This window comes from Nymphalis io, chromosome 2 (assembly GCF_905147045.1).
Source record: "Nymphalis io chromosome 2, ilAglIoxx1.1, whole genome shotgun sequence".
NCBI classification, from domain to species: Eukaryota; Metazoa; Arthropoda; class Insecta; order Lepidoptera; family Nymphalidae; genus Nymphalis; species Nymphalis io.
Window position 1 is genome coordinate 13,244,194 of NC_065889.1, and position 144,179 is coordinate 13,388,372.

The window sequence follows — 144,179 nt, forward strand, 5'->3', positions numbered from 1 at the left end:
ATACCACTTATCAAATCTCCTCGCTTCTTAAAGGTATGATGGATTTTTTCACGATGTTTGCCAATGGGGGCTGAATTTTAACTGAAACATGCAGGTTTCATGACACTGGTTCTAAACAAATTTAATTAGTCAAATTATAATAGGTAATTAAGAAAATATGATAGAACAGATGGACATACAATCATAGCATAGCTTGGTGAAAGCATAACCTTTCTTTTGACTAACACCGCACCCGTGAAAAGACGATCAGCAGTATTTTTTAAAAAAAAATTATTTAGTATAAACTTATATGAGCACACGTTATCATCTTAATTCACATCTGTATCTGAGTTTATTCGTTTAAATTAACAAGTTAATTCGAATAAAGGCGAAACGAAATTGTTACTTTTAATTGAATTGCAGAGCTTTGTTCTGTCGCGATGGCTCATCGTGATAGCACTTAGTTAGTATGGGCTTTGTAAACGTCTTCTACTTTTAAGTACTTGGATGAGAAATATACGATCTACTCTTATACTCGTGACTTTGATGCAATCTGTGACATCTCTTATTTAATTTAAAGTAATTTAATTAAAAAAAAAATAGTATATTTTTTATTTTGATTTCGACTTTTTGGAATAATTTTGAATTGAAATCAAATCAATGAACAAAAGTCAAAAGATATAAATAGAACACAAATATAGAATTATTTTTAGGCAAGAAGCCATCATCGTTTAATGGAAGTTGCATGTTCAGAATGAGCGTTCTATTTCGAATTGTATATTATTTTAACATGACGAACAATTCATGCCAAATAGCAAAATTCAACAGTTTTGAGAATTTCTAAAATATGTTTTTAAAAGCACGTACGCGAACGTAAAATCCTCCTGCCGCTTCGCGTTTCAGTCTAAATGCATTTTCAGAGTAATTTGCGATGAAAAATGTATATTCTTATATACCCTTTTTAGAGTTATGGTGTATTTAGTTAAACTGTATATTATTTCGTTACCATCGTACCGGCTTTGCACAGATAGAATAATGGTCTATACGATGAGTTTATATTAAATGAGAAACATATAAAGATTTTTTTTGTTTTATTTGGGACTTGAACCTTCACAATTGGATTAATGATTTAGGAACGCATAGAGGACAAACATACATTTCTAATATAGAAAGATATATAATAAATATTTCATCTCAAATAAAAGTTACATATCGGATGGATAATCATATACTTCTTCTGATATCTTCTTTTTCTTTTTTTTCCTTTTTTTAACGGGTTTTTTATCCTTGCGGCATGTCAAACCCATCGTACCTTAAGCTATCTTACATATCAAATTTTATCTTATAGGATTTATAATTACGTTATATACTGTCAGACATCAGACTGCATATTGCTTTGGCCACTGTAAACGTGGGATCTGATAAAGCACTTTGCTTAACTCCGACATTTAACCGACATAGCTGAAATCTATTTATCAATGCTTCCCTAGGGTCTCTATATTTATTACATTCTACTAAAACATGATGTATGTCATCTATCTTACCACAAACATTACAATTACGGGAATCAGCCTTTTTTATGAGAAAAAGAAAATTGTTACAAGGGTCATTGACCGGAGCGAAGTCTACATAATATTTTAGTATGCGACCTACTCATTTTAACATTTTCGAACCATGGAATAAAATACTTCTTTTTTTATCATCACTTTTACTAATTCATATTATAATTTTAACCCGATGGCAGTAACAAGACGAGCTCAGAATACATATGTAGCTTTATTTTTTTCCTGAAGCACTCACTGAACACTCCCTGTGTTAACAATTTTATTGGCCTGAATTCATATTTAAATGCAAGACCTCGGGATCTGACACGAAACAAACGAGACATTAGGTGAGGTTCGATTTATGTACGACGATATTGCTGGTGGTCGCATGAGGTTGACACTCTCCCATAGCCTCCCTGAGCCGTAACAAAAACGGTCATTGCAGTGGTTTTAGTGGGTATGAACCAAAATCCGGTTACCTCTGCCATGGTATGTGGTACTTTTCTGTCACTTCGTGAAAAAACAAAAGATGTTAATTGAGAATAAAAATGATGTGTCGACTCAAAATTAAAAGAAAATTGAATGGTGATGGCAAAATTCACATTACCATTTTAATTTTTTTTTAATGACTTATTTATATTACAAAAGAATTAAGGGATCATTGGGTGTTAAGCTGTGGTGAGCCATCATTTCTCTTTAAAATAATTCTACATTTTCCTATTCATATATCTAGCACCTCTCTCTGAAATGTCTATAACGCCTATGTCCAACCAACAAAGAAAACATAGCAGCTGTAATAGCACTTATTCAAATTGTATTTAGAGCTATTATTGCTCCCCATAACAGCATCTAAACATACTGATATTCTGTAGTTCAAGGCATAATAAAATGGCGATGTAAAATTTTTTATATACAATATTCAACTTTAATAATTTTCGATGTGACATTTATAAGCTTGATTTGAAATAATAAATTTATTATTGAAGACTATAATATAAATTTAAGCGTATATATTATTTTTCTTGTTATTTTTTTCTTTTTATTTATATCAATTACAATTTATGTTATGATTATGATTAAATATATATATGTGTTAGATGGAATGGAAACATTATTGATTTTTGTTTATTATTTAAACCATAATTTTAGAATATAACAAGAGTTTGTTTCGCATATTAATGAGTATGTACCGTAACAGCCTGTGAATGTCCCACTGCTGGGCTAAAGGCCTCCGGACTTCTTTTTGAGGAGAAGGTTTGGAGCTTATTCCACCACGCTGCTCCAATGCGGGTTGGTGGAATACACATGTGGCAGAATTTCAGTGAAATTAGACACATGCAGGTTTCCTCACGATGTTTTCCTCCACCGTCAAGCACGAGATGATCATCGGTTAAGATTCACGCGTTCTTACCACTAGGCCATCTCGGCTAATAAGTATGTATTTTTTAAAAATTTTGGAAATTGCTATTTTTAAAAAATGTTGATTTAAATGTAATTCATGTATAAAAAATAATAAGCGGACGAAATAAACCAAAAACCAACAGAAGTATCTGATACTATATGATTTTATAGGTGATAGATCTGTTCATTTATATCATATTAATTTATAAGGAGTACGTATATAATATAACATATACACTGTAATGCACGTCATAGGTATTTATACTTGTATACTTGGAAGCAGCTGATTAATAGGGCAAATATTTTAACATAACTATTGCCATTATCCTGTTTTCGTCCACTGCTAGACATAGGCCTCTCCAATAACCGCTTATTTGTATAATGTTACTCCACCTGGATGGAGTAACAATATACAATAAGCTTATTGTAGGAGCGACCTACACTACGCTTGTCAAGACGTGATGTCCACTCCAGAACACGTCTACTCCAACGGTTGACCATTCTGCGACATATGTGACCAGCCCACTACCACTTCAGCGTACTAATCGTTTCGGATATAACAGTATGTTAAATGTAATGTATAATTAAATGTTAAATAATAAGAAAAATAAATAAAGTATATGAATTGATTGTGGAGGTAGCCGGTAGTTGTAGCATTAAAATACTAAATAAATATTTAAGCAATTTATAACAAAGCAAATATCAATAACATAAAACGCTTATCTCTTAAGACTTAAGAACAGCCATTACGTCTCTCACATTCCACGACAGCTCGGCTTTGTCCCAAGGGAGACTCCTATCTTATTGTTGAACTTTGATTTACGGCGACGCTGAAAACTCGCTGATCTAAGATTATTTTGAGCGAAACATTTTTCAAAGTACTTCAAATAAGACAGTCTTCGGATATTGTGTAAAAATAGATGAATAATTGATGGATTAGACCGGCGGTGTTGAATAAATTCGGTTGAAACTTGTGCTTGAAATATTTTTAGTTCAAATGGCAGATTAAAATTCTATTATTTTTCAAGGTAATATTTTTGTTAACCAGCTTATGTTAAGAGTAGGGACGAAAATAGCCCAAGCAGTCACGCCATTTCGCTTTTGATACTTACTTATCCTATAAAAATTTGTATTTGAACATTTTTGGAATAAATCATTCGGTGATGCTTTTAAATGGATTTTTATAGTTTATATTGAGACCATGACGTCTGTTACTTTGAGAACTATTTTAAGCAAGCGTTTTCATCATTATTACTACAATGAATGAATGATTTAATTAATTATTATTTCTCTATAATTTACAAGAGCAAGTCATATCAGCTATGTACAGTATCTGTCGAGACTGGTGCCTAAACAAGGGAGATTCTATACATCAGGTCACCGGGCTCTCATCCCTCAATTGATACAACTTCTTCTAATTCTTTTGTTCATTCACAGAAACGCTCAATCACTCAAAGAAGTATGATAAGAGACATAAGATCTTAGGTCCGGCTGTATAATATAGTAGTGCTTCCATCACTGGTGGTAAAGCTTCGTGCAAGCTCGTCTGGGTAGGCACCACCCAGTCATCAGATATTCTACCGCAAAACAGCAGTACTTGATTTTGTTGTGTTCCGGCTTGAAGGGTGAGTGAACCAGTGTAATTACAGGCACAAGGGATATATCATCTTAGTTCCCAAGGTTGGTGGCGTATTGGCTATGTAAGCGATGGTTAACATTTCTTACATGCCTATGTCTATGGGCGTTGGACTACTTGCCCTTTTCGTCCGCCTTCATATTCTATAAAAAAAAATCAACGGTCCAACAACGGACTGACTTGGTACGGCATTAACAACTTTTTATGCATAATCAGGTGATCAGGAAGAGAAACTCTTATATGTATAGTAACGAAAAATACATCAATAACATTATTCGCAAAATATTTGATAACAGTATAGAAATTGCGTCTTTAATCTCGCTAGACAATGTGTTTTAATATTTTTTTTTTTAAAGAATAGGAAGGTGGACGAGCATATGGGCCACCTGATGGTAAATGGTCACCAAACGCCCTTACACATTGGCATTGTAAGAAATGTCAATCATCGCTTATAGCCAATGCGCCACCAACCTTGGGAACTAAGATTTGAAGTCCCTTGTGCCTGTAATTACACTGGCTCACTTACCCTTCAAACCCGAACACAACAATATCAAGTATTGCTGTTTTGCGGTAGAATATCTGATGAGTGTGTGGTACCTACCCAGACGAGCTTGCACAAAGCCCTAATAAAAATAAATGGAACAATATGTAGGCATAAGCACATATTATAAAGCAGAAATCGTGTATTTGTACATTGATTAAATTTATCAAAAACTAATGTGTGTTCTATTATAATAAAGGAATAATAGAACCCGTAAATTTATTCCTTACATATGTACCAGTACAATCCATGTTTTTGTATATTAGATGTGTATTAAAATACTAGAGTGGGTACAAAAGTAACAGAGTACGAAAATGCATATTTTAATTATATCGTGAAAAAACCGATTTCCACGAAGGCGAAGTCACAAACATCTGCTAGTTTCGAATATAAATGTAAAAATTTGATCTCTTTTTTTATGTGTGTAATTCAAGTTAATTTGATCTTTTGTATGTTTGTTTGTATGTATAAACTCAAGTACTACTAAGCAGACTTTAAAAATTCTTTCATTTACATTTTTCCCTGTGAGTCATTATTTGGCGTGCACTGCGAAAACTATTGAAGACCTAGAACAATGTACTACTTGATTGTAGTACTTATCAATACCCACAAAAAAATTGCGGCAATATATATAACTATTATTATATATTTAACTCACAATAACTGCTTTTTATATGTCTCCAGGCGCATTGATGGCCGATGGAGCTGACACGTGTTAGAGTGGAGACACGCTTAGGCAAACGTAGGACGCCCTGTGACAAGATGGACCGACGATTTAAAAAAGGTGGCAGGTACGGGATGGATGCGTACTGCCCAAGATCGGGATGGTTGGCGTTCTATGGGGAGGCTTTCGGCCAGCAGTGGACGGCAAAAGGTTGAAAAAAAAACTGATTTTTGGTCAAATTAGCCAATAAAAACACGGGTAGGTAAACCTCTGTAAATTATTTGAATTGAACTTTCATTTAAAAGTTAGGATTGGTAAATAACAATAATAATAATATCCTGGAACATTATTCACACACGGCCGTCTGATCTCATTCTAAGCAGTGCTTGTACTATGGAAACCAGACAACTGATATACTAAATATACTACTTTTCTTTTGTAAATACATACTTACATAGATAATTACACCCAGACTCAGGACAAACAGACATCTTCATGCACACAAATGCCTGTCCTGGGTGGAAATCGAGCCCATAACCTTCGGCGTGAAAGGCAGGTAACAACTACGCCAACCAGCCCGTCGAAATAATGCAAAAAGAAAGAAAAATGCAGGCTAACCACGGATATCGGGAGCGAACAGTGCTACGCTTAGTCTATTATTTACCTACACATTTTATTTTGTTGTAAACTTTTTTTTTAGAATAGGAAGGAGGACGAGCATATGGGCCACCTTTTTTATATATTCCGGAAAAGCAAATGACTCCACTCCACCTGATGGTAAGTGGTAGTGGAGTCCAAACGCCGCGACGGCTAGTACAGTCGATAATGTTCTGCACTAGCCGCCCCCGCCTTGCCAGCCCGCAAGATGCCTCTTCACGCCTCGTTTGAAGGAATCCAGGTTGTAAGAGGAGGGAAACACGTGTGCTGGTAAAGAATTCCATTTTTTAGTGGTGCGACAAAGAAAAGATTTGCCAAATTTCTTCGTGCGCGATGGAATTGATGTCACAGTAAGGCGGTGACATCGAGAGCCAGCACGCGTAGACTTGTGAAGGAAAGAGGAAGCGGGAATGAGGGAGAATAATTTCTCAGAGCACTAGCCATGATACATTCTATAGAAAGTGATTAGCGCTGTTATGGTACCTGATGGTAAGTGGTCATCAACGCCCATAGACAATGGCATTGTAAGAAATGTTAACCATCGCTTACATCACCAATGCGCCACCAACCTTGGGAACTAAGATGTTATGTCCCTTGAGCCTGTAATTAGAAACAGTTGAGCAGTTTGTAATATATATTTTTTACTTTAATACGCTATATAAAACGTTTAGCGGCCAGGGTGCACTTTGAACTTTGAAGATAACAGCCTGTGAATGTCCCACTGCTTGGCTAAGGCCACCTCTTGAGGAGGAGCTTATTCCACTACGCTGCTCCAATGCGGGTTTGTGGAATACACATGTAGCAGAATTTCCTGTTATATATGTTATATACGTTTTCCTTCACCGTAAAGCACGAGATGATTTATAATAATAAATTAAGCACATGAAAATTCAGTTTTGCTTGCCCGGATTTAAGCCTATTATCATCGGTTAAGATACACGCGTTCTTATCACGGCTTTTAACTATATACATACATAATTTAAATTAATCATCATTATTATTATTATTATTTAATAACTTTATTACACACTCACAACGAAAAGACAAACACAAGTAAAAAAGAAAAATAAAAGAAAAATAAAAGTTCAAGAGAAGCGATGTTATATAAATAAAATTGTGGCCCTCAACATGATGCGTGCAAGGGCGGTCTTATCACTCAAGTAGTGATCTCTTCCAGACAACCCTACCCTGCATTAAGATGCTGGCAGGACCTAACGGGCGAGTGCATTATACATACATATATATAATGTAAACAATACATACACAAAGATACATATATACATTTATAAACCATACAACATATATCAATACATATATACATAAATACATGCATAGCATTTATAATATTGAGAGTGGACAGATGAATTGTGAAGGAAGTAGATAGGTTACAGAGATAGGTAATAGTTTTTAGTACGAATTTTGAAGATAGAAATTGTAGAGGATTGACGGATATCTGATGGAAGTGTATTCCACAGTCTTACTGCCTTTGCCGTGAAAGAGTTAGCATATAGTTTAGAGTGACATATAGACAAACTTAATTTGTTGTCACTCTGGGAGCTAAGATTAAGTTGAAGAGTTGAGTCCGAACCAAGAAAATTAAAGCGTTCCTTCAGATAGGGAGGAGTACAGGGGTGAAATAGAATATAATAGAGGAGAGAAAGAACATGTAAGTTGCGGCGATCTTTGATTGTAAGCCACCTAAGGGTAAAATTTACTGGTGGTAGAGCTTTGTGCAAGCTCGTCTGGGTAGGTACCACCCACTCATCAGATATTCTACCGCAAAACAGCAGTACTTGTTATTGTTGTGTTCCGGTTTGAAGGGTGAGTGAGCCAGTGTAATTACAGGCACAAGGGGCATAAAATCTTAGTTCCCAAGGTTGGTGGCGCATTGGCTATATAAGCGATGGTTGACATTACTTACAATGCCAATGTCTAAGAGCGTTTGGTGACCACTTACCATCAGGTGGCCCATATGCTCGTCCGCCTTCCTATTCTATAAAAAATAAAAGAACGATACTCTGAAATATGGTCAAATTTCTTCAGTCCCTATATAATCATATATATATAATCATCTTAGGAGTTATGGCAAAATTAAAATTCTCGCGCAAGAAAATTAATATGGCGGTAATCAATGCGGTGGCGAAGTAGCCGGTGCAAAGGTTTCGTATGTAAATTCGTATGTACTGTGTTTATTTAATGATAGAGCTTTTTGTACGCCCGCATGAAATATTTAGTACATTTGTGTTCCGGTTTGAAGGGCGAATTATATTGTCTCATAATTACAGAAACAAGGGACATAACATTATGTAATCGATACATTTTTATACAATACTTATACAATAAGTCAATCGTTCTGGCAATTAGTCGAATAGCTGTTCATCTACGGACTTGATTTCTGTTCGCTGGCTTGAACTATCAACTAGACTAAATCTTAAACTTTTTTGCCGCCAGACCCTTTGAAGATCCTTCGCGAATCGCGTGTAGAAGCAGTGATATTAGGAAAATAAGTCAGTCTTAACTTAATATAATTATTATTGACACTTTTAAATAAACATTAGTGCTAGTGTCTTTTGTATGGGTGCCAACCAACCAAAATAACTGGTAAAGGCTGGTAAAGCACACGTGATAAATACCGAGTCGCATACTTGGGTGGGGTTTATAAATAATTTGTATATATTTTGCACAAAGTGGCTGAACTACGTCGGTTTTTTGTTCAAAAACTTAACAAATAACTCAAACGTCATGTCATTTCAAGGTAAAAGTTGTTTTTTTTCCCTCTTTGCTATTCCCATTGGAATAGAAAGTGAAGATCAGGTAAAATTCCTATTCAATTGGAAAGAAAGACATCTGTTTCGTTCAAAGAAGGTTCAAAATATATAGTGTATATTTAATGAAGCTTCTTCATCGTTCACACAAAAGTGCCTGAATATTTTTTCCTTGCGAGATGAAGAGTGAGCGAGTCAGTACCTTTATTAGTACGACAGTGAAAGCATTATATCGTCTGCCCGCATGTTCGAACCGACCTATGTTTCTTTTTTTATATAGAATAGGAAGGTGAAAAAGCCGAGATGGCCCTGTGGTAAGAACGCGTGAATCTTAACCGATGATCGTGGGTTCAAACACGGGCAAGCACCACTGAATTTTCATGTGCTTAATTTGTGATTATAATTCATCTCGTGCTTTACGGTGAAGGAAAACATCGTGAGGAAACCTGCATGTGTCTAATTTCACTGAAGTTCTGCCACATGTGAATTCTACCAACCCGCATTGGAGCAGCGTGGTGGAATAAGCTCCAAACCTTCTCCTCAAAAAGAGGAGAGGAGGCCTTTAGCCCAGCAGTGGGACATTCACAGGCTGTTACGGAGGAAGGTGAACGAGTATATGGGCCACCTGATGGTAAGTGGTCACCAAACGCCCTTAGACATTGGCATTGTAAGAAATGTCAACCATCGCTTATAGCCAATGCACCACCAACCTTGGGAAGTAAGATTTTATGTCCCTTGTGCCTGTAATTACACTGGCTCACTCACCCTTCAAACCGGAACACAACAATATCAAGTATTGCTGTTTTGCGGTAGAATATCTGATGAGTGGGTGGTACCTACCCAGACGAACTTGCACAAGGCCCTACCACCAGTAAACGACTAATGTATCAACGACTTCAATTTCTGCTTTGTTGAAATAACGTAAATTTTTATAAAATGTTTCGAACTTTGAAATTTTATAAAATACACTAGAAACCGGAATAAACGCCTGCCATTGAATTTTTCCATAAAAAATTTGTATACTTTAACATATTAAAACTGCAGACGTGCTGCGAACACGTTTTAAAAGATAATTTTGTCGTTTTTTTGCTTCTGGACACGCCTAAAGGAACCATCGAGGGGACACCTAGCATCAATATGAAGTTTGCCAACATACCGTAAGTTTGCCGATCGCTGGCTTAGGCTATAAGCCTTGGGAGATAAAACAAAACAATGTACTAGAAAATTGTGCGTCTTAAAAATGCCTACAGAAAGTATAAGCGATAGCATATGTCTATCTTCTATGGTACACTCACAATAACTATTACTAAGATGTCTATCTCATTATGTGGGACAGATGTACGATGAACCACCACTCACACATAGAAGATAGAATCTAAGAATAAAATAACCTATGAACAAATACGCAGGACGTGCTGTATATATGCTTTATGCATATATATTACTAATGTTTATACCTATATGTATTTGTCGCGAATTCAAATGGATTCCCATTTTAATGGCCGCCATTGTCGTCCAATATGTTGATTTTATTAAATCAATCAGTCTGCACGTCCGGTGCTGGCGCTGTCTTGAGAGCAAGAGACCAAGAGGGTGGCTAGACAAACGATCACACACACTACTGACAGATACACCATTATATTTTATATTTCCATTATTCAGCTGTACAATATAATAGGCACCCGTCTTATATTTTCACAGCTTGACGTCTGACAACCGACCAGTAACGCATTAGATGTCAATCACCTTGTGTGGTGTTGCTATTCTAATAAAAAAGTGACGTCGTATACCCGCTTAAATTTATTATCTCTGACATATTTATAGGAAAAAATCCTTATTTTACCCGATGGACGGAACGGATAAAATAAGGCTAGTCGCTACAGAACTTTAAAAATAAGTCCAGTCTAGAAAATAGAGCACCTGATGGTAAATAGTTACATGACAATGCACTATAACAAATATTTACCAACTTATACATCGCCAATGCATCACCAACATTGGGAATTGAGATGTTACATCTCTTGTGCCTGTAATTACACTCATCATTTGCGTTAGAATACGTGATACTCAGGCTTGTACAATTTGCAAACAAGTGAAACTATATCATAAAAGCATTATAGAAAACAAGCGACATTACATTTTAAATGGAAGCTTTATTACACAACAATCAGTCCATGGAAGCAATAATATCTTCAAAGAATAAAATTAAACATCCAATGATAGGCTTTTAAATACGAGTATTTGAATAAATGACTACTAATCGTTACGAAGCTTCGACTGAAGTTAAAAATCTTCTCATTTAGCCTCTTTTATTTACAATTCAGACTCGTGTCTAACTTCAATACTTATTTACAGTACTTTGAAGCGCTTTCGTCTTTCTCTTGAACTACAATAATTGGAGTCCTTTGTAAGTACAATGCATTAAATGGGTGATTCATTGTTGTTTCTTTGTAAAAAATTAAATTAATTTATATTCTCGTTTTGCGAAAATTAGGTTCAATGTCCCTTTATTTCTGTTGTCTGAGAATTATTATTTTAGAAGGTTCATTTCTCACTTTTAAAGAAAATTTGGGTCTGTGATTCCATTTAAATATTATATTTAAAATATGTTTTAAAAATAATTAAAACAAATTATTAACATAAACACTACTATTATATATTACTATTAATACTTTTGTCCTTGTCCAACGCTGTCGTTTGTTGTTTTTTTTTAAATTCAAAATAGATAGGCACACTGTCAAATGGGTCACCTGATAATCACCACCCATAAACATTGTGCCTGTTATTACGCTGTGATATGGAATATTCCTTTTTATCGACATGCATGAAGACTAATATTATCTCTTAGTGTGCGAATCGCATCGTTTCGTCCTTGTTATTATAACAAACGTAATAACAGCCATACATTATGGCATTGTCCATTATGATTATAAGCTAGCGATTCACCCGCAGCTTCGCCCTCGTCAAAATCAAGAATCTAGTTAAACGGGATAAAAAGGCGAAAAATGTTAATTATGTTATATTTTAGCTGTCATAAAGCGTGATGAAGTAACAAATATTCATATCAAACACAACCTTTCGTATTTATGATACGTGTGATTATCATTATTTTAGTAATAAAAAAAATATTACTTTGAATTATTGTAATCATATACCATATTAGGGGTACTATATATTACGAAATGTGTAATTTATTCCAGCTAACTATTAATGAAAACCAAACCTTAAAGATTACCTTATAACTAATGATAAAGATAAAAGGTGTAGAAAAAAGGTTACAGAAAAAACTAACGAAACCTTGTAAACAATTAAACTGTAACAAATAATAAAACTAAGCAATTTATATATTTAGCACACCGCCATCTATGGGCTAATGGCCGCAACGTATATTTTAACAACAAAAATACGTATGATTTTATAACTTTTGATAGACTCAACCGATTTTAATGAAATAAATACTAAAATGCCGTGAAATACATTTTATATTTTCCTAATACATTTTATTTGCACTTAGCATTCATTGTATGTATATATTTATGCTACTTTTACAATACAATAAAAAATACATACAAACTAGATTTGAAGATTTTTATGAACTATATTTTTTTATTTACATATCCATGAGTTACATTGCTTTTCGATAAAAAAGGCGAGCTCCAGAGTTATTGGATATTTCGTCGCAGACGCCAACCGACACCTATACGGTAAATGGATGTCACCCGTCATTTAAGCGCCCTGTTAACGATCAAATTGCTCGTCGAATGTTACGTGATTGTCAGTTAGTATGTATCATGCAGTTTTTTTTGGGGTCAGAGGGCCAACAATTACCGAAAACAAAACAAAATAATATTTTGTTGTGATACAGTAACAGCCTGTTAATGTCCCACTGCTGGGCTAAGGCCTCCTCTCACTTTTGAGGAGAAAGCTTGGAGCTTATTCCACCACGCTGCTCCAATGCGGATTGGTAGAATACACATGTGGCAGAATTTCAATGAAATTAGACACATGCAGGTTTCCCCACGATGTTTTACTTCACCGTCAAGCACGAGATGAATTATAAAAACAAATTAAGCACATAAACATTCAGTGGTGCCTGCCCGGGGTCGAACTCACGATCATCGGTTAAAATTAACGCGTTCTCACCACTAGGCTATCTCGGCTGTGATAATAAAAATCTCATTCAGAGCCTGTAATAATTAGTACAGTTACCAAAATCAAACATATTATTTATATATTTCAACATTCTTAAAATGCATCAAAAGTACAAACAGTTAAATAATAAACAGATGTAAGTAATTTTACTAGTGGTAAAATAATTAATAATGCATAATAATAAGGAAATACGTCTTATTCACAATTTGTAATACAATGGCCGAAATACTAGAGATGATTTTTCCTTCTTCGTATAGTAAGCAGATATATTATTCAATTGCTTATTTTTCGGCTTTATACTTCAAATCCAAAGCGTTTATTATTTTATTATTATATAGATTATATTAAAAAAATATATATATCATTAAAAAATCTTTCAAAGGCGTCACTCTTCAGTGTCATTCGCATACATTTTCCCATTTTTTAAATATACTAATATTAAATTCTTTGAATGTACGCCTGAGGGTTTTGCAACGGCGTTCGTTTTCATGATGAACACAATCACACTGAAACACCAAGAGATTAAAGGTCGCAAATATATATCAAAACGTAAATATGTTTTAATATGAAATTCCTTATCATGACATATTGTTAAAAGTCAGCTGTTTATATTTGGTATTCATTGAAAATAATATCTGTCGCTAGCTTTAACTCGCATTTAATTGAAATTAAAATATACATGTTATAAATAACAGGAAGTGTATTTACCTATTCAATTAAGAAAACACGGAATAGTTTGACACAAATTACGAGAGCGTAAGTTGTATTCTTACTTATGCAATATTTTTATGGACTCTATCGAACTTTATTTGATAAACATAATGCGTGCATACAAAAATACGGTATGCACTTTCCTGTTAATTAAACTTACGAAAAAATTACAAATTCTTCAAAATAATATCTGCATTTTGAAGTGTCGATGTATTAATTGGATGCAACATTACAATATTAAGAGTCCGTAGCGGTATTGGTAACAAACTCGAAACTCACCCCAGAAAATGTCATGAATTGTCAGAAAGTGATATGCGATATTGATCATAATATTAATAATATTTCAAGAATACACATATGAAATAGCAAACCACCATAAGTCGATTGTCTAAATTTATAATGAAGTTCTCACATAATAACACTACAGTGTTCGTTCCTAAAATTGGTATTAATACTTTTATTGATATATAAAAAAATATCTCGTTCTAGTTGAAGTGAAACTTCTCCAGACGCTATAAGAATGTCTTTGCTGAATTTTAGTTTAATGTTATGTATATAACGCATTTTATACGAATTAAAATCGTATATAATGCGTTATATATGTATAATTATAAACATATTGTTAAAATGAAGCTTTTATTTTTCAGATGAAGCTTATTGTGGTACTATATAAAAAAGTAAAATTTCAAAGTTAACAATGAATGCAACGTTCCATTTGTAAGGTTTCAGTAAAGCGATTCCGAGTCTAAAAGATTTGCTTATCATGTGTAATGAATTGCATAGATACTTAATTTTAATTAGAGTACTCATCGCATCCTTTGAAAGTATTTTTATTGCAGTATGTCGACTAATGATCGTTAGAGTTCAGTAACAAGAGACGAAGGTTTCCTTCGAATGCGAATAAAGTTCGCCATTTGTTCAACCAGCGCCGTTCCTCGTTTCGAACTTTAACCTAACGACTTAAAGTGATTGTGCTCCCAACTTTGAATGTATTGTTTATTTTTATGAAACTCTTTTGTAAAGGGATATTTTGTATCTGACAGCATAACGTTTTCGCTTTGTTTGTAAAAGAAAAAAACGCGAAATTTCGATTCAATTTATTTAAAAAGGGACAGTTTTGTATCTTTTTTTAAGCACAATATTTATTGAAATATAAGGTTAAAACATGTAGTTTAAATAAAAAAAATGTTCTAACGATATTGCATAGCGCAAAATTGAGTTGGTAATAGTTTTATAATATTGTTAAATTTGAAATAGGTCGCTATAATCTTATAATGTAGATCGCAAAAAAAATATGAAAACATTTTTTTAAAGGATATTCTGTTGCTTTATAAAAACATTATTTGTAAAAGTCAGCGATTCACATCTCTAGCATGAGGGAAGAGGTAAATATAAAATACTATACAAACAAACTTCGCCATATGAATAACAAAAAAAAGATTCGATGTCGGTATTGATCGATAATCGTTTTGGTTTGACAGATGATAAAAAATATTACAAAATCACTAGTTTTTAATGGCGAAAGTTAAAAGTTAAGTATAGTAAGTAATCTATATGACGGCAACCAAAGCCCGATATTATATGCTCTCGGCCGTCTGTTTCTGTCCTCTGCCACCATCGCACCTTAAGAGAGCGTCATGCCGTTTGGCGTTACGGCATACGTGTTGGTTTACGTAAGGCGTGCCAATAGACGTTTCACATCAGTAATAATAACTCACAGACCATACCACTTCCATGATCACAATTTTGTGTTTTTTTTTTTATTGGAAGTCAATTCATATTATCATATATGTCATATAGACATATATCACTAAACATATAATTTGTTACTCTTCAGCGATATTTTGACTAGCGTAGCTATAAACCATCGTATCGACATAACATACTTTGTGAATATGACCTCAACACATCAAGTTGCTGTCGTTCGAAAGTATTGCGATTACAAACTGACACCTTGAACGCAAAATGGCCACACCGTTCTACGATGAAACAATGAAGCCCATAATTAAAAATAATAATAATAATAATAAAAATCCAAATAAATTATTAATATAAATATATGACTAAATAGCAGTTATTGTTATTATTATTAGTATTTTCATGTAAATAACATAGCAAACGTGGAATCGGTTTGTATTCGTTAATTTTTTAGTAAGTTATTTACTTAGATATTTTTTTTGAAATTACCAATTATAAATATAAACAATAAACTTCGCAATAGGCTTCGAATTTTAATTCCTCCGTGTAACGATTAATTGGCCTAAAGGTCTGAAACACTACGATTATTCGACTAGACCGAGTTCGATTCTGACCTCAAAACATAATATTGTGAAAATACATACACACACACAAACACACACACACACACACACACACACACACACACGTACCAACGCTAACATAAGCATGGACGTCTTATTTACTTTATTTTATATTTTGTATTATTTCTTACATCCCAGCTTATACATTTATTTTTATTTTTTGTTCATATAAACGGGAGTGGAGGCCTGGTGTCTTGTAGAACAGTTTATCTATTGCAAGTACCAGTCTTCACATTAATTAGCTGTTATGTAAATGTTACATTTTACTTTGTAAGCTTTTTGTGAAGAAAATAAATAAATATATTATTATTATTATTATTATTATTATTATTATTATTATTATTATTATTATTATTATTATTAATAGACAGTTTATCGTAAGGGATAGACTCGTGGCTATGCGTCACTGTCATCCTAATGTTAATATAATGAAATCGTTGAAAGGACAAACAATATAAGTATTTTAAATTAATGTAAATACTAACAGAATATACAAATAATAGAAGTGTATTTTTACTTAAATTTAAATTTTTTATTTAAATTAAGCTGTATTAATTTTGTACCAATTTAGCGACATACTGTGTATTTGCTATAAAAAGCTATATAATAAAAAGAGATAAATTATTATTAAGAGTGCCAATAATATAGAAATTTTGCAAATATCTATATTATATTCTACTGGTGGTAGGGCTTTGTGCAAGCTCGTCTGGGTAGGTACCACCCACTCATCAGATATTCTACCGCAAAACAGCAATACTTGATATTGTTGTGTTCCGGTTTGAAGGGTGAGTGAGCCAGTGTAATTACAGGCACAAGGGACATAAAATCTTAGTTCCCAAGGTTGGTGGCGCATTGGCTATAAGCGATGGTTGACATTTCTTACAATGCCAATGTCTAAGGGCGTTTGGTGACCACTTACCATCAGGTGGCCCATATGCTCGTCCACCTTCCTATTCTATAAAAAAAAAATATATTTAACAGTTTAAAGATGTCACTTCTATCCGCAGGCCCTATGACTGCCTGTTTTTTAAACAATAAAATTGTTTATATACGAGTAATAATTAAGATGGAATATTCACTCGCTACCTGTCTCGACCCAACTTTGCTCGTGTAAGAATAAGTTACCTCATTTTACATCTTAAACAATATAAATTATTTTTATATTTATATATTTAGGATCACCAAATAAATATTAATATTATTATATTAATACAAACATAATTGTACTAATAGGCCCAAGTAGTGTTAAAGAATTTCAAGAATGTTCCATGCACTTAATCAAATATCTTGTAACATCTAATTCAAACCACTTCACCTAAATTAATAATGTAAATTTATATTATAAAAATAATTGCAACATAGCACGTTTTTACTAGTTTATAATCACTAGAAATCAGCGCATGAAATGATCTTAGTGTCCACACCCACGTTAATTTAAGTTAAAAATGGAACAGTCCAACTCGAAGTGTTAATGATAGAACAAGACCCTAGTATTGTGAATGCGTGAGGTGGGAATCTCACGTGTCCTGATCTAAGCGGCTCTGAGAAAGACGGCAACCGGGATCGCCTTATGCTCATGTCCATGACCCGAGACGATAACGTACCACCATTGACCGTTTGATTTCCTAAACATAAATAAAAAAAAAGAAGCTTTCACTACAAATAAGTCAAAAATCACAGAACATTTCTTTTATTTACCAAATGTTAACAATAATGTGGACTTGAAAACAGATATATTCAATGGCCGATTTAAATGTTATATACATAAAGAGGAGTTCAGAGAGAACTTCGAAATTGATTCGAGTTAGGTACACATATCCAACACAAAGGCGAGGTGAAGCGCCGTAAACTAAACTCACAAATGAAAGTTCCGGGACCTCAATGGACCTAGTGGAGGATGGTTCCAAAACTGTTGATTCTAACTCGTAAACACAATTTTGGTTTGATTTACAAGCTGAAAGGAGTTTACGAAAGCTATTAACATGATTTTTGGTCTGGTCATAGTGCTTCTCTGGTATCAAGAAGATATTAAATGACGGTTTATTCCAGAACTGCACTTGTGTATAAATATATGTGGTAGAATTTAATCTGCAGACGTCAGGTGAAATTTCCGCACTATATTTTGTGTCTAAGCTAAATATGGAATAAATTGTAAATAAATTTACCAGGTAATTATGCAGTTGGAAAATCAATGGTGTAACAAATTGTCATGTTTGAATATTTTAAGTATAAATATAGGTTGCGCTTATTTAATAATTCGGGATTTTCTTAAATGGTATAAAACTTAATATTAATGACCCAATAGCAATGAGAAGACAAAGATGTTCAATAATGATGTTAGTAATTGTAACAAATTTTAAATTTTTATATTAAGGAAATGTGCATATCAATTTCGTTTGATAAATTGTGACGGATTTACTTGATTAACAATCTCGCCACGAGAGAGCTTCTTATCACCCATAAATTCATTCTTCTTCTTAGTCCATACGCTCTTAGAAAAGCGATCGTGGTCTTCATGAAGTAGTAGTTGATATTATTATTTTCAGAATATTATGCCATCTTTCCATTAACAAATTAATTCGTTAATTGTATAATACCTTTAGCACACAAGCGTACATTTTTTTTTTTAATTTAGCAACTGAGGCATTTTAATAGCTTTCTGGGATCCTGTTGTAGAACCGTATATACACCCCACAAAAGAATTACTGACTATGCAGTCGAGAAACAGGAGTAATTAGTTGGTGTTTGTTCCTTGTACTAATGTTTTGAGAATCACCTTTTCTAACAAAATCATTAATATTTTTCCGTACATACATAACATTATATAATATGTATTGAGAAGCAACAGTTAATATTTTATATATATGATAAATATGTACATTTTACCTTGTCCTTTGTAAAGTTCACATAAATTACAAGAAAGTGTATCAAGAGGCTTGTTCTAAGCCGAGGACATCTTAGTTCGTGCTAACCACAAACAGCTGTTTGTGGTAAAAGTTAAGTCAAAGTCAGCTAACGACCGTTTCATTCCTACGATGTGCTATTATGAAATATCATAATATGATTATGTTTTCAATATACTCGTAATAAATATTTGGCGGTATGGTTGTGCAAGCCCTTCTGAGTAGGTACCACATATTCAACGTATATGCTACCGCCAAACAGTGATGCTTACTATTTCATGTTTCTGTTTCGGTTTGAAGGGTGAGTGAGCCAGTGTAACTAAAGGCACAAGGAACATAACAACATAGTTCCCAAGGCGCATCGACGATGGGATGAATAAGAGATAGTTAATATTTTAAAATTCTTCATAAAATCATGTCCAGTAAGTTTTGTAGTACATAAAACAGTTTTTTCTAAATACTCAACTTATTGAGTGTGTGTGCTGATGCTTATAAAACTAAACTATTTTCACATTTAAATTAATTGCTTGTTGTTTTCATTGATTTCATTAAATAGTTAAACTAAATTATATATTTCATAAATACATATTACTATTATTTTATAAAGAATCCTATAAATTAAAAAAAATAATCTTCATTTATCTCGTGGTCGTAGAATGATTGGATTTCCTAAAATTTCCTATTCATTATATGAAACCCGAAATTTACATTTAAAAAGGATCGCCTTAACAATAAAGGCAAGCTAATAAATTATTTCATAAGTTTAAGAAGATGGAAGTGATGAAAGAATTGAAGTTGAAAAAAATGTTTGAAATTCGAACGCAAATAATACGCTTAACTTCAGGAAAGTGGGGGAAGTAATTTAATACTGTAACACCGATTATTATACCGTCATTATTTTTAACAATTGGTCGTAGTCTATTAGTACTAAATCTTGTTAACAGATGGCGCTATCTGTATTTTAAATCGAATTCGAAGTGTTATAAGATATTTACGAATAAGTTAACCTTCTAGCCGTATAATAGTGCTTCCATATCAACACTATTTAAAATATTCTATATAATACATGCCTTTCTAGCTACGATTAAAAACCACTTCAAAATGGAATTCCTTACCAGCATACGTGTTCCTCTCCTCTTACAATCTGGGTTCATTCAGACGAGGCGTTAAAAGGTATCTTCCGGGCAGGCAAGGCGGGAGTGGCTAGTTTAGAACATTCTTCCCGACTGCACTGGCCGTCGTCGTGTTTGGACTCCACCACCACTTACCATCAGGTAGAGTGGACCAATTGTCTTCCCGGATTATATAAAAAATATATTTTTAGATGTTATATTTACATGGTGGCAAACGATATATGATATTAGTGTTGATTAAATAACCTGTGTAATATACTACCATCTTCTGTATCCTCAATTAAACGCCCTACGTGGATTCAAGAGGATTCTTATCAATCATCGATGGTTTCGTTTGCACGTGAAAACCTTGGAAATAAAAGTCAATTGTGCAAACACACTTTTCAAACATAATATAAATGCCGTTATATTTCATCCATTGGCGACGAAAGTACAGAGAGAGCACCAGAGAGTGGTTCATTTTTTGCCTAGAGAATTGGAATTGCTTTTCAATGTGGAAATGCCACTACCAATCTTGCCCCCACGTATTGTATTATATTGTAAAGTTGGTATTTTTAATTTTAATTTGTATACTCTTATGTGAGGACTTAAATAGTTTATGTAATAAAATGTCTCCAAAATATGAATAACGGTTTAAATATATAATATATCCAAATAAGATCTGGATGCTGAATGGTTTACTAAGCGCACAATAATAGAACATATAAATGATATAATGTATATAAATAAATAGGCAAAATTAATGAAGATAATCACAATTAAAATATAAGTTACAATTACGTCAAAATATTTGCGTCTATGTATTTTGTGCTGGCTTACAAACAAACAAATAACCTCATTATCACAATTATCATTCAATTGGATAATTTCTACTAGTAATGCAAATGCGTTGCACTCCCATTGCAACGGTTGTAAGCAATTATCCAATATGGCTCGCGCGCCATATTTTACGTTGATGGTGTTAAAAACAAGTTTATAAAGTTTCAACTAAATCCACAAATGTTGAGGCCACGAATACACATACTCATTAATTTTAATAAAATTAAATATAGGAAATCATTAAATTATATCTATGAATTACTTAATACATACACTATTAGACATTTTACTGGTGGTAGCGCTTTGTGCAAGCCCGTCTGGATAGGTACCACCCATTCATCAGATATTCTACCGCAAAACAGCAGTACTTGTTATTGTTTTGTTCCGGTTTGAAGGGTGAGTGAGCCAGTGTAATTACAGGCACAAGGGACATAATATCTTAGTTCCCAAGGTTGGTGGCGCATTGGCGATGTAAGCGATGGTAAACATTTTTTACAATGCCAATGTCTATAGGCGTTGGTGACCACTTACCATCAGGTGGCCCATATGCTCGTCCGCCTAACGATTCCATAAAAAAAACAATATAATTTAATGTATCAATAAAACGTGTTACTCTCAAATAATAAGCTAGTATGTATAACACTGCGTTAATAACAATACAAATAATATAATATTATTTTCAAATCGAATAATCACAACGAACAGCAACTTCTGGTCTTTCACAAATGTTTGTTTCATGAAAACTGCGAGGCAAATTCTAAAAAGTTTATAAGTTCCTCAGTTAGAACAGTTGAAGTTTGACATGAGTAAAACATTAGTTTTCTGTTTGAGGAGATCAATATTATTTTTTAACAATTGTTTAAAACTATGACACTTCGTTCGACGAATTCATAGCAAGATTAGGTCAAAGTAAGTCATATCTGTGACATACAAAATTATATTTGAATTCGTTCGAGTAAACTTTTTACAGAACATTCGAACGACGTTTTGCTTATTTCAAAATCGATGCGAGGTTGATAAGCGAGTGAATCATATATTTTTAGTCTTAATAAAAAAATATATTACGTAAAATAATTTGAATTCAAGTAAGATTCTTCAAGTCACTAACTTGTATTCATTTGCTAGCTACACTATTCTATCTCTCGTTTCAAGTATATAATATTTTTTATCAAAGTTTCAAGTAACTTTAGTATCGCTAGATAGGATCTCTTGCAAATAGCGCCATCTGTTCTCTTTTAAACGTATCAGCATTGAAGGTTGCAATCGAGTCAAACCCGCCCTGTGAAATTAGGTTCGTATATCGTATCACATTTCAGACTTCAGTTGCCGTCTGAACGCGGACGCGAGCGGATGTGTTTTCTGCTGTATGATATATTCGAAATTTGAAAATTTTCGAGTTCTCAATACAAATAAAATTCAATTTAATAATTTCTTTATTTAACAAGACACTGTTCGTTACACTAAAGTGTATACTGTGACTAATAAAAATTTGTGAATGTCGGATTGTCTTAAATTTTTAAGTGGCGCTTCTAAAATGTTAGGTGTTAAGTGGATAAGTGGAACTTCAAAATGTTTTTTCAAAGGTACGTTTTCACGTTATATTTAAGATATTGCTTGTTTACGGCTAAATTGCGTAAGTATTCCCTTTGTAAAGGCATTGAATTTTTTGCAGATAGCTTTTATTCACGAAGGCGAGTGCCTTTAGAAAATTTTAATTAGGTAGTTGACTTTTTAATTCGTGAATACTGGAGTGGCAAGAAGGATGTATTTTAATCTTTGCTCGTAAAAAGATATCAAGGACGTATTAAATGGTAGATTGAGAGTTTGAAAATCTTAATAAGAATTGTACTTTAATATTCTATTGAGTGTAGGTTTAAAAGAAATACTCATTTTCGAGTACTTTTAAAGCTTTATTAAGGGAATGTATTTATAAAGTCAGTTTCTATATTTTTATTAAGAAGACTGTAATAATTTTAATTTTAATTTATTTGCTTATTTTCAATAAAAATAATCAGTTATATATATTAAAAGCGTAATTTAATTTTATCTATACGTTCAGTTGTTCTTGCAAATATACTATAATAGTTTTATTAGTATTCTTTTTTTTTTTTTTTTATAAAATAGGAAGACGGACGAGCGTATGGGCCACCTGATGGTAAGTGGTCACCAACGCTCTTAGACATTGGCATTGTAAGAAATGTCAACCATCGCTTACATATCCAATGCGCCACCAACCTTGGGAACTAAGAATTTTATGTCCCTTGTGCCTGTAATTACACTGGCTCACTCACCCTTCAAACCGGAACACAACAATATCAAGTATTGCTGTTTTGCGGTAGAATATCTGATGAGTGGGTGGTACCTACCCAGACGAGCTTGCACAAAGCCCTACCACCAGTATACTATACTAGTTTTATTAGTATTCTATTTATATTCCAAGTTCTTATGGGATTTAATTTTTAAAAAAATCTACCTAAGTGCTTGAGCTGTAATTTTGTACTCTTTCAGTGTTGATGACAATTTTTTTTTTAAGTTTTCTAAATGTTATTAGTTTTTTATGACTTGAATAAATGCTTGTCTTATAAACGTAGGGTAATTTTTTTTATAATGTGTCGTGGTTTTTTTTATATAAAATAACTTCTTCAAAATCAAAATAAACTTTATTTAGAGGTGTAAAGACTATTATTGAATCACATATAAATATGTTTAACTATCGAATCGACAATTAACTCCAATTAAAATTTTTACCAAAGAACAAGATTCAGTATTTATAAATTTTTACGAATAAATTATATAGAATTTAAAATATATGTCCTACTGAAACTTAACGTATACTAAATCAATAGTTTTTGTCATCCATATAAGCTTGTAGAGATATAAAGCGGCATGGATTATTTATTTTTAGTAGGTGCATAAAATTATTTACGTCGAAACGTAAATAAAAATAAAAGATCACGATGAATACCTTTATATAATATTAGATGTTAATACCAGGGATATAATAATTACTAACTACCCGTTTCGGCTTCACACGGGTAAAATAAGGTTCTACACAAAAATGTATGTATCGTGATATATATAACTCTATTGATGTTCGCGGCGAACGCCGGTATAATTCCAAGTCGACATGATTAATCCGACATCTTCAACACTCATCGTCAATTTACAGCCAGTTTACACAAAATCTTCAGGAATTATACGCCAAAACCTTCCTTATGAATTATTTCATCCATTAGTGAAAGTTGTATGGAAATCTGATTTGTAGTTTTTGAGTTCATCGCCTTCACACAGACAGAGAAACGCGGCGTTGATGAGTTTGTTTTATAATTTGTAGTGATATAGTGATACTATAAGAAAAAATACTGATTACTATAAAGAGACTGGTATAAATATTTATTAATTTTTATTCTTTCAAAAACGTTCGAAAACTAAATACTCAGTTTCAACTTCTTTGAAAACGACTTCATGTTTTTGCGCATTTCAAAATAATTTACATTTATTTTTGATAATTTGTTTTTAATTAATGATTGTCTAGTTAATCTAGTAGCAAGTTTATATGGCTATTTAAGTTCTTGTTATATGTTAATTATGCAAATCATTGCATTTGTCATCACAATGGCACAGTGGTAAGAACGCGTGAAGCTTAACCGATGGTTGTGGGTTCAAACCCATTCAAGCACCACTGATTTTTCATGTGCGTAATTTGTGATTGTAATTCATCTCGTGCTTGACGGTGAAGGAAAATATCGTGAGGAAACCTGCATGTGTCTAATTTCACTGAAATTCTGCCACATGTGTATTCCACAAACCCGAATTGGAGGAGCGTGTTGGAAATAAGCTCCAAACCTTCTCCTCAAAAAGGGAGAGGAGGCCTTTAGACCAGCAGTGGGACATTCACAGGCTAATACTGTACTATCATCACGATTTATTTCTTCAACGCTAAACATATGATTTATTTACATACACTTAACAAATAAATGAATCGAGTCCTTGTCACGAATTAAGCCCGTTATAGATTTAATACTAATAATAATGACTGCTTTGTTGGTCTACTGGCTAGATATAAGGCCGCTGACCCGAGAACCTTGGGTTCAATTCCCAGGTCGGGCCAATAAAAAAGTTATTGGGTTTTTCTGTAAGAAAATCTCAGTAGCCGGGGTCTGGAAGTTGGAAGTGTATACACTCCCGTGCCTTGGAAAGCACAAAAAGACGTTGGTCCTGCGCCTGAACTCTTTCCAGTCGTGTCGAATAGCCGTCCCATCAAATTATGAGAGCTAGGGAATACAGAGTGCGCTTGTGTTTGCGCACACATTCGTGCACGCCTAGCCTGAAATCGGTCTGGAGGACCTTAATTCTGATAATGTTATACTAAATAATAAATAATACATACAATTATAGCATATATATATATATATATAATGAAAGTAAGATAGGACAATCATTATAAGTTAATAACCATAAAGCCGTTTCTTTTTCATTTCTTCCTTGGTAAGAGCCTTTGAATGGCAATTTAAATTAGACACATGCAGGTTTCCTCACAATGTTTTCCTTCACCGAAAAGCACGAGATGAATTATAATGACAAATTAAGCACATGAAAAACTTCAGAAGTGCTTGCCTGGGTTTGAGCCCAAGATCGTCGGTTAAGATTCACGCGTTCTTATCACTTCAGGCCATCTCGGCCTATAACATCCATATTGACTATAAAAACTGCAAAGATTAAAGATACAAAATACAAATAAGTCTTAACAAGTATATTTTTCTCTTCTAAATAAAGACATAATTAATTCCAACAACATTCAAGTTAATAATAGAAATTCTATATTAAAACACGATGTTACAAAATAATACTAAAGTTTTTAAAACGTAAAACAATTCGTAACGGGGCTCTCGAGCTCACCTTTCATCATCAACTCGTATTCATTGTGCACAGTGCTTCTTTTAACAATGCGAATATGCCTTACATTCTCGTAACGAGGTCTGGTACATGTGCTGAAAAATCCTATTCACTCTGTACAAAGGAAAAATTGAATTAACTTGAAAAAACAAAGAATCTGTTCTGAGAATTCGAATTTTGAAACGTAATATGATACGTGTATCGATATGTGTACCTGTACCTGGATTGATTGGAAATTCACGCCTTTCTTGCAGGGATATAACCTCGAAAAACACAATAAAGCATACTATATACACATTAGTGTTCATCCGTATATATTATATACATATTTAAACATGAAAATACGATAAAAAGTAGTGGTGGCTCGATTTTAGCCAATTTTAGGCTTTAAGCAATTTGAATTGACGGTAAATATATGGAATCATGACTCCAACTCAAAACGTCCTCCATTACATGCCAGTGCCGAGGCATTTTATATTATGACAGCTTTGCAGCAATCATGATTGGATCTAAAATATGAAATTACAGTATAGTTGAGTAACAGTAACATCCTGTCCCACTGCTGGGCTAAGGCCTCCTCTCCCTTTTGAGTAAAAGGTTTGGAGCTTATCCACCATGCTGCTTCAATGCGGGTTGGTAGAATACATGTGTATTCTGTATTATATTGGCAGTATTTCAATGAAATTAGACACATGCAAGTTTCCTTACGATGTTTTCCTTCACCGTCAAGCACGAGATGAATTATAAACACAAATTAAGTACATGAAAATTCAGTGGTGCTTGCCCAGGTTTGAACCCACGATCGTCGGTTAAAATTCAAGCATTCTAACCACTAGGCCATCTCGACTCGAAAATATGAAATTAGAAAACCCATAATCGAAATGTTCGGTATTTAAATATCAAACATTTGCCCGTGTTTGATTATTTTTTGACAATCTATACTAATATGTAAAGTGAGTTATTTTTGTTTATTTGTTACGCTTTCACATTTTAACAATTTAACCGATCATTATCATTATTGTCAGAGTTACAGAAGAAAAAGAAGAAGGATACCTAACACGCTCCCGAAATACGCGCGTGAAAATTAGTATTATATGATTCGTAAAAACACTTCATGGGCTATGTTTATTATAAAATTTTCATACTTTTTATTATTTTCTTTAGAGTGCTCTTGATTCAACAATATAAGGAAAGAGCCTTGTTGAATAATATAGAGAATAATACAGAAAAAAGGAAACCGGAGAGGGCTTATAGTATAATTAATTATAAGTAAATGAAAAAATACTTAATTCACAATTCTACAGACATAACAAAATTCTTGTTCAACAAATGCGATTGGAATTTGTTTCCCTTATAAGTACATAATAGATTTTATGATTTTACGTGGAAGGAAATTATAATACATTTTAACAACGTATATTCTTATACATATACGCTCTAAGAAGAATGTTTAAAATTGATCTGGTGGTTGGATGTAGAATGAGTAAATCTAAACATCAATTCCATCGCGAATAAAGAAATTTGGCAACTCCTTTCTTTGTCGCACTTCCAAAAAATGGAATTCCTTACCAGCTCACGTGTTCCTCTCCTCTTACAACCCGGGTTCCTTCAAACGAGGCGTGAAGAGGCATCTTGCGGGCCGGCAAGGCGAAGGCGGCTAGTGCAGAACGTTTTTCCCGTCTGTACTGGCCGTCGTCGCGTTTGGACTCTACTACCACTTACCATCAGGTGGAGTAGTCATTTGCCCTCCCGGCGAATATAAAAAAAAAAGAATATCGTAGGTTGAAACCCGGGCAGTTATATTCATTGAATTTTCATATGCTTAATTGATTTCTTTTATAAGGGAAATATTGGTTATCAGTTTAATTTCTGTTATATTTGGATTTACCAATTCGCAAATTATTTCAAAATGAAAAATAGTCATTTTTCGATGTCAACACATCTGTGCAACATTTACTTATACTTATTTATAAAGTTCAAAATTATTTGTGAAATAATCAATTAAAACTGTAATGAAAACAATAAAAACGAGTTCCAGATAGCATTCAAATTCTAAGAAAAAACCTCTAAAAAGTAAATTAAGCTTTAAATCAAACATCAAAAGTGCCACCCAAAGTTAGTACGGCTGATCCCTTAGAATCTCTTAGACGTACCATAACCCTAAAAGGGATGGTAATAAGGAAAAATAGGGTAAATGTCGCAGCCTGCATTAAGGAGTCTCACTCACGCAACATCGCTGAAGTAATATGGATCTAATTTTGATTGAACCTTTATTTCTTTCGTTGTTTCTATGACAACATTTACTGATGTAAAATCTAATATTGATAACAGTTTATCAGACATATATTATAATCATATAATCAATATTTCTGACAGCCATTTTTTTATAGTACAGGTAGGCGGACAAGCATACGACCTGATGGTAAGTGGTCACCAACGCCCATAGACATTGGCATTGTAAGAAATGTTAACCATCGCTTACGTCACCAATGCGCCACCAACCTTGGAAACTAGGATGTTAAATCCCACTCACCCTTAAAACCGAAACACTATAATACCAAGTAGTGTTTTGCGGTAGAATATATGATGACCAGTAAATGTCGAAACATTTCCAAGACATCTGATTGCACATGCCATCTTCCAAACTTGGATTTTTCACACACGGCCATCTGATCCCAAATTAAGCTTGTACAAAGCTTGTGCTATGGAAACCAGACAACTGATATACTACATATACTACTTTTCTTTTATAAATACATACTTATATAGATAATTACACCCAGACTAAGGACAAACAGACATGTTCATGCACACAAATGTCTGTCCTGGGTGGGAATCGAACCCACAACCTTCGGCGTGAAAGGCAAGTATCTACCAACCACGCCAACCGGCCCGTCTAGGCCGTCCTTCCGTGTGAATCAAAGCAAAAAAACTGCGAAATTTTACTAGTTCAGTCTGGGATCTGCATCTTCTGGTATGAACGAGGCAGTTATACGATATAATACCCATACGGCAGCCATGCATACAAAATCCACAACATTAGGTCTACTTGAATAAATTTATTTAAACGCTACATACGTGGCCTAGTTAAGCCAGCATGTATATCAATGGATTACGCTAGTTAAACAACTTAAATGGGTGATTGATGTAGTGGAATTTAGTTGAGCCTACGGACCCGCTTATTTTAATTAGCATTTGATAACCGTGAACATTCTAGAAGGTTTAGTTAAACGTATCTCATTAACGAGTTAAAAATAAATTATAATTTATTTTTCAATTATCCATCCATCCATCCAACCATCTTTATTATATATATAACGAAATGTAACAGCCTGTTAATGTCCCACTGCTGGGCCTCCTCTCACTTTTTTTGAGGAGAAGGTTTGGAGCTTATTCCACCACGCTGCTCCAATGTGGATTGGTGAAATACACATGTGGCAGAAATTCAGTGAAATTACACACATGCAGGTTTTCTCACGATGTTTTCCTTCACCGTAAAGCACGAGATGAATTATAATCACAAATTAAGCATGTACGTAATTCACGTGTTCTTACCACTGGGCCATCTCGGCTATATATATGTAATAACTAACATTTTAATATTATAACCGATAAATATCGGCCAAATGGCCATTAAATCAAACATTTTCATTTGTAATGTTACAAACCTTTTTAAAGTAACGGATATTACAAATTTGGTCAAATACGAGAATACGCCAGACGATACGCATTATCTTCTTAGAATTTATAGTTAGATAAAATTGTCAGACCTGATATTAATGTTGTATATAAATATAATACATTGCAAAAAACGTTTTCTAACTTATTTTGACAGTTGCCCAAAGTTTCTTGACTAGTAAATTTTCTTAGTGCACAATATTTGCACTAAAATATAGTGGAACAAAGTAGTTATGCCTTGCGAACTAACTCCTTTGTTTTGGAAACTCTCACTTCCCAAGCACGTGGGGTGAGTTTTATTACTCCAGTTCTAGAATACGTAATAGGGCTGTCTCATTTGTCTTAAAATGTTTTTAAATATAGGCTTAATCCTAAATTTTGACACATATAGTGAAATGCAATTAGTTTATTTTTTGGGCAGATAACATTTGATGTTTATTTTTTTGTGTGTAACGTTTCAAAACAAAACTTTACTGACGATGAAACTTGCGTGACATAAAATTTTACGAAATTATTTAGTGTTGAAATAAACATTATATTTGAAATGTAAATCGATCTTAAACATGTTAGAATTGATAAATCAAATTGCAATTTACCTAATCACAAAATTAAACTATCACAATATAACTCCTAATTATATCTTAAAATAATTGTGTTAGACCTTGTCTAAAGATTTTAAATAAGTTTAGTTATTATACTTTAAACAACTTGATACAAAGTCCTATCAAATAAACGATTTACTTGATGGTAGATGGTAGCACCTACTCTTCATATATTCTCCGGCCAATCAGCAATAATTGTTGTGTCCGGTGTGAAGTCAGTCAGTTACTCCATAACTACAGGCACAACATAACATATTATCCTTAGGTTAGTTGATGCATTGGCGATGTTTGTTACATATGTTTTTAATATTTCTACCAATGCCCACATGCCAGTCTGCCTACGGAATACAATAAAATAAATAACAGTTGTATTAAATAACCGAAACTGTATAAATACAAATGGATCTCGAACGAACTATAAACTTTAATATAAAGCTATCTTTTATTAGGTATAAATCCAACTATTTATTCAACGTACACTTGCTTAATATATGTCACAAAAGAATAGATGAATGAAGTATAAAAATAACAATTAAACAAAATCCTTACGGCAAATATATTCCTAATGAAATTTCAACCTTTTTTTTCAAATAGTTGCACAATTTTTACAAATTACATACAAATTATTTAAAATAGTAAGGTTTTAAAGTCACAGAGCGAATGGTAGTTTGATTGAAAATTTCAATGGAGCAAAATTTCATTGTTCAAGTATTAAACTGCGTTTCTGCTTATAATGTACGGTAATGTTCGAATTGTTCTCTGACACAACAGAAATGGAAATTAATTTACGTGCCCAAAATTTTAGTTATATCATTAAACTGTAAGGATATGTAGGTGCTGTTAATAGCCTAGCTAATGTCTTTTGAGAGACAAAATTAGACTTATATCAGAAACTAGACTTTTTTTTAAGTGGAATTTCATTGTTTGCGTTGAAAGTAAAATTAGAATGTGGAATTTTCCTTAATGTATTTTAAATTTGTGATTATGCATTTCCAGAACTTTGCTCGTCAATTCCAACATTTTTTATTTATACATCCAATGGAACACATGCTTCGTTTTATGAGGCTTAGTTCCCTCGCGAAGAGAATGAAATCTTCGGATTGTCATCTACACGTTTATCGGACGTCGACTTTTCAAGTACGAACTCATTCTTGATCTGATCTCTATCAGTGACGTCGACAACTTCAGTCTTATTATACATTTCATAACTTCCGAATTATTCTCTTACAGATTTTCTCTCTTTTATACGTAGTAGTTTTTTCAAACTTTCCAGACGCTGCCTAACTTTATGGATATGTGTTTTTATACTTAGAAATATAAGAATCTATGAATTCAAAAATCATTCTTTTAAATTGAAAGTCAGTGCCTTTTCCATTTCCACGTTAGGGGCAACCTGTTGCAAAGTTCGTATTGGTTGCTAAGTGGGATACTGTTCACATTTAATGATTCCCACTTGGATGGAAATCCAGATACCTATAAGCACTTATGACATTTAAATATGTAAATATATATTGCAATGCTTTTTCTAACAGAATTTGTAAAGATAAAACTCAATAACTTTTTTTGTTTATTGGCCCGATTTAGGGTCTTAATTATTTATTGCTCATATACCACCGAGATAGTCAGAAATTTATTAAATGAATTTAGTCTCACCCATCAATTGACTCGCCTATTTGATGATAAGTAGTTTTAGCAGCCCTAGCGTAAAATGACGTAACGCAAACCAAAAATAGGTGAATCACTTAAACGTGAACTATTATATGGTAAAACTTTTTCGTATGAATCATCTTTAAAATTTATTATTAATATTTAACTAAACTAACCGTAAATAATGAAATCGCATATGAAAAAGCTTTAACGGAACTTTGCATCAAGTAGCTTTTTTAAACTAAAACTTGGATTTATTTCCGAATGTTTGTATCTCAAATTTTACCATAATTTCAATATTCATGGCATAGAAACAGTGCTTTTCTGTAATAACTAACTTCATTAATCAAGCGTGAAATGTTGATAACCGATTCTTGTATTGGTATGAATATCATGGTCAATGTCGCATATCACTTTCTGACATATCACGACCGTTTTCTGCGGTGAGTTTTAATTTTGTTGGTACAGAATAGCCATAATGAGCAGTCATCGGCAATAAAACCAGTAAAGTAATAGAATTCATCTTTATGTTCAATTATATAAAATTATAACATTCATTCATTCTAAATTACCTTAAGCTTTACTTACTGGGTTGAAACCAATTTTTAGTAATATAAAAATTGAAAACGTGTTTCGCAGAATTATGGTCGTGAGTTGTGAAGACCAAGTGGTCTAGAAATTTCGTCTTCTTCTTTATAATTTCCTTAAATCATTTACGGATATAATTAGACACATTTCATTTGCCGAGAAATCCGAAATTAATTTTATTTTATTATGAAATTTTGATTCAGCAATCCATTAAGATTTTCCCTGCGGGTAATTGTTTGTAAACTCCTTTTATCCCTTTTAATATTATCTCATTCTAAAATTCATAATTTTATAATTTGTACTTAATTAACTTTGTTTATTAAGCCGCAGACGTAAATGGATTGAGGCTTTTGGGTCATGTAACCAGCGTTGAACGGCAGGTCAGATGAGGCAAGTTTAATTTAGACTGTCATTTTGGTTGAATATTGCTACCCATTTTACCTTTACACTATTGTTGTTAATTAGGTCAGAAATTTCATGTTATTTAAATGATTAATTAAATATATTACGTATGAGATTTATTTATAATAGGAGATTATGAATTATTATAATGTTCGACATCGAATTATAGAAAATAATGATCATTGGTCGAAAAAAATGTCACAAAACTATTTTTTTAAAGAATGTTAAAATTAAAAAATAATAAATTGTGTCCGGGAAGTGGGTTCCGGAATTATTTTTGATAAATAGTGTTCATGAACAGTTATATAATTGCAATTAAAGCCAAAGTTTAAAGATAGAAATAAACTATTTTACTAAATTGAAAAAAAAAGTACAATATTATAAATCAGATTACATTAGCTTAGAAAAAATAATTTTGGTCAGATTATATTCGTAATGGTCCAATCATTGAAAGACAAGAATCTTTACCGATCATTCCATGTTCAAACACGGATAAGCACCATTGAATTTTCTGGCGCTTAATTTATGTTTATAATTATTTTTAACTATTGCTTGCTCGGTGATAAAGGAGAACTTCATAAAGAAATGTGGTGGATGAAAGTCTGCCATGTGTTTCCAACGATCCGCATTGGAGCAGCGTGTTCAAGTAAGCTACTAACCGCATGACAAAAGAGAGGAAGCCTTAGCCCAGCAGTGTGATACTTACAGGCTCTTAAGTACTTACGAGTAATTACGATTATATATAATTAATTATTTGCCTCAGCAAAATTAGAATCTCCGTTCTGTACATTATTTTCTAATTATATATTCTAACTTATTGATAACATTACAATGAATAATAAAGTTTTAATTACTTCAAATCGAGTCAAAGTGAGTTTCTGTAAAAAAAGCCATTCTATGAAGTTTATAAAGATGTGAATGTAGAATTAGTGAGTAACAGAAATATCGTGATAATATCTCACAGCTGGGCAAAAGCCTCCTCTTATTTCATTAATTGTATATTCGTATATCGAAGTATACTTGATATATTTCAGGAAGACTATAAATCCTATCATCATGGAAAGTCCAAATTACTTCGCCATCACTTTTGAATCATTGTGTACGGGCTTGAACAAGTAAAGCTTTAAGTAAGTTAAAAATATCAACGAATACTAATCCATTTATTTTATTTATATACAATAATTATAACTGCCTCGTTGGTCTAGTGGCTAGATATAAAGCCGCCGACCCGGAGGTTCTGGGTTTAATTCCCAGGTCGGGCCAATAAAAAGTTATTGGGGTTTTCTTTCAGGAAATTCCCATTAACTGCCCGGCGTTTGGAAGTTAGAAGTGCATACACTCCCGTGCCTCGGAAAGCACGTATAGCCGTTGGTCCTGCGCCTGAAGTCTTTCCGGTCGTGTCAGATTGCCATCCTATCGGATGTTGAGAGCTAGGGAATAAAGAGTGCACCTGTGTTTGCGCACACACTTGTGCACTATAATCTGTCCTGCACAGTTGGCTAATCTCTATTGAGACTGGCCGCCGTGGTCGAAATCGGTCTGGAGGACCTTATTATTATTATTATTTTTTATATGTGCCGGGATGGCAATTGGCTCTACTCCACCTGATGGTAAGTGGTAGTAGAGTCCAAACGCAACGACGGTTAGTACAGTCGGGAAGAATGCTCTGTACTAGCCGTCCCCGCCTTGCCGGCCCGCAAGATGCCTCTTCACGCCTCGTTTGAAGGAACCTGGGTTGTAAGAGGAGGTTTATTATTTTATGTATCAGTAATTAGCCAATTTAAACCTACAACATGATTCTCCTACCGGTATAAAAATAAATATGTAACTCTCCCACTCATAGACATAATATCAACACAACAAATATCATTATTTGGCGGTAAGAATTTGAGCAAATACGTTTTGGAAGGTACTTAATACACATTCTATCACCATCGTAATATTTACCAGTCTGTGTACCTATTTTATATATAAAATTATATATAATAATTATATTATTTATAAAAACCGATTAGTGAACGTTAAGTGTGAAATATTAACTAACTAAAAACTCTAAACTGAGGATAAAATACGAACGCTATTTTTAATATTAACTATACTTAGTGAAGATTAAAAGTAATTTCTTTTAATCTTTATCTTGATGATTTGAATGTCAGTTTGTTTAAATGGAGCAGTTTTCTCTTCTAAGATTTGGTATAAAAACCTATAAGTGCAAGATTTAGATAGAGGTATTTCTTTCAAAAAAGTGGGTAAGCTTTTATAATGACAATTATATGCTGGAACAACTTTTCATTGACAAGCGAACATTTACTATATAGCCATATTTATTTAAAAAAATAGCATGAGTTTTAATTTAGGTATATGTAAATGAAAAAATATCTGTGGAGTTTTTCGAATATGCCTCTGGAAGGATGTATTAACTTTGTCAAGTGGAAAGATTGGTATTACAAGTTTATCATTACTTCTCGTGCTTATACATTCCCATAACGAATTTATATATTTTGAAGATAAAACAAGAAAACCACTTACAGTTTGTTATTCTTCAATATAAATCTGATATTACGTCTTTCGATTCATTGTGTTTTATTATACAAGAAATCAGAACATACAATATTAATACTATTCAAATAGAAATGGAACATGAATTTATATATAACATTATGTAACTTTCAATCTAATTTGACTTATACATTTGTAGGACTAAGTTCTGAAGTTATTACGAAGGTAGCACATAAATTATGTCACGTGGGCACGTGAATTAAGCATTCACTTATGTTTATACGTACTTGTTAAGAGAATTAAAAGCGCCCCACTTTACCTCAAGGACTTATTAAATTGTCTGTTTATTTTGAATATATAATCTTTCATCTTGATAGCACTCGGTATTTGGGAACCGTATGTTCTTGATAACTGAGCTGTTATTATACAGTTGAAGTACTTTGTTCTAAAACCACGTGCACACGATTCGATTTGTGTCAAACGACTAAATCTAAGTGCTAAATCAAAAGTGAATTGAAGTGTATAAAACTTCGATAATTATAATAATTTCTCTCTTAATCTTTTCCAATTATTAAGTTGTTTTTTTATTCTTTTATCATTTAAAATTTTTTTCTGAATTGAAATGAAACTGTGGGAACAAAGGATTCGAATTATCGATTTTTCTTCAATTACGTAGTTATAGTTTTTTATAAATATATAAAAAATATAGATATATAAAATTATATTTCAAAAAATACATACTATATTTATATGGTTCTTAAGATTTAAAAAGCAGCAAAATTATTTTAGTAAATACATAGTATTCATACAAATATTTTGTTCAAAGGCTATTATTATTGAATAGGCCCTTGTTATTGAAATTCCAAAACTAAGTCGTTTTTATTCTTGTGTGTGTTGGTGTGCTTGTGTGTGTGAATGTTTCTTAGTATTAAAACTTATTCAAAATTATCTTTGTATATAATGTTTTTCGATATTACTCGTGTAAAATGGATACAGATTATTTTGTCAAACGTCAAGTATGACTGAGAATACGCGAATGAGATCGATCTAGTCGAGATTACAACGTCGAATTTTTATCAAACACAATAAAAATAGTTAAAATTAATTTACTTTATTTCACAAAAACAATACTTCATCATAGCAGAGGATATTCAACAGCGCCCGGGTATTAAAATAGGACGTGACTCTATTGGCCTTGTATGAGTAAGATGGGGACCTCGCGTGGCCTGATTTAGGTGGCCTTAAAAGAAGTAATTTTTCCAAAACTATGTCTGGCGTCCAGTCTTGACCAATACATAACCAGACAATTTACTCGTAAATTGCGTATTATATACATTGTACTCACTACATAAGACGAAGTATTCGTAACCTAAAATATATTAGACGATGAGGTTGAACTGGTGCAGCCACATTGTAATCAAGCAAATTATTATTATAAAATAATAATGAAATGTTATCGTGATACGATTGGATGGCAATCAAAAAGCCGGACCGAGACGCAAGACGAACGTGTTTACACTCTCGTGCGGAGGCACGAGACACTTCTTACGTAAACACTTCTTACAAACCACAGGCTGCCACTGAGAGTTACTTAACGAGAAAACCCAATAAACTATTACTGGCCTGATCGGAGATTTGAACAAACTACATCGGTAGCAGCTACTTTATAAAATAACTACAAGACTTACAACCATTATACCACTATCCTACACCATATATCTCCGCCACTAATGTATTTAACATATGGCACATTTTTTTTAACCAGTAATACATATAATAAGCAATATTTACTATATTTACTACACTAGTATTGTACTGTGTCCTAGCTAGTAACGCCCTTTAGTTCGACATCACATTGATTGTTTTTAACAATATCCACATTGATTGTTTATTTTTTATTGTTTCGAATATTATCGCATTGAGTCATTACAGTTTTACTATATGATGAGCTGAAGAAATAATGCGGGCTGATCTATTGGACACTTAGGACACAATTTTTACAATCATATACATATTACATTTTAAATTATTGTTAAATGAATTGGTAGACCTCTCAACCTACACATCATATCGTACATCTAATGTATTTTGTACAAGATAATTATACATACATACACACACATATATGTATATTAGAAATATGAATAAATTAAGTTTTCAATTCCTCACATTTTGTATTTTTATGTTTATGAACCAAAATTTCCCAGTGGGAAATCTAATTAAAAATGTTAATCTAATATTATATTTACAGGACGCTTAATTCAAAATCAACTTACAATTATAATTATCAATTATAGCATTCCTTTTTTTTGTATTGGAGATTGAAAACAAAGCTGAAAGAAATAGTCTCGTCAACAAAATTAACCGATATCAACCATAAATTGATGATGATTCATTTGAAAACGAATCTATCATATATTCTCTTAAGAGTTTAATTAAAATCTATTTTTTAATTGATGTATGATACGGTATAGAAATATGTACATACTATTATAATTTGGTTTTATAATTGTTTCTACAAATTTAAGAATTAACGAATACTGAACACTACTGTTATAGAATTGTCTTCGATACGTTTCACTTTCACTTCACATATCCATAGTTAAGTATCGTATCGTAAATATATCGATATTGTGATCAGGATTCCACACCGACCCATCTAAATTGAGGGCACTAACGACACGAGGGCGCTTGCCTCATATTTAATTAAAAACAAACAGCGCAAAACGCACGGCTCGCTCCTAATTATCAAAACAAATGTTTTATTGACAATTTATATCATCATATAGAAAGGTTTTGTTTAATTTTTGATTACAAACAAGTAAGTTTTACCAATTAATAAGTGGAATTGGTGATTTTATTCAACGCAAAATGTATGAAAATTTGCACCATTTTATGGAGATCTAATAATTAAATTCGATTAATATTGTATAGTTATTTGTTTTAAAAAAATATGTGCGCTTACTCGATAAAAAAAATATTATATGCTTGGCAAGTTATTCTTTGTTGTACAAATTGAACTAATAATGTTTTTTTTTTTTTTATTTTAAAGTTTTTCAAGCCTTACGTCGGCAGATATTGCGTTACAGAGAAACAGACTGCCATGACTGTACTTACAAGTCGTGACGATAAAATATTTTATTGAAAACAAAGTTTTTGTTAGTTTCAAGTAGCACTAGATAAATAAATAACCGACACAAAAGTCGCTTACGATATTTTCATCGTGTCTTTTTGTGTGAGCAGTATAGTTCGATTAAGAAAACAATTTGACAATATGAGATGTATTATTTTATCGTAAAAATAATATTAATCTCATATTCTTGACAAAATATTAGTATAGCCATAACGAATTCTCGTATATCTTAGAAATAAATGACGGGAAAGAAATGTGTTTTTTTCTGATTACATAACACAACTAATGTTTGTCAATTATCTTTTATAATACATTCAGAACTTTGATTATATCTTAATTACTTACTTATCTTTGTATTGTTAATTGAAAAAACCTGCTTTGTTTCCAAAGCAAAATAATAATAATATCCGGTGACATTATTCACACACGGCCGTCTGATCCCAAATTAAGTGTAGCTTGTACTATGGAAACCAGACAACTGCTATACTACATATACATATACTTTTCTTTTGTAAATATATACTTATATAGATAATTACAACCAGACTCAGGACAAACAGACATGTTCATCCACCTTCGGCATGAAAGGCACCATCTACCAACCACGCCAACCGGCTCGTCAAAAAAAAATATAACCAATATTATCATAACCACTATTTCCTAATTTTCTTTTCAAAAGACGATTAGAAACATTCGTAGACTAAGATGATAAAATAATTATTATTACGTAATATAACGATGAGTCTATTAAATTTTGATTTTCAATACATGCTTAACCGCTTATTTTGACCTAACGATGAACATTCACACTAATTACTGCTTAAAAAAAATTCTCTAATGTTAATCTTGAATCGAGGTCGCGTTGTAATAAAATTAATTTTCTTAATGAGATGCAAATGTAAGGCAAGATGATGTCCAGAAATTTGACGACATAATTAAAACACTCTCTGAGCGGAAAACCGCAAAGTATGCTTAAAACCCTAAAGAAAATGAATATCACCAGAATAATCCACCTTACATTTCGCATGTCATTTAGAGCCTAAAAGAAAGGTCGCATCTGGTAAAAAGGTTCGCCAGGAAATAAGGCGTGGAGAAAATCCACCTCCATATTCCGTGTTTTAATAAATTCGATGACAAGGAGCAGGTGTTTCTCTAAGCCAAGAATATTTGTATAGCAGAACCAATTTTCTTCGCGAACAGTGTCTTATGAAAAACAAATAAGCGCCATCTTTCGCCGTTCTCAGTTTTATTTTATTTACATTTAAAACATTGTCGGGCGATATAACGTGAGAAAATGTTTCTGAATTGCCTTTTTATTATAGAAACTAGCTCTTAATAGCTGCTTTGTTTGGTATAAATGCTTGAAATTCCTATCTTCTCAGGCCTTCGTATTAAAGCTTAATTCTTTTGAAACAAGCAGCCTCCTTCATAGATCTTCTTACGCTGCTTTGATCGTGTGTAAAATTGCTGTTCATTGTATGGTACCCATTTACATTTTTCTTCTTATTTTAAATTACTGTGACAAAGGAATTTCAAATGAGCGTCTAATTTAATAAGTTTTGGGACCGCTTTGCTGAAAAGGGATACATTTAAATTGTCTACAGAAATGATTACTTCTTTCACCTTTTAATTCATCGTTAATTGCTACAGTCAATTACAGCGTTTCAAAGGAATTATATAAATTTCTACAAAGTTACGAATTTATACCAAGGTTGTTTTATTTTGGCTTTACCTTAAAAATTTTACTTAAGAACGTTTTGATGTTCTTTAAAAAATTATAATTTGTATTTTCCAAGTTTCCAATATTTGAACAAGATGTACGAAAATCTGTTACGTTATTGATGCGGAAAATTTAATTCTGAAGTTGGAAATATGGATTGTCGAAGTTTTAACGGAACAAATTTGGAATTGCCACTTCATTTGTCAAATTAAATTCTTTCAATGGCATAAATAGAATAATTTTCCATTTCAAGAATTAATGGAGATGTTTATTGGGTTATTATTATTCAAATTGAGTAGTCCTCTCAGTCACTTAAGGAATTTCTAAGGACTTTCTACTTTGGTACTGTAAGTTACATGGTCTTATATATTAATTTCTAGTTTAGACGTACATTGCGGAATAAGTGAATCTTAAATAATTTCGTAATGTTCCCGAGGAGCAATGAATGGTGTTGAAATATTTTCTCATTGTGAAGGTAAGCCCGGGGGAAACATAGTAATGCCGTCCTATTTTCTCATAATGGGCTCATCAGAAGTAATAATATAACAATGAGGAAAAAATTTCATTCCTGTGGCAATATTTCAATTAACCCTGTCTTACGCTTTTGTGATGAAGGCCTATTATATTCGTAATTTGCGACTATTTAATGAAGTAGTTTCCGAATTTCCTGTCATAATAAATCCTTAGGTTCTGAAAAGTTATTACACTGGAAATTTGAGTGTTATTGGCAAAGTCATTGTTTGTTGAAAATTTGTTACATTTGTAAAATTAATTGTGATTTCAAAATATAATGGTTGCTACCAGTAATGTTAGTGAAAATATTTAACGTAGCATTGAATTAGCATTTTGATACATTCAGATGAATTGTTTATTTTTGGCTATATTTTTTGTATTACTTCTGATGTCGATGATAATCCACAAGTTATGTTAATTATTTCCAACAACTTTCCAGAATAGAATATCCGGCAGAGAATTTCGTTAGAGATAAGAAACTAGTAAAGACGCTTTTCTTAATAAATTATGGTTTAATAAGTAAAGAAATATTATTATATTCGATTTTTTTCATAATTTATAAGACATAGCAATATTATTAACTTTATGATACAAATATATCAAAAACAACAAGCTTCCTAATATTAATAAGTCATAATCTACGGTACACGTAACGTTGACAGTTTAAGGGGCTTATTGAAACGGATTCGGGTTTTCATATTTTTTTGGGGCACCAGGTGTATCTGACGGCTTTCGCTGTCACTTGGATTCACGACTTTTTTACCTCACATTTCAGTTCGGGGGTAATTTATTTCTTAATCCTATTCGATATTCAGGTAAATTAGATTGACCTAGTCAACAATTTTTTTTTATGACTGTATAAATTACAATACAACAATAAACATTGATATTCACATGTCACGTTTCACGTCCTTAAATACACATACATAATACCTAAACACTTCTAAAACTACACTAATATTTGTGCTAATGAACTTATAGTGACTGTCATAACAGATTTGCAGCAATAAATCTGTAGTGCTTGTGTATGTATATTTGAAGTATTTATTTAATATGTCGGCGCAGGAGGGCCTTCATTAAAACTCATCATGCGATTTGTCGTAAATATGCGGTGCGGTCGCGGCTGTCGTGTCGCCAGTCCCGTGCAAACTAAGATGGCCGTCCCGCACCACAGACTCGACGCTTCGCTAGAGTGACTTCTTATATCCGCTTCACTCTCAATTCTTATTCTATTATCGTTGACATATCGATGACGTGCCCATGCGCCGTCAAATATTATTTTCATTAGTATGTTGTCAAATAATTGAATTCTGAGATTCATAAGTTAAAATCAAATCTGCGACTTCCACATCACTATGCGGCCGGACATCTTTGATTGTATCTTAAATTACTTGAATATTGCATTTTTATTACAACTAGCAACTTCATGGTAATATATCATACGTCCTAAAAAACAAAACGTAGAAAGACAATACCGTAAGTTCAAATTACCTTATTCGCACATTAAGTTTCAACGTAAATGTGTAACAGACGAGTGCTCAATCTGAACGCTGTTAAATTGCACGCGTTGTATTTGTTCGGAACTTCGAGCATGATTCACAAAGATCGTTTAATTATTAGCGGGATGTACTGAGTTTGTAACGTACGTGGCACAATATCAACTTTGCTGAAATAGAAGTGGGCGGTGTTGAATTGTTTCGAAATATTTCCAAATTTCACAATATGAATGTCAATTTAGTAGGTATATATGTATATATATATATATATATATACATATAGGTATGTTTTTATATTAACATTAGCTATTCATTATAAATTCGCGTAAGTAAAATTTGTTTATATAAATTTTTATTTAGTTTTTGTTTATTTATTAATTACTTTAAATTTTATTTATTAACGTGATTAATTGATTCTTATTTTTTCCCCATAACATATATAAGTAATTTAATAAGTAAAATACATAATTGAAATGATAACTAACCAATCAGTTTTTTGCCAAGAAATGTTTGTCATCTTCCTCATAGAACGGGACTTATTATGGTGCTAAACTATACGAGAGCATGAATTAAAGTTTGTCAGTCAAAACTAAAATTGTCAGTGCATTTTGTTTTGACTTCTGGACCATTTTGCTTGTATAGGATGTAATTTTAGCTAACATTAGGCTATGAACTTTAATATTTTTTATTAAACTCCATAAGATTTGAAACAATTTAATGGTTTTTTTTTAATTACAAAATACTTTCAATATGACATATTTGAAAGCGACAAAGTTCTTTAATCTTTTATGAAATAAAAGAAAAAAAGTTCTACAAAGAACAAAATAGTTGTAAAGGCTGTTGATTTCAATGCAAAGACTTTTTGCCCTAGATATCGATCTGAAACAAATAGAGGAAGGCGTAGAAACTTTCGGCGTAATCTTTTTGACATGCTGACTCAGCCAGACTAGACTGTTCCAATTTTATCGTCACGTTTTGCCATTCAAACTTTTTACATGAAACTCTTACATTTGGGTTTATTTAATTATAACTTGTAACTCAAGAGTAACGGTACAAAAAAATACATGTATGTTTTTGTAAGCCTCATTTCAACGGAAATTTTCATATGGAACTTTTAATGAGGTCCTGTGACTTTTCATAAAATATGGTCGGATCGAAACATTTATCGTCGCGACATGAGAAGTCCTATCTACGTATCCGCCAGCTGTTACTCAAATATTGCAAAAAATTGTATTGTATATTGCGATACTAACAATTTTTATTGACATGTTACAACGTACAGTTAGATCGCTTAATTTATATTATTACATAATAAAAGTAAAATGTTTGAATGACGTCACATGTCATTGAAAATAACTGTCCTTAGAATTACCCATTACGTTGTCGTTATAGAGACAGTTACAGGATATTCCTTAAGACTTGGTAAGACATGATGACAAGATGACGTTAGCATGACGTCGGTGCCTTTGGTGGTCAACGAGACAGAGTGCAAGGACTCTGTGTTTCATAAATAGTACATCACAATTGCTCACACCTTGTCGTGGTCAAGTCTAGTCCCACCCGTAAGGAGTTGCCATTAGATAGTCAAGATATTTATTAAAAAACTATTTAAGCATTGAAGACTTTGATTACTTGCAATCTGTTTAATAAACTCTATATTTTGTTTGTTTCTCAGAAGCACATAAGCAAACGGTTCGAAATACTCGTACATCTATTTTAAGTACAGACTAAATGAAATAGGCAAAGAGTGAGTGTGCGTAAATATGCGTACAGTGTCATGCTAAAAACATTAACCGCGTTTGCTTGGTATGCGAGACCATAAAATATGCGCACATTTAACAACGCACCAGATACTTATACTCTGCGATATATTCTATTCTAGGAATACTTCTACACTACACGAAAAAAGATTAAGAATTTTTACCATTGACTTGTGGCCGCTCTCTACTCGATATTCACTATAACTGATTTTCCATTTAGTTCAAATGAAGTAATTATAACTTTTTTATAAGAATGTTATTGAAATTATCATCTAGTTTCAACAATCGATTGTTATCGTTGAATAAACCTGTTACCATTTTATCGCAACGCAGCATTACGACTTAATTTATTTACTGCGTATAAGTAGACAGGTCGGATTGTATAAACTTGCTCCCTAATAAACTCGTATTACAAAATATTTTTTATTGAAATATCGCTTTTATGTCACATGATATAAAGTGCATATTTCCTTACACTTGTTATGAAGGAATATACCTGTATCTCTTGATTTAATAATGTAGAAATGATTTGTGACTCGTGATATGCGATAAGAATCCACACAGCGCATATTTCATATGAGATTTTCTGGGCTTTTGTTTATATGTGGGCGTGTTACATGATAAATATAAATGATGACTTCGGATCTAATATACGATCATTAACCATTTTTATCCGAATTCATTTGGATAATGATACACGTTCATTTATACTAAGGTTATGGATATTCAAGGTCCACTATATTTTTTCAATGCTGTATATATATATATATATATGTATATATATAATTTTAATCTCATTTAAAAAATGTATGGGGCGGAAAGACCATAAAGCTCGTCCCTAGTAGGATAGGAGATGTGCGACAAATTAAATATTATTGCTACAACTTTCGTAGCTATTAGTTTCGTAGCATCGTGTTAATGAATGAACAATTTGATCAATCAACGATTATCGATATCGATTCGAATAGTTAAATTATAAACCGCTTGTGTATATACATTGTAAAAAAAATATTAATAACGCCTTGTTTCTCTTCTAATCCAATCTAAGATTTTGTGAAGTTACAGTATTCGAAGCTACGATAATCTTTAACATATAAAAATTAATTTTGTGACAAAAACTTTAATATTAGTTTGTATTTTTTATTAATTATATGGAATTTATTACTGAATAAATTAGCTTGATGTATTTTAAAATACAGCAAAATTATTTTTTATATTTTTAAAAACAATTAGGTCTCAAGCGCTTACAGATAAGGAAGTGAATTTCAAAGACGAGAACCCTTAACTGTAAAGGACTTTATGTAGACTTTATGTGTAGGATGACGATTGGATAAGAATAAAAAGAATTGAATTCATTTAGGTGGAAAAGCGTTTATAGCTTATGATATAATAAAAATAGATACTGGTGAAAACTACGTAGAAGCTTGTAAAAATGTAAGTTATTATAATGTATTTTTAAGATGTATCCTTATTCATTTGGGTAGACACCACCCACTAATTATGTATTCTACCGCCAAACTGTTATACTTAGCATTATTGTGTCACAATTTAAAGTGTAAAGGCAGTATAATTATCGACATAAGTGTCATCTTAATTTTTAAGGTTGGTAGCGCATTGACGATGTAAGGGATGTCTGGGCAATGGTAAGCATTTATCATCAGGTTTAATTAACTAAGTAAAATAAGATCGCGCAATCATTGAAAACACGCTAATATACACCACGCAGCCAATAAGGTGCGTCGTGTGTATCGTGCATATTTGACTTATTCAAGAGACTCCAAAAATTATTTCCAAAATCTGATACTAATCACTTCGACTGAAGCGACATTGTTTGGATAAATATGATTCATGCCGCATCTAGTATGTTCAGTGATCTGTGAGTTACGATAACCTAACATCGATTCCCTTGTCCGTCTTAATTCAAAGTAATGTCGTGGCTAATGGAACATTTATATCCGAGACTTAGACAAATCGAATCTGTACGTGCATGCCCTTAAGTGAGCTCCGTTAATCCATCTTGATGGCTATCTAAGACATAGCTATCTATGTATGTATTTAGTGTAAATCAAACAAAAACAAAAGTGAGTTACTTATTTGCGTTTTGTAGTGCGAATGAAATTAAAAAACCTAATTTGACGTGAGATGTCAAATATTAGAATGTCAATTTGTTGTCAATATTTTAAAATGATACATGAAGTTGCAAGATGGTATTTTGAACTTTGTGAAGTTAATAACAATTGTAATTAATACAGAAACAAATTCGTATTAAAATTGAATTTTATTTAAGTAAAACAGCCTGTGAATGTCCCACTGCTGGGCTAAGGCCTCTTCTCCTAATTTTTAGGAGAAGGTTAGAACCTTATTCCACCACGCTGCTCCAATGCGGGTTGGTGGATTTTTTTTTTTTTTAATACGGACATGAATGAAGGCGGACAAGCTCTGGCTCACTCACGCTTCAAACCGGAACACAACAATACCAAGTATTGCTATTTTGCGGTAGAATATCTGATGAGTGGGACCACCTACTAGAACTTTGTGAAAGCTCGTCTGGGTAGGTACCAACCTATCCAGACGAGCTTTCACAAAGTTCTACCACCAGTAAACACATGTGGCAGAATTTCAGTGAAATAAGCACATGCAGGTTTTCTCACGTGTTTTCCTTCACCGTTTAATTATTATTAAGCACGAGATGAATTTATAACACAAATTAAGCACATGAAGATTCAATAATTCTTGCCCGGGTTTGATTTTAATGATATTTAGTTTTGTTTTGAAATCAAAAATTAATAAAATTTATATTAACTAAAACATGACAGTTAAATTATTATAATAACATATTTATATAATAATCAATTTCAAACTATGACTAATTTAACTAGCACTTGGCCATTTAATCTCATTAAGCTGACCCTATTTAACAAGTTTAACTGTTTGACCTTCGCAAGCCATTTAACAGCTTAGCTGGTAAACCATCCCTCATCAAGTCATGAGCTAAGGTTAATTGATTTATCTAATACCTATATTATAACCTTGTACATAAGAGGTTACAATGTAGGTAGTTTGGTATTAACCATGCTTAGAGAAATTTGAAAGTCAATTGTTTAAACTCGATTATTATGGTAATTTTGAAGTTCTTGTAATTTGAGAGAGTTTGAAGGGTCTGTGCTTATATTATTGTAGTTTAATGAAAGCTGCTATTTTATTGTTTACATATTCAAGAAAGTATTGATAACGTTTTATTTCCTTATGTTTACGCCAAGCACCAAAACTCAAGCAAGGCGTAGAATGTGTGTATTTGGTTGACGTTTGCCGTCAGGCATAACACTTTTTGTATGACATTCATTATGTATAGCTCACTTGACATTTGTAACTTGTAAGATCAATATCTAAATAAGCTGACTAAAGACTATTTGAAGAGTTTCATTGAAATTCCATATGAACACGAAGATACAACTTATTTTTTTAATAACAAAATATTTGCAGCAAAGTGTTTTCAAATTGAATTGAATGGTTGTCCACTTACATTATATTTTTATTTAAATAATTTAAAAAAAAATATATTTCCTAAAGCGTTTACTAATAAATGCCAAACATATTTGTCTATGTAATATATTGATGAATATATAAATGTGCGTTTAGAAATTGTCTAAATACAGACTTATTGACGATGTTGGCAAGCTATCGTTACTCTATAACTTAAATTATTTCCTGAGCTTTTACATAATCTTAGACAGATTACAATATGATTAGTGTTGTACCATACCAAACTATTCAACTTTTTTTCGAGTATGTCCGAAATTGGGGTTGGACCTAATAAGCAACCCGCAAAACCAACGAGACAGTAAAATTCAAGATATACTCAAATCCCATACTCATATTGACTCATGCTGACAACATTTTTGAACAAATCTACGAGAGCAAAATTTGTACTTTAACTTGAATATTTATTATTAACATCATTTCAGCTTTTCAATTTGAAAAAATAGTCTATTATAGTAATATTTTATCCTTGTTTTACGTAGTATTCGTTGTACGTAAAATGTATGTATGTCTAAATTGCACCACATACTCGGTTTCTATTTTAAATTATATTTTTCGGTTAGGTTCTATGGAAAAAATGCCTTATTAAAAATAAATCCACTCCTATACACATTAATTCGTTTTAAATATTTTCTGTACTATGATAATAATAATAATAAAATCATTTATTTCGACCAAACAGGGATCATGAATATAAAACAATAAATAGTAAAAAGACAAAATTACGATAATAATATTTTACAGATTTTACATATTATAAATTAAATTAAATGAATTGGAATTAAATTATAATACAAAATTAAACTAAAATTATTTAAATCAAATCTAAATTAATTAAAATAAAATAAAATTTGAATTAAATCAAATCAATTCAAATTCACTAATCAAAAGAAATCAATCATATTAAATTATATTAAATTAGACTAAATCAAATACATAAAATAAAATCAGATTAAATCACATTAAATTAAATTAAATTCCATTAAACTATACTACTACCTAAGTATATTTTCTTCCTAGTACTATTTCCTAATTATTTACGATATAGTGCAAATAAATAAAAAATTAAACATGGTTTGAAATGAACTATAAAATTAAATATAAAACTAAAAAATTAAAAAACCCCGACTTAAAAAATCTCTAAATATCTATAATTTTGACTTAGAAAATAATAATAATATAATAATAATAAAACTTAGAAAATCGATAAATATTAACATATTAATTGAGACCCTTCCAATGAGCTGAAAGCAATGAGCTTTAAAGTTGGGTGGAATGCAGCAGAATACCGAGATGCTACAGCATCAGGCCTGGATATGATTTATTGTAATAATGAAACCAGTAGAAGTAGGCACTCGACTAAGTTACTTTCCTAATAAAATTAGTCTGCTTAATAGAAAGGATTCCACCTATGCGTCGGGGTTTAAAAAATTATTTAATATGTCTCGACAATTATTTCTATATTTAAAATGAAATGAAACTTAACATGCATCGGCTGAAGAACGTTTTATTTAATACAAGTAGAAGCTTTAACCCAACATTTGTAGAGAAGTTACGGCATAATTATATATATACCAACATAACCGCAAATATATAAATGTTATCCACATTACACACACACGCTTAAACTAGCATCAACACATTGCGGCAACGCACACATACGTACATGTGGTTTTCATTGTCCATTAAATCCAATTGTCCTATATCAAATAACCGCGCAGTTGTAATGTTATCATGTTTATATATTGATTCTTAAGTTCCATTAGTGTCGTAATATAAAAGTTATATTATAAGAAATATAATTCACTTCTCAAGTATACAGATTAGAAATTTATTTTCAAAATAAATTAGTGCAGCAGTTATATGCCAGTTTTGCAAACTAAATTTGCTTAATTAATCAATTAATTTTTTTATGTTTTTCTTATTTATTTATTTTTGGTTACTATTTAGATTTATATACAACACAGAGATTAAAATTATATTTATTCTGCCGAAAAGAGCCCTTCGTATAATTTACAGCATAAAGTAAAGTAGCCAATTTGTCGTCATTATATCAAAAGTAAAAAAAACCCTTACCTTTAAATATTTATAAGCTCGAAACTCAAGACTACTTTCGAGGTATTTTAAAATGGAATACTTATAGTTGCGTTTTAAAACACTTATAACAATATTTGTGTATAATCACAATGTTTGTTATTTTGTTAAGATTAATTTATTAATAATTGTATAAGCACATGATAAAGACAAACTTATAACAAGGATCCGGCTGCGTAAAGTCAATAAATCCTTCTTTCCTGAAAGGAACTTTTCAAGTTATTCGCTTTCATAATTAAATTCACAGATATTTTATACTTTGTGAATTAATAAAGTTATGGTCGAGATGGCCCTGTGGTTAGAGCTTAACCGATGATCGCGAGTTCAAGCCCGGGCAAGCACCACTAAATTTTCATGTCCTTAGTATGTATTTATAATTTATCTCGAGGTTGACGGTGAAGGAAAATATCGTGAGGAAACCTGCATGTGTCTAATTTCACTGAAATTCTGCCACATTTGTATTCCACCAACCCACATTGGAGCAGCGTGTTGGAATAAGCTCCTAACCTTCTCCTCAAAAAAAAGAAGAAGAGGCCTTAGCCCAGCAGTGGGCCATTCACAGGTTGTTACTGATACTAAAATTAATAAATTAAATTATTAATAAACTTTCTTCAAGTAGGCTCATACGATCATTTTTAAATCTTCGTGTGTGTGTTTATATAAAAAGCTTCCGCCAATTTAGAAAATTGTAAGGAAAACTTATTTTTTATAATATATTTTTATTTTGGTCATGTAATGTATTATTTATCCTGTAGGAATTGTTAACAAAAAATATTTGATTTCTAGTAGTATCTAATACGTACAAACTCATACGAATGATATTGAAATATTTGGATTGAATAATAAAAAATACTGAATACGTTATAAAGTAAAACACCCGAGAAGTGCCGAACGGTGTTCGTTTGTCACGATGAATTACAGCCCGACAGTTCATCGTAAAATCCCTTCTGTTTTATATATCACGGATTTGCTATAAATCTTAGACTTATGTCTTCCATTGAATAAAATATAAAAAGATTTTAAGATTTTTATATATACTAAATTTTATCTTGGTTTTTAATAAAATAATGGTTCTTAACACTCTGCAAGTGTTATCTGGCAAAGGCCTTCTCCTCTCTTGAGAATAAGTTCTGTTTACGTAAGAGACCTTAAATATCGTAATTGCTATCAGCAATATTTTGTAGGATTTAGAAATATTTGTACGATTTTAATGAAAATCGAAGTTACTCTACTCTACGATTCCAATCAATCAGAGATAATATGCGGAAACTCTAATATACGGTTTCTGTAATGAAAAATAATATTTTGAATAGAACACAGCAATTAATTTCATAGCTGCAAAGATACGTAAGAGCTGTTTGCTTTAAACGATAGAAACCATAAAAGTGGTTCGTTCGCATTGCGCGCTTTAAAATTTTCGTTCAGCGGAAAAATTCTGTGATGTTCCGGGCTTTTAGCCTCGTTTTGCTTTAAAAGTATATTCGTATACATTCAAAACGTTATATTATTTTATCTGGTATCTCTGAAATTAATATGAATCTAGGAAATATTTCGATGCTTCATATATATATTTTTTTTTAGAATTTAATTATTTATAAAACGTTGAATTCTGTTAAAATATTCCAATTTTCACTAACGCATATTATATATAAGCCGAGATGGCCCTGTGGTAAGAACGCGTGAATCTTAACCGATGATCGTTGGTTCAAACCCGGGCAAGCACCACTGAATTTTCATGTGCTTAATTTGTGATTATAATTCATCTCGTGCTTTACGGTGAAGGAAAACATCGTGAGGAAACCTGCATGTGTCTAATTTCACTGAAGTTCTGCCACATGTGAATTCTACCAACCCGCATTGGAGCAGCGTGGTGGAATACGCTCCAAACCTTCTCCTCAAAAAGAGGAGAGGAGGCCTTTAGCCCAGCAGTGGGACATTCACAGGCTGTTACGGTATATTATATATGCGGTGAATTTATAAATATTATTTCTAAAAAATATCGGTTGAAACGTAATTCTGTTTGATGAAATTCTGAAATAACTTGCACCAAACCATTTCCAAAACAAAATAAAGGCAATACTTATTTGCGTCTCCAGCAGAGTAAAATGACAATCTTTTAGGCTATCAGCACACGTTCGTGTAAAAATTTCTGAAATTATCATCATAATTGGACAAACTATGTTAATAATTTGTCAAACAATTGTATGTTCTGATCATACAAATTGCTAACGCAGACACAAACAAACTATTATCACTATAATGTTAATTATAAACTATTTTCCACAAGGTAACTGTTCTTAATGGGTGTTCTTAAAGTGGGCTCATAAAGTGATCACAAACTTAGTCACATAACAATATAAAGACTTTCATAATGCGTTTAATAATTTTAGTTTAAAATTTATTACACTCAAATTGGCTTCCACAGGCATTTACTTACGGATACGTAGATGATATATGAACATATGATGTAACCTTTAATTAACATTATAAATAACACGTCATAACATTGACGTTTTGTCAAGTGATAATTTAAAATTTTAAAACGTTTAAAGAAAAAATACATAAAAGTGAAACCCATATGCCGTCATTATCGTCTTTAAGAAGTATTTCAATTTGATACATGACATATAACGCTGCAGTGAAATCTAACCTTAACATTTAACTCTTACTGACCAATTTCTTAATTAACTCTGAATCGATTAAACGAACTTATCTTCATTATCTTCCTCTCATAGGACAAATAAAACAAATTCAACCGTCTCCCGATTAAAAACCTAATAAACATATAAACTTAATTAAGATTAGAGTTTACAAAATACCCCAAACCATTTCGGTTGCACTAAGTTCGAGTTGGGTATCATAGTGCCCCTGGGGCTATTTCGCAAATTGACCCAAACGTTGTGCCCCTAGTAAAGTTACTTTGACGGCCGACCTTAATTATACAGTCGTATATCTCAATATCTTTCTACCGTCGTTCTGTTTACTGTTATAGTATCGACGTTTAGATTTAAGAGGGTTCTTAGTAATTAATTACAAGAACAAGTTAATTATATTAAAACAATGTTTTATATTTATGAATTAAATTTCAATGCAATGCTATTCAAATTCGATATAAATATAAATGGTGGTAGTGGATGCATTTATTAAAGAAAGTAAAATTGTCAATAAAACGTAATACATAAGCTACTATTGGCTACCTACGATAGGCTACGAATAACGAATAGTAGGGTTAATTTATGAGATTGAATTCTCTCCCTGAAGGTGTCAGTATCGCTTGCTATGCAGACGACACGTTGGAGCTGGCGTCGGGGGAGAATTTTGAGAGAACCAAAGAGCTCACCGAGCTCGGGGTGAACATTGTATACAATAAGATCTGCGAGTTGGGCCTTCGGATCGCGTCCCATAAGAAGGAGGCGCTATTGTTCCATAAACTGCCAAGGAGCAGAGAACCACCCAACTTGCACATCCACGTTGGCGACTTAAGTGTCCAAGTGACCAGGTACATGAAGTACCTGAGCCTCACTCTGGACGATCGCTGGAGCTTCGAAGAGCACTTCATCCGCATAGTGCGAGGATATCGCACGATATCCTACGAGGCGGCAACCGTCCTAGCGCGCTTTCCGCCCTTGGATATTCTGGCGGATATGGATGCGAGGGCCTATAACCAGACCCGCATCCTCCGTCAGAATATTGGAAACGCGCCCCCTCCGAGTGAGAATACCTGTATTAGATCGGACGCGAATCGTCGGCGATGTGCCACCACTACGGTGCGGACCGGGACACCGCTTAGCATACGCTGGAGGCGTACCCCGCGTGGAATGTGGAGAGGGAGATCCTGGTCCACGAAATCGGACAAGACCTGTTTCTGCAAGCAGTCCTGTCGGAGTCGTGCTCCGTAGGGAATCGGTGTGGAGGGGCGTAGCCTCCTTCTGTGAGACCGTCATGGTCCAGAAGGAGACGGTGGAGTGGGAACGGGAAAGGGCCAATCCTGCTCGGCGAAGAGGACGTCGGCGTCGTCTCGGCTCTCTCACAGCCCCGACCCCCGGGGCTTAAATGATAGAGCGTAACCCTGAGGCCGTGGATGCGTGAGTTGGGAGCCTCACGTGTCTTATTTGAGACGGTCCTGAGGAGGACAGCAGCCGGGATGGCCTCGCGCTGCCGTATGCACTAGCAAGGGGGCGAGATTACCTTCGTCCCCTGTGGAGAGCTCCGCCGAGCCACGAGCGGAGAAAAGAAAAGCACGAGAGCGGATGCGTTATATCAACACGATCCCGCAGCCTCTCCGATCCGTGCCGAGGACGGCCAACGCAGTGGTTTTAGTGAGTAAGAATTCCACATAAGCCAGTTCCCCACCCCATGGGAGCTAGGTACCTTTCAGAAGGCTTCCACTGCGTGAAAAAAAAAGAGATTGACTTAATATTCTTTCAACAAAAAAAATAACGTCAATTACACAATTTTACTACACGTAAATAAAACGATTTGTTTTGTGAATATAATTAAAAAGAAAATGAATTAACAGCCTGAGATTTTCCCACTGCTGGACTGAGTCCTCCTTACAGTAAAATTAGATACATGCAGGTTTCATCACGATATTTCCTTTATCATCGAGCACAAGATAAATTCAATGGTAAACAAATTTTAATTTACGTATAAATATATATTACGTTGATATCTAAATCAAAAAATACATATCCTCTTGAGAGCTTAATTCAAGAGGAAAAAATATAATGTTAGAAAACATTGTCAGCCTTTCAGATACGAGTATATCATGTGGAAACAGGGGATGAACTTTTTAATGAAAACACAGCGTGACGTCATATAATGTTTTTAAAGCTGAGCTCTTAGGGTGTGGTTGGTCCTGTATATCAAATCCATGAGGTATAATAAAGTAAGAAATGAGATTCCACAGAAGATAAATAGAATACATGAATATGGAAATCCGGGAAAGCACCACTAAATTTTCATGTGCTTAATTTATGTATAAAGGTAAAATACCGTGAGGGAGTAAACTCAAAGCCTACCTTAAGAGGAAGAGAGGCAATCTCAATGAGCGGTGGGACCACTTACCATCAGTTGGCCTATTTGTCAGTTTGCCTACATAATCCTCAATATATGTGCCGATTTCCAAGAAAAAAATGTTTCTTGATTAAAAGTAAATATAAACTATTTATAGAGCGAGTATTTCAATCCTTTTTAAAAATATAAACGACATACCTATTTAAATATGTATCAGCTTAAAGGATCTTATAATGTTTTTGTGAGGTAAAACGGACGCTTAGTCCGTGAATTCGTTTGTGTGGAATTTAAAGATATGGAAGTAGAATTTGCTGACCTGAGTCTACTGTTTCCAATTTTAAATGCATAATATAATTTCCTAAATACCGCACAAACTAAGTAAACTATATATGCTTTTTTGGCCCACTTGATGGTAAGTGATCACCACCGCCCATAGACATTGGCATTGTAAGAAATATTAACTACCCCTTACATCGCCAATACGCCACCAATCTTGGGAACTTAGATGTTATGTTCCTCGTGCCTAGTATTGCTCGTGCGTAGTTACATTTGCTCATTCATCCTTTAAGCTAAAATACAAAAATATTAATATTGGGTGGTACCTACCCAGACAAGCTTGCACAAAGCCCTACTACCAAGAAAATATAATTTGTAAATACAATTTTAACGTGCAAAGAACGCAATAGTTTCATAATAATAATTTAGTTTACGTTTAATTTAATCCTGTAAAAAGTCAATCAAAAGGTTCTTCTAAAAATCTATTAAATAAGTTATATAAGTTATTAAAATGTTATAAATTTAATATTATTATTAAACTTACGGCTTATTTTTATGATAGAATTTTGAATATTTTGTGATAGAATTTTCTCTATTATAAGGTAATTTATAGTACATTTATACTTCAGACAGAACAAATCCCAAGGCACACGCTTTACGTTACACACATCACATCAATCTACGTCGTTTTCATAGAAAACATGATAAAAACATCCACAAAATTTATAATATTTCTTGCGAAGCAAAAGAGATTTCAGTATATTCTGTTCTACGAACGATTTATCATACCAAAATATTATATTTAGAAATTCCTTAAATTCGAATTTCAAATATGAAAAAGATCACTAGCAATTTCGATATACGCATATAACATAAAAAACTACGACCAATACCGAAAGGGGTCAAAGCTTAAAGTAATTCTACGTATATTGGTCCCGTTCAATGAAATCTAAATACGCAGTTCGCTTTCCAATAGCCGCTATGGACCATCTGTTGTATCTTGTGTTATGCAGTTTACATACAAATGTTTGTTTTATCCGTTCACTGTGACCTACACCAGTCGCAGCATACGAAATGCTTCAGCGACTATTTGACGTCAAAATATATATTCAAAATATATATTATTATAGAGTATCACTTATTATACACACTACTTACACTTTGATTAGATTAGGAAATAGGTGATACTTCGAACGTCGTATGTACACTGTTCCACTGGTGGTAGGGCTTTGTGCAAGCTCGTTGGGTAGGTGCCACCTACTCATCAGATATTCTACCGCAAAACAGCAGAACTGGGTAATGTTGTTTTGGTTTGAAGGGTAAGTGAGCCAGTGTAACAGGCACAAGGAACATCTTAGTTCCAAAGGTTAGTGGCGCATTGGTGATGTAAGCGATGATTAACATTTCTTACAATGCCAATGTCTATGGGCGTTTGTGACCACATACCATCAGGTGGCCCATATGACCTATACTATAAAAAAACAGTAGTTAAAAGGTTTCATATTTTGCAGAGAACGCAACGATAATGTTAACAGTTTCTACTGTTTTACTTTTAGTCTATAAAAGTACATGAAATTCACGCTTGTCACGACCATAGTCTTAATTTAAAGCAGATATATATATAGATTATAAATATTATATCCAAAACATTTTCTCTATGCATTACTGTATCTTCTGATATAAGTTTTAATGCATTGCTTTCGAGATTTTTGGTGAGACATTACAAAAAAAGTGTCTTGTCTATCGACAAGTTGACGTTCTGTCTTTAAAGAAAAATATTTCTCTGAGACGAAAGTCTTATTTAAGCCTGTGTGATAGAATGTTAGAATAATACCCTCATTCCTTTTCTTACGTCCGCATTTTCCCAAGATCCGTTCCGCCATTTGCACGAGACAGCGTTCCTACGGCGACCTAACGATGAGTAAATTCCTTTATTTTAGCCTATTTTTAGTGCTTTAGACGATTTTTCCCAATCTTCTGCCACATACATAGTTTCATGGAATACAATTGGTACAAGATAAATATGCTATAAGATTTTGAGAGCCATAACGGCCCAGTGGTTTAATAAAGTGAATTCTAAAGTCTTAACCCTTGATTCCGAGTTAAAATCCGAGCAAGCACTGAATTTTTATACGCTTAATGTGTGTTTATAATTAATCTCATACTTAGTGGCAAGGAAATCGCGAGAAAACCTGTGTATGCCTAATTTCACTGAAATATTGACACATGTGTATCCACCAACCTTCATTGGAGCAGCGTAGTGGAGTAAGCTACAAAACCTTCACATATTTACAGGCTGTTACTATTTACTTTAACAATAATCGTTAGTATTGTTAATTATGAAATAAATATAATTATTTTTATTTTAGACTATTAAGGTTTTAAGGTAAGATTCAAGAAACTTCAAAGAGAACAATAGCTACGACCTTTAAAACATTACTAATATTACTAGTTTTCACTTTGTTAAAGTGGCCTACGCATTGCTACGAGAATATTCCAAAGGATTAGAATTGGATTTGCGTTTGTATCGGTACTTCTTTGTGAACATATTGGGCTACATTTATTTATAGAACGAATCGAGAGGTATTTTATTATTGAGCTGTTGTTAGTTGTGTTGTCTTGTTCAAAGAAAATTGTGTTTGTTTATTGAATTTAGTTTCTTTTTAAAAAAGATTAGATATTTAAATGGGTAACAAACAGTAACAATTTTATAAAGGATTTCAAATATATACGATGTCAACATCATAACGATATATCTATATATATATATATATATTTTTTTTTTTTATAAAATAGGAAGACGGACGAGCATATGGGCCACCTGATGGTAAGTGGTCACCAAACGCCCTTAGACATTGGCATTGTAAGAAATGTCAACCATCGCTTATATAGCCAATGCGCCACCAACCTTGGGAACTAAGATTTTATGTCCCTTGTGCCTGTAATTACACTGGCTCACTCAACCTTCAAACCGGAACACAACAATAATAAGTACTGCTATTTTGCGGTAGAATATCTGATGAGTGGGTGGTACCTACCCAGACGAGCTTGCACAAAGCTCTACCACCAGTAATTACCACCACATATTGATATTGAGAAAAACTTTTATAAAAATAAAAATATTTTAAAGGAGGTAAGTTATGAAAATATGTTTTTCAAATACCCGAAGATAAGTTTAATCAATTTGTTGGCTAAGTTCAATCTTCATATTTAGATCAGTTGATCGTTATTTATTCATCCATATTTATTTGTATTGGTGGATTTGGATATTAGAATTTGTAGTAAATGATCACCACCGCCCATAAATATTAAGGAAGTATGATATATTAATCATTCTTTCCGTTGCCAATGTGCCACTAAACTTGGGAACTAAGATGTTATGTACCTCGTGTCTGTAGTCTGTAGCAGTTATTACACTGGCTCGATTTAAACCGGAACGCAACAATACTATGTACTGCGTTGCGTACTGTTTTGCGATAAAATATATTTATCTTCATCTTAACTTTAGTTAAAAGATAATGAAGAATAATGCTTAAAATAAAAATTATTAATAATCTTACAGAAAACTAGCCACTATTGACATTATTATTTAAAGTCACGATAACGCAAACGCCACTAAAATGTTATTAGAGTAAATAATTTTCTGACATAAGCAATTGTCTTAAAGAAATGTGATATTTCTATATAACACCAAAACGATGGTTTGGTAACGATGATAGCCCAAGGGACATCGCTTGACGACCTGCAAGTTTCAAGGTATAGAGCTATATAAAGCTATTTTTAGCGAAACGAAATTAAAAATAAGTTTGTTGTAAGTTACGTAATCATGGAGTTAATAATTAATTTTTAATTTATAAGCTGAAACCTCGTAAAATCTCTCAGCGTTCCATTTTATTTTTAAGGCTGTAACTTTTCCTTTGTAGATGTTAAGCCAACATTCACTGTAGCGGTGAAGTGAGTATAAAAATATTAAGTACGCGGTCCGTAATTTATTTTTGTAGTAGTCATTAGACAACCATTGTTGAATGAATGGAGGATACGTAAAAACCGTTTCGTTGTAAGTGGAACGCTTAATTGTTTAAAATAAAACTTAATGTTTCTTTACATTATTTATTTTAATTGAATTGTTTAAAATGTATACACAAATATAAAAAGTTACCTTATATTTTATCTTTATGTCCCATAATATTATAGATCATTCTACTTGGTAATCAAATATTCTACCACCAAATAGCAATACTCAGTATTGTTATATTCCGATTTGAAGAGTGATTGAGTCAGTGTAATTACAGGCACAAGGGACATAATGGTTTAGTTCCTAAGCTTCGCGCCAATGTGCAATTGGCAAAATAAGCAATTGTTAATATTTCTTACGGTGGTGACCACTTACCATCAGGTAACCTATTTGAACCGTCCACAATTTTATAAACAAAAAGAGCAATAAAATCAAATTTAATCTTGAAACTGTTAGATACGTTTCGATTTTTTTTATTTCTTTTGATTAATGTAAATAATTTAAAACATTATGAAAGATCAAATTTATTATTTTATTTAAAAAAAAAATATCGAAATATAAGTAAAGCAGTAGTTTTGTTTTATTATATACAATAAAAAACAGGAAAGCAAATACATTACGATCGAATGTGACCACCACGAGCGAGCCAACCGTGAGATCTAAACTTTTATATCTCTAGCAGCAATAACAGCGGCTCACTCACTCGTATCACCGGAACACAGCAATTGAAAACATCATTACTTGGCAGTGATTCACATATCTAGTAGCAGTAGTCAGAGCTTGATATTGCACCACACTGATATCTAACGAATAAATAAAATTGGAGTGTGACTTCAATTTCAAACGAACTGTCTTTTTGTCTAGAGTAATCCTCAAAAATAATAATATCCTGGGACATTATTCACACACGGCCATCTGATCACAAACTAAGCAGAAATATATACTATGGGAACCAGACAACTACACATACAACCTTTCTTTTGTAAATAAATACTTATATAGATAATTACACCCATACTCAGGACAAACAGACATGTTCGTGCACACAAATGTCTGTCCCGGGTAGGAATTGAACCCACAACCTTCGGCTTGAAAGGCAAGTATCTACCAACCACGTCAACCGGCCCGTCTGACTGAAATGATATTATTATTTTAAGTATTCTACATATATCGAGGTTTATCAGTCTATCTAAGCTTATAATAACTTATAGCCTTATATGTAAATGTTCGGTTCAGATTTATGCGTTCTAATTACTCAGTTATTGTATTTGTATAATCCGTGTTTACAATATTTCATGTCGTGTATGGCGATGAAGGAAAAAATCGTGAGGAAACTTGAATGTGTCAGTTAGAAATCTGTCACATATCATGTTAGAGGCGTGGCAAAATAAGCTACATACTTTCACTAGCAGCAATTTATTAAAATAATAAGAAAAGTGGAATTTTTCTCTTATTAAATTAAACACAACTTTGCCTTTTATTAAAATTGCACTAATAAACTCTGAAGAATAGATTAAGTCATTAAAAATTCTCTTGTCTTCTTAATATCGGTTGTAACTCGACGTTAGTGTCGCATAAAATAATTTTATTAGTTTAAAAGTGTGATAAAAGTTCTTAACCGTTATTATCTCGATTCAACGCAATAATATTAAATGGAAACAATTTTATAAATGTTCTTTATATAATTATTATGTATTAATATGTTTTAAGAATATAGATTTTATCGAGTTAAAAATTTTAAAAGTTTTGAAAGGAAGCGTTTTTGATGCAAAGAGAATTTTGTTTTTAATTATATTTAGTAGTAAGCACAATGATTTTTTGCTGATATATTATATCGTTTGTTAACTTATTTCCCCTGATTGAGTCTATAAAATTGCACAGTAAATAATAAGGGGAACGAGTTAAGTAAAGTAACTATAGAGATACTTTTGCTTAAAAAGTAAGTTAAATATTTTATATACAAATAATTTAATATATATATATAATGAAACTACAGCCATAGGAAAATAAAGTCTTAGAATCAATAATTTAATATATATATGTATATATAATATAATGAAACTACAGCCATAGGAAAATAAAGTCTTAGAATCAATGGTTGGTGACATGTCAATGGCGTAAGGAGCAACCACTTACCACCAAGTGATAAAATTGCTTCTCCTGTCCTCTTAACTTAAATAAAAAATAGAAAGTAATAAATATGGATAAAGCACCCAACAAGAAAGAAGACAAAAAAAAATCGTAATCAAAACATGCATTAAAATATCAAACGTGCAATAATATAAAGATACACCAAACACGGACAACACGTTAGTGGAGATTAGAAACACACAAAAATATATATAAAGTTCTTCTATACAAACATGGCAATGACATTTTTAATCTTTATCGATAGTTTCGAATTCAAATCAGGCCGAGCGCTTTTAGTTTATCGTGTGCCAAATCTATGTTTGCAATTCATCTCCTATCCTGCGGCGATGGAAAACTTGCTAAGGAAACTTGTGTTTCGTAAGAAATTCTAAGACATGTTTGTATTAACCACGACGTTTTAGAGAAGTAAAATAAGTTCTCATTTAAGTGGGAGGCTTTCGGTCCTTTAAAAATTTTAGACTTTATCATTATATGGATTAAATACTGATTTTTTAATAGTTTATTTACGGGATATAACAGTTGGCACCTTAAAATACAAAAGGAACAAAGTTGGTGGCACATTAGCGATGTATGGGATGGTTGATATTTCTTAAAATGCTGATCTACGCTACCTCTTAACAGGTGGCCCATTTGCGAGTCTGCATACTTAAAACAATAATAAATAAGAATAGGTTATACTGGGTCACTCATTCTTGACGGCGGAACACAAAAATACTGTTTGGTGGTAAAATATATGAGTTAGTGGTAACTACTATACAGATATTTGTCAAAAAGAATCAAATCATTAGATCAGTTATATAAATCACATAGAATTATCGTATTATCTGCGATAGTCGTGTAAAACAAAACAAAAGTTCCTCTTCGAAATATTTAACGCTCCATAATTCAATTCCGAGTTGCCGAGAAGTTTTAGCGATGTGTACATTCGTACTGCAATTTACTTCGAAAATACGTAGCGAAATGAAAAAGTGTACGGTGTGTAAACACTTTTAAATACATTTTGTTGAGTTTCAATTGCAAATTTTAATTTAAATACCTTTCGATATTAATTCAATTTTAAAATTCATTTTATAATTAATATTTTGTGATACTTGTAATTATTTTAGTAGCTATGTAGGCTATAGATTCTTTGCTTCTAGGTTCAAAGTCTTGTCAAATAATTTCTTAGTAGCAGGCTGAGTTTAGAAGTATGCAGTCATAAGCACACTTAAATTTGCGAATACACTAGTGCACTGTGATATGTCCGGACCATATGGTTAATCGTTTTGAAAATAGCCGCTGTGTCCGAAATCGGCCATTATCATTATTGAAAATGTAACAACCATTTATTTAATTTCACCCATTAAATGTAAGTCAAGTTTTGTATTGAATTTTAAAACAGAACCAACTAATTGACCTCAAGAGTGGCAGTAAGTTTTATACAGTCAAATAAATTTGATGTTTTCGTTTCGATTACATATTTGAAGTCATATATAGGCTATATTATAAGTCTATTTCATTTTATTTTGGTAAGCTGTTATTTTCTAATCCTAATATTTTTAATCCTACTAATTACGTTTGTGGCGCATAGATGATGTAAGGAATGGTTAATGTTTCTTGCAGCTCCAATGTCTGTGGGCAAAAGTAACGGCTTACCATCAAGTGGCCCATCTACCCATCTGCCTTCAAAGGAAAAAACACGATTGCGGTAGAATTCGAGTAAGCATTTGTATAATCACTCGCATTAAAGCACCGTTGTGGAATTAGCTCCAGATCATGTCCTCAATAAAGTGTTAGCTCAGAGTGATATTTACATTTTAATTTTTGTAATAAATATAAAACATAAAAAAACAAAACACGTATATGAAATATGATAATGATCCGTGTTAAGCTTATAGTTCTACGTTAACTTTTTGGTAGCGAAGTTGATTTCCATAAATACATGCTGTCTGCTATTTCAATTCCGACGTATTTCTCGTTCGAATACCCGTTGGGGATTGGAAAAGTTTATGATTACTGAAAACAGTTTTCGTGTGAACTGGCTACAAGCTCGGAATTCACAGTACCGTTAAATTTTATACAAAAAAGTGTATTTGAAATAATTATGTAATATTATTTCATTTAATATTTGGTATATAGGTACCACTCACACATATTTAACTACCAAACAGCAATACTCAGTATTGTTGTGTTCCGATTTGAACGGAGCCAGTGAAACTACATAGCACCTTAGTTCCCAAATAATGTACGGGATGATTAATATTTATAACGGTGCCAATGCTTATTTTGCAGCCTACGTGTTTTAAATAAAATAAATATATTTATATAAAAGAAAATATTTCGTATAATAGCGGCAAAGGAACGCTCGTATCCAGCCAGCCTACCAAGTGCTAATACATGTTAAAGCATGCTTCACACTTCTTTTCTTAAACATTATTTCATATATATTATCTGAATTGCTTTTACATAATAATAATAATAAAGTATTCCAAATGCCTTGATAAATTTAAATTTTCTTACGCGTCATATCAGCATAAGAGCTAGTTAACGTTAACTTATCTCCTCGTGGTACGAATATAATTACACTCATAAAACTTAGACGATCGGCAACAAAAATAACTGAATTGAAGAAGTGCGATCCTATAGGATATATCCTCAGCATGGACGTGATTCTAAGCGTGCGATAGCTTAAATTTCAACTGTGTCTTTTTTTTATAACGAATGGGCCAGCGTTTGACCGTTGACTTGCCTGATGTTAAGCATCGACACGGTCTAGGATGTAGCACGCTTACTTATAAGAAACCTGTTTACTCTGGATTTGAAGATACCAACATTGTAGCTATCAGGAAATACGGATTCAAGCAAAGCATTCCATAGTTTCGCAGTGCGAATGATGAATGTGGATTCAAAGCGCTTCGTACGTAGGCGGGGAATTTCCACTGTGTACCTATGGTGCTTTGGTCGCGTTTGCTTGGCCGTTCGATAGTAAAAAGGGGCTGGAGGAATCAGTTCGTGTACTTCCTGAGCACATTCTCCGAAATGTGTCTACTGCACTTAGCTCGTGCTAAGTGACGTAAAACAGAGGTACTAGAAACTACGGTCACTGTTGAAAAGATAAGTGTAAAAGGACACAAATATGCATGTAACTACACGGGTAAAATAGAACACGTTAATACATTTCTAATTTGTGTCTTACATGTATCAAATCTTATGGACTTGCACAAAAACCTACCACAGGAGATATAATAAAGAATAACTAATAATACATCCGTTTTCTTTGTTTTTTATTTTAAAACAATATATTTTTTTCAAATACCACAATACCTGTGTTTGTCACATTTATTTTTTCAAGCCAAGTCAAGTCAAGCATTTTAACACTTTTATCTAATCGGCGCAAGAACTATGCATGCAGTCTTTACTTTCAAATGGATGTACATAAAATTTTCCTAGTTTTAGTACGTAATTTATTAAGATATTATTTTTGTAACATCCGCTAGCAAACCTTTAATAAATAAATACATAGCTCAACACTATAAGGCGTAGCTTACTCTGAAACATGGTGACATGTTTATGGGTCTAAAGTATTGTGGCTGGTTTATTTAAATGGAGCGGTTCACATTAAACACGGTAAACTAGTCTTCTGCGACTGTTTTACTGGTACTGTTTGTGTGTGTGTGTGTGTTGCACATAATATGACGTCACGATTTAGTAGGAACAGCGTTTGCATAAGCCCAGCTTAAGAGTTCTGCATTTAAATCGACTTATTTACAAAAACAGGCAATATACATATATAAAGTGTTTTAAAGTATACTAAATAGACATGAATTAAGCGTGAAACTGTTACGATTTTGAATGGTTGATTAAACAGCAGTAGAGATGAAATTCCTATAACTTTTTACTGGGATAATGCTATAAGATTTCAAAACGAACAAACACCGATCGGGAAAAAGTCATCCACGAATGGAACACACGGACTTTATAAGTAACGGTCAGAGTAAGTAGGCTCACATTATACATGAATAATTAATCTTGCTGATTTCGATTTCAGAGGGTAATGACCTATTGTAAATATAGGTACGATATAATATATTAAATACTATTATATAAATTGTGGAATATATAATTTGTTCAGCGCCAAGCGGCAGGTGAAACAAAGGTGCCTCAAGATAGACGTGACTTTAAGCTAAGCATATGCTGATTAAATTTAAACATTAATTCGATACCTATATATATATATATTTCAAACAATACAAATTAATTTGGTTATAATTATAATTTTCACTACACTAAGGTTTTAATTTAATTATTCACCACTAACGGTTATACGGTTAGTAATTTTATTCGATTGAATGCACCAAATTACGGCTATTGAACGCACGATTGACACTAACTCTGTAATTTTCGGTGCTTCATTATGTTTATTCGTTTGAAGTAGTATTGACATTTTGAATTTCAATTGATACTGTTATTTTAAAATATATTAATAGATTATTAAGTAAAAAAAGTAAAGTGAAATTTACAGTCTTACTTTAGCTTATGACGGTAACCTCCTCGCTCCTTGATTAGGTTTTGAGCTTATTGTATCATCTTCAATGCGAGTTGGTTCTCCCCATGATGTTGTGATCAGCTGAGATTAACTATGGGAAACCTGCTGCATGTGTTGGATAAAATTCTTCCAAATTATTCAGAAATTGAACTTAATATAACGTTAATTTCCTCTTGTTATTATGTTTTAATTGAATTACAGTAATGACGTATGACAAGATAAATAATAATGTTGGTGTCAGAAAGTTATCGATCACTTGATTAGTAATAATTAATTTGAAACTCACCGCAGAACACTGCCATAAAATGTCAAATAATGGTATGCGACATTGATTATAATAATTATAACATTTGAAACACAAGTATCAATATAGCATTTGACTGCCTCGTTGGTTTAGTGGCTTGATGTAAGACCGTAGAACCGGAGGTCCTGGGTTCAATTCCCAGGTCGGGCCATTAAAAAGTTATTAGGTTTTTCTGTCAGAAATTTCTCAGTAGCAGCCCGAAGTCTGGAAGTTGGAAGTGTGTTCACTCCCGTGCCTCAGAAAGCACGTGAAACCGTTGGTCCTACGCCTGAACTCTTTCCGGTCCTGTCGGATTGCCATCCCAACGGATTATGAGAGTTAGGGAATAGAGAGTGCATTTGTGTTTGCGCACATACCTGTGCACTATAATATCTCCTGCGAAGTTGGCTAATCTCTCTTGAGATTGACCGCCGTGGCTGAAATCGGTCTCGAGGATATTATTATTATCAAAATAGCATATCACCAATTCGATTTTTAAAATTCCTCTAGTGTGATACGAAGTGATTCCATATATTGTATTAAGAATAATATAAGTGTGAAATTAAAAAAAGTTAAAATAATTATAAACATTATCCAAATATAATGTTGAAATGACGAATAACTTTTCAAAATTTTAATGTTTTCGTAACCCAGTTGCAATTAGCTCAGTCAATTTCCGTCTGTTTACACTAGCAGAGCAAATTTTTGACTTGTAAATTTATTTTGCTTCTTGAAACAACTTAGTGTCGACATTCATTTACTATATAAATAAATGTTTTACGTTCGTATGTGTATTTATACTTCTACGTACGTAAAAAGACGATCTAAAAATTTAAATGTTCGATTTTCAAAGCAACATAAATTTATGTATGTTATCTTTGTATATAAAAATTATGTCATTCCTAACATTTACGCTTAAATTATTACATCGTAACAAAAAACCACGTCTCGTTTACTTGATACAAATTAATTAAACCAAAAGACTTTGCATCAAAAAGACTTTTTAATTTTAAGTGTTTCTCTCTCGAATATATTATTTTTACAAGATAAAAATTTTCCAGAGTACATGGAATAGACATTTTAATAAGAAATCTAAATAAAAATAATAACATAACAGTTTATTTTCTTCCACCAACCTGCATTGGAGCAGCGTGGTGGAATAAGCTCCATACCTTCTCCTCAAAAGGGGAGGAGGCCTTAGCCCAGCAGTGGGACATTCACAGGCTGTTAGTAATGAATTAACGGTTTATTTTTTGCATAAATGCGAAAGTCAGTTTGTTTGTTTCGCCTTCATATTTCAATTACTCAACTCATCATCATTTTATTTTACATACACGTTCTCAGAACAGAAAAAAGATATTAGGTACATAGCTCCTTATATATAGACTGCATAAGATAATGTATTACTTTAAAGCTCATATGATTATAGTTTTTTATTTATTGTATTGTTATATTATGATTAGATGATGCAGATGACCAAAAAATGATGAAGCCCATCAATAACAATACAGATGTAACTGATTTACAGGAAGATAAAAAGAGATTTACCAACTGGTGTAGTGTAAATAAAATGTAACTCAATATCAAAAAGTGTCGACCACGTCCAATTCACTCGAAATAAAACAAACAAAAACCAAACAAATTTCATAGATTCTGTCCAGATTGAACAATTATATAACTTTTGTGTGATTTTGAAATTATACTAGACTTTAAACTACGATGTGATGTGCATACCTTGAATAGTGTTTCAAAAAGATTTAAATTATTAGGATTTGGCTTAAGAAATGCCAAAGATTTTATGAAGCCGTCCACCAAAATTACATTATTTAACACGCTTGTCCGTCCTATTCTTGAATACAATAGTATAATCTGGTACCCACATTATAATGTATACATTAAAAGACTGGAAAGCATCCTAAAACGTTTTCTCTGCCACCTGTCATACAATGAATCTAGCCTTAAAAGTATTTCTACCTACTGTGATAGGCTTCAGTACGATAAGATGACCTCCTTAAATTCCAGAAGAAAAATAACTGACATGCTTATGTTGTATAAATGGAACATTTGATTGTAGCGACTTGCTTTAACAAATTAATCTTAATGTACCTCCTCGCTTACCTCGTAGAAACGTTTACAATCACTTTTATATTTCTACATCAAATTCAAATCTTGGACACTATGCTGCTTTGCCAAGGATCTGCAGGCTATATAATGCATTTTCTAAACAGCACACTGACTTAGATAATTATATATACCTCAGAACTATCTAAGTTTAAAAAATACCTCAAAAAATTGTTTCTCAATACATAATGCTTTGTTTTTTTTTTTTGTTTGTTTAATGGTTTTTTTTTTTTAATTTTATTATTATTCGTTATTTTAATTTTAATTTTTGTAGCTATTTTTATATAACACTTAACTCACATTTGCATAATTAGTCTTAGCTTAACCATTGTTTACCTTTTTTATAGTTCCTATGTTTTATTGAGTACCAGTATGTAACATTTATTTTATATTTTTTAAAATTTCTGTTTAGTCATTATTTATGTGCTTGCTGTGGTCTCCTTTAATTGAAGGTGCACACATATTTTAAAACATCATTCCACGGTGTAATAATAATACTCGTAATACTCGTAAGTGTGTATTCTTTGTTGGAGATCCTTAATAAATAAAAAAATGATGCAGTAGCCTACTTTTATAGAATTTATTTTATTTTGAATGTCGAAACTATCTCTTACAGCGTAAGCTGTGTCTAAAAAATTAAAGAATAGCTAAAAAGTATTGACAATAGTTTGTCCATCAATTTCAATCCAGTAAATGCGCTTACAGTTTTTTTTTATCAAACGTTCCATCCTCCCATTTGCCAGAGATACGCAGCGTTAGGGACCTCACGATGAATAAATTTTACATCACCCTAACATTCGCAGCGGTTTTGTCCGGGCATTTTTTTTTGCAAGAGTTTAATTTGAAACGAAATGGCTTTCGCGAGTTTAGCGATGCAATTTTTTTTTCTTCCGCTTAATTATTTTTATGTTTAATTTATAATACATGTATTATTTTATGCTTGCTAAAATTAATGATACATTACATTGTTCTGCTACTCTGTCGAAACGTTAGTCAAAATTAAAAAAGTATCATATTAAAACTTAAATAAGATATATTATGTGGACAATATAGATATATATATATATATATTGTCCACATATATATATATATATATTATTGTATATATATATATATACAATAGTATATATTCAGTATGTACCCTGAAAGTCTAAATTAGAAGTTTGACATCATGTTACAACAATCAAGATAACTATCTATTGATGATGATATTTACTATTACGAATGATCACGGGTTCAAGTTTTCACATACTAATCGCACAGCTTGAGCTTATAATTCATCTGGAGGAAAAAAACTTCCATGTTTTCAAATGCATATAATTCTGCGACTCGTGTTTTCGTTTGCCTGCCCTTGACCAGCTTGGTGGAATGACCTTTAAACTCTATTTGAGAGAAGTTGGAATTTTTAAACACCTATACTCACTTACTCTATATCCACGATAGAAATGTTGGCGTTCATGACAAAATTTTTGTAGCTTACCTTAGGGCCACATTTAATTATAATACGTATTTATTTAATTAATTTTAATTATACATCTGACTTATAACAACAAAGTTGGTCGTGCATTGGCGATGTAAGGAATGGTTAATATTTCTAACATCGCCGATGTTAATGGGTGGTGACCTCTTAATATCAGGTGGTCCATTTGCCGTCCTACCTATAAAATAAAATAAAATATAAAATATTTACTTATATAATTAAAAAATACATAAATGACATTAGAATAATACAAAAAAACTTGACTTTATAAATTTTTTGTGTTCATTTCAGTGGAATCACTGAATGTTAAAGTCTTGGGTAAAAGTCGTTTGATTTGCATACAAATATGAACACCGCCTCTAGTGTCTGTCGGTATTTGTCGTTTTCTTGTTACTTTTTCTTCGACTATTAGAAGTCATTGAGTCGTGATGATCCAGTGGCTTAAACCCGTGGATGTAAACCAAATTTATAATTATAATTTCAAACCTGGGAAAGCGCTACTGAAGTTTCATTAAATTTTTGTTCATCTTGTGTTTTTTTTTTATATAGAATAGGAAGGCGGACGAGCATATGGGCCACCTGATGGAAAGTGATCACCAAACGCCCTTAGACATTGGCATTGTAAGAAATGTCAACCATCGCTTATACAGCCAATGCGCCACCAACCTTGGGAACTAAGATTTTATGTCCCTTGTGCCTGTAATTACACTGGCTCACTCACCCTTCAAACCGGAACACAACAATAACAAGTACTGCTGTTTTGCGGTAGAATATCTGATGAGTGGGTGGTACCTACCCAGACGAGCTTGCACAAAGCTGTTTGGCGGTGAGGTAAGACTTCATGAAGAAATTTATATGTACTAGATGAAATATTATTCTACACGCATTGGAGCAGCGTGGTCAAATAAGCTCCAAACTTTAAAATGCAGAAGGGGCTTAGCCCAGCAGTGAGAAATTTAAATTCTATGTTGAATACAAAAATGGATGGTGGAAAATCGTGATCGATTTTAATCCACCACATATATTCCTCTGTAGCCGAGATGGCCCAATGGTTAGAACGCGTGAATCTTAACCGATGATCGTGGGTTCAAACTAAGGCAAGCACCACTGATTATTCATGTGCTTAATTTGTGTTTATAATTCATCTCGTGCTTGACGATGAAGGAAAACATCGTAAGGAAACCTGCATGTGTTTGAGTTCACTGAAATTCTGCCACATGTGTATTCCACCAACCCATACTGGAGCAGCGTGGTGGAATAAGCTCCAAAACCTCTCCTCAAAAGGGAGAGGAGGCCTTAGCCCATCAGTGGGACATTCACGGGCTGTTACTGTTTGTTTTATTAAAAAATATATTGCGACTTTGTGACCTTTATATTGTCATGCTTTTTAATATTTAAGTTAAAAAACTTTAAACTTTAGTTAAAAATTTGCAAGTCATAAGTATAATGACTAAACATGTATATTATGTTTAAAGCAAATAAATTTAAAAAAATATACCAAAAGTAGATTTTCAACCTCCAAAAGACAGTGCAAAAGAAACAGGTTGTTAATGTTCCCTTGGCAAATTTTTGTAATCCTAAAATTATAGATCGAATGTGACGCTCCTTGGCAATATAAAAAAATTATACATTAAAATAACATAAATCAAATTATAGATAATAATTTCAACAAATGTAAATTTCGTATATAATGATTCAAGTTAGAAGTTAGAAGAGAGATATATATAATGTTTCAAGTTAGAAGAGAGATATTCAGAAAACTGGAGTAATTGTAATGCTGGAGAGTTATATTTTTTGAAGAACCTCATTAATTACCGGTTCCTGAAAGTAAAATCAGGTTAAATATTTGCAAGTATATGTATTATGTTTATGATATGGCTTTGTAAATTTACAATAATAAGACCAAGCTGCACGACACACCAACGATTACTTATCTAAGTACTATAAAAACACTACATACTTACTAAACATAGAATTTAAAGTAAAATCTATATTTATAATAGACTTAGAAGATAAAATTCTAAGTAATGAAACTGAACATCAAAGAACATTATTTATTACTATTAAAGGATTTATTTCTTTGAAATACATTCAACGTTTAATAATAATAATTAATCTATATTTTGTTGAGTATCATAGCTGAACTATTGATTTAAGCATTTAGTAGATAAGGTAAATATTTAATCACAAGCAATTATCCATAAAATTATTTGATATAAAATAGCAGTCTAGATCTAATTCACGTGAAAATTTCACTATATTTAATTTCGTTTCAGTCAGTTAGTGTTAATGATACTGTTAGAATGAGTAATGTATTTAATTGATTTTAAAATTTGAATATAATCAATTGCGTCGTAAATATAAAAAAATATACCAGAATACATAGGTCATACAGACATACCGCCAAAAAAAATGTTTTAATATTACATAAAATTAAAATAAGTAAATGTAAAATAAAATATATATAAACAAAATGTAATTAAAAGTAATAACACCAAAAAGCTTATAAGGCTGCTAATTCATATGCCTTCTGAAACCTGGTCTGGGGCTTATGATGTGATTATTTATGTTCTTTCAAAACAAAATCAGTAGAAGTAAGGAACATAAAACGTTTTTGCGTCTGTTTCTCATCCGCTATGACGGGTTGCTATTCATTCTAATAGTTCACTGTGTTCTGATACCTAAGTCTGACCTATCTCAAAAATTCGTACGCTATTGTTATTATTATACTTTTTATAATGGTGGTTAGACCACGCCAATGGCACAAACAATATATGTGGAAAATTCGTGGTAGTTTCCAATTTGACTATCACTAAGTAAATAATGCTTCCATTTTGAATAAAGTATTTTGAATTTTTTTTAATTTTCTATCAGTTTAGAATTTCATGGTTTGATGTGGCTGCACGTTTTTATTTGCAAAAACGTCACAATCAAAACGTTTTCTCATCATCTTGTTTTGTGTATGTCGTCTTTATTTGTTAGTGTCAATTGATCTTAGTGGGATTCTGGATTCATTAGCTGGTCCGTGTATTATTATTGTATTATTGTCCTGATATTATTCTTTTTATTTAAAAAAATACCTACTTTTATGAGAATTTTAATTCGTTTAAATTGTAAGTAATACTATTTTATTTTAAAATGTATTCATTGAAATTGAAAACCAAAGGATCAGTCTAGAAGAGGAAGCTTCGCTTTAAAATTTTAAAAGCTCGCCTCAACATCATTAAGTTGATTAATCCTTTTGCGTATCAGAACAAGCAGTCGCTATCGTATTAACCGGTGAGGTAGAAACTTCGGAAGTGGACTTGATCAATATTGCACCGCAAACATTTACTCTGGAATATAAACACTCCAGTGGTAACTCGTTTCGCCGAATCGCAAGCACAAATACGAAATGTATGTATCCGGTTTCGAATTTTGAGATAATTTTAGAAATTATCTTAATTATATTTGTAAGTATATATTTTTTACCTCTTGCCTATAATAATAATTGTTTATCACCGTACAGCTTGTTGCATACTTTTTATTATATAATGTCCTCTAGTTAAGGTTTGTCTGAAATAGGTTGCTGTTTTTGCATTAAAACCACTTCTTTATCTTTTTTTTGTATAGCGTGTCTGTTCCACATTTCTTAGCGTATAGAAAGTATATTTTTTTAAAATTGAATTTATTTATAAATAATTGTCATTTTGTGTTAATAAGAACCACTAATTCCGAGATTCTAGTTTCATACCCCGTGTCCGCCCATTAAAAGTTATTTGGTTTAAATTTTGGTTTTTATGTCAATAATTTTTAGTAGTAGTCTTAGTTTAAAAATTGAAAGTGCTTTCACTTGGAAAAATTGTAACCGGTCCTGGGTCTGAACTTTTTCTGGTCATGTCAGATTTTCCATCCTATGGGCTGATGAGAATTAGGGAATAGAAAGTGTTTGCGTAAATGGACTTGTACCTACACTGTAATATCGCACACTCAGAGCAATAAAGGCGCAATTACGATTAAAGGAGTGCTGGTGCATAATATGTCCCGTAAATTTGGTTAGACTTTCATGAGAGGCTGCCTTGGCCGAAATCGGTCAGCAGAATCTCATCAGCATCAAGCCTATCGTGGTTTGTTATTCGACCAGTAAAATTCATAAGTCCCGTTTAAAGGGTAAATAAATTATACGCAAATATACATTACATAATATTGAGATGTAACTTCTGTTTCCATCTGATTGTCGGCATGTTTTTGGTATATGGTATGGTAAATATTACAATACCAATATGAACAAAATGAATGTAGAAATGAACGGAGGTGATCACATACTATATGAGCCCATTTGATATTTCTTCTCTGAAATTGTACGTCAACACTTAAACCTTATGTACCTTGAAATTTTGTGCTACAATTTAGTATTTGGGGCAATATTGAGTTTAGAAGTGACGTGAACTAATATATACAAAGGTAGGTTTACAGCATAAAGCGCGTTAGAGCGTTAGCCGTATAAATGGAGCTGAAGTTTTGAAACCAGAGTAACGTTAAACGTTCTAAGCGCTTTATTATGTCTGAATACTGACTGCAAGTTTTTTTTTACATTTAAATACATTTTAGAAAACAGATTTTTCAAAATTTAAAATTATAAAATTTGCATTAGAATAGCTTACCTTGAGAACTTCTAAAAATAAAATTATCATAACCGCGTGAAATGACGTAATATCGTTATGATCGTAAGAATGCTAGCATTACCTCGTTGAATCGCAATTCGTATTATCTGAGTGAAAAATGAACCAGCCACCCTGTCACCAGTGGCGGCAATAAGACGGGGTGTTATGTGTTTTAAAAATGTATTTACTTTTACTCAAATATTCAAGGGTTTCAACTTAGAAGAAAAACAAGATATAATATGGAATTGGGAACGAATAATTTGCGTCATATGTTCGCTTCAACATTTTCAACTTCGATCTTTGATATTGTTTCACTGGAAACATCTGAGTTAGTGTGAGACAACACACAATATCAATATGCTAAAATGGATCAGTTAATATAGCAACAGAACATGAGTTTTTACTAAAATTCTTAGGCTCAACCATGTCATCAGAGTTACCTAATATTAGTTTATCCTTATATCGCTAATGCGCAACCAACCTTGGAAACTAAAAAGTTATATCCCTTATGCTTGTAACACTGGTTCACTCACTCTTCTAACCGAAACACAACAATATTGAGTAGTGCTGCTTTGCGAAAGAATTGATGAATGGGGTTTTAGGGAATCTATTTAGACCGGCCTGTACTTAATATGACAAAACCAATTCAAATTATGGAAGTAAGCAGATATAAGCTTAAAGCTTTCGCACTCTAGAAATTTAAGCTTTTTAAGAGTCATTCGTATTAACATAATAATTAAAATCTCTATCAGCTTTTTAAGAGATGTGTTTACTAACATTCCAGACTTTTAACAATGTTTTATACAAACTTGAAATTAGACAAGTATTGGTTATGGATTGTAGGCGTCTGCTAAAATATGATTTCCAACATACTTCTAACTAAGCGAAAGCGTCCAACGTTAAAAATAAAATCTAAATATTAAAAGTTGATTAAGATATTTTCTTTTAAGCACATTATTACACTTCAAAGTCAATGATTTAAGTTTAAAAAAATTTTTTTTTTTATCTTTGAGATAGTTCCTGTAAGAGGTCCTCGATGATTATTTAGCGATATTTTACGTACATTATATGTTATCTGAAAAAGCGATGTCATAAAACACCTTTAAATAAATAGCTTTCATATTTTAAACCCATTATTTCACTATCTCTGGTCATAAAACTGCAATTGTAACGTATTTAATTTGAAATCATATTTCAAATGCAATAAGAGTTATATTTTGTCATTGTTGATAATGGACTTCCTTTTACTTTATAAGTCCATTGTCGCGTTCCACAAAGGAATGAATGCAGCATCAGGCATTAAGTTACTTTTATGGTTTCATTGTTTGACAAAATGTATAATCTATATCCCACTAATGTCATGATAATTTTTATCTTATTTTTGTAGAAAAAATAATTCGTACCTCTTACGAATAAAAGAAAATGAATAAGGCGAAATTTTCGTAGTATAAATAATTTTGTTATTGGTTCAGTGAAAGACATTTGCATAAAGTTTTCAATAAAACTCTCGCTGATCAAGAATTTCAATTTCTTTTAATGGAATATATCCGAGATCAGTTTTAGCATGAAAATTCAGATTTTACATTTCTATTTCATTTGCCAATTGCGGCGCCGTCAGACTGATTTTAATATCATTAGCATACATTATAATCATAGGAGATATATTTTATTACTTGATATTTTACTTTAATATTATTATGATTGTTTGGTGTTTTGCAACATGTTATAGGATGATCTTCTTTAAATTTTATGTTGTGTTTAAGATTATTTTGGAGGTTGCCCTGTACAAATTGTTTTATTCCCAAGACGAGTTATCTCCTCGATTTTCTTTAAATATGTTTATATGATATTTAATATACATACAGAATTTAGCTATTTTTAAATCTCTATTCCCATTTTTGAGAATGTTTATAACCAATTCTACAAAAAGTTTGTTGTTTTGTTATTTTTGCGGTTAAGTTTCTGTTGTTTTGTTGCTTTAAGGCCATCCAGTACGCGATCAACAAAATCAAGGTTTTTCTACTTTACACGTAATATTTTAGAAAGCAAGACATAGTATTCATAATTTTTGGATACTACCAGTTTTTTTTGACACAGGATTTATTATCTTATGCCGTAGGTACAAGTGGTTATTATTGCAAGTAATATATCTACTAGTATGTGAGTAACCAGTGATAAAGGAAGTCTACAATGTTAATCATGATATCTGATGTCAGCAATTTGTTGTCTTGGCTCGGACCATGCGATAAATGGCACAACGCCAATGCTATGAGGAATCTGAATTACAATATTACATGAACGACCGTAACTTATAGCTGATAGCTTATCATTAGAATCTTATTTGAGATCATAAAATAAAATATCGTAATATTTTATTGAAATGACGTTTTACGTAATATCGGTATAATGATAATTATTTCTCAGTTATATATGTAATTTTAACATAAATGATTCGTACTTTTTTGTGTAAAATTTAAATTATTTACAATGCAATATTTTTTATTTATTTATCATGACAACCTTTATTACTTTTATCTAGACGTTATACGAAGTTGGACGGGCAGCTGGTAATAAGTAAAATTATTGTTATTTGAATATTTCGCGTTACTAAGATCCTTCTTTTTAAAATCGGCTTAAAGACTTCAATTATCTAAAACAATAACAAATATTTCTCAAAAATCTCCTTTTAAGCCGGAACACAACAATACCAAGTACTGCTTATTTGCGGTAGAATATCAAATTGTTTTTTTTTCTTGTTAGTTTTAAATAATTTCTATCAGCTGTATTGCATTCTCTCTTTTATTGATAATATAATTCATGAAATAAAATAGTTATAACTGTAATATTCTTCATGATATATAATTATAATCTATCATAAAGGATCAGAAAAGTATCTTTATCATTCGTGATGTATGTCTACTCAGACAACCCTCTTTGATGTGTTCATTGGTTTGTGATGATACCGGGTGTGATCATTTGTCAGAAGTTATTCAAGCGTATCATATAATATTTCCTGTATCCTCGATGGGTATGTTAAATTTGGCTTGTTAAATTGGGATAGATATTAATGAAAAAATCAATAATGTCTGTTTTAATAATTTTGAATGTGTGCATAAATTGTAAACTATGACTTCTAGACAATGTATCATTCAGGGCACTTCACAAACTCGTCTGGGTAGGTACCACTCACTCATCAGATATTCTACCGCAAAACAGCAGTACTTGGTATTGTTGTGTTCCGGTTGGAAGGGTGAATGAGCCAGTGTAATTACAGGCACAAGGGACATAACATCTTAGTTCCCAAGATTGGTGGCGTATTGGCGATGTAAGCGATGGTTAAAATTTCTTACAATGCCAATGTCTAAGGGCGTTTGGTGACCACATACCATCAGGTGGCCCATATGCTCGTCCACTTTCCTAATCTATAAAAAAAATAAAATAAAATAAATATACTTATAATATATATTACAACAAATGCTAAGGCTTAACGCGCTTGTGTGTCTATGTTCATTAATAATAGATAGGTAGAGATGTTTATTGTAATAAGAATTTAAAATCAGTTTATATTTTATTTTCATTTGTGTAGTGTGATTATAAATATGCATGTCTTTGGAATAAGCTCCAAGCCTCCTAATAAAAAGAGGAGAGGAGGCCTTAGCCCAGCAGTGGGATATTCACAGGCTGTTACTGTCTGGTATGTTTTTGTTAGAATAAATTATTAAACTATAGGATGATTGAACTGTGATTTAAATTATAAATATTTTAATTCAAATTTTAATTATGCAACTCGGATATTGAAATGAAATTGAACATAACTAAAAGGCATACAATTAATATATAGCAACAATTACATACTTAAGGTCCTGGTTAGATGAAGTTGCTTTGTGATACAGACGTAACAATTACTAACAAAGGCGACAGAATCAATTGTTTCCAACAGTTAAACTTTAACATTGGCGTATTCATCCGCAACATATAACGAGAATCTCAAAGTACCCTTAAACTTATCTTTAAGCACTTGCCTTTGATATAACATTCTTTGTTAGCATTGCCAAGCGAATTTAATTTGTAAGTCTAGGTAATTAAGATATATATTTCTTTAACGGTGTGAAGTATTCGAGACACGTATAGTAAAAGATTGTGAACCGTGCCATAGTGGGAATGCTTGCTTGCAATTCGATCACATTCTGCCCACTAGACCGCGTTTTAATAAAACTCTTATTTTTTTTCAATTTATGTTGATTTCATAGTATTATTTTCCTCACTTTTGGTTGTTTTTTGTCACTGTAACTGTTTAAAAAATGGATCATCCATTTTCATGAAATATATCTTGAAACCTAGTGGTAGCGAGGGCCTTGTGCAGGCCCGTCTCGGTGGGTACCCACTCATCAGCCGCTAAGCAGCAATGCTTAGTCTTGTTATGTTCCGGTTTGAAGGGTGAGTGAGCCCATGAAACTACGGGCACAAGAGACATAACATCTCAGTTCCCAACGTTTATGGCGTATTGGCGATTGGCGAAACACATGTATTTCTTTCCACAGAAGCCACGAGGATGGTATGTAAAACTGACAAAAAACACCTTTTATAGGAAAAGGAAAAAAAATGTTAATAGCGCTTAGAGAATTAGAAAAAGACGCTTATATGGTAAATCAATTTTACATATATTCATTGTATCTGATAATACTTGCAATTTGTTAAAAATATATATACCGTACTGTTATTTACAATTAAAAAGTAAATGGTTACACTTTAACTAGCTAGTCCAAATATATTAAAATACGAAGATGCGTCTCGTTTACCTTGGCTTGAACACTTTTATTTAAAAAAAAAAAATTAACAAATTCCATCGAGAATATTTTTTTTTATAAAATTTTTGTTCTATAAGTTCATATTATCTGTAAGTACAGGTACAAGGGACGTAAGATCCGAAGTTTGGTAGCGCATTAGCGATGTAGGAAATGGTTGGTATTTTTTACATCACCAATATGTATGGGCGGTCGTGACCACTATGTTTTATAAAAACTATATATAATGATATTTAATGGTATGCGTATTTATATATTATCTAAATAAACGTATTTGCCTAAACCGAAATCATGTATCATTTCGTGTTACGCCTTATTGTAAGAAAAGTGTATGACACAATATTTTAATATTATTTCATTGTAATGGGTTCGTGTAATAACTTCGAATATAAACAGCAGCGCTTAAGTCAAAGTCGAGTTATCCATTATATGATATTGTAATACCGAAAATATTATACAGCTAAGGCTAAATGTAAGCATTTGAATATTATTTATATTCATATTATTTGACTTAAATCATTCCCGTAAGAAGAACAATATTATTTGAAATGGTACATGCTACATGGTACCATGCTACGGTGCGTGATGAACGCGGACCAGCCCTTTTTTTTCACGCAGTGGAAACCTTCAGAAAGGTACTTGGCTCCCATGGGAGGGGACCGGGTTATGTGGAATTCTTACCCACTAAAACCACTGCGATGGCCGTCCTCGACACGTGTTGATATAACGCATCCACGGCCCCTCCCGTGCTGTGCTCCGCTTGGTGAAGCTCTCCACAAAGGGCGAAGGTAAACTCGCCCCCCACACTCCTCGCTAGTGCGTATGGCAGCACGAGGCCATCCCAGCTGCCGCCCTTTTCAGGGCCGTCTGAAATAGGACACATGAGGCCCCCACCTCACGCATACACGGCCCCAGGGTTACGCCCTATCTTTTAAGCCCCGGGCTTTGAGGCTGATGGAGGGCTGAGACGACGCCGACTCTTTCTGGATCATGACAGTCTCACAGAAGGAGGCTACGGCCCTCCACGCCAACTTCCTGCGGAGCATCGCCGACACGATTGCTCGCAGGGACATCTCTTGTCCGACTATACGGACCAGGACCGGTCGTTGCCTGCGTAAGCTGGAAGGTGACTCGTCACTTTCATCTCATCCAGGTATCGAGGGCTGACAAGATCGCTCCAACGACGCGTTTGCGCGCGTACCGTTCTTCGCAGAAAAGTTCGCGGACCAGCCCATACCAACGCACCATGGGATGTCGTGACGAATACGCCGCGAGTCGATAACTTTAAAAATGCAGCGACGTTTAACGTAAGACTCGATCAAATGTAATATAATTATACATATATTTAGATGAAATATTAAACATTAGTTTGTCTATCATTAGTTGTTACGCTATTCTATGTATATGTATATTTTTAAATGTATTATGTGTTATATTCAGCGTAAACAACTGGTGGTAAACCTTTAATAAATAAATAAATAAAATAATCTGGCAACATGAACATTGACAGATCTTCATGACAGGAAAATGATACGCTTTTAATATTCTCACGGGGCATTGAATGGTAAATTATATTGTAATTATATTTTACGATGAGAAATTGTATAAGAATTCTTTTTCTTTATTATCTTAAGATCGTTCTGAGTTGAGACAATGATTGACTCAACTGTGTTGTTTTAATAAGAAACGAAGTCAGTGCGCATACATATCTATAAAGTTACTAATTGTATTAAACAGTAGTAAAATAACATCTTATACTAAGAAATATTATAAATATGAAAGTGAGTTCGTTTGCTTATTAAACTCGGCGTCGTAGCTACTTAGAAGATCATTATAAAATTTGCACACACGACAGACGTACAAAACCTGCATCCAGCCCCTCATACGCGATCGAACATACAAAGTACATAATTAGTAAAACTAAAATGGATTTGCAAAATACAAAATTCGAAATCGCATTATTAGGAATGCACTATTTGAAAGCAGCACATCGACTTTAGCACGACGTGATCAGTTCGGATCAGTTAAGCTCGTAATCCAATAACAATGGCGTCAAATGAACAGCTGTATTTAATTCGGTTCAAAATTGTGTTTCGTTCGTATCAACTAATACGCTGCGCATATCACGCTTATATGAGATAAGCCAATATTTGCGATTAGCTTCTCGTTTGATTTCAACTCGTATGACACTTCTAAGCCAATTATCATAATTCGACAGATGAGGTATCGTTATGTGACGTCACTCTAAATTAAACATGATGCTCTCTAATGACCAACGACTACAGTTAATCTCTATACCTACGTATATGTATAAAATTAAAATCGATACGTATAGTTTTCATATTACATTATTAACATTTAATAGTTTTTTGTGTACTGATAATAATGTTAGAAATAAAAATTTCCAACTCTTCATATCAAAGTTACAGTACAGTCAATTCTATAAAAACCAAGCGAGCTTATGTCTGGCGTCTATCCGTTCGCTGGCACATCTTATCTAGCCACGTCTCTCGAGTGGGTGCATACAATGGGAGTTGTCGTTTACAGATATTTATTCGAGAAGCATAATATGTTAGAAGCTATCTATGAAAATGATTATTTGATTAAAACAATGGTGCTGTTGGTTTTTTTTTTATTAAATAAACATTAAAGTCAAAATCGTCAAATAAAATTAAGTTTAAATCGTCATTCGGTTGGTTTTTTTTTTTTTTTATAGAAAGGAAGGTGGACGAGCATATGGGCCACCTGATGGTAAGTGGTCACCAAACGCCCTTAGACATTGGCATTGTAAGAAATGTCAACCATCGCTTATAGCCAATGCGCCACCAACCTTGGGAACTAAGATTTTATGTCCCTTGTGCCTGTAATTACACTGGCTCACTCACCCTTCAAACCGTAACACAACAATATCAAGTATTGCTGTTTTGCGGTAGAATATCTGATGAGTGGGTGGTACCTACCCAGACGAGCTTGCACAAAGCCCTACCACTTTTATACAGAAACAGCCTGTGAATGTCCCACAGCTGGGCTAAGGCCACCTCTCCCTTTTGAGGAGAAGGTTTTGAAGCTTATTCCACCACGCTGCTCCAATGCGGTTTGGTTCAATACAAATTTGGCAGAATTTTAGTAAAATTAGACACATGCAGGTTTCGTCACAATGCAGGTTTTCCTTCACCGTCAAGCACGAGATGAATTATAATCACAAATTAAGCACATGAAAATTCAGTGGTGCTTGTCCGGGCTTAAGCCTACGATCATCGGTTAAGATTCACGCGCTCTTACTACTGAGCCATCTTGGCTTGATTTTTATTACCAGAATGAAATTGACGTTTTGATAAATTTTCTATACGATAACTATCAAGATGTCAAACGACTTTATAAATTCGTAGTCGATTAGCGATTAAAATGTTGGCTAATAATGATTAAATGCATACTACCTCCTTTAGTTTAGTAATAATTAGTTTTACTACTAATAATTGAAAAAAATATTTCTACGACTTTTAAGAAATAAATAAAAAATATCGGCAAAATTTACAAATTTGTGCGAGAAACGCCAATACCGTATTTTATTATAATAAATACGATTTTCTTACCAGCTATCGAAACTAGATTGCGAAGCGAAGCTTTCAATTTAGTTCATATTCTAAAATGTCGATTCAGAAGTAATTTTACAAGCCTATTTATATAAAGTATGATTTTGCTTTTATCGCATATCTTTATTGTTTTACGGTTAAGCTGACAAAGAAAAAGTATAAGACAATAAAAAACTCGATACAGACTACATCATGATGAAACGTATAAAATTTATGCGCGATATAAAAAGTTTCGCGGTGGATTCAATCTGTGACGTCAATCATGTCAAATGACTCGTAAAAGTTACGAGGGTTATACATAAAACTATTCAACTTCCTGATATGTTTTTTTTCATATTCAATTTCATTCAACTCTTCTGACCTTGATCAGAAATGTTCGTTATATTTTACGAAGCGCGGTATAATTATGAATGAAATTTATATTATGAAGATATCCTTACGGTACGAAAAAGTGACACGTAATTTAAAAAAATAGTAATATATAAACTGTCTGTATATGTCCGCCATTACGTGGTAAAGTCTTTTCTCCTTTTGAGATTTAAAGTTTATTCCACTACACCGTCTCAATGTGTGTTCAATTTATGTAGTACACATAAGACAGATTTTCATTCGACACATGACGCGCGTGTGAGTGTGTTTGTGGCTCTCATTTTTAAAACTACAGATCCAAGGTTGTTTAGTCAGAAACCCAATGTTGATATGTCGTGGTTATGTTTTACATCGCGGAACCCTACCAAGTACATATTATTTATTAAAAACTTAACATCAAATTCTTAATAGTAGAATGTTAAATTTTTATTATTTGAAAGGTATTTTTTGAATCGACGCTGAATTTTATCAGTCAATAGATGTTTTAAAATAACGAACTTAAAAATATATTATAACGTTTAAAGCGTGAGCAAATATCGCAAAGCTAAGAATATCGCTTAGAGTTTGTTGATCTGTAAACGAAATTGTTGTAGAAAATATACAAAGGTCTCCTTAGAAATTAATTCGCAAAACTTAAAAGTAAATTAAAATAAACACAAGGTCATAGATACTTTGTTAAGAAACAATCTTTTGCGATGTTTAATATATTTTATAAAAAGCTTAATAAAATAAAATTTTATATAAACTTTTGGATTTGTATTGTATTTGAAGTACCAAGAATTAGGTACCACGAACTCATCAGATATTCTACCGTCAAGCAACGATGTTTGGTATTGTTGTATTCCGGTTTGAAGGGTGAGTGAGCCAATGTAATTGGGACATACAAGGGACATAACGTCTTAGTTCCCAAGGTTGGTGGTGCATTGGTGATGTACGCGATTGTTTAAAATTTTATTACAATACCAATGTCTATGGGTGTCGGTGACCGCTTTCCATCAGGTGACCAATATATTCGTTTACCTATATAATATATAATATATATATTTCATATATGAAATATATATGAATATGAATAATATGTTTACCTATATTATATTATATAATATATATGAAAACAGAACTTATTAAATTGAAATTTAAAATATGATAATACAATCGTTTATGTTATAATAAGCTTATTTACCGTTAACTACGAATTGATTGCAACGGCGTTAATTATTGCATTGTATAAATAATTCGATTTGTAATTGGGCATCGTGTGTCATTCACTCGACTAATTGCGCTGGCGAGATAACTCCTGCAATAAACTGATGGATTAATCGGATTCCGCATTGTGTAACGTCAGTATTTACTAGACTTTAGATAGACGTTTAATTTATTTTTATTAAGTCTAGTGACTTCTGTTCGGAAATTGACATTCTCAACGGAAATAACCAACTTGCGAGGACATATTATAGTGCCCAAGTGTTTGTACAAACACAGATCCACGTCACCATTAAAATAGATCGACAAAACAATACGATAAAAAATGAATGTAAAATATTTGATGTAATTATTACATTATATAATTTATAGCTGCAAATTGTAAATTATATATTAATATAATGCTTTTTACTAAAATGCTGTACCATAATAATTATGAAAATAATTACGTCACGTATTTTCAATTTGTGTATATTTGAATTTGAATACGACTTATATTTAAGAATCAAATTCAATGAGAGTTCGTATTATTTTTATAAGTTTAGCCAGCGATGATTTAACTGCATTCACTCCATGATGACAACAATTGTCGTTTCGAAACATATCGAGCATATTATCTCGATAAAAAACATAAGTTAAACCAGAATAGATAATCATATTCGTTTAATAAAATCAAAACATTCTCTATTTAAATGATCTCATAAAGTAATAGCCTGTGAATGTCTCACTGCCGGGCTAAGGCCTCCTCTCCCTTTTTGAGGAGAAGGTTTTGAGCTTATTCCACCACGCTGCTCCAATGCGGGTTGGTGGAATACACATGTGGCAGAATTTCAGTGAAATTAGACCCATGCAGGTTTCCTCACGATTTTTTCCTTCGCCGTCAAGCAAGAGTTGAATTATAAACACAAATTAAGCACATAAAACCTCAGCGGTGCTTACCCGGGTTTGAAACTACGATCATCGATTAAGATTCACGCGTTCTTACCACAGGGCCATCTCGGCTTAAATTATAAAGGCACTTTTATATCGTCAAGATTGAATAAAATGCCAACAGTTGTTTTGGAACATAATATACTTAGAAAAGCAATGAAACTGAGTAGTCATCCTATATACAATACACTAATTTTAAAAAACAAGAGTTACTTCTATGAAGTTTCTAAGAACATTAGGTCGATTTTCGGTAAAGTATTTAATATCTTCTCATAGCCAAAGGAAAGCTGTTAAATACTTTTAATTACGTAAACATCAAAATCTAGTAACACATTCACCCGAGATATAAAATCACAATAGCTTTCTCGAGGATATTTTCTATATTAAAAGGCTACTAAAACGTTTAAGTGCCGTTGCGTCATGAAAATAAAATTTGATTATTTGAATAAAAAGCGTACCTTATTCATTGAATCGTACTAATATTATAAAAAAGACGTCTGTTGGTCTATCTATCTTTTGTTTGATGTGACAGATTTTCAGTAAAACACATGCTGGGTGCATGAAGGTTTCCTTACGATGTTTTTCATCATCGCCGACCACGAGATGAGTTTTATAAACAAATTAAGCAAGTCAGTTATAAATATTTTTGTGTAGAATAATTAATTGGTCAAATAGTTTTGGATATATTACTAAAATATAAATATATAATAGAATTAGTTTTCAAGTATTATTAAAAATAAAATATAACTAAATATATTTAACTAATTCATTTTAAATTGGTATGCAAAAGTTTTTGTAATTTTAGTTGAAAACTTGTTACTTCAAATTAAAATTTGTATTTGAATTTTGCTTTGTTATTTTAAGTGAGCTTAATATTTAAAACGCTTCAAATGTACTTACTATAAAATACACTGTTAATTTCATTTTGTTTAAATATTTTTGTAATTGACTATTTATTTTAATGAACCATACTTATTTTATCGTCGTGTTAATTTATACACGATTAAATTAGTAATTAAAATGAAACAAGTAACACAAACCTTTTGTCATTTATAAATTAATTGAATAAATTATATTTTCAATTACATTCATTTTTTGCATATTAAAATCTATAATTCTTTTGATTATTTATTTGATATCGTATATAGATGCAATTATGTGATGAAACGAACAAGTAGATTAAAAATACTACTATAAGTCTTACCGTAATTCCACGCGTTCGTAGTATGTTAAGTAGGTATTTTTAATTTTTATTTGTATATACTTATTTAAGAATGTTATCTGATTGTATTGTCGCCACCGCCACATTGGAGTGTACGAAATATTGACGCACTCTAATATAAGATATTATAATGCAACAACCTTGGGAAATAAGATGTTATGCCCTTGTGATTACACTTACTCATTTATCCTTCAAACTGGAACACAATAATATAAAGTATTGGTCTTTGGTGGTAGCATATGAGTTTAATAAGTGTTATCTACCCACTATGGCCAACTAAAAGCCCAATGACCGAATGGCAACCGAATATAGAAATAACTTATAAAACACTTTATAATTTTAATTTAAAATTTTCAAAGCCAAATTTTATATTAAATTCATTAATATAACGTCCTTATAAGGGTTAACCTTTAAATATAATAGATATCAGATTATTATTACAATTAGCCTGTAATGTTGTCAGCAGGGACAGCAAAAGTTTTAAGTCCTAAGCGGTCTTAAGCTGATCTAATGTGAATGTGTAGTAGAAACATAATAATATACATGTAAAACATGTGTGGACCAACTGAGTAACACCTTGATCATATTTAATTAATTATCTGCGCAATACATTAACAAAGAAAAATATATTATTAATTTGTACGAGTATCGTTATACATATAGAACGAAAGTAACTTCATTTATTGTGAATAAAATGCTTTAAAATTGATGAGATGAAAATGATTAAAAGATATTAAAGTTTATATTGTACAATGAGAAATCATACAATACAAATTTATTTCTCTTTTGTTTCAGATGCCGTACGAAATGTTTGAACCGAGCTACATACGGACATAGTGATAAATTCAATAAAAAAATGATAACATGACGAAATATGTTTCCAGTTGGACAGTTTCATAAAGCGCAGAATAAAAACGGGGCGATGCTTCAATATGACAAACGTAAAAGTGATAATGGAAAGAGTAAAATATTTGCTAACAAACTAGTCTATTTCAATTTATATTCGTTTTTATTGATATTTTTCCTATCTTTACAAAAAGCTAATTCGAATACGACAAATATGAATCAACACGGCGATAATGTTATCAAAATAAGCGATGAAAATAATTTTAACGTAAACAACGTACAAAACGATTCACCAAACGATGATTACGATGAAAATGATGAAGAGAAATATACAAATGTCAATTTTGAAAAGAACCCCTATTATAATAACGAAAAAAAAATTCCACATCACAGTGACTCTTATAATCATGAAAGAAACGGTTACAGTGACTATAGTGATTATAAAAGATACTATTTAAATCCATCTAATCCATTACCTAAGTCTAGTGTTAAATTTAAAATAAGCAGTAGGATAGTTCAGACAAAATATGGAAAATTACAGGGGATAGTACTGGCCATGGATGAACACAGATATTTAAGTCCACTCGAAGTGTTTTTAGGTGTGCCCTACGCTACGCCTCCCGTGGGATCTAACAGGTAAGATGAAAAAAAGTTAGATTAAACAAAACCTATTTATTTTTATTTTATTACATTCCTAACAAGAAAATAACAACACTTGAATGATATAAAAAAAAACTTAATCAAGTAAAACAATAATATTTACATATAAAACAAAGTTATTTCTTAGCTATAATTTGAAGAATCTTTAAGAACATTAACAAAAATAGACGTTTCTCTATTCCTTTTTAGGTTTAGCCCAACAAGAACGCCTTCACCCTGGGATGGTGTGAGAGTCTCTGATCGTCCAGGTCCTGCCTGTCCTCAAAAACTCCCGGATCATGATGACGATCGGATTCTATTAGAAAAAATGCCCAAGGGCAGACTAGATTACATAAAAAGACTGATACCTTATCTTAAGAACCAAAGCGAAGATTGTCTTTATTTAAACATTTTTGCTCCCTTGCAAAGTGAGTTTTAGCTACCTATAATGTAATATAATAATTGTTTCAGCAATTTACTCGTTCAAAATATTAATTTTATATTATATTTTTTTGTTTAAGTGGATGAAACTAAATTGGCCCTGCCTGTACTTGTGTATATTCATGGAGACAGCTACTCAATGAGCTCGGGGAATCCTTATGACGGTGCGATACTCGCTAGCTATACGGACCTCATCGTTGTGACTTTAAATTTTAGGCTTGGTGTTTTAGGTAAGATTCTGAGGTAACAGGAAAATAATTTTAGACCCAAACTTAGACAGACAACACTGAATTTTATTTTAATATTACGGCGAGGATGAAATAAAATATTGTAAGCAATTTTTAATAATAGTCGTCCTAGCTGTAGCCCCAAGAATTTTACGTATATTTTGTTCATTGAATTTAAAGCAACAATGTTTCATAAAAAAGGTAATTAATCAAAATACTTGTACATTCATCATCATCATTTAAATTTATTTCAAAAGGAATACCGTCCACCATAAACATATTGTCTCAATCATACCAGACTTGGTAGTAGTTGGGAGTGAACAATAAAACATCTCTAAATTGCTATAATTAAGATAATTTTCTGGCAAACGTACAAACTCATTAGTCGTGACTTGAATCGTTGGGAATTATTGGCAAAGGGCAACAATCTTTAGATGAGTTATTTCTTCGAAGTTGCGAGCGTGTAATTCTTTTAATTAATAAATACAATTAACTCTTTCTTATTTAACTCTTGCAAAATCTCATTAATTCCATGTTACAGTTAACAGGAAAGTGATTAAATTTGTTTTAATTTGTGTAGCAACCTATACCCCAATCTGTTATGGAACGCAGATTGATTGATATAATTATATATCGTTTTTTTATGTCTTCTAGAAACATTTTCATTTTTAAATATAACAAGTGTTTATTATCACTAAATACAATTTAATCATTTATTGGCAGCATGATACTCGTAAACGGACAAACGACAACGACAGCGATGAAGAGATAGGCAATAATTACAAAACATTTGTTTTTAATAATATAGAGCATAATTATAGAATATTATTAATAATTTTAAAACTAGCTAGGTTATATACTAGGCTAGGCTATTGTGTGTAGATTAAAAATAATGCGAAATATTTTATACATTTATTCCATGAATTCCTTTGGAGTACTCCGGGAATGAACTGTCTGAACGAGTTATTCGAGTACATTATAAATGCAAATAGGGGTGAAATTGAAAGGCAAATGTGGATACATTGATAAGGAATACGATTCGACTAAAATGTATTTTGTCTGGCTTCCTTCCATGAAATGAGATGGTTATTGAATGTTGTACTGCTAGTGAAATCAATGTTGCTTGTGATTCGATAAATAAATCGATACGATTCTAAAATCGAGTTTCGCTCTATCGGTGGTTTTCAGCTCGCTTGCGACAAAAAGAAACGCATCAGCTTTATATCTGGCTGTGTTTCAATTGAATAGAAACGTACAAAATGAACTTCGGTGTATTTTCTTTTAACTTTGTCTACAAAAATACATTTTTTAACTATTTTGTATAACGATAGTTCATTAATAATATATGGGTACTTAAATAAGTTATAAAATAATTCAAAGCGTTTTTTCGTTATAGCTATAAGTTATAAAGAAAAAACGCTTATTAAAACAGTAGTATAGCACAGTTAAATAGCATAGTATATTAAATAATATTGTAACCCAAATATTTCTTATAACCCTATATGAATAAAAACTTTTTCCTTTGCTTTACACGTGATAAGTATGATTTATTTGTATTTCCTATTCATGTGTAATAAATTCTGAACTATTTATTTGCTGACAACATTTTATCATATTTCATATTTGAATCTTAAATATGATACTCGTTACTTAGATAAAGTAATATTTCCATATATTGAGCTGGGGAGCTCAAGCCAAATTCAAAATCAAATTTCGTTAGCGTATTGAGAAGTGAAAAATTCGATCCCTAGCCTCATAACTCACGCCACCCAACTGAAACTGCTGCGTAAATTTCGCAGGATTCCTAAACGCAAATCCGACTCCGCACTTGAAGGCTAGAGTGGCAAACTACGGCTTAATGGATCAAATAGCAGCATTGCATTGGGTACAACAAAACATTGCTTTATTTGGAGGTGACCCGACAAACATAACCTTAATGGGTCACGGATCTGGAGCCGCTTGTATCAATTTCTTAATGATTTCACCAACAGTTATGCCAGGTATATTTGAAAATCGAATAATATTATAATAATTACGGATTTCGCATGCTTATCTGAACATAATATTATTATGTTTTGTTTTAATTATGATACGTCGTAACTTGTTATTTGAGCAAATTAATTACGGAATCGCAATTTACTTAGCTAATTAATATTACAACTTACATTAAAGCAAGAAATTGTCTATCAAATACAAAGAAGAGTACTTAATCTCATTATTTAAGTGGTGTAATTTAGTTAAATGATAGATATTTGTGCCGTCAATTTAAATTATATAATGTAACTTTCTTTAGCGTCTACAAAAGACTTTTTTTTCAGGTCTTTTTCACAGAGCGATACTTTTATCAGGCTCCGCTCTCAGTTCCTGGGCTATAGTTGATGATCCTGTATACTATTCTTTGAAATTAGCAAAACATATGAACTGTACAATACCTGAAGATCTTGCTAGAGACCACGAAATTATAGTGGACTGCTTAAGAGATGCAACAATAGAAGAATTATTATCGATTGACATATCGCCTCCTAATTTCCTGACTGCATTTGGACCATCTGTGGATGGTGTTGTGATAAAGACAGATTTCGCAAAGGACTTTTTGACTCTTCATTCGACTTCTGATTTTCCTAGTTTTGGACCTTTAAATAATATGAATCAGAACAATTTTCATATAAAGAGAAGTGATAGTGGAAGACGTTTGTTCCAAAACAAATACGACTTGCTATTTGGTGTTGTGACTTGTGAATCTCTTTGGAAGTTTTCCGCCCACGATATCCAGAATGGTATTGAACCAGAGAAAAGGGATCGAATGCTGAGGTTATTCATTTGTCTGAGCTTATTCGAAATTTAACTAATTATTTAATTTTATTAACGAAAATATAATTGTTTCAGAACCTATGTCAGAAACTCGTACACGTACCACTTGAGCGAAATATTTTACACGATTGTCAACGAATATACCGACTGGGAAAGAACGGTAGAGGTTTGTTTAATTATCTAGTTAGTCCAGAATAATTGCTAGATGCTCGTTTGTTGACTGAAATTTCATAACAAGACAAACGCTTTTTTTTATTTTAAAGAATTTATATTATTTTTTTACATTCTAAAAACTTTGACTTGCACAAACATAAATATAATAAAATTGTTTTTTAAATATTTCATTCTCTCAGGATATTTAATGATAGATATTTCTTTACAGCTACTTTTTTATATACAAAAATACAACGCTCATTAAGTTTATTAGGTTTCATCTCAAAATTATGAATTAAAATTATTTTCCGTTATTTAAATTATTATTGTTTGTTTTACTTAACATTTTAAATTCTATGTAAACATATTCTATATATTATCTGTGTAATCAATTTATTCTCTCCAATATTTACTCGACACACTTACAAGAAAGAAAATGTATCGAGTAAGGCAATTTTTTTCATCAGACGCGATACAAAATCGTTTCCATTTGTTATCACTCGTAAGTTTATATTGGAGCAGTTCTTTCAAAGCGTCAGGTGCTGAATTACAGTTATTTATTGTAGCTATCAACATCTATCTACCTTCCTATTCGGACGTGGAGAAACTCGACAGATATATTTCACTTGGATAGATTTAGAAGATGCAATATAGTTTGATATTGTTTTTGACGGTGAACTACACTTAATTATTAAGCAATAATATGAAATTAAAATTAATTAAATATTATGTTTATTTTAAATTTAAAATGTATTCGAAATTTTTCTTGAAACTTAAACTTAAATTTGCAAATCTCTATTATTTTTCCTATTTATAACTCTGCCGCTAGAAAGCATCTGCGCAATGATGCAACTAACTAGGACATTGATTTGTGCTATATTTTTGCGTATTCTATGAGTATATATTTACTATATATTAATTTATTGGACAGGTACTAAATGTGTTTCTATTTATATTATTCATATGGTTTTTCTCTTATATCTAATACAAATAATTCCATCCAACTACTCAGAAGGCTGGAAGAGATGCCTATTTGGGATAAGTTCGCCTTTGTACATGTGTATCCCACAAAAAATACGTTGTAAAAATACATAGACCTTTCATCAGAGAGAGTGTGTGACACTTAATACAGTTAATCGCTTAATTTTGAAAACATTCGATAATTTATCCGCTGAACTTCTTTTATCGCGCAATGAAGTCGCGCGACAAAAACATTATTTACGAAAGATTTTAGCGCAAGCAATGCTTGCTCTATAAAGCCAATTAGATTTGCAATATATTTTATTTAATTAAATAGTTCCTTTAAGGATTTCATAAATACCTGTAAAATATGAGAATAAAAATATTAGATATGTTTCAAAATATAGAATTTTAGAGCAAACATGCTGTGTCTTTGTTAACTTTAAATTTAATGTAAGAATGCAAAATAGAATAATGCGTTTCAAATAAGAAACCGAGCCAATAATACGCATATCGCATAATGTACTCAATTTCGATTTATAGTATATCGAAGTAATTTTAAAACTGTGAGATATAAGTGAGACAAAAATAGTAATACATTACTTAAAAGCTATATTATATATCAGCTTATTGGCGGTAGAGCTTTTTGCAAGCTCGTCTGGGTAGGTACCACCCACTCATCAGATATTCTACCGCAAAACAGCAGTACTTGTTATTGTTGTGTTCCGGTTTGAAGGGTGAGTGAGCCAGTGTAATTACAGGCACAAGGGACATAAAATCTTAGTTCCCAAGGTTGGTGGCGCATTGGCTATGTAAGCGATGGTTGACATTTCTTACAATGCCAATGTCTAAGGGCGTTTGGTGACCACTTAGCATCAGGTGGCCCATATGCTCCTCCGCCTTCCTATTCAATAAAAAAATATATTTTATAATACAGTCAAGAATATCTAATATACAGTCGAAAATGTAAAGATGAAATAATTGTCTTTAATAACCAATATTATTATTTATTATTATTATTAAATTTACGTTATTAATTTTTATTATTTTAGTCAAATTTAAAATAGTCCCTCCCGATTCCCACCCGACGCAAAGCAAAGCCCATAATGCAGGCCGCATTTCCGCGCTGTATGGCAATAGACAACCTTTGTGCCAAGTGGGACCCGGAGCGACTGTCTAATTCCCAATTTTATAATTAGTAAAGTAAAAAATACAAATAATTTAATTTATATTATAATTTTAAATTTCATTTTGTTATTTCTTTTTGTAATTGTGCTTAGGAATAGTGTGTTCTCCTGTAATCGGTTGTACATAGTCAGTTCAGTTTCATTTTAAGTTAATGTAAAGTGTGTTTTGAATGTGTGTTTTGTACAACTGTTGGAGATACAAATAAATAAATACATAAATAATCACAGCGCTGGTTTTCAAATACATAACAGTGCAGAAGCGAGCGAGCAGTTACTATAAATCTATATAATAATGTTGACGTACAAGTCACGAAAACATGAGCCACTATTACAGCTTACGTTGCACACTATCACTGTAGCGATGAGACAGTAGCTTGAACTATACATCTCTTTATGATATATGCAATACAAATATAGGATATACATTATCAAAATTTGTAATGCGTCGTGAGACAAAATACTCATGTTATCTCAAACAAAGAAGACAAACATTCAATGAATAGCACTTGAAGTGCAAAGTTGAAAGCAAACGCAATGTTACTATTGAAACAATTCAATTCCAGAATCCAATAAACACCAGAGACGCAACCATATCTGCTTTATCCGATGCTCAATATATAGCGCCTTTGATACAGAGCGGTGATCTGTTGAGTGGAGGACCAAAGATTACACCAACTGATGATGATTCGCCTGGGAGACCGACTAAAACATTCTTTTACGTTTTCGACTATCAAACGAGAGATGGATACTATCCACAGGTAATAATATCATTTCTATATTTGATATATAGTTCCTGAACTTTATTTATGTAATATATATAAATGCATGTAAGTTTATTTACACTACTGAGTTTGAGATTAATAGATTTTGACACTCATTGACCGATTGCTTTAACAATATGTATTGATCCTTTTATGGAGAAGGAAAAAGTTTTTTATACACACTTTGTTGAAGCTGAGATGCATTAGTAAGAACGCGTGAATCTTAACCGATGATCGTGGGCTCAAACCCGGGTAAGCACTACTGAATTTTCATGTGCTTAATTTGTGTTTATAATTCATCACGTGCTTGAGGGTGAATGAAAACATCGTGAGGAAACCTGCATGTGTCTAATTTCACTGATATTCTGCTACATGTGTATTCCACCAAACCGCATTGGACCAGCGTGGTGGAATAAACTCCAAACCTTCTCCTCAAACAGGGAGATTAGGCCCTTTAGCCCAGCAGTGAGACATTCACAGGCTGTTTTTGTTACTGTACTTTCTTGTAATTGGGCAACCTATTGGCATGATAATTAATACATATTTTACAAACGCACCATAAAGTCTTACAGGATTTTCCATTTTTCATACGTTTACCCACCATTCATCCGATTAAGTTAAAACTTTATAATGTTGCTGTTGGCACTAAGAAAGGTTTCTGATACATTTATGGATTTCAATTATGCTTACAAAGAAAGAGATTCACAACAATGTTTTTATAATCCACTAGTAGTTTTTAATAAAGGCAAAATTTTAAATCACTTTTGATAAGTACAAACAAACTGGCTTTCCCATGTGACTTTATGTATACGTGTGCAAAATGTAAACGTTAATATTTAACAAAATAAAATTATTCATACAGTTAGCCAGATATATGCGTATAGGGATTCATTCGATGTAATGAGATAATTTTGTTCTGAAAACTGGCTTTTAATATTCCACAGTCGGCTGAGCTCCTGTTGTTAAATTTTGTAATTACCTCTAAAGTTTTATAATCACGTTTAAACATAATCAAGATAATATTATTTATTTATGTCTGATACGTGCTTATTTTCATGCAACTGATTTCAAATTTCACTTCAACCATAACATAATAAAATATCAGTGCGGCGTCAGCGTGACTCGTTTATCTAACCTGAAAACATCTTACCATTTTATTTATCTTAGTGCGCTGAATAGAAAGGGGTGATGTGCCTTCTTAAAAATTAAATATATAAAACCGGTTTTAAATTTCAGTATTCATTCAACATTGCTGGCCGTGAATTAACAATATATATTAAAATGTCAATTGTTTATTGCAGAGAATGGGTGCTGTACACGGCGAGGAACTCCCATATATCTTCGGAGCTCCATTAGCCGACGGTTTCGGACATTTCCCACAGAACTACACTAAGTTCGAGACAGCACTGTCTGAGTCTATAATGCTTTTCGTGGCCAACTTTGCGAAAACCGGGTAAACAATCTTTATCTAACCACTATTTACTTTTATCGTTCAAACTTTTCCTTTGAATGGTGGACATTTTTGCGGCATTTTAACTCTCATTTCATTCACCGAGCGCTGTTCGATTTTTATTTTCATAATATTGTTGATTCGAAGTGTTTTAGATACGATAATTTTCTGCGTTATTTTTACCGTCATATTTTTTTTATTGTGGTTGAAAATATTTACATTTTGGGAAAGCTTTTCTTAAGAGAATAATGCTTTTGGACCTTGATGAACGATGTGTATATACGTAAGAATAACAAAAACAACGTTTTTTTTTATAGAATAGGAAGGCGGACGAGCATATGGGCCACCTGATGGTAAGTGGTCACCAAACGCTCTTAGACATTGGCATTGTAAGAAATGTTTACCATCGCTTACATCACCAATGCACCACCAACCTTGGGAACTAAGATGTTATGTCCCTTGTGCCTGTAATTACACTGGCTCACCCACCTTTCAAACCGGAACACAACATTACCAAGTACTGCTGTTTTGCGGTAGAATATCTGATGAGTGGGTGGTACCTACCCAGACGAGCTTGCACAAAGCTCTACCACCAGTAATAAGTAAATAAAAAATAATTTTAAATAAAATTAGTAAAATGTATCTCCTGGTTATTAATAAAATGACGGTTGAGTCTTTCTAAGAAGAGCAAGTGTTGAAAAAGGTATTATTTAATTAATAAAAAAAAATATTTGAATTTTGAAGGAATTGTGTGTTGGTGTTTATTGGTGCTTATATGAATGTTTGTTTGCGGATGTTTCATTTTCCTTGAATATCTGGAGCAATAATCATAATTAACTCCAAGCTAAATTTTCAGACGCGATGTGTAAGAGCCTGATTATATTATCCTCATCACATTAAGCGTTACACTTACTTATTGATTGTCATAAAAGTATGTAACAAATCCAGATACAAATTAAGTTTATATTTTTTAGATTATAAGCAATGCGTAGCTGGTTTTTAAAGAATAAACTTTTATTATCATAAAATATTAACCTATTAATTTGTTTGCATAAATTATATAAAAAGTATTGCATAAATTATATAATGGTGTGTTTAATTGTAAAATTCCTACAGAAATCCAAATGACAACGCTCGTCAAGAAGCCTTTCTGCCAGCGTCAAGGGAAAGAAATAAGTTTCGTGGCATAAATTGGGAAGAATATGACTCGACACACCAGAAGTACCTCGAAATAGGTCAGTACACTTCAAAGGATGAAAAAAGAAATACGATTCTCAAAGCATCTTTCTTTCATGCCACGCCTTATCACTAAAACATTAACTATTCACACTATTCCGTTTATATCTAATTACAATAAAATGAAAAGTTATCTTCATATGTAAATTCGACATTAGTCAGAATACCTAACTTTTCTCGTCGGCATGGTGTACTAATTTCTATGCAAAGTTATTTCAGTCCAAAGCCACGTTGGTATTAAAATGTAAATTTATTTTAAGCACCCGAATGTTGTATATGAAAAATATTTGCACTTACTGAACAGACTATGATAAATTTCTTTGTCGGCAGGTATCAAACCTCGTATGAAAAATCATTATCGCGCTCATCAGCTGTCAGTTTGGCTTCGTCTCGTTCCCGAACTTCATAGAACGGGTATGGAAGATGTCGCGGCACGCCACAATTTATTCAGAAACCATAACGAGCAAGATCTGTATGAAGGCATCGTTAGACCTGATCCTTTGGCGCGGAATGCCGATAATGATCAGATAAGGCGCAATGGTTCGGCTTATTCCGATACAGCGCTAACCACGGTCGATACGATATTAGCTACGTGCGTGACTATGATGCCAAGCGGGAGAGATTTGCAGAGTTTCAACGCCACGGATAATACTTTAGCCAATTTAGAAGCCGCAGGCTATGCGGCGTATTCAACCGCTCTGAGCGTAACGATAGCTATAGGTTGTTCTTTGCTTATATTGAACGTTTTGATATTCGCCGGTGTTTATTATCAAAGAGATAAATCAAGATCCCGCGGGAAACAGCAAAGGTTCAATGAAAAACACTTCGAAACGATATCTGGAAAGCACTCCCATTATCATATCGACCCTAACCTCGCCCCTAGTTTGGTAGTGGACATCGAGCGGCAAAATAGAAAGAAAATAATGGCGGATCCAAGTTTAGGAAATCTAAACTTTAAGGGACCATTAGATGGTCCAAAATCGCCAAGCCCGACTCTCAGCATAGATAATATGATGTTGCCAAGTAAATTGGGCAGTCGTAATAGTAGTTTCAGATTGCCAAATGTTAGCTATCCCCAAGTGGGAGGATATGCAACATTGCCAAAAAAAATGAATCAATTTAGCAATTCGCCACCTTTGCAAGATTTAAGACATAAATATCCTCCAAATGGTTCTGCTGACTCGCCTGGGAGAGAAGAATCTTCTAGAGCCCACCACGCAACATTGAGAAGAGGCAAATCTCTTCATCCATCAAATCTTCCACAAACTGCTATCGATGAAATGAGAGTGTGACAGTTGAATTAAAACTTTTAAGTGAATTGTGAAGTGTAAATAATTGTATGACAATGATGTTTTTTAGGGAAGGGCGTTATGGATTCTTTCAGTCGCTGTATTGATGATTTATGATTAAAGAATCGATTATATTGTTGTGTTTTATTATTATTCCATTTATAGACACTTGTAAACCGACGATTTTTTGTTGTACACAAAATTTGAATTTAAATTAGAATTACATTAATCTAACACTTCTTCCATAGAAATGTCTCAGGTTAAGAAAGATATATGAAACAATTTAATAATATTTACAGACAACAATTTATGTTTACTTTTTTAAATGACTTTATATCATAGTTATAATATCGTTCTGATGTACAAATCATAGTTGATCTTAAGGATAGTACAGAGGCTTAAACGAACATTTCGCTTGAAATGCTTGCGGTCGACGATAAACAAGGCTATAAAGACCCTTTGTTTGGTTCTCGGCATACATAATAAGAAAAAGTGATGTCGAAATAAACTATCGAGGTAAGCACTAGTTTATCGAATCGATAAACGTCGTAAACTGCGGTCGGCGTCAGTTTTTACGGTCGCGATAAAGTATTTATGGTAGTCGTACTTGTACCACCTTAACCTAAACATTGTAGTGGCCGTTAAAATTTCCCTTAACACATATCCTATAATTCATTTTCATATTGATACGTATCATTTTTCCTATTATTTCATTTTTCGAATACTGTATCCAACCATATGTATAAATTCACTCATATAGAAATAATTTTAATTAAGCTAATATGCTACGTATAATACTAGCATATATAGGCCATCTATTAATATTAATACCTGTGATTTAGGACAGAGATAAAAACAAATGTTTAGATAATTACATTGCCAACGATGGTCTATCAGTATTCTGGAATATAATATCTTGTTATAATAATAATAATATAATAAAATCATTTATTTCGACCAAACAGGGATCATAAATACAAATAAATAGTAAAAAAAAAAAAAAAATTACAAGTCTGAATTATATCAAATCAATTCAAATTCACACTAATCAAAACAATCAATCATATTAAATTAGACTAAATCAAATATATAAAATAAAACTAGATTAAATCACATTAAATTAGAGCCGAGATGGCCCTGTGGTAAGAACGCGTGAATCTTAACCGATGATCGTGGGTTCAAACCCGTGCAAGCACCACTGAATTTTCATGTGCTTAATTTGTGATTATAATTCATCTCGTGCTTTACGGTGAAGGAAAACATCGTGAGGAAACCTGCATGTGTCTAATTTCACTGAAGTTCTGCCACATGTGATCAATCCGCATTGGAACAGCGTGGTGGAATAAGCTCCAAACCTTCTCCTCAAAAACAGGAGAGGAGGCCTTTAGCCCAGCAGTGGGACATTCACAGGCTGTTACGGGGTACGGGTACATTAAATTAAATTCCATTAAATTAATTTAAAAGTAAATTTTAATTAAACAATGTCATGAATGTAATTATTGTCAATTCACACATTAATATTCATTATTAGTCAGTACATGAATCATATTGCAATGATTCACGTACTGAGAGTCAAATCTGCATGCGAACATTTTATATATGCTATGCCGTTGGATGCGGGCAGCGCAAGATCGGCCAACGTGGAAATCCTTGGGGGAGGCCTTTGTCCAGCAGTGGACGTCTTTCGGCTGGTGATGATGATGATGATGATATCCTATATTTTATATATTTATTTAATCTAAATCATACTACTACTGTAAGTTGTGAATTTTTTTTATTATTTAACTTATAAAAAATTAAACGATAAACAAATTTCATTAGCAACACTACAAAACAAAATGTTGTCATCTTCATAGAAGTCTCAAGTTTATCTCAGACGTGACGTGAGGGAGTCTAAACTGAAGGGTTGTTACAATATCATATTGTTTGTATTCGAGTTGAATTATATGGGGTATTAAAATGTCGTGTCAAACATTAATAAAGCAAAGCTCACGTAAATATAGGGTCTAATTACGAGTTATGTGGCCTTGCAATATGTTAGAAAATCAAATGTTATTAATATTTAACTATAAAGTTCGTAATTACTTTATGATTTGCATTAAAAATAGTAGAAGTGGGATGAATGTCTGGGAATTTATAGTTACGTAATAGCACCAAGTTTCCAGTTCAATCAATAGCTTGAAAATAAATGATCACCGAACGTTTCACGTTAATTTAGATAGATGATAAAAATAAACCCCTTTAAGGGAATTGGTTTGTTGTAATTATGTGAATGAAAATGATTAAAATGGATTCTAAATAAATATTTATTGATTATTTATATAAGAACCTTATAATATTTTTTCTGAGTGTGTGTTTTTTTCTCATTACAATAATTTTAAATGGTTTTCTAAGTTTTCCAACCCTGGGGAAACGTTTGCTTCACTTTTAAGTATTAGGCTCGATGTGTCCACACTGGTCTAATCCGGTTTGGTGAACACACATGTGGCAGTTTTTCATCCAATACATGCATTTTCTCACGATATTTTTCTTCACTAACAAGATGAATTATAAACACAAATTAAGCACATGAAAATTCAGTAATGTATGCCTGGTTTGAACCTGCAATTTTGGATACCTAGACATTACAATATGCGCATAAATGTCTATTATGTTTACAAACTCAACGTTCAGAAAAATGCTTACTATAAAAAAATATATGAAACAATATTTCTATGCCGTTTTCATTATAAGGACATTGCTATCGCATGGTATTCGTTCTCCATTAAAGTCTACTTGAAGGCTTAAGCTTGCCTTAGAACGGTAACGGCCGGGAATCTTGTTGAAAATTAAAAGAGCCCATGAACTGAGTAAAGTATTGTTACTCGTATACTTGGTTTCAAGAAACTCGTGTTAGTAGAAATATATTTTATACCAATCTAGCCCTTATAACAAAATCAATAAAGGTTACATTTCAGTGAATAGAATCTACAAGATAATATATGCAATGTAGCTAGATCGCTTTTGCTCTGAAAAGCTATTTTCCAACATCACTTGATTGGTACAAGGAAATGTAACTCTTAAATGGATGGAAATAATAGCCATTTTACTATGACTGCGATTTGATATTTCTTTATAAGTCTGTGAAGAAAGTTCTCTATAGTGTTTATTTAGAATCTTATATGAAACTTAAGTTCAATACAGTTGCTATAAATGCTAAAAAGAAATTGCTATCTCCGCGTTGCGTTATATGTCTTCTATCTTCTGTATTTGCCTTTCTTTGAAACTGATTAAATTGTATGACGATTTATATATGAAATTTTCATGTGAAAATTATATTATATTTTATAGTACAACATTTGAATATTATTACGAATGTGACTCTTGCTATGCTACGCATTAAAACTTTTATTTTAATATAGTACAGTAAAGTAAGGAACGTTTATTATTTCTTACAGCGTCAATGTCTATGGGCGGTGATGACGATGGTGATTTTATAAGAAAAAAGTGTTAAATATTGCATATAAATTATCGTACCGTATTTTCATTCTTTCCGATATTTTCTAACATTGCCTGGTAGAGAAAGCTTGTAGCATTAAGCCTGTCTTTTGTACATATATTTTTGCTTTGTGCAAGAGATTGTTTAATAAATAAATAAAAATGTATTTGATTTTTTCCTACACGATCTTGTTTTCCGTATAACTTTACAAGTAGCTTTTATATTTTATACTTTGTATCATAATTCATAAATTAATAAGAGTGTGTATTTTTGATTTGATTTTCTTGTTGGCTTAGTGGTTAAATTATGGCACAGCGAATCAAACAGAAAAGTGCAAAAAGTTATCGGGCTCAATCCCAAGTTGAACAAATATTTGGAATGAAATTGAAGTTATTTTCTATCAAGAAGTTCTCAATAGTAATATAGCTACCACAACAGGCCCTGGCCTGGGAAGCAAATAAGAACACATATCATGCACCTGATTTCTTTCCGGTCACGATGGTTTGTTATTTCTTCCTACTACGAGTGTGATATATAGACGAAGTATAAAGTGCACCCATTTTTACATACTGCTATAAAATGTCCTGCATAGTAAATTTTGTTTAATGATTCAAAAGTACTCATAAATATATTTTTATTTGATTGATTTGATATCATATAGTTCACAATATATAAGCTTTTGACGGTATATTTATGTTACATTTATATCTAAACTCTTGTAACGATCATGAAGGAAAAAAAAACGGTAAAGGCGAGTAAATAAACACTGTAATTGTGGGTATAACAAACCAGAGGGCACTTGGCACGTCTACAACTTCCTGAGGTGCAACAACACTTGTCTAAACTAAACACTTTGAGTTAGTATTTATTCAGAGGTTTTATTGCTTAAAAATGCACTGAGTCTATCGTACTCCACCTGAGTGGTACCGGGTTAGCCATTAGAAGACTAATATGTGATATCTACATGGTATATCTTTTGCCTCATGTTATTATATAGCTAGGGAATCCTTAACATACTAATTATTATTGGAAATGAAAAGTTTACATTATTTACTTAATTTAAACTTGTAGAGGATACGTTAATTAAAGTAAGCGATAATTCTACAAGACACTGGTTTGTGTATATTGTTTTTTTTTAATGTATACATAATTAAAAATATAATATCGTTTATCAAGTTAAAACTAACGATCCATTAAAAATTAAATAAATGTGTAATCTCAATTTTATTTACCCAAATAAAAATAGCATATTTATGAAGAGATCCCACTTACTTAGTTATTATATTGGTCATTTTAATTCAGTAAGTTTTCGTGATTAAAAATACACAGCTGTCTCAAGTTTCTGTATTAAATTTTAAGAATAACTATTGTGAAAACAATAAGAAATAACAAAGTGATATAATTGATTATGTCCTAACCGATTTTAGTCAAGGCCGCCAACGGAAAACAGAAAATTACGCTGAAAATATTATAGTGCACAAGTTTATCTATAAACACAGGTTCACATAGATTCAGATTACTTACAATTATACCTAAACTGTCATAATCACTATTAGCAGTTGTTTTGTTTTAAATAAACCAACTTAACTCAAGAACTTTACTGGGTATGTACCACCCACTTATCAGACATTCTACCGCAAAACAGCAGTACTTGGTATTGTTGTGTTCCAGTTTGAAGGAGGAGGGAGCCAGTGTAATTACAGGCGCATGGGACATAACATCTAAGTTCCCAAGGTTGGTGGCGCAATGGCGATGCAAGCGATGGTTGACATTTCTTACAATGCCAATGTCCATGGGCATTAGTGATCACTTACCATCAGGTGGCCCATTTGCTCGTCCGCCTACCTATTCTATAAAAAAAAACAATGAAACTGCACGTAATATCACTAAGGGCACACTTAAATATTATGTAGAGTTAGTTACAAAATGTATTTATGTGATTTTAACACTTTCAAGCTCGTTGAATGTTTAATAACTTCCACATGGCTATATTGCATAACTTTGTAAATATTTATTACATCACTAAACTGTTTTTACAGCTTATACATATTGTGATAAGGATTAAAATGGCATAACGCCACTTTTTATAAACGTGACGCTGATTGTGAGCTTGAAACTAAGATCGATAAAATATTTTTTGGTATTAACTTGATAACAATATCACTGGTCGGATATTAGCATAGCTATAATCTATCGTCTCCATAAAACAATTATACTTGTATTATGTGAATAGTCAATTGGTCAAGTCATTTAGAACTTAATACAGATGAACTAACTATTTTATAAACTAAAAAGCCGAGATGGCCCTGTGGTAAGAACGCGTGAATCTTAACAGATGATCGTGGGTTCAAACCCGGGCAAGCACCACTGAATTTTCATGTGCTTAATTTGTGATTATAATTCATCTCGTGCTTTACGGTGAAGGAAAACATCGTGAGGAAACCTGCATGTGTCTAATTTCACTGAAATTCTGCCACATGTGAATTCTACCAACCCGCATTGGAGCAGCGTGGTGGAATAAGCTCCAAACCTTCTCCTCAAAAAGAGGAGACGAGGCCTTTAGCCCAGCAGTGGGACATTCACAGGCTGTTACGGTACGGTACGGTAACTATTTTATTTATTTATGAAGATTTCGCCTTCATTTTACTTATTACAAATGTGTATCCATTCATGTCTTTTTACATATAATAACATTGAAACTTATGTCATTAATCTTACGTCTATCAAACTAAGAACAGTTTTCTGGTCACAATACTTATACATTTTCATGTAAAATGCAGCCCTTAGAGGCTCGTATGAGTTATTTATATTTAATGAAAACTGTTAAATAAATAAAAACTACGTAAAATTATTATAACTTTTTTTTTTACCGTTACAAGTTTTAAGTATATGTCCCCCGACAAGATGGAGTGGGTACCGCTGGTTTTTTAGTGGGTATTCCGGCGCCTTCAGCGCCGGCGAGTCCCACCTCATTGGGGGAAACACATAAATGTGTTTTTCCAGCGAGAAAAAAAAAAAAGTTTTAAGTATATAGGTACATAGTATACACGCCAAGCCCACAACGGAGTAACGAGTAACGGCGTAGAGTGGGCATTATAAAAACAAGTGTCATACCGTTTGCACATACGCCTCTGTCTTACCTCCGAGGCCATTAAATGTTTTACACTAAAAAAATAAAAGTCTGTATCTTTTGACGTACAAGCGATGTTATTTTGGACTCTTTTAAAACCTGACACGCTTGAACAGATTTTATTTTAAATGTTATATGAATTTTATAGTTGTGAAGGTTTATACTTATCTGATATTTTGGCAGATTTACGTCCTTTCGTGGTTTTGACGTTCTATACATATGTAGCTGTTTATTAACCAATACGTGAAAATTTTCATGTTTTCATTCAACACTGATTATTTTATTATAAACACAAATTAATATTGCAAAATTCAGTTACACTTACCCGAATTTGCCTGGATATAAGCCGGTGTTTATTTAGAGATAGGGCTTTGTGCAAGTCCTTCTGTGTAGTTGCCACTCATTTTACTGCTAGACAACATATATACATAGCCAGCGTAATTACAAGCACACATAGCATCTTAGTTGCTGAGGTAAGCGCAATGGTAAGGTAAAGGATGATTAATATTTCATACAGTGATTAATAAATGCTTATAATAAATAGTGACCAATTACTAGTCTGCCTATCTATTTCTAAAAAATTTCCGTGGTCTTCTGATTTTCCTTGGATGTTCCATTCACTAACCACATTAGATCATATTTTAAATGTTATTTAATAACTAATTTACTTAAGCCAACTTATTTGTATCTGTTTAAGCAATATCACGACAGACACATTCTCAGGATTACGTTTATATCTAGATACCGAAAACTAATTTAACTTGACCCTATCTATATATTTATCTTTTATTCTACTAGATCCTTCTAGAATCAATAAATATTTAATTCGTAAACTAAAGTTAAATTGTAACTTTGATAATTTTATTAAAGTTTGAGTTACGTTAATAAAAGTTTTCTTAAATTTATATGACGTCATGATGATCTCCTGAGTGCAACTGTCACTTGGCCTGCTGAAGGAGACTCCAGGTCCTTCTCCCATTTGTGATTTAGGGTTCGTTAGGCTAAACCCCTGACTCGCCTCACTTTCGCGGACCGTGGATGTTTGCCGCTCGTCCTGGCTTCCACCCAGAACCGGTATGGATTTGCGAGCACCTCTGCGTGGAGTTCCCAGAGTGGATTGCTCGCGAGATGTGTTGCCGTCGTCCACGACACCGTACCACAAATACCCACATATGACACTCTGCGGTCTCCGCAGAAAAGAGCTACCTAAATGCAATAAGGCAGTCAAATGTATATAAAATGACTTAAATAAAAATAAAATCCTCGCAGTCATTGCTCAGAGATATTACCACCTAAATTCAAAATGGTGCTAAAAATCGACTTCAAATATTTAATGAATCGCAATTGTTCGAAATATTATTATTATTAAATACCTTTTTGCTAATATAATTTATTGAGGAATATTTATCAAGTTTCGGGAAGATTACGGTTTCCACAAACACGGTGCGGACGCGTCTAAATCATTGTAATCAGATTACGCTGTTACCTAAGCCGCCATTTTGAATTTAAGATGATATTGTTTTTTTTAAGATGTATTGTACAATAAATTATATTAAAAGTCGTTATATATTATACAAAATTCAAAGTAGTTTACAGATTTTTATATTAATGTGATGCACAATCTCCTATTTACTATAAAATTAAATAAATAAATAGTTCCTAACCCAAGAAAGGGAGGCAGGAGACCTTTAGAACAGGGCAACCTAGTTTTGGCTCCTGCCTCCCATATACTTACCACAAAAAAAACGGTGAACATAATGGTCTGTGGAAGAAAATAAATAAATTTATTATTATTATTACATATGTGTCGGCAGTGTAGGAAGATTAAACAACGAGAACAAAGTTATTATGTTCCTTGTAACATTAATTACACTGGCTCACTCACCCCTTAACCTTTAACACCGCACATCATACAAATTTGTTGTTGCTATTAATTTTATTTACCAAATTTTATGAGATTAACATCAAGTTTTCACAGTTTATTTGTAATCAAATATGTGTATATATACTGTGAATATGTTCGCATTTATATACACTTAAATAAATTCTAAAATATTTTATACACAAAATTGAAAGTTAAAAGCATTTATTGCACAGGTTGCACAAACATATTATTGTTGCTACTATTTTTATCGTATTGATTTAAATGATTAAATATTGAACGTTATCTACTGACGAGTTAACTTTGTTATTTTATATACATTTCACAATTAGAAGAAATTATCCAAAAAATAGGGCTAGACCCTAGTTTAGTGATTTAGACGTAATTAAAATAAAGTTATTTATTCATTAAACGAATTAAGCAAAAAGTAATTATTGAAATACCTTGTTATTAGTTTTCGGATGTAAATAGCAATTTAAATACAGTTGTGTTTCTAATTTAGGCTACGAGTGACCTAACGACTGGAGCAATAATATTTCTGAAGAGAGTTTTGGCAATTTAGAATCCCTAACCCGACGAGGCTAAACCAATTATAATAGTAGCAAATATATTTATGAAACATTGCTGTCTCGTAACGACGCCAACAATTTAATCATTTATTAGTTTTCACAATTGATAGTTTGGTATTTATTTGATTATTATTTGTTTATAAATTATTTGGTGCTAAATTATCATGAAGAATTCATCTGAAAAAATCTACCATATTATGTGATTTCATCAACCAAACTTGGAGCAGTGTCATGGAATGTTTTACCAATATCAACCGGTAGAAATATTTATCGGCTGTTATTTTTTTATAGTTCATAGCTTAAGTTCTCTTTTATATTTAAAAAAGGCGTCACAGAACGCCCAAAAGATGTGATATATCGAAAATAATGATTATTTAAAAAAAAGGAAATCAATAAATAAATGTGTGTTTGTAATTCACGGCATACGAGTCGGTCTTACCTCAAAATCACATTAATAAATGATTAACACAACAGTAACAGTAATAGCCTGTGAATGTCCCACTGCTGGGCTAAGGCCTTCTCTCCCTTTTTGAGGAGAAGGTATGGAGCTTATTTCACCACGATGCTCCAATAGGGTTGGTGGAATACACATGTGGCTGAATTTCAGTGAAATTAAACACATGCAGGTTTCCTCACGATGTTTTCCTTCACCGTATAGCACGAGATGAATTATAATTACGAATTAAGCACATGAAAATTCAGTGGTGCTTGTCAGGGTTTGTACTCACGATCATCGGTTAAAATTCACGCGTTCTTACCACTGGGCCATCTGGGCTTTCATCAAACACCTTCTAAAACTTTAAACACAAGTCATTCGATTTGATTTTCCCACACAATTGATTTCCCAATAGCATATTCGGGTATCATTCACAGATACTGATATGTAAAGCTGATACAAGTTAACAGGACAGCTATAAACAGCTTCAGAGTTATTTGGTGATACCGTTGACTCGAATGCTATCGACACATCATTGTTGATGTTATCTATAGTGATACGTTCACATACACATTGTGTACAGTTTAATGCAAAATATCAAAAGGGAAATGTATATGTAGGTAAAGTTAAGTACTGAATATTCATAATTGAAATGTTATGTGAAATATGATGATGATGATGTTCTCTTGACCTATTTCGCCCACGGCTGCCAATCTCAAGAGAGATTAATGTGTAAAGTGTGGTGTTCAATTGTGTGTGTAACATAGAAGCACTCTCTATTCCCTCATTCAATTCGACACGATCGAAAAGAGTTCAGACGCTGGACCAACGTGTTTCGACCACCAGCTTCCACTTCGGCTACTATTGAGAATCTTTGACAGAAAAATCTAGTAACGTTTTATTTTTCCAAATTGGGATTCGAACCCAAGACCTCGAGATCTGCGTCGATATATATGTAGCCACTAGACCAACGAGGAAGTTTTAATTCAGTCTTTCTTAAAATTTTAGACAAATCCGTTGAAGTTACTTAAAGTTATTAAATAATTAAAAGCTGTTACCACGTGATACATTCACAACCAAAACTAAATTATAACTCTAATTTTTCCGTTTTACGCTACCTCAAATTATCACCTTAAAATTTTAATTCAATTAAAAAAATACCCTTAAAAAACACCAGCCTAAATGTCAAGCCGATAACAGTCACTGGGATATTAAACTATGACACCCAAACGAATACAAACGGAAGTATAACGTTAAGCGAACCTTTTCACACCAGAAACCGAGAAAAAATAACTTTTAAATGCCCAAACTTCCCGATAGCGTTTCGCCCAGCAAAGGTTTTTTTAATAGAAAACCGCTGTTTCTTTATAGACCGTTGAATGAACTATTGTAAGAATATTTACTTTATAAAGGCCCATACACATCAGACCAGTTTTATAATGTTGAATAATGTTTATGTAAAATGTATCATTTTTTTGTTTTGATATTCAATAATGATGACGATGTCCTTCTGACCTATATTGGCCGCCAAATCAGTATTGTACCGTCATCAGATAAATGATTTATTTTTAGGTACTTAAAAGCTTAATAATAATAATCAACGCTGGCAATGCTAGTGGCATTAAGTTATTCAGCAAAAGTAATGATCTTGAATAGTATGCGAGCTATAATATAATATAAGACCAACAATCCATTAAAATTCGCTCACATAAATAAAATTTTTAGAAAAAAATAACATTACTTATTGAAAGAACGATTTCTTTATAGTCAAGAGGTGGGTGAAATTTGAGTTACAAGATTCTATTACATTCAAACATAATATATATATATATATATATAAATCTGACAGCCTTAGGAATACGACCTTTAATCCGTAACAGTGATTTCGTCTTCATTTTATAGGATCACTTGAATTCGTATGAACTGCTAAGGATGTTTTGTCTGGTATTATTTTTACTTTTAAAATTTGTTATAAAGATCAAAATCAAAAAATGCTTATATTTAGCTTTTATTGTTTGTTATAGGATGAAAATACTATATATATTTTGATAGATGTTCTTCTCGAATGTTAAATAGTGTTAAAGAGTATAGTGACTGCAAGAGGACATGCAAACATAAATATCATACTTTCGTATTATTATAGAAATTATATCATGATAATTATAAATAAAACCAAATAGATATCGTACAGTATACTATTTTATATCTAATAAATAAAGTAATCGTAGAAGGCACTAGGTAAACAGTCTGCCTTCAAATAAAGTAAGGGGTACTATTAGTTCTTCCATTACGTAATGTTATCGGGGTTTTTGGCTCAAGGCCAATGTCCGGATCGACCCTTCCAAATTGGCAGACTCTTTGTGGATCTAAGCGAAAAGGGTGCTCATATATTTGGCTATGTTACGCGTAGATTTCAGAAATCGTGACTACATGGTTAATTGTAATTAAAACACTTCAATTTGTCATATCATGAACCTAAAAACGTTTAGTTAAACTGTATTAGGTCTGCCTTTACAAGATTCGACTCTCTAATGTCTATGTCTCTTTTATGTTCTACTCAGTAAAAACTCATTTTGTATGTTACTCGTGAAAGGTTGAAACAAATTTTACTTGTTTTAATTATTTTAGGTAATGTTGCAAGGTTTAACGATCATGTAATGTAAGTTTTGAGTTAATTCTTACTATATCTCTACAAGAGTATACTTATAACCTGTGAAAAGGTAGCCTAATAATAGTAATCTCCTTGCCTTAATCCAAAGTTATTTCGCCCATTTACTTTTAGATGATTAGAAATAAGTTATTATTATAAATGTATTATGTATACTACTCTTTGTTCGAATGCTAGTTTATTATTTACGTAGATAACAAGAGTATCTATGTTATTTTTTGTGCATTTATCTTAAATTTCATGAGTGCTATTCTGTAAGATCTGGTAGTAGGGCTTTGTGCAAGCTTGTCTGGGTTGGTACCACTCACTCATCAGATATTCTACCGCAAAATAGCAGTACTTGGTATTCTTTTGTTGTGGTTTAAAGGGTCAGTGAGCACAAGGGACATAACATCTTAGTTGCCAAGGTTGGTGGCGCATTGACGATGTAAGCAATGGTTAACATCTCTAACAATCCCAATGTCTATGGGCGTTTACTGGTTATAGTATAAATAAGTCACCAAGTGGTTATAGTATAAATATCTATTTATACCTACCATTACTATTTAACCTACCTACTACTATTTAACCTACGCCTATAAATAAAAAACTAACTTCATTATCCATCCGTTAATTGTTGACATTCAACTTATATTGATAGATTATTTTTTGTGTGTATTCTTAAAATGTTATAATTATTACGATCAATGTCACTATAAATTTCTGAAATTTGACGACCATTTTCTACAATGAGTTTTGAGTTGGTTCTTAAAGAATAGTGACAAGGTAATAAACAGACATATAGATCAACTTTCTCATTTATAAGCTCATGATTTGTGTCGAAGCTTAACCACTGAATTAAACCACTTAAGTGAAAACTTTGAAATGATGGTAGCTTTAATTTAAATACTAATGACGTAGGATCACTTCAACGTGCTTCTTAGTGTCATTAAAGTTTATATAAAAAAGTTTAATATGTATATATATGACTGCCTCGTTGGTCTAGTGGCTAGATATAAGGCCGCTGACCCGGAGGTCCTGGGTTTAATTTCCAGGTTCGGCCAGTAAAAAGTCATTGAGTTTTTCTGTCAGAAAATTCAAACTAGCAGCCTCGGGTCTGGAAGTTCGAAGTGTGTACACTCTTGTGCCTAAGAAAGCACGTAAAGCCATTGTTCCTGCGCCTGAACTGTTTCCGGTCATGTCGGATTGCCGTCCTATTGGATTATGAGAGCTAGGGAATAGAGAGTGCATACACATGCAATATGTCCTGCGCAGTTGGCAAATCTCTCGTTAGATTGGCTGCCGTGGCCGAAATCAGTCTGGAGGATATTACATAAACGTTTATTATAAAAACTTTTCGTTTATTATGAAAAATTACAGAATTCAGTCTAGTACCATATTTTGAACGTAATGGGCAAAATAATAATATAATTTAATAGTTATAATCCGACACGATAAAATATTACCACAGAACATTAATTTTAAAAGTGAAAACTGGTCTATTAATAAAATGAGATGTATTACATGCCCAATCTAAGCATTTTATCATACAAATAGCTTAACTAAGTATAAGCGTGTTCTATTCCTCATTGTTATTTAAAATAATACAAAAGAGTATAAAGAAAGAGAAAATAAAAAGAAACATAAAATATAATTCGCAGAGTTTACAATCGTAGTTTTATTTCCATTATTGCTGAGGACTTCTTTAAATCTTCAAAAGTTGGATAAAAAATAACCTTCCAAATAGAGTAAAAAAATACACCGCGGTTAAAGAAGCGGCGTTCGCGGTCCTGTCGCTGAAAGCTTTCTCGTTCGGAATTTTCCGGTGGTTTTTCGTCTATCGCTTTCGGTTACAGATACTTTTTAAACCTTGCGATATATATGAGGAATTATGAGAAATACGACTCATGCCTCCGGAAGTACTGCGTTTGGTTGGTAAGGTTAAATTTTTTCTTGTTTATTAAATCGTGTTGGATTTTTTTTCCCTGGAAAACGCGTTTACGCATTTCCCTCACTTGAAGTGGGGGATATGTGAAACTCACCGGCGCTGAGCATGCGCCGGAATACCTACTAAAAAACCAGCGGTACCCGCACCTCCTTTTCGAGGGATGTCACGGGATCGCCTGCACATACTACCGTGACGCCCGATGGTTGGCCCACCTCTGCGGGCCTCCAAATCCTAGGGGGGTTCTCGTGGTACAGAGACCCCTAGCCCCGGCAACACTTATGGAAGAAGGAGAAGATACGCATAGCGCTGACGCTTTCACCCCTGTCTTCTTTGGTGAAGCGGGTCAGCAGAGGTCCTCTCCTCGCACTCCCGCTCCGTTGCCTCCTTCTGCGACATGACATTTTCACAGAAGGCGTATATCACACTCGACAGCGAGAGGTCTCTACCGACTAAGGCTGCCAGGAAAAGGCGCTGAAGCCCCCAAGCGGCACTATCCATCAGAGTGTGGCATGTAGTGTCCGAAGGCGCACCACACTCATGGCAGGAGGGTGTCAACTCCCGCCTCACTATCCAGTGCAGGTTGCCGAAACAACCGTGTCCGGTAAGTACCTGCGTCAGCCTAAATATAAGTGTGCCGTGACTCCGTTCCACCCAGTGACCAGGACCTCAGGTCCTCCTCCCACCTGCGAATCAAGGCTCGCTGGGCTAGAGCCCTGACTCGCTCTTCCTCCGTCGACCCTGGACGGACACCGCTTGACCTCGCTTCCACCCGGAGCCGGTGCACTTCCTCAAGCACCTCCGGCTGGAGTTCCCAGGACGGATCGCTCGCGAGAAGTGTCAAATCGTGTTGGGTGGCGAATGGGCTTCTTATGTTTATTAGTACTTTGCACTTCATATAAAGAACAAAGAAAATCAGCACATACAAAATGTATACAAAACGTACGCAAAGGAAATCTTATCGCTTAAAGCGATCTCAAGGGATATTCGTAAAATAAACTGCATATTTATATATAGCTTATAATAAATGTATATTCTATATCGTATTGTCATACAAAGAATTATTATAAGGTACACACTACTGTTTAAATGCATATATGTATACAGAGTCGAGATAGCCAAGCGGTATGCATGATTTGTTACTGAAGCACGTTCAAATCCACGCAAGGATTACTACGTTTTATGTACAAAATTGGCTTCTTATTCATCTCGGGCTCGGTATGATCATTATTATGAGGAAACCTTTATTTGATGACAATCTGCCAATAGAAGTTGAAGTAATTCATAATTTTAAACTACGTTTAATATGTGTAATATTAAGTACCTACAAAAAAGTTTATTTATTTATTAGCTGACAGTAAATGTACTGTCAGCAAATAATAAGTAAACTACTAAATACAACTACACAATGCAACTAGCAATTATTACAAAAGTAAAACGTCGTCAACCTGGCTTAGATGTATATAAACACAAAATTAGGAATAGCTACTGTAAAAATCATGATCGCGTGGAATGGACGCAAGAGGGCTAGCAGGATTTCTTTGATGATCCGTTATTACGACTATCTGGACAAAAAATGAACTAGGTCTCCTGTAATAAAAATTCGTTATTCATCTTTGCTAGTGACAATCGTAATTAAAAATATACTTCATTCAAGTAGTTTCTAACAAGCACTTTTGAATCTTTGTTTTACAAGGTAATTAAATTTAAATCTGTTTGAAATGTAATTTCTACCGAGAAGAACCGCTAAAAACTCAGGAATTACTCTTCTCATAATAATATTAATTTTTAAATAAATTCCATTGCAGCGAATAAATAACATTTATTTTTATATATCAAATTAATAATTCAGAGTACTTACTTTGTTACTCAATTATGAAATGTTGAAAACCGACTTACGTTGATACGTTATTTTGATGTATGTACTTCTTACACTAACACTAACAGCCTGTTAACGTCCCACTGCTGGACTAAGGCCTCCTCTACCTTTTAAGGAGAAGGTTTGGAGCTTATTCCACCACGCTGCTCTAATGCGGGTTGGTAGAATACACATGTGGCAGAATTTCAATGAAATTAGACACATGCAGGTTTCCTCACGATGTTTTTCTTCACCGTCAAGCACGAGATGAATTATAAACACAAATTGTACTCCTTAAATATTATTATTATTAGCAACTAGTTTCCTTTGCGCGAGTGACAGAGTATGTGTTAGGTTTAAAAAATCCATATTCTTCCTTGGGTTCAAGATTGTTTCATACCAAATTCCATCAAAATCTGTTCAGCAGTTTAGCAATACAAGCGTAACAAACAGACGTACAGACAGATTTAATTTCGTATTTATAATATTAATGTAGATGTCTCAAAACATTATAATATTTCACAAGCGTGTTGTTGATTAATGGTGAGTTTCGAGTTTGGTCTTACATAACGTCTAGTTTAATTTTAATTGTTAACTAGAGTATATTTTACATAATATGTACAGGATCATTATTTCTCTTAGTAAATAGAAGAAATGATTTTTGTTAGCTTAGATGGCATAAACCTCATCTAAATTTTAATTGAAACCTACATAATTATTGCGAAAATACGTAATTAGATGAAATGAAATAACTACGTATACTAAAATAACATGTATTGTTATAATTATTTAACTATTTACATATATTTTGTGAATTAGCGTCTATACATGCGTAGAGACATCACTTTATATATAACGTAGTACTATTGTAGAAAAAAGTGTGAAGAGTCGAAATGTAATCGTCAAACTGTGAACACGTACAATAAACGTCGTGCATCTTATGTACCTTTCCTCCACATTGGTGAGGTATGGGTCTATACATTTTTCTCACCATTTATTCTCTTGCAACAAGCATTGGCAAGTTTCAATTAATGGGCGAGTAAGTAATTGTGTTCAAAAAAATTTAAAATATTTATTTTTATGTTTTGCAAATGTCGACCCTTTAAATAACTGAGTGCAATTCAAAATCCAACAAAATCTTTGTTTTTATCCCGCAGAGGTGGGCCAACCATCGGGCGTCACGGTAGTATGTGCAGGCGATCCCGTGACATCCCTCGAAAAGGAGGTGCGGGTACCGCTGGTTTTTTAGTAGGTATTCCGGCGCATGCTTAGCGCCGGTGAGTTTCACATATCCCCCACTTCAAGTGAGGGAAATGCGTAAACGCGTTTTCCAGGGAAAAAAAATCCAACACGATTTAATAAACAAGAAAAAAATTTAACCTTACCAACCAAACGCAGTACTTCCGGAGGCATGAGTCGTATTTCTCGTAATTCCTCGTATACATCGCAAGGTTTAAAAAGTATCTGTAACCGAAAGCGATAGACGAAAAACCACCGGAAAATTCCGAACGAGAAAGCTTTCAGCGACAGGACCGCGAACGCCGCTTCTTTAACCGCGGTGTATTTTTTTACTCTATTTGGAAGGTTATTTTTTATCCAACTTTTGAAGATTTAAAGAAGTCCTCAGCAACAATGGAAATAAAACTACGATTGTAAACTCTGCGAATTATATTTTATGTTTCTTTTTATTTTCTTTTTCTTTGTACTCTTTTGTATTCTTTTAAATAACAATGAGGAATAGAACACGCTTATACTTAGTTAAGCTATTTGTATGATAAAATGCTTAGATTGGGCATGTAATACATCTCATTTTATTAATAGACCAGTTTTCACTTTTAAAATTAATGTTCTGTGGTAATATTTTATCGTGTCGGATTGCCTGAAAGACATTGTTTTTTATTTACATATGTGACATATTTATACGTCCAAAATAGTCAGCAATTTGTACTTCATCTCGCCCACTTATTGATTTTCTTCCAACACGATTTTACCTGTTATCAACAATATGTTTGTATAGATTTCTAGGAAATTCGTCTCTCAATTGTAGTATTATATATGATGTCGACCCTCGTTTCCAAGTAAGTATAGGTTGTCATGTAGTGAATCTTTTGAAAGACATCGAGTTCGTTATAATACTGCCGCAAAGCTTTGACAAGCCGGTTGGCGTGGTTGGTAGATACTTGCCTTTCACGCCGAAGGTTGTGGGTTCGATTCCCACCCAGGGCAGACATTTGAGTGTATGAACATGTCTGTTTCAATCGATGTCCAGGGAACGGTGATTAAGGTGCAGGCCCAGATGAGGTATCTGGGCCTGATTCTGGATGGAAGATGGAGCTTCGGGCAGCATTTTGTCCAACTCAGTCCGAAGCTCATCAACGCCGCTGCCGCCTTGGGCCGCCTTCTACCCAACGTAGGAGGGCCGGAAACACCTTGCCGGCGATTATACGCTGGTGTGGTGCGCTCCATGGCGCTGTACGGTGCACCCATCTGGGTGGACGCTCTCACTGCTCGTAACAAGGCTCTTTTTCGGAGACCACAGAGAGTCATAGCAGTGAGAGCGATACGTGGTTACCGTACAGTGTCATGGACGGCAGCGACACTTTTCGCGAGCGATCCGCCTTGGGAACTCCAGGCAGAGGTACTTGCGGAAATGTACCGGTTCCGGGTGGAAGCGAGGTCGAGTGGCGACCGTCCAGGATTGGCGGAGGTGGAGCGAGTCAGGGCTCTAGTGGAGGCGGTCCGTCCCCACTTGAGTCGCTGGGTGGAACGGAGTCACGGCACACTCACATTCAGGCTGACGCAGGTACTTACCGAGCACGGTTGCTTCGGTAGGTATCTGCACCGGATAGCGAGACGGGAGGACACTCCCTCCTGCCACGAGTGCGGCGCGCCTTCGGACACGGTGCGTCACACCCTGATTGAGTGTGCTGCATGGGGGCCTCAGCGCCATTACCTGGCGGCCATTGTAGGTGGAGACCTCTCGCTGCTGAGCGTGATAAACGCCATTATCGGTAGCGAGAGGGGCTGGAAGGAGATGGTCTCTTTCTGCGAAAACGTCATGTCGCAGAAGGAGGCCGCGGAGCGGGAGCGTGAGAACAGTGCTTCCGCTGACCCGCTTCGCCGAAGAAGACCGGGGAGAAGACGTCGGCGCTATGCAAACCTTCTCCTCCCGCCGTAAATGTCGCCGGGGATAGGGGGTGTCTGTAACCCGAGAACCCCTTAGAATTTGGAGGCCTGCAGAGGCGAGCCTACCGTCGGGACGTCACGGTAGTATGCGCAAGCGATCCCGTGGCGTCCCCCGAAAAGACGGTGTGGGTATCGCTGGTTTTTTGGTGGGTATTCCGGCGCCTTCAGCGGCGGCGAGCCCCACATACCCCCCCACTTCAAGTGGGGGAAACGCGTAAATGCGTTTTTCCAGCGGAAAAAAAAATGGGTGTAATTATCTATATAAGTATTCCATAGCACAAGTTTTGTACACGCTTAATTTGGGATCAGATGGCCGAGTGTGAAAAATGTCCCAGGATGTCCCAGGAAAGGTAGAAAGATAAATGAACTGAACATTACAAATAAAAATTGTTACACTCTTTAAAAGGGCTAGCTTATAACATTTAGATTGAATCTTGAGTCCGTTGTATGTTTAAAGTTTGAATCTTAAGTCTGGCTAATTAAAATAATTCTTAGCAGTATTCTGGATAGAAACTTGACTTTGTTATATTTAATCACCTCGATGAACACAAAAACCCTTACACGTCCTACGCTGGATATCTCTGTGGTTGTCTGTGGACTAAAGTGAAACTAAGGGAAAAAAGAGAACACCTATTTTTGCTTACAATTTCGCACCACATCTTCGTTAATATTGGCTGCATTGGCAAAAATCGATTTTGAGGGAAATAATGTTACTAATATTTTGCTCTCCCTTACTGGCCTTATCCAGTTTGCGTACGAGCATCGAGGTCTTTACACGAACATATCCTTTCTTAAGCTCTCAGCTTCAGCTACTGAGTAAATTGGTTTAAAGACAATGATTTAGTCTATTTTAGTTTAAGAACGATTTTTTCTTCGTAAATTTCATCATCATCATTTCATTTTTTCTTTAATAAAATCGATCAAATTGGAACACATTTAACATAACTTAACGATTTTTTGCCGAAAAAACTTTTGTTTTTGTTCCGCTAAGCTCTGTTACGGAAACTTTTATTAATATTTGCTTTCTCCTTCTTATCGTCTCATGTGTCCCCTTTAGTTTCGGCATACAAATTTTCTTGCTCTGAGCCAACCCATTGACGTCACGATTGGTCCAAGTTAAATTCGTAATTAATTTTTGATACGAGGTTCATGGAAATGTGTAAAACCTCATTTAAAAAAAAATCACATAATATGTTCTCCGTCAAAAAAATGAAAAACATATGTGCTATTTGATGACGTTAAAATTACTTTAAGCACTCCATGGAAATGTTTCGTTTCCTGGAACTTGAAATGCTTATTTAAAAAACCGATTTTTTTTTTATGTCATATGAATCTATATAGAGTACATAGCAGAGTATGTTTTGTTCTGTAATGGTATAGTTGTCATATTAACGTTTATATGTAATATTTTTATTAATGCAAAATGTAAAAGATTAGTAAGATTATAAAAAAACATGCGTTGTATATTCTTTAAATTGGAATATTCTTCAAATCCAAAATTTTATCTGCAGTTGGATTTGTATATAATGTGATGTGTATATATTTAGTAGACGTGTTATTGTATTAAAAACGAGCTTGCTGCTTTTTCTATATATTAATAAGATGTAAGGCTGCAGACCCGGAGGTCCTGGGTTCAATTCCCAGGTCAGGCCAATAAAATGTTATTGGGTTTTTCTGTTAGATAATTCTCAGTAGCAGCCCGTAGTCTGGAAGTTGGAAGTGTGCACACTCCCGTGTCTCACACTCACACAGTTGTGCACTATAATATCTTCTGCGCAGTCTAATCTCTGTTGCGATTGGCCGCCGTGGCCGAAATTGGTCTGGAGGACATTATTATAAACATACATCAGACGTACGAAATTTATCGGTTTAGAACTATTCGTTTGTGAAGTAATGCTTATGTTTGTGTTGGGCTCATTTTCGATTGTAGATAAACTTTTTGTGATTTATGTTAAATAAAATAAATGGTGATAATAATTAAAGGTTCTTAGAGGTTTTTTGTAGGAATGCCAATCAGAATATATAGACACAATTCGAAACAAGAAGCCGTAAGAAGCAGTTAGTGATATATAAAAGGAAACTCGAAGTGGCAAACGTTTTAGCAGAGCATGTAAGGCGAATTGAAATCCTGTCGCATTCCGCTTTACTCACTGAAACGTAATTATTGCTTTTAGGCTGAGTGGTCCTCAAGCGTTGTTCCGTTTTTAAACTTTCGGATAATGCACTCATAATTCTAGCTTATGTTAGATTTATTACGATTTGAAGAAAAAAAATCTCGCTGATGATAAAAATGTATCGAGTACACATTATTATTAAATAAATGGTTCTTTAAGGTAAAACCTCTTTGGATAAAATATGAATAAAATTTCAAGGTCAAACTTGAGTTACGCGGAAAGTTATTCATTTCAAAATAATAGGTTTCTAAATTTTTAATTCATTATAGTTTTTCGGTTAGAAAAAACGAGACCCACAGCAGAATATGATCTTTAAACGTCAGAAAGCGGCAGTAAAGAAAATAATTATAACAGTTACAGAATACAGTTTACTGGTGGTAGAGCTTTGTGCAAGCTCATCTGGGTAGGTACCATCCACTCATCAGATATTCTACCGCAAAACAGCAGTACTTGTTATTGTTGTGTTTCGGTTTGAAGGGTGAGTGAGCCAGTGTAATTACAGACACAAGGGACATAAAATCTTAGTTCCCAAGGTTGGTGGCGCATTGGCTATGTAAGCGATGGTCGACATTTCTTACAATGCCAATGTCTAAGGGCGTTTGGTGACCACTTACCATCAGGTGGCCCATATGCTTGTCCGCCTTCCTATTCTATAAAAAAAAACACGCAACAAAGTAACGTGAGTTCTTACATAATAATATTACATAATAGCTCTTGAGTGGTACGCACTTTATTTTTTCACAACAAAACCTTTTTGCATACTAAATAAATAACGTTGAGTATTTTATACAGTAATTATAAGTAAATAGTATATGTGTGTTTTCAATTCACTTGTAACATTCGAAATTTAATTTAGAATGGGATTGGGATAAACATTGGGATTATTTAATTACTACCGATGTGCATATTCATTTGTAATTTTAGTTGTATTTCAGTGTTGCCCGTAACGTTTAATTTAGTTAAGACATTAATTGATTATAATGGTGTTGATTAAATTGAAATTTGTCCATGAAATTGTTATAAAATTTTCTAGCTTAAAACTACAATAGCTCATTGGTGATTTATTTTCACCACGACTACCTTCTATCAAGAGATCTGTTCACCTTAGCCCACAAGTATGCAAGTAGGTAGTGTATTCTGCGTGTTATAAAATCCATCATATTTATTGCTTTTAGTGTACATGATTTTATTACTATGAAACAGATGTATACAATAAAAAAAATAGCAATTAAGGAAAACAAAGGCACTGATGCTTAACCCACGGATATTAATAAAAGCATAAATAAAAAGTTTAAGCCAGTAATATACTATGCCAACTCGATCTAAGCCATCATATTATAATGCATTTATTTATGAGGTTGGATAAACTCCAACTCTTTTTCTTAAGAAAAGCCCAGCTTCTATGCCCAACAGTGGGATATTACTGGTTAAAATCTATTTATTGATTAAATTAATAGAAAGCCAACGCGGTATACCAAAATATAAAATAAAATAATAAACACGATACTGATTGTTTACAAGTGCGTACCATCATTTACAAGCAAAAACAGCATGTGTAACATTACTGTGTGATCAGCTTGAACCTCAAGGAAGAACATATGCATACTTTTTTTTACCTCACACCTTAATATGCGGGTGAAGCTGCGGGAGAAAGTTTGTGTATATGTAATATATATTTATAGAAATAACAAAAAGATGTTTATAATTTTAATTCACGCTCTCCGCTTGTAACTTAACAGTAATATAAAGGAAACCGCGCGAAACATTTCATAAACGTTATACGGGAGCGTCATAAATTATTTCCGAAGGACATAAAAGGCCAAAGGATTGCCGAAGCGACAAACTGGAATAATTCCTCTAAGAATAGTGATGTAACTCTTTGATCTGAAAGGGACGATGTGATGCTCAACGGCTTTGGAGGTGTGAAATGGAAATTGTATGTGAAAAGGTTCGATGAAATAGAAAGTTTAGATATGGATGTATGGGAAATGGGTTTAGTTTTTTTTTTATTGAAAGATAATTCGGTGTTGAGATGAAACTGGTGAACACAAATTGTGAAGGTAACAAAACGACGTTCAATTTTTAAAATTAATACATATGTTTATGCAAATATCTTAATTTACAGTACCTTATCTTTACAAAAAGATTTCAAAGTCGTTTAATCATTACGATCACCATTACAATTGACTCATATAAATTAGTAATTCGATCATTTAAAGTTTTAAATGTATTTTTACCATGCACTTTTTTCCAGCATATTAATAAAATAAATATAACATATACACAGTAACAGCTTGTGAATATCCCACTGCTGGGCTAAGGCCTCCCCTCCCTTTTTGAGGAGAAGGTGTTGGAGCTCATTTCACCACGCTGCTCCAATGCGGGTTGGTGGAATGCACATGTGGCAGAATTTCAATGAAATAAGACACATGCAGGTTTCCTCACGATGCTTTTCTTCGCCGTAAAGCACAAGATGAATTATAATAACAAATTTAGCACATGAAAATTCAGTGGTGCTTGTTCGGGTTTGAACTCACGATCATCGGCTTAGATTTACGCGTTCTAACCACTGGGCCATCTCGGCTGTTTTAGGCAACGTATATTATAACTTAAGCCGTCAATGTCTTACTATGTATTAAATGTCTTCACACAAAACAAGCTCATTGATCAAGAGTCAGCAAGAGTTCCAAATATTCTTACATCTAATATAAATATATAATATTAAAATAGCTTTGTTTTCCTTTATTTAGTGAAAGTATATTAAAACACACACACACACACATCAAAATGTGTGTGTGTGTGTGTGTGTGTTTTAATTATATATGTTAGTTTGTCTAGACTTTATGTTTGTTAGTTTAAGCAGCACCCAACAAGCTGAAAAGGCTTATAGGTGACAAGAATAAAAATAAACATTAATTCATGCTGTTAATAAATAAATATATATCGTTCAACCAATCGGTATAAATGCTGATATGTAGCAACAAAATGTAGGGATAATTTGAATACATAATTATATAATGTCCTCTAGACCATTTTCGACCACGGCGGCCAATCTCAAGAGAGATTAGCCAACTACACAAGAGATATTATAGTGCACAAGTGTATGCGCAAATACAGGCGCACTCTCTATTCCCTAACTCTCATAATCCGATGGGACAGCAATCCGACACGACCGGAAATAGTGCAGGCGCAGGACCAACGACTTTACGTGCTTTCCGAGGCACGGGAGTGTACACACTTCCAACTTCCAGACTCCGGGCAGCTATCGAGAATGTTCTGACAGAAAAGCCCAATAACTTTTTATTGGCACGACCTGGGAATTGAACCCGGACCTCCAGGTGTGCGGTCTTACAACAAGTCACTAGACCAACGAGGCATAATTATATATCATATGATAGGTCTGTCGGATTTTACTTGTATACTTATAATCATTGTATTATTATAAATAAATTGAGACAGTTCGATTATCACACGATGATACTCAAACAGCTAATTTTATGTAAATGAAATTTGGTTCCGAGTTAAATTCTAATATAGAACAGCTTATTATTCATAAATTAATCAATATTTCATTAAGTTTGATCCACGGCTGTCAAGCGATTTGCAGCGCTTGAAACTACAAAATGCTTACTAGATAACGCGGGTAAATTCACTACGCGTCAAACATTGCAATGAGATAAACCTGCTTATAATACTCATTTGCATGGCTGAGGCGCAAATATTTCATATTCCAGCCGTGTATCATGTTAGGGTATAGAACAGTGATTTTTGAAAGTGGTATGAAAAAGGGGAGAAATAAATAGTCTTATTTTTAACCGACTTCGAAAATTTCACATTTAAGTGTTAAGGGAAGATATATATTTATATGTTTTGATGGGATCTAATTATATTTGCAGTCGGTTTTGTAACCGATAAATAAAAAGTTAAAACAAGGTAAAACTGACAAGTAAGTCAGTCCAGTCGGACTATTAGATGTATTATCAATGTTTGAAAAGCGATACAAATAATACATTTTTAAAATATAAGCTCATTTTATAATTGTCTTTATGACCAAACATCGCTTAAATTATTTTTTAATTTACATAAAATCATCATGTCAAGCTGAAATACATTTGAATCGTGATAGAAGCGGAGTTGAGAATTGTTTGATAAAAGAGAGATGAGGGAAACAAATATGATAATTCTAATTATTATGATTTTATTACAGTAAAATCATTTGCTAAGAATATTATAAATTAATAGACAAGGCGAGAAATCATATAGCTAACAAAGCGTACATTAGAATAATTTGCATCAAAATCGCTTCAACAGTTTTTACGATTCGTTATGCCTCACTGGTCCGAATGTCATTTCAACGTTATCTCGGTTCCGTGAACTAAACGAAACATTCGTACCAACATAACAATGAGAATTAATTTGAATTCCTCGTTGCTGTGGAATTATATTGAATTTAAATTATTTCATACAATTATTTAATTTTGTGCTTCTATTTTGATGGAATTGAAAAAATACATTTTTTAATAACGTTTGTTTTAAAGAAATGAAAAATTGTTTTTTTTTTTTAATTGATTGTTGATTTTCTTTCATTTCCTTTTCGGATCAGAGTTACTTAATACCAATCGAAATCAAAAAAAGTCTCGAAAAAAGTCCAGATGGCCCAGTGGTAAGAACGCGTGAATCTTAACCGATGAACGTGGGTTTAAACCTTAATTTCTGTTTATAATTCATCTCGTGCTTTTCGGTGAAGGAAAACATCGTGAGGAAAACTTCATGTGTCTAATGTCTATGACAAATTAAGCACATAAAAATTCAGTGGTGCTGGGCCAGCAGGGTTTGAACCCACGATCATCGGTTAAGAATCACCACTGGGCCATCTCGGTCGTTAAATATTGCAAGTGAATTTTAAAAGAAATTCCACGGATTCTATTGAGTTGAAATTTTGTAAACAAGTTTTGTGTCGGACGCAATACAATATACAGTATCGGTATCATTTTAAAATTGTTACGAATGGATGCAAAACAAATACTTTAAAAAAATCTGCCCAGCAGATGGAAAACATCAAGTTTATTCGAATAATTATAAATTAAGGATAAAAGGTAAGTAATAAATAAGAAATTAAATTTATATAAATAAAACATTCGAGCATAGTTGTTAAAATATATATATATATTTTAATAGAAACGTATTCTTTAAAGAAAATGATTTACAATCATAATTATTTTTTTCATGTGACGTCATAAGAACTCGTCATCTTATGCTAAAGATGGTTAAAATTTTGCATCCATAAGCTAAGCCCATTCTTGGCAAGCGAATGAACTGTTTGAAGACGTCTTTACAATATAAAGGAATGTTCAACGACTGTTGAGCTCCGTTAAAATTTGAAAAACTCCTCACAACCATTCCTAGTCTACCTGCTTCGAATAATACTGGATTGGCATACTTCCAAAGAACACTTATCGAGTCCTCACTTTTGACATCTTTATCTGTATTTATAATAATATTTTTATAGATTTGACATGTGGCAGACGTAGAAAATTAGATGAAATTCACACATTATATTATTTATTACTAGCAGCCTACCTTAAATTCGTCCGGGTTGAACAATTATAAATATTAATTATTTTTTCTACGCAAATTATGAATTTTGTAGAAATTTACGTTACGTTATTGCAATTTTCATTAGGACACCTAATTGTTTTGAAAACAAAAGTAGCATATGTCGTTCGTTGATAATGTAGCTTTCTGTATGTGAAAAATATTTTAAAATCAATTACGTGGTCTTTGGTTTCATCTAATACAAACAATTAAAAAAATATATCTATAATATATTAATATAGAGTATATATAAAGCAACAGTTATGACCAGTTGCGACGTATCGATGTTATTAAGGTAACTGATTCTCGTATTACATTTTATAGTAGGCACAAGGGTTCCAAAACATTTCTGTTATTGACGATTTTTTAATTATTAGCTCGACGGCAATCGGCGGCAGCGTGATTGCTGTAAACAACTTATTACCTCTGTCGAATCGTTGAGGCGAATTGATTGTTTAAAGGCAATTGGACAACCGAATTCTTACTAGGGACACCGTCACATAACGTATCAATAAATTATTACAAAATAATAATGCATTTTATTTATTCGAATTCGTTTTAATGGAACTGCTTTGCTTTAAGAAAATCATATCAAACTTATAAAAGTTATCAACTGTATTCAAGTGTAATAGTAAAGTTTGAATCACAAAAATAAAACGCCATGAATGTTTATAATTTATAGTCTTTCGTATTCATCACTAACTACACGTAAACATATGATTAGCACCAATTTTCCTTTGAACTCAGCAAAAGTGAAACTACGCATGAGACATAATTTCCAAACTAATCATAATAATGATCAGATCCTCGCTTCACTCTTCGCCCTGAATTATTGATGGATTTATATTTTTCCACACTACATATGTATTACAAAGATAATTTACAGGATGCCACTTAGTGTGAATTAATAGAAGATAAAGGAAACTTGTTCCTAATTATAAGACAACTTTTAGAATAATCCAAGTCGCGCAAATTTAAGCTTAATTACAAACTTGACGACTTCAAGCGAAACACTCTCGTCTCATAGCGCAACGTGAGCTTTTTTATAATTTTACATGTACGAAACAAAATTGAAACAAGGTCATATATACATCCACATAGTATATTTGACAGAAACTGCCTCTATGGTTAGTGATTATAGATCTGTAGATCCTGAAAGTTAGGGTCCCGGGTTAGGCCGGTAAAATGATTAATATTTTTCTCAACATTTTTTTAATAACCCCGTCACCCGGCATAGTCAGATAGAGTCAATGTCATAGTCATCGTCATCGATATCATATACCAAAAAGTCAATATTATTTTTTTTATAATTTAGGCAGGCTGACGAGCATATGGGCCACGTGGTGGTTAGTGGTCACCAATGCCCATAGACATTGGCATTGCAAGAAATGCTTACATCGCTTACTTCGTCAATGCACCACCAACCCTAGGAACCAAGATTCCATTACATAACATCTTGGTTCCATTACACTGGCTCACTCACCCAAACCGGAACACAACAATACTAAGTACTGCTGTTTCGCGGTAGGATATCTGATGAGTGGGTGGTGCCTACCACCACACACGTAATAGTCAATGTCAATCGATTTCGTAATAGTCAAAGTTTAATTTCGTTATTTCGGTTCGCTATGTAGAACTTCCAACCCGCATTGGAGCAGCGTGGTGGAATAAGCTCCAAACCTTCTCCTTAAAAAGAGGAGAGGAGGCCTTTAGCCCAGCAGTGGGACATTCACAGGCTGTTACGGTTACGGTTACGGATGTAGAACTTCTCAATGGGTCCCTTTATTAACTTTTTAAGTTTAAAATTGTATTAGACCAGAAATGTGATTAAAGTAAATGACAAAAGCTATTTTAATTTCGTCTACCTGAGTCCTGACGACATCCAAGATTAATTAAGCAAAAGGATAATTCTCAGTTTCCTCATCCAATGATCCCTACGACTTTATGAAGCTGTTCACGTCTTTCCGGTGCCTTCAACGTTTTCCATCCTCAATATATTTCACTGAGAAAATATTGTAATAGGATCTCAGAATGGTCGCTCCCAATTTTTCGAGACGTGGTAGCAATATAGGCGGGATAAGTAAGGTCAATTTTCTGAATTAACTCGGTTTAGAAATGGTTTTTTTTTTCTTTATATTTAATATAAAATTTCTTATATTCAGGTCTAAGAAAGTATTTATAAGCAAGATGTGCTTAGAACTTTAATATTAAATTAGGTATGTCTTCTTTGTCTACCTTCTTTTAACGTCTAAAATAAAAGGTTTCATCAAAAAAAGCCGAGATGGTCCAATGATTATAACGCGTGAATCTTAAGCGATGATCGTGGATTCAAACCCGGCCAAGCACCACTGAATTTTCATGTGCTTTATTTGTGATTATAATTCATCTCGTGCTTGACGGTAAAGGGAATATCGTGAGGAAACCTGCATGTGTCTAATTTCACTGAAATTCTTCCACGTATGTATTCACCTAACCAGCATTGGAGCAGTGTGGTGGAATAAGCTCCAAACCTTCTCCACAAAAAAAAAGAAGAGGAGGCCTTAGCCCAGCAGTGGGACATGCATAGGCTGTTACTGTACGTCAATAAAATCACTGATGTATTTTGGTAAAAATATACCTAAAAAATTGTTATTAAAATTAAAACTGTATTTGGTCTTAATTAGTTTACTAATTACTAACTGATAACCGACTTCCTGCCATAAATAACATCCATTTATTCGCAGATATTGGTTTATACAATTAAAAAATACTGTTATTGATTAAAACATATTTTATCGTACTTTATTTTAATTAAATAAATAAATTTTAGAAATAATTATATTGTAATTGGTTCTCAATACGTTTGTAAAATTATTTGAAAGAGCGGCAAGTGGGTGAAAGTTTAATGACAAGATTCCATGTCAGTTATACCTAGACGTCAATATATAAAAAAGCTTTAAAATTAAACCGCAATTTTTGTTTACGAAATACGCTTTTTTCTTTTTATTGATGCTGCATATAAAAGGTTAACTAACTAAATAAAATAAAAAAAAACCTATACAAACAAATAAAATTGAAGTGTCTGTGATTTCAAAATAACTGCAAACTAATTTTATTTTATTTCAAAGTAATTTTATATGCATAGGTCAAATAGTTTCACATTAACACAAAGATTTTAATGGATCTTCGCCGTAAGCTAAATTCAATGTTGACGAAGCCGCGGCTCTTGTTAATATTAATATAAAATTAGACTATAACATACAAATATACTACATCGCCTATATCTTGAAATTATCATATAGAAATTCCATATAAATCCGATTAGTAGTTTATAGGGGATAATTCGGAACAAATAAATAAATGTGTTTATACGCAAACAATAATATTATATACATCGTAATCCTTAGAAATAGCGAGCAAACATTAGTTAACCATAAACTTTCGATTCGTCACATTCGCTATACACATGTAGACGTTTTAAGGGTGTCACTGACCCAATTGCTGTTTTCCAGCAAAAGCGAGCGTGTATAGAATTGCTAGTGTTGATACGACCTACTTTCTGGAGAGGTTGCACCGTGTTACACGTTAGCGCTGCATAATTGATTGAGAGGTGAATCAATATGATGCCAATTAGGCGAATGAGCAACGAATAATGAAGGCTTGGTCATTGTGTTTTTTTTCAAACTTCTTAATTTTAATTTTTGTTAATTTAAAAACATTATTGACCACTACAGTGACTTAATGCTTGACATTCTTTGCCAATTAACCTTTAGGCTAAAATAAAACCGTAAAGATGGTAATTAGTAATCAACAGTATACAAAAATATAAATTCACATATAATATCTACAAAATATATATATATATATATATATATATATATATATATATATATTTATATATATTTTATATTTATAAATATATATTTATAGTAAATATATATATATATTTATATATATATATAGTACAAACATAAGAATAATAGTGTATTATAGATATTATAAGATGATTTTAAACAAATAATTTTGTTTTTGGTGGTTTTTTTTTTAATAACATGCCGGGTGCATATTGCATGCATACGATTGTCTAGATTAATATCTTTGTATAAATTCCTTATAAGGTCAATATAAAATTATTGGGCATTTTTGTCAAAAGCCTGTGGAATCGAAAGTGTTAACACCACAGTGATTCGGAAAACAAGAGAAGTCGTTGGTGCTGTGCGTGAACTCTGACCAGACCTTTCGAATTGTCGTCCCGTTATATTATGACAGTGAAAGAATATTAAGGTTAACTGTGTTTTGGCACACACTTAAGAACTATAACATTGGTTGTTGAGAAAGTCAAAAACGGTTAAGATGTCTTCATCGTGACAAAATATATTTACAAACAGTTACATATCAATTGGAATATTTTTTTCTCACATTTTAATATAATCGAATGTTTAAAGTAATAGCTGAAATAGTGGAAGTAGTTCTCGTGAAACCAGAACAATTCCAGCAGTAGAAAAATATCCGTGTAGTTAATCCAAATATTTGTCATGAGCGGAAATTGAACCCGCAAGGCGAGATCGTCAATCAATAAAACATTTATAGAGCGCTGTATTTCATGAGTTATAGCGAACCACGTAAAAATACATATTGGTTTTCCAATCACGAATCTTATAACTGATATTATGTTAACTTTGTACAAAATAATTTTGTACTAGATATTAACATATATACCAAAGTAATTTTTCACTAATCCTACGAACATTCGCGCATTTAAACCGACATGTCTAAAGACAAAGGCAAAAATCTTTATTCAAGATAGAAGCGTTATACTTATTGATTGTCATAAATCTACCACCGGTTCGGAAATAAGTACCTCAGACCTGAGAAGAACCGGCAAAGGAAACTCACCGAGTCCTCAGGTCATGGCCTAGAGCACATATATCTAAGCCGAAATGTTTGAATATCCAGGTAGAACATAATAATAGCGATTTTAATTTGATTAACATGTGTAATGTAGAAAGACGAGAGAAAAAAATAATATTACTTTATATTAGTAACAAAACCTTACACATTTATTATATTAAGAAAAATTTCATTGCTTTATTTAGATCGTGGATTTAAATCCGGACAAAACTGGAAAATGAAGTTGTGTTGTCGTGGGTGTGAAGGAAACCATCATAATGACACCTGCATGAATCGTTTTAAGCTCTACTACATGTATATATGTCCACTTTTTTTCAATGGAAGTGAAAGGAAGTCTCAACCCAGCAGTGGGCCTTTCACAGGTTACAATTAAACATTTTTTTAATCATTATTTATGAACTCATAGCAACAAAGTTACATATAAAACATATTGTGAGATAAAATATTCTTAGTAAAACACCGTAAAGAAACAAGCCGGCTACGTATAATAGGAAGCTTAATACGAACGCACGGCGGTGCGGTGATTAAACTGGGACCCTGTTTTTGTAAGGCTTCATTTTAACAATACGAGTACCCACATGTGTGCATGTAACAAAAGCGAGTGGATCTTATAATTATTAACGTAGAAACTATGAGTTTGCGATCTTAAGATACAGTTCTTGGACATACAGAGTTCGCGTTTTTGAAGCTAGGCTTGTTTAACGTAAGGTAAATCAAAAGTATATTCAACTTAATTATACAATGGGTAAAAGAGTCTTAATAGCTTCTTGAAAACTTGCCAAGAATACACTTCTCGCATTTTCTCAAGGTAGCGAACGTTAACATAATCGCGATATAAAAATCGTGTTGAGAATACTTTGAATATTTTCGCCATTGCAGTTCAGAGTACAGATTTGAACACCGTTAGCATCGAATAAGTCATGTTTAGAATTTATTGGTTTAAATTTTAACATAAATTCATTGAAACGTTAATTGTAGATAGCATAATAATTAATTTAATGCATAAATAATTCTCGGCAAATTGAAAATAATTCACAAAATAACAAACATAACGCCACCACGAAATTATCAGCCTGTAATTATCCCAGTAATGGGCAAAGTTTTTAATTGCTTGCCCACTATACCACGCTATGCTTCTAGCAGAATTAGACATAATATACCCTATTCATGGGCAGAGTCTCGTTCGAAGGAACTTTTTTATGTAATAGATGGAAAGTGACCACCACCACTTATGGACACCTGCAACACCTGAGGGATTGGAAACTCTTTTCTTGAAGGTTTCAATGTCATATCCGTTCGGAAAGTCGCTGGCGAAAACTGGTTCCACTGAGTGGTCGAGCGAAGCAAGAAATTCCTTAAAAACCACTCTGTTGCGGATTTCCAGCTATCGAGGTAATGATGAAATGGGGGAAATTCAAAGCCACGACTATTTCAAACAATTCCTCATATAATTTTACATTATACATATAAGTTTCCTCACAATGGTTTTCTCAACCGTTGATTAATTTAAACTCGGGTGTTCTTGATTATTTGAAACCTTGATTTTCGGTTAAGATCCACATATTTTATTTACTGAGGAATTTAGTCATATAAAGGTATCGCTAAATTTTTTTTTTAATAAAATGAATTTATCGAATTACTAAAATAGTTACAAAAACGAAAATTTTATTAAATTTAAAGATAACATCATGGCAGCTGAAAGCTCGAACGTATTAATTGATTTTAGTGACGTCATAATATTATAACTTAAGAACCGTGAAAGTAATATAATTTATTTATTGATTTAATAATATATAATAATAATAATAAATTTATTTATTCTCTCCTACAGACAATAATGTTTACATTTTCTTTTTTTATAATATATATAAATACGTTACTGTTATATGTGGGAGACAGGAGCCCAAACTAGGTTGCCCTGTGCTAAGGGTCTCCTGGCTCCCCCTCTTGAGTAAGGAACTATTTATTTGTTTAATTTTATAGAAAACAGAAGAAACACTAAAGCTTTTACAATATATTATCTAGCAATACGCTAATATAAATAAAGAGATAATGTTTGCTTGTGAATATGTGCGTGTGACGCATGTGTATGGGTATGTGTGTGTGTGTGTGTGTGTGTGTTTGTGTCTGTGTGTCTTGTATGTATGTGTATATGTGATGTGTAGATCATTTTTTTCACTACAATCGCTTGTTTATTATTAATGTATTAAATTAATAATTTTTCTGTCTCTTCATAGTCCAGTTTTAAAAGCCAGTCAGTTAATTTCCTCTTACATGCGAATTTTAGTAAATTTGAAATAGAGAGTAATTTATTTAATTTATTGTAAAGCCTGACTGCTTTAAAATCAAAGAATTTTTGGGCAAAAAATGTTTTGACCATTACAGATTTACATACTTCATAAGATCTTCTAGAGTCAGCTATATCAATCAGTGAGGCCTTAATCCTTGAGTGTTTTTTTAAAATAATGTTCAACATGTAAAGTTTTCTGACTGCTAGAACATTTGCTTCCCTATATAGGTCTACAGTAGGAAATGTGCGTGGCTTAGAGAGAGCTACTTTATGTATCATTCTTTGAGCTCTTTCTACTTCAATTATGTGCGTTTTGTTAGAACCACCCCATACAGTTATACAGTATGCTATTAAAGATTGACATAATTATATATAAACAGTCCTGATGAGGGTCCAGTCAGCGATATGTCTCATATTTTTGAAAACATATGTAAGTTTTCTGAGTTTTTGACTTAATTGTTTTAGATGCCCTTTAAAATTAAGATTTTTATCAATTGTTATACCTAAGTATTTAGTTTGATCTATTTTATTAATAATGGGACAGGTACATTTGGTTTGATCTGCTAGATTACATGAATGAGCTACTAATTCATGTGATATTGTATTATTAGGTGTGAAATAACTATGTATTGAGTTTTACTTGGATTCAAAGTGAGGGTATTATAAGACATAAAGTGATTAACCGTATTAAAACCTTCTTGTGCAAATTCAAATACTTCATTCCATGTTTTACCGTGAAATGTAAGTGTGGTATCATCTGCATATGATATTATTTTACAATTTCTTAGCTTTAGATAACAATCTTATAAAAATATAAATAAGTAACAAAACGTTAACAATTATAATCTCCAAGAATGCTTATTGTGACTTTAATACATAAAACGAGTTTAAATAACAATGTATTTACAAAATTGCAGATCAATTTGTTGAGTGAAACTAGCTTACAATTCAATTGTTTAGTTTTTATACAAACATACTCAGTAGTAAAGTTATATAGAAACTTGTATTGAGAATACAAAAGTTACATACATAGTCGAATTATATAGTAAATTATCGTGCATTGTAATGATTCTTTATATTTTAATAATCATTTAATAAGATTCACATTTGTAACTGTATCATATAAAAAGTAACTCATAAAATTACAAGAATCAAAATTTTTAATATGCCTGATCGGTTTCAGAATCGTCAGCCATGTTCTTGAGGGACTAGCCAATACATACATAATATTATAGTGTAAAAATTTGTACACAAACTCAAGCGCATTTTTACCCCAACGCTCATAATTCCAAGGGACAGTAAATTCGATGAGAGCTGTAAGAAACCAGAGACTCAAAAGGTGGCTTTACGTGTTTTCCGCAGCAAGAGACTATAAAAAAAACAAATCTCATAATCATAATAACTTTTTACTGGTCCGGACTGCTTAAACCCAAGAACTCGAAGTCTAAAACCTTATTACGCTGGACACTAGACCGTTCGAGGTGGGGGCCTCGCGTGTCCTATTTCAGATGGCCCTGAGAATGACGGACACCGGGATGGCCACGCGCTGCCGTACGCACTAGCGAGATTACCTTCGCCCCCTGAGGAGAGCTCCGCCGAGCCACGAGCAGAGCACAGCACGGGAGAGACCATGGATGCGTTATATCAACACGATCCCGCAGCCTGTCCGATCCGTGCTGCCATCGCAGTGGTTTTAGTGGATAAGAATCCAACATAACCCGGTTCTACCCCTTACCTACCGGTACCTTTCTGAAGGTTTCCACGGCGAGAAAAATAGACACAACAACTGTGATATGGTAAAATACGTAATATTATCATTTACATTAATGACATTGTCTGCAAACACGTTTAAATGTGCTCGTTACGTCGTTTGCTGTTGGATAATATAACCACTACGCCCTCCATGCTATTAAACCAACTATTACGATGTCAAATTATTCGCTATCTATATACATAATGCTCTGATATAAATATAAACTAATGTCGAGTTTCTGAAACTACTAGTCAAAGTCAAATTTAGTAATATCATTATGCTAAACGCTTATTGGTTGCTTCTAATGACGTCATCTGCTGTCAACCAATGGCCATACAGATTAAAATTAAATTACTCGTACCTACCAATATGACAAAGGTAATTAATCAAAGACAAAAAATATAGAACTGTTTATAAATAAATGAAATGAAGACGCTAATATTATATTGTTATAATATTTTATTCTTTATTATTCCTGAAGTGTCTAAACATTGTTAAGTAAAACAAACATTTTTCTTCATGCCGATCTTCATGGCAATAAAAATACAAAATACGAGCGGTACAAAATATTTACATAACATCAGCATTTTTCGAGAGCTTTATTATTATGGCCAAAATCTGAGAGGTTAACAACTTAAGCAATTCTATATATTTATATGTATAAAATAATAACTGACTTACTGATTCACCGCAACCGTAACAGCCTGTGAATGTCTCACTGCTGGGCTAAAGGCCTCCTCTCCTCATTTTGAGGAGAAGGTTTGGAGCTTATTCCACCACGCTGCTCCAATGCGGGTTGGTGGAATACACATGTGGCAGAATTTCAGTGAAATTAGACACATGCAGGTTTCCTCACGATGTTTTCCTTCACCGTAAAGTACGAGATGAATTATAATCACAAATTAAGCATATGAAAATTCAGTGGTGCTTGCCCGGGTTTGAACCCACGATCATCGGTTAAGATTCACACGTTCTTACCACTGGGCTATCTCGCCTTTTACTGGTTCACATACAAACCAAACTACTGGACCTAACATAATGAAAATTTGCGTACGGGTTATTTTTATTTTTTAATGAAAATTAAGCAATACTGATGCGAGCGAAGCCCCGACTAAGGTAAAGAATAAAAAATATAAACCTAACATTTCATTAAAAAATAATTATAATTTCAGACTAATTTGCGGTCATTACTAATAGATTTAATGAACATTAAACGTTTTAAAATTAGCAGTCAATCATTAAAAACGTGCATAATCAGTGAGAATATTTGCTACCTAATATGGTCACTGCGTTATATGCACGTTACACACTAACAGCATTAATTGCTCATGCGTGAAATCCAATTAAGCCGCTTACTTGAATATGTTTTAATATTCTCGCTAATATGTTGGTATTTTATTTAAATATAGAAATAACCTGCAAATGGGTTTTCTACATGTATAGTTTTAGTATTCTTTGGGTTTATGGTATATAATTAATTATATGTTTTATGTAGCTTATATAAAAGTGCACCTGTGTTTCCGCAAATACTATATATGATTGATTAGATTCAGTCAAGAGATTTTTTTAATACTTTACATTTTGAAATTCGGTAGGAACATTTATTCCACAAAATATGTGCTAGCTATGTGTATTGCAGTATAATAAACATTGGCGTAGTAAAAAACATTAACATCAAAAGTAATATTTTTTAACAATTTTAGATAACTAATGATTTTAATAATTTTTATTATGTGTATTTAATGAAAATAAAATTAAATAAAAAAATGAGTAATTTCATACTCTATAAATTTTTTTAAAAAATATTGTTTTCGGTTCATCTCAGTAGAATCAAAATTTCGAAAAAGAAACCACACCACACCACAACCACAAAAAGAATACAGACGGCGATTAAAAACTGTTTATAATAAATAAGCTTACTTTAATAAATAAGATTTTTATTTTGAAATAAAATGATTATAGATATATTTTCGAATCCACATGCACTAAATCTTAAAAAGCAATCTAGCGATGCTAGTAAATGTATTCGCGTAATGGTTTCAGCACGTTAAGCTGTCGATCTTGAGGACATTGAGAAACTGCGCTCGTTAAGCCGTTTGCTGGCAGCTAATGTCGGCACTGCGCTATCGCCACGAGTTATGCGCTACCACCAAAGATCATTATGACCGCATGAGATCATGATAAGCGACACACAACCTTGTGTCATAGGACTTAAATGGCAGAACTAAAATGAAATGTCCCCTTGCTGGACAAAATTCACTCGCTAAGGGAGGGTGTAATCTACTAGAAGAAAGGAAGGAAGTAAATATTCCATTTATCGCTGATATATATCTTTGTTTTTATATTATCCGGGAAGGCAAATTACTCTACGCCACCTGATGGCAGTGGTAGTAGAGTCCAAACGCGACGACGGCCAGTACAGTCGGGAAGAATGTTCTGTACTAGCCACCTCCTAGTGGTACTCACTAGTAGTCGATGCCTCTTCACGCCTCGTTTGAAGGAACCCGGCTTGTAAGAGGAGGGGAACATCTGAGCTGGTAAAGAATTCCATTTTTGGAAGTGCGACAAAGAAAATGCGACAAAGATTTACCAAATATCTTTGTGCGCGATAGAATTGATGTCACAGTTAGGCAGTGACATCGAGAGCCAGCACGTGTAGACTTATAAAGGAAGGGGGAAGCAGGAATTAGAGACAATAATTCCTCAGAGCACTCACCGTGATACAGTCGACAGAAAGCGCTCGGCGCTGCTATCTCTCGACGCAATTGTAAAGGCTCGAGGGTGTTTATTCCTACCGTTACAAAACATGTCCTCCTCAGAAGTCATATTGTATCATTATGTAAACATCATATGTATTATTCAGATATGACATTAAATGTGAACACATTTTAGTAACTAGTAGTATTAAATATTATTTAATTTATTACTGTAAGAGCCAGTTAATGTCCCACTGCTGGGCTAAGGCCTCCTCTCCCTTTTTGAGGAGAAGGTTTAGAGCTTATTCCGCCACGCTGCTCCAATACGGGTTGGTAGAATACACATGTGACATATCAATCAATCAATCAATCAACAGCCAATCGTTGTCCACTGCTGAACATAGGCCTCTCCCAAGGTGCGCCAAAGCTCCCTGTCCTCCGCCTTCCGCATCCAGTTGGTGCCCGCCACCTTCTTAAGGTCGTTGGTCCACCTGGCTGGAGGGCGCCCTACGCTGCGCTTGCCGATTCGCGGTCTCCACTCTAGGACTCGTCTGCTCCAACGGCCATCGGTCCTACGACATACGTGACCAGCCCACTGCCACTTCAGCCTGCTGATTTTGCAAGCTATGTCGGTGACTCCGGTTCTTTTCCGGATAATCTCATTTCTGATCTTATCCTTCAAAGATACTCCGAGCATAGCTCGCTCCATAGCACGCTGAGCGACTTTGAATTTGTGGACTAGTCCCGCAGTTAGTGTCCACGTTTCGGCACCGTATGTCATGGCAGGTAAGACGCATTGGTTGAAGACTTTCGTCTTCAAACATTGCGGTATAGACGACTTGAAGACTTGACGAAGGTTGCCAAATGCTGCCCATCCCAAGCGAATTCTTCGATCGGCTTCCTTCTCGAAGTTGTTCCTACCGACTTGTATTATCTGTCCTAGGTAGGTATATTCACTAACAACTTCGAGAGGTTTCCCCTCGACGTATATTTGTAATAAAAGTGACATAATTGTAATGAAATTAGACACATGCAGGTTTCCTCACGATGTTTTCCTTCACCGTCAAGCACGAGATGAACTATAATCACAAATTAAGCACATGAAAATTCTTTCTTATTATTTCTTAAAAAAAAAAAAAAAGCTTTGTGCAAACCTTTCGGAGTACCACCCACTTAGCAGTTATCCCAAGATTAGCACATTGGCGATGTAATGTTGTATGTCGTACATCGCTAATGTCTATGGGCGGTGGTGACCGTTTACCATCAGGTAGCCCGGGTGCTCATCCGCCTACCTATAAACATATAACAAAGCAAATTCTGCCAAGTAACTTAAAAGTAGAGGAGAAATATTTGTGATAAAGGCCATGATAGTAATCACAGAAAAGTGTTCAATATTCCGATATTTTTCGAAAACAACAATTTTAAATCGATTTAATTTCAATGAGTGCTGTCGATTCCAATGAAAACAAACTTAACTGTAATCAAATTTTTCTTGTAAAACATTACGAGTTTGTATGAATCATCTGACAAGCATTGTCCTGCCTTTAATAGCTTGTGAATAGATTCTGCAAGAGGTCTTCGCTGACAATGGGGTTTCACAAGAGAACAAGATGTTTGGTCCAATTTCTAAGCGGAAAATATTGATTTACTTATTCTAAATAAATAAACATCACAAGAAACAAGAATAGACTTGTAGAAGAAAAGAAAAGACAAGATCTCAGATTCAGATTTAGAATGATTCGATTTTTGAATTTAAAATATTTTACTACTAAACGAAAACACAAAGCTACGATTGACATTTAAATGAGTGATTTCATATACTTGACTAAACTTTGTTTAAGTACCCGCAAAGGATGGTTCCTTGAAAATTAAAATGATTTTAATGAATAAAAAAAAAAATACGAAGTCAAAGGTCAATTTGTTTCCGAGTCAATGAAGAAGTCTTGACTTAACGACTAAAGGAAACTTACATTAATATTGCATATGAATATCCTATTCCTATCAATTTTATTCCTAAAATTTAGATCGTGATGCTGCCTGGTAATAAAAAACTAAACAGGCATATACGATACAACAAAGTCTGTGGAGATACAAACATGTAAATAATGTCCTCCGAACCGATTTCGGCCACGACGGCCAATCTCAAGAGGGATTAGCGAACTGCGCAGGACATATTATAGTGCACTAGTGTGTGCGTAAACACAGGTGCACTCTATATATCCTTACTCTCATAATCTGATGGGACAGTCATCAACACAATAAATTAATATGTATATGTCGAAGGAAGCTATGAGTCGGTTGATTGATGTTTGAGGCACAATATTATTTGTCTACATTTTGAGTATTATTATTATTACTTGTAGAATTCTTGATATAATTTTATTTGCATTGCAAAATTTTTCTATAACTTAACACCAATAAAGTTTTTATCTCTAAAAAAAATTATGAATACTGTCATTCGTACCAACCAATCAGAGCAGAGCACGTACCTCGAGCGGGATCGAGGTGCCATCTTTACTTTAGGGAGGCAGACAGTTTTTGAGCCACATTTAAGAGAAAGCAACTGATCGATTTGGATCGTTGAAGTGTTCTCATTGATCAAAGTCAGATCGGTGCCCTGAACTCGCTGCTCGGTGTTGTTACTTAATAAAACTGTTAATTTATTTCTTTTAATAATTAAAGTACTCTAAAACTGTGGCAGTTGTTTTTGTACTATCATATTACACGAATGACGTCAACTAAGCCTGTAACTAATGACGATATCAACGAGAACGTTGTTTCTTCGACATATATATAAGTAAATTTTTTCTAGTGTAAATAAGTGAATTTGATGGGACTTACGCTCTTACTAATAAATGTTATATGCAATTACTTAGTTACACAATGCGTTGTTTTCTTTTAAATACTAAACGACTGACAAAAAGAAAGAATCGATTTACATATAATCGTTACAAATTATTTTATAAAGTGTAAAGTACTAACACTTTATACTTTATAAAATAATTTGTAACGATGAAAAAAAAAATGTCAACAACATCACATCTGGTCAAGACATATATCTCATAAAGTACGAAAATGTATTCAAAGTTTTAACAAAACATTGTGGTAAATTGTAATTTCATGTAATAATAAATTAATGTTTACCAAGAACAATAAACCTTTGAGATTCAGTTCGGGGGCTTATAACTTGATCAGTATTCTGTAACCTTAGTCTCTTGAGGTCCAAGCACAATCCAGACTTGCTTTGTTTACCGTGTCTGAGTTTAACCTGAAGCTGTCCGGTACAGGTCGACGAGACCCAAGGTCAGTGAACTGCGTATAATTTAATCAATTATCGATCATTGTTGTTAATAGAGGAAATCTATGTGCATAGTAAAACAGGGATTTCATTATTGAAATTAAATCACTATAAAATAATGAGAGGTGTTATATTTAAAAAACCTATTTGACGCGTTTTATCACCGGAATAGTTTCATTGTTGAATTTAGTGATCACGATTATAATATTAGTTAGATATTTTGAGTTTGAAACAGTTATTTCAAACAAATACATTTGACTTACAGAATAATACACATATCACATGAACATAGGAATGTAAAATGTCATTTGTGTCTCAAAGACCCGCTTGAATAATTAAATATGATTGAGAAATGTAGCAGCTTCAGTGTTAAATGTTTAAGTAGCCTCTACAGAGTCGTTTCCCCTGAAAAGCCTCTTGTGCCTGAAGGTCGTCTTCTCAGTACATTTCGAATGTTAAGTTAATAAATGTTAATATTGAACCATTAAATATTTTTTTTAATTTGTTAAATATTCTGATACTCATAAGCATGTGATTAATGAAATGTACAATAAAATATTTTATGATATATCATATTATATATCTCTTAAAAACGGTTAAATTCGTTTTATTCTAAAAAACAATATATAACAAAAAGGAATGTCGCAGTTATGGGTTTTGAAAGAATTTATAATTAAAGAAAACAAATTAAATAAAGAGGAGTAAATAAATAAAAACTTAGAATTTCGTTTGTAAAATAAATACATTTTTCTTATAATTATAATATTATGCAGTAAAAAACTATTGAATATACGTACCACGTACAAGCAAATGAGTAAAGAGGCATGCCACTTAACGTCACGGTGTACGAATCGATATTATCCCCAAGGCATGTCAATAAATAATCCAACCAAAAAATACATTACAATTTTACTGGTGGTAGGTAGGGCTTTGGGCAAGCTCATACTAGGTAGACCACCCACTCATCTGATATTCTACCGCAAAACAGCAGTGCTTGGTATTGTTGTGTTCTGGTTTGAAGGGTAAGTGAGTCAGTGTAACATCTTAGTTCCCTAAGTTGGAGTCGCATTTGCGATCTAAGCGATTGTTAACATTGTTTAGAATGTGTCCATGGGCGTTGGTGACCACTAACCATCAGGTGGCCCATATGCTCGTCCGCCTACCTATTCTATAAAAAACATATCCATTTAAATATAATTACTGATAGCTCATTAGGTGAATATTTGATGTGCAATAAAACTTCTCATCATTAAAATTTTAATAACTAAAATACTCCACTGTGAAGCAGTCGCGTAAAACAAAATATTTTGGTCTGACCTTAGATCTATCTTGGGACTTGTCTAGACGAATATAATGAAGTTAAGAGGAAACTAATCGAGGTAATGCAAAGAGTAAATTGCAAAGAATTTTAGCAATAAATAATTAGGTTCGTTTATTATTTAATTTATCTAAATATTTCTAGAATTAAAACAATTAAATATCCTCGGCCTTATTTTGTTGGATTACGTGGAATTTATTTGTAGCGCAAATGAATAATGTTCAATTTTAAGTATATATTTTATTTGCTAAGTACAATTTTTTTTTTAATTTTACTACTAATATGTTTTATCTTCATGCTTGGTTAATAAAAATATTCATTATTATTACATAACTGAAGAGATTAAAATAAAATTTTAAGCTATTCGATTGGTATTTACAAAGAAGTTCTTAAAAAAATCAAAGAGAAATGAATCGTAAGCTCGGAATCTAACAATAATGCTTACTTGTATACCCACATAAGCTTTAATTTCTGACGAATTAAACCATATATACTAGTATATTTGCAATAATTTAGTATGTTACGACTTTATACATTTGGAACGAAAATATTATACTCAACTAAATATATTTTATCTTTCATAAAGTTACACCGAATATTATATCCCAAGGCGTCCGTATTCTTTCAAAGTTACAAGAAATATGATTCCATCGCTATATTTTGTCCTTATTGAAAAAGTATGTAACGCCATTATCGACCTATGCTAACTCCGGACGGACAATTTGTCTCTGAAAAGACTTTCGCGAGTCACGTGTTGATGTCTCTGAATTGATGGCTAATGCTTGGAAAGTACAAATATAAACAGTGAAAATGTAACAAATACAAACATAATAAATAAATAAATGAACATATAATAAGTATTGGAATAAAACCTAGCTTACAATTTAATAATTTATTCACTCTGAAATCATTTCACAGTCAACACTAATATTTGTAACGCTTTGCCACTGAACGCAACGCCACATGCCGAGCCAAGCCAGACCGAGCCAAGCCAAAGACAATTAGTGCCGGATTTGTCCGCCGAGCCCACCAGTGACCATTAGTGACGACACATCCAACTGTCAAGTGAAAAGAAATAATTATTTTTTTCTCGTTATCGGTTATCCGATCGGCTCATTTCGGAACGTCATTCGCGCGTTTATGTAATTAACCCGAAAAAAGGTCGAGAGGGTGTCCACGGCGACGGAAAATAACAGAGGACCAGTGGAAAAGGGTTAATATAAAATATATACATTCGATTATTTATATATCGTTATTATTATTTCCATTTTCATATGACAATAATTCTTACCCAATCTTTATTAATCTCATTTTGCAGATAAAACAGTTTGCAGACGTTTTTGCGTTTGTAGTAGTGTCATACAGGGACTAAAACCGAAATAAACCAGTTTTCGCTAGTTACCACGCACATCGAATTCCCGGGTAGGTAGCGTTAGATGTTTTATTTTGTCTCTTATTATTTCCCTTCTAATTAGGTTATACTAAAATATATGGGAACACGATATGTACTATAAATACGAATTGAACGCAAAAAAATCAATGGTTTTGACGTGTAATATTCATGTTCTCGCTACTGGGCGGGGGGACATTGGAATTTTGATTATATAATGTAACCAAGTATTTAATTATTGATTATTATTTATCAAATGACAGACTAGAATAATAATCTTGAACACCATAAAAAAAAATTGCCATCCAAAAATTTTCATTATGAGTCTGCCTGGTAAATGAGTAGGCACAAAAAATACCAAATTATAAACCATGGGAAGATAAAACAAAGCCATGTACTACACGTCTGTGGAGACTACAATACAAGACATAGACATATATATATAGAAACCTATAACTTCTTCAAAATGACGTAAGCAACTACCGTCGAGAACTCGTTCCAAACCTAGCCAAGTGCACTTTCTCTTGCTGTAACTTCGTATGTCACACTTCACAAGAAGAAGTTAAGAAAAGTACTTAACTTTACTTTTTAGTTTTTAATTCACTTCAGATAAATGTATTAATTTGTATTTTTTTTTCAAATATATAACGGTCTGGAAAATGGACTACTTGGGTAATGGTTGGTTAATGGTAAATGGTCACCACCGTTTTACATTGGCACTACCAGCTTTGCATTGCAACAACTAGGATTACTACAACTAAGATGTGCCTTGTGCCTTTAATTACACTGTTTCACTCACACTTCAAACGTAGAATATATGAGTGGATGCTACGTACCTAGACGGGCTTGCACAAAGCCCTAAACCACCAAGTAAAATTGAACTGGAATATAATCATGTATAATTTTGTCTTTGAAATTAGAATATCAAATTTTTTAAGAATTATGAGCTATGCCTTTTTTAAGGAAATTACTAATATTCATTTTGGTCCTTGAAATTAAGCATAAAGCTTGCGTTAATAAAATAAGTATGGAGTGAACACAGCTTAGAAAAAACCAAATTGAGCTCCACTCTTGGCGTGGGTATGTACAGAAGTGATGATTTTATTCATGTTACATAAGCATTTAAAACTTGGGTTTGTCCGTTAGGCTTTCACAGCTTAACACGAACCGATTAGTATGAAACAAATTTCCATCCCTAAGAAGAAGATAAGCTATTTA

General features: G+C 33.0%; 1 protein-coding gene across 2 annotated transcripts; it reads left to right on the forward strand.

Annotated features, from left to right (window-relative positions):
* Window positions 1-22,708: 22,708 nt before the first annotated feature.
* On the forward strand, window positions 22,709-98,510 carry LOC126776374 (neuroligin-4, Y-linked-like). 2 transcript variants are annotated; one of them, XM_050498854.1, is made up of 11 exons: window positions 22,709-22,809; window positions 87,222-87,908; window positions 88,122-88,339; window positions 88,433-88,582; window positions 90,379-90,579; window positions 90,898-91,390; window positions 91,466-91,556; window positions 94,254-94,448; window positions 95,753-95,904; window positions 97,018-97,136; window positions 97,468-98,510. In XM_050498854.1, the coding sequence occupies exons 2-11, from the start codon at window positions 87,301-87,303 to the stop codon at window positions 98,427-98,429; spliced, it is 3,189 nt and encodes a 1,062-aa protein (XP_050354811.1). In that variant the 5' UTR covers window positions 22,709-22,809; window positions 87,222-87,300; the 3' UTR covers window positions 98,430-98,510. The 2 variants fall into 2 exon arrangements, with proteins under 2 accessions (XP_050354811.1, XP_050354820.1); XM_050498863.1 differs by having other exon boundaries at window positions 91,466-91,550.
* The last annotated feature ends 45,669 nt before the right edge of the window (window positions 98,511-144,179 follow it).

Excerpts from the sequence above, each read along its gene's own strand:
- LOC126776374 (XM_050498854.1), top strand. The coding sequence starts at position 87,301 with ATGTTTCCAGTTGGACAGTTTCATAAAGCGCAGAATAAAAACGGGGCG. Across the intron at positions 94,449-95,752 it reads GAGATGGATACTATCCACAG|AGAATGGGTGCTGTACACGG; the intron begins GTAATAATATCA and ends TGTTTATTGCAG. Across the intron at positions 95,905-97,017 it reads GCCAACTTTGCGAAAACCGG|AAATCCAAATGACAACGCTC; the intron begins GTAAACAATCTT and ends AAATTCCTACAG.